This window comes from Mastigoproctus giganteus, chromosome 8 (assembly GCF_048544385.1).
Source record: "Mastigoproctus giganteus isolate SK-2022 chromosome 8, ASM4854438v1, whole genome shotgun sequence".
Classification (NCBI taxonomy): Eukaryota; Metazoa; Arthropoda; class Arachnida; order Uropygi; family Thelyphonidae; genus Mastigoproctus; species Mastigoproctus giganteus.
In genome coordinates, this window is record NC_143582.1 from 13,141,907 (window position 1) to 13,286,085 (window position 144,179).

The window sequence follows — 144,179 nt, forward strand, 5'->3', positions numbered from 1 at the left end:
CACTTTGTTACTAAAGACTGCCTTGAATGATGGGTAGAGAGAATATCAGTTGCCTGCTTCTGAAAATTGGTTGAAGGTATTTCAGATGGAACATAGGATGACTATGTTAAAAAAAAATAATAATAATAAAAAAACGCCCCTACCCTTCCAACTGAGTCAGCATGCTTTAAAAAACTTTACTGAGTCCTCCCTTCATCTGTAAACAGCTACATGAGACACACTTCAACTTTTTTTTTTTTTTTTTTTTCCCTCTCTAATTTCTCTAAAAATTCAAAAATCTCCATTGAGAAAATTTTGTGGTCAATCCAAGTTGAGTGGTTTGGAGGCTAGAAGAAATCTTTACTGGGGTGAGAATAAAATAACTATAACTTCCAGTAATGAATTTAAATTTTTTAAATTGATATCAGCCAATCAACATGCAAAAGTTTGAATGCTAATTTAGCTGTGATGTAACAGAGGTCAGCTTGGGTGGGTGGTAGCACATAGGTTTGAGTTGACTATGGTTCAATCTCCTATGATTGCTAAACATGGTAATGATTGAATTCTTGTTGAAAAAAATTTATTTTTAAATTTCTCTGCTGGAAATAGTAATGAATGGAAGTAGTCTTGCTGGAGTGTAATATATAATCTTTTCTTTTTTTCCCCCCTCAATGTATATATATATATATAATTTTTTTTTTGAGAAATGTCAAAGCATAACTTTTTGACATTCCTCAGAGCAGAGTGGAAAAGATAAAGAATTCTGGTCTGAAATACTTATTGTGCTTAAGAAAAAATTTCAAAGTGTGAGAAGTGTACCCTTAGAGGTGGTAGGCCAGCAACTCCTGATAAGACAGCTGAAGAAATATCTCAAACTGTTCAAAAAAATTTGTTTCGACATCAAGTTTAGGTATATGCAGTTCTGGGAATATTACCCAATGCTTGGATATTCAATAGAGAACAGTTTTAAAAGTCAAATGGCAAAATTTAAGACTATATCATATCTTTAATCAGTAACTCAAGATGAGCATATCAGTAGGATAGATTTTGCTAATATTTGTCTAGATTAGATGAGAACTCATGCTAACTGTTGTGAAGTGAGCATGGGTTCATTGCATGCCACAAAGGTAGAAATGCAAGTCTCATTTCTATCTTTGTGACATCTAATGACCACAGTTGTGCCTTTTGCTTACTTTGAAACTCCAATGGTGAAAATGTTACTGTTTACTTTGATTTTCATTTGGTCCATATTTCTTTGAGGATGAAGTGGATAGGAGTACTAAGAACCATTACAATAACTGGAGAAAGATACATCTGGATGTTGTCTGGTGTCGTTTTGAAACTTGTATTGTCTATACAGGCAAGTTTTAGTATTACACCATTTAATATTGTTTAATTCCTCCAACCCTTCCCTTTGCCAGTTTGTTATTATGCATTAGTAACTTTCATTGGATTTAAGCTTCTAATTCTGTTAGATAATAACAGTTATGACACATTGATCAAATAAGTATGCAGAAACTTGGCCATAATATAAGGCCTTCTCACTGTTACTTTGGATGCTAAAACAAAAAAAATCTTGTGTTTAGGTTGAAATTTTGGCAGCCATTATTATTTTTATGTAGAAACCTTGAGTGAATTTGCATCATATTTTTCATTATTTCAGCACCATCCATAAATGGTGCTGAAATAATGCTTGCTTAGGTAAACAGAACCCAACAAAATTGTTTCCATTTAGAATTTTCTTAGAGATTAACGTAGAGTATATATAGATACAGATGGGGGGAGTGGGCCCAGGCACAGGTGACTAGGCAGTGACCACTGCTGGAAGTCATTGACTAATAGCCTCACATAAGTGATTCAGATGGAGTTGCTGAAGCCAAAATCTGCTACTGTCTGTCATACCATGGTTTCAGTCAAAAAGTTTGTGTTATTTTTGAAATGCATAAAATAAAAAAAATAACATTAAAAATATGTTATTTTTTAAACTATGGACTTAACTGAATTTAACAATATGCACTTAAAAGTTAACGTTAGATAGCTCCGCTCAAATTTAGTCTAAGTATAGCAACCATGCATCTGTGTTTACAACATTAGATTTTTATTACATCATGACTTAAATATAGTATATGCTTTTTTGGGGAGGTTGTAATAAAGATTTAACCTAATTACTAAATATTTTTTTAATAAGTAGCATTAATGACAAGTGTAGTTTAGTGAACAGTTACAAGTTATCAGAAAGCAAGCTTATCCAGCATCAGCAAAAAAAAAAAAAAAAAAAACACCTTCCTATTTCACCCATCATTCACCCCAGAAGTTTGTCCACTTCTTCCTTGAATTTATTTAAACTCTCAGCTTCCACAATGACAGATGGAAGTTTGTTCCACCAATCAACTACCCGCTGACTAAAGGCAAATTTCCGCACATCTGTTTGACAACTGTCTTTCCTCAATTTTCGTTTATGCTCCCTCAGGTTTGTAATCTGAGCAAGAGGAAGAATCCCATCAGTATTGAGCGTGTTCAATCCATTCAAGGCCTTATATGCATTAATAATTAGTTATATTTGAATCCAAGTTTCATGTTCCTTTTGTCAGCTCCTACACTCAACTGAGAATAAGCAACAGTAGTCTTTTCTAGTTGGGAAACTTTCTTAATCAAATTGTAACAAGTAGGGCAGCTCTTGAAGAGATTCACAATATGAGATATTCAAATAATGATGCTATTTGAAGACTGTCCTTGCATTTTTATAGCTATGTAAATTGATGCTTGCTTTGTGCCATTTATAGTATAGTTAATTAGTCATCATTAATTTGGAAGGAAAGTCTGAAAACTTTGGATAGTGCCTGAACACAGTTCTAATGACCTAAATAAAGACAGATCTATGTTAAAAGTCTTTCCATGCTTTGATTTCTGGTATACCTATTGTATGTACAGTATACACATACCTATTGTATGTGCAGGTATACCTATTGTATTACAGTGGGTTGCAGTAGAAATTGAGCACAAACATTTCTTTTTTAACAAATTTAGTGATACAGGTAAAAATCCTCTGCCTTTTATACTAAAGATAAGCAAAAAAATCCATAAGAATTTGAGCACAAACATTTCTTTTTTTAACAAATTTAGTGATACAGATAGAAATCCTCTGCCTTTTATACTAAAGATAAGCAAAAAGATCCATAAGAATTTTTTCTTATCTTTAGAAAAAAATTTATGATTTTTTTTTTTTTTCAAAAACATTCATCAATAATTTATAAGATTTTAAAATAAATAATGCACAATTAGTTGAAAAGAATTACTATATTCAGGCAGTGAGGCCTGACATAGCTGAGCAGTCAAGTGAAAGGGTGTAGAAGTACATGTGTTTTGATTGGACTGTGCTTCAAGCCTGTCTCATTGCTAAATGCGGTTAATGATTGTATTCATTGTCAAAATAATTAATAAAAACTCATCTGATCCAGTCAGTGGTCATGCAAGAATTTAACCAAGAACATTTTTTATTATTTTTAATACCTTTATCCTGAGGTAATAACATATCTTTGTTATGATTTTTATTCATATGTTATAATTTATATAAATGAAAACTTATGTCTCTGACTATCCTTTATTTGCTTTGCTTTACAATGTGGATCACTACAGAGATTGGTTGTGGTAGAGTTTGCTACAACCAGTATATGGAAATATGTAATCATTAATTTGGAAGGAAAGTCTGAAAACTTTGGATAGTGCCTGAACACAGTTCTAATGACCTAAATAAAGCCAGATCCATGTTAAAAGTCTTCCCGTGCTTCGATTTCTAAAAATTAGCAGGTATAACTATTGTATTATTCATGCATTAAGAATTTACAGATAAAGGAACCACTAGGTGGCAGTGATCAGTGTACTGATGTGGGATTTACTTAAAGATGTAACTACCATCACTGGTAAAGGGAAGGATTTTTGCTTTCTTAAAGGCAACTACAGTGGTCTCAGAGATTTTTTAGGTTCTGTACAGTGGGACCAACTGATGATGTTACCAACAGCAAATTCTAAATGTGAAGAATTCAAGGAAGTAATTTTGGAAGCTACTAGGCTTTTTGTTCCAACTAAGAAATACTGCTCTAAGTTCAGGCCCAAATGGATGTCAGATGAACTAATGAGACGCATGGCAGAGAAGAAAAATGCTTGGGATGCATATAAATCATCAGGCGACATAGAAGCCTATGGTAGATACAAGCTAGTCATTAATCAAGTCACAAAGGAGGTTAGGCAAGCGAAGGCAGATTATGAAAAATCTTTGGCAAAGAATGCAAAGAAAAACAGCAAAGACTTCTTCACTTATATAAACTCTAAAAGGAAGGGATCACTTGATATCAGTGGTTTCACTGTAGATGATCATTCTCAGATAATATGGCCTTAGTTGCTAATGCTCCTAAAAACCAAATAACAAACAACAAACAAACATTCTCAGATAGCTGCCAAACTAAATGAGTATTTTGCATCTACATTCACACATGAGTTATTCAAGAAAAGGGCCAGATATTTATCAAAGATGATTATCCCTTTGTATGAGGCAGTCGTCAGGCCACACCTTGAGTACTGCATACAGGTCTGGAGGCCTCATTTTAGGAAGGATGTAGAGTTGATAGAATGAGTACAGTGAAGGGCAACAAGATTGGTGAGAGGAACAAAGGGGTGCCCTTACCAAGAAGGGCTTAAGTTCTGCAGGTTGCAGCATCTGGAGACTAGGCAACTGCGGGGTGATCTGATTGAAGTGTATAAGGCCTTGAATGGTTTGAGCATGCTCAGTGCTGACAGGATACCTCCGCTTGTTCAGACTAAGAACCTGAGGGGGCATAGATTTAAATTGGGGAAAGACATTTGTAGAATAAATGTGTGGAAGTTTGCTTTAGCCAGCAGGTAGTTGATTGCTGGAACAGACTTCCCTCTGTTGTGGAAGTTGATAGCTTAAATAAATTCAAGGCAGAACTAGACAAACATTTGGAATGAATGGATCAATGAAATGAGAATTTTTTTTTTTTTTTTTTTGGCTGATACTGTATAAGCTTGCTTTCTGGCATCATGTGCCTCTGCTAATATCAAGAAAAAGAATTGAATTATTTAAATATATTTGCTTTTCATGAGTTCTGCTTGCAGTTTCAACCTCTTGCTTTAAGTGGAGTAGAAAAAATAAAATAAAATTGGAGGATGGGTTTTATAGTATGAGGTGAGATGTACCAAAGGATAGGAACATGTAAAGCTGTGATTATTTTATCTTACAAAATAAAACAGTAATACTGTAGTATTCTTTCATATCACTTATGTTGTCATTTGATGAATGAACATATTTTGAAAAAATTTTTCTGCTGATTGCTTTTATCAATGTTGCAGGTTTTTTGAATTGACAGATATGCCAGTGAATGGTCAAAATTCTGTCCTGGACTGGTGCTGCTCTGTGTTTAATGATCTCTTTTCTCCAAACATACTCAGTTTACAGAATCATAGTTTATGTCACCTTGGAATGGAAATATTGTGGCAATGTATATACTAATATAAACATATAGCATCCTACCTTAGCTAGCTTAAATTTTAATTTAACTTGAATGATATAAAGATTCAGTTATTGATGTGCTGCTAGTCAAATGTTGGCAAGTGGATTTTATATCTGTATTAGTTTTTGAGAAAACTGCTTGTAGCATTATCCATCCATGATAGACAATTAAGCTAACTAAAATATAGCTAAACATTACCTACAATTATCTATCATAGATGGACAACAAGTATTTTGGAGTATCACAGGAATGTAATAAGGATATCTATATGGGTAGACCAAGTTTTTGGGCATTGCCCAAAGGATAAGTGCTTACTTGGATGGCAGTTACATTCATTTTAATGCTTATTTCAAAATATGCATATATTATGTTCAGAGGATTGGATCTAGATGGTTAGAAGTGCACAGTGCTTTGGGCTAGCCTCGTACTTGTATATCTACCCCCTTCCCACCTGTTGGATGCCTCTGCCCATTCATAGAATGAAGATATGGTAAAAATCTTTGGTTCTGAGATGATTTTTGCAGTTCTCTTTTGAATTTTTACACAGTGGTAAAACTACCCAGCAAAATCTGTCATTGTTTTCAAATAACAAATTTTTTTTTTTTTTTTAGTCCATGTAAATCATTGTTCAGTTTGACATTTTTCTCATATCTGCATTACTGATTTTTTTTTTTTTAATTGCTGTTAAAATTTAACTTCATAGTTGTAAAATCAATGTAGATTGTGTCATATTACTTGGAATTGTTTATCTCCAGTATCGTTTTATCACTTATGTTGCTAGACTTATAAAATTTATCCACAGAAGTAACCCTCTGTTGGTAATGTCTTCTGATAGCTGCCACTATTAAATTTTTGTTATTTTTTTTAAATTTGTAAATAAAATAAAATCCTCCTATGTACCTTTTCCCCACTACAATTCTCAAAATTATTACACAGTGTTTTCTGTTTTCATTTCATTTATTTATACTATGAATTACAAAACATTAGTTTTTTTTTTTTTTTTCCTTTTATTTGGCATTTATCAAAACCATGCAAATGACAGCATCTATTTTTCCCCTACTTGACTTCCACTCACGTCTGTGAGACCATAAAGAGCTGTCTAATCTTGTCATAAAGCTTTGGTTTCAATAGCTTAGCAGAAAAATGTTATTTTATAATTAAAACAAAAAAGGTTTATCACAGATGCCACCTGAGCATATCTGTTCCATTTAAGACAAGTGAAGAAGGGTTAAAAGTATCTCGTAAAGTATGTGTACTAGTAAGTTCTTTTGAGCACTTGTGCTCTCTCGTAGGTGGGATTAAATTTTTGAAGGCAGTTGTAAAACTTCTATACATAGACAGAATCTTTTGATCACATAGTTTGTAGATACTTATTGACCTGATTTGCCTTAGTATTAATGGAAGAAGTAGTGGGTTTTACAATGTGAAAATCCTCCATTTCAGTATTAGAAATTTCATTTGAAAAATTAGCTGAAAGAAGGCTGCATTCAATAGATTGACGAAATGGTAAGGACTAGAATTGTTCAAATATTTTTATTGGAATATTTGCACAAAATTCTTGGACATAATGAAAATTAAATTTCAAGTAGGCTGTTTAAAAATAAACAACATGATACCTAAGCCTCTGAGCTCTCAGTGTACTGTGTCCATAAGATGTGTCCATTCTACGAGCAGCTCTTATTTTTAGGACGAGAAATGTTTTCATGAGAAAAGGAACGAAACTTTGTACGACAGAGATTAACTCCATTATGTGGAAAATGCCATTGCAACTACCTCATGTCCAGACAAATTTGAACTCCATTCCTTTTCCCCACTGTGAGAATTGAATCATTAAGCTAACAACACTCTTCCTAATCACTGACAACCACCAATTAGTAAGTACTTAAATCTGTGTTAATGACAGCATTCTCTGCAAAACTGCTTATTTTTTGTCCTGACTACTTGTCGGCAACTCTTGATTCTCAATTGTAAAGAATACTGTGTTTCAAGTTTCTGATGATTGTTAGAGATCACAGGCCCCCACCCCCTCCAGAATCACTGAAAGTTTGCTATACAGTATTCCTTTGAGCATCAATTCATGCAGTGGTTATGGTCTGCATATATTTTTTTTAAATACAAATAGACTATCACATTAGAAATATGCAAATTCTTATGTCAGACTTTTAGCCCTCCATGGTAGCCTAGTCAGCCTAATACATTTCTGTCTGTCACTCGTTTGGCCAGGTCTGGGTTCAATAACCATTAATGACTAGGAACTTTTGAAGTTCTCATCATTCAAGGCAATTATCTGGTCTGAGACAGAGCAATTCGGGTTTCTTCTGTGGGTTCTAGGTTTTTCAGCAAAAGTAAGCATGCAAATCAGCCGATGGACACACTTTTCTACAAACATAAATGTATGGTTATGAGTGCATACTTGAGGGGGCGTTAATACCAGTATTTCTTAATTTTATTTTTCTGATCTTTAATTCGGTGTGTGTGTGTGTTCTTTCTTAAAAAGTAGAGAAGTTGATATCATTGTAGCTTTTTTTTGGCAGCCATTATACTAATTCAATAGTTAAAGGTGTTGAACATTTTTCTTGTTATAGTTTAAGTCAAAAGTTATTCCAGCCCAATTCCTTCCCTGTGCAGATGGACCAAAGCAGATGATTAGCATTAGCATTAGTAAAGGCATTTGATGCAAGAAAGCAAGCTTATGCAGAATCAGCCAAAGAAAAAAAAAAAAAAAAAAAAAAAAACCACTTCCACTTCACCCCTCTGTTCGTTCAAAATACCTGTCCAGCTGAGCCTTAAACTTATTTAGGCTATCAACTTCCACGACAACTGTTGGAAGTCTGTTCCACCAACCAACCACTTGCTGGCTAAAGGCAAATTTCCGCACGTCTATCCTACATCTGTCTTTCCTCAATTTGAATTTATGCCCTCTCAGGTGATTATTCTGAGCGAGAGGAAGAATCCCATCAGCATTGAGCATGCTCAAACCATTCAATGCTTTATACACCTCTATCAGATCACCTCGCTGGTGCCTATTCTCCAGACACTGTAATTTGCAAAACTTAAGCCTTTCTTCGTAAGAGCACCCCTTTGTTCCATTCACTAATCTTGTTGCCCTTCTCTGTACTTGTTCCAGCAGCTCTACATCCTTCTTGAAATGAGGCCTCCAGACCTGTATACAGTACTCTAGGTGTGGCCTGACCATTGCCTTATACAAGGGAATAATCACCTCCTTATCCCTGCTAGAAAAATTCCTATATATCATTAACAATACACCATGAGCTACTCTTGCAGCCCGCCTGCACTGCTCAGAGAACTTCATATCTGCCTGCACAACCACCCCCAGGTCCCTTTCATTCTCTACCACTCTCAGTGTAGTACCACAGAGTTGATACGTTGCTCTGGGGTTGCTGTTTCCCATGTCTAGTACTTTACATTTGTCAATGTTAAACTTCATTTGCCACCTCTCAGCCCATCTGCTCAACCTTTCCAGATCCTGTTGCAGCAGCACAGTGTCAGTAGTGTAGTTGACAACCCTGCCTACCTTTGTATCGTCTGCAAACTTCGACATTAAGCTTGATATAGCATCATCATCATTTATGAATACAGAAAACAATAATGGACCCAACACTGAGCCCTGAGGGACTCCACTAATAACAGTCCATGACGAGCAGTGTCCATTGATTACTACTCTCTGTCTTCTCCCCCTCAGCCACCCCTTTATCCACAGCAGCAATTAGGTTCCAATGTCAAACTGCTCCAATTTGTGCAGCAGTCTTCCATGTGCAACAGTATCAAAAGCCTTTCTAAGATCCAAGTATATAATATCAAAGTTATTCCTGCATCCAGTTCCTTTGTGACTGCATCATAGTATCCAATCAAATTGGTCAGGCAAGACTTCCCCTTAACTAAACCATGCTGTGTCCGATCTATAACTGAAGTCTTGTCTAAACGATCCTGCAGTGCTTCTTTAACTAGTGCCTTCATTAATTTTCCGGGAACAGAAGTTAAACTCGCAGGTCTATAATTGCTTGTGTCAGCCTTTGATCCTCCTTTGTGAATTGGGGTCACATTTGCACATCTCCAGTCTGTGGGTACCTCCCCTGAGTCCAAGGAAGCTCTCATAATTATGGCCAAGGGTTTGCTTACTTCCTCTGCTGCCGCCTTTAATATAACTAGATAGATCCCATCCACCCCGGGTGCCTTTCTTGTGTTTATCTTCAACAATTTCTCCTCCACTTTACTCTCAGTTATTACAAGATTCTCTAGCTTACTGAAATTGTTGAATACACCTCTGGCTTTCCCATCGCTAAATAACTCCTCATGTGTGAATGTCGATGCAAAATATTCATTTCGTTTGTTAGCTACCTGAGCAGGATCAACAGTTGACCCATCGATATCAAGTGGACCAATCTGATTCATCCCCTTCCTTCTAGAGTTTACATAAGTAAAGAACTCTTTGCTGTTTTTCTTTGCATCCCTTGCCAAAGATTTCTCGTAATCTGCCTTCGACTGCCTAACCTCCTTTGTAACTTGGTTACAGATCAACTTGTATCTATCATAGGCTTCTGTGTCATGTGTTAATTTGTATGTATCCCATGTATGTTTCTACTCTGCCATATGCCTCATCAGTTCATCTGACATCCATTTAGGCCTAAACCTTGAACAATATTTCTTAGTTGGTATGTAAAGCCTAGTAGCTTCCAAGATAAGTTCTTTGAATGCTTCCCATTTTGAATTTGCTGTTGGTAACATTATCAGTTGATCCCACTGTATAGAATTTAAATACTGTCTTAGTCCATCGTAGTCGCCTTTACGAAAGCAATACCCCTTCCCTTTACCCCTAATGGTAGTTACCTCTTTGAGTAAATCCCACTTCAGCACACTGTGATCACTGCCACCAGTGGTTCATTTATCTGCAGATTCTTAATGCATGAAGAATCACTGCTGATAATCAAATCAAGAGTATTCCTCCCTCTAGTTGCTTCCCGAACATGCTGATGTAGAAAACAATCATCCAATAAATCCACAAAAGCCTTGCTAGTGTGTGAGTGACCAGCCCCCAAATTCCAGTCAATATCTGGGAAATTAAAATCTCCCATTATAAGACTCTCTGATTTACTGGCCCACTCTATTTCCCTGTACAGTTTCTTATTATACTCATCAGAGTCATTAGGCCTATAGCACACTCCTACTCTCAATTTTGCTCTCCCAATGCTTATGTCACACCAAACTGACTCGACACCGCACTGTCCAGCAATGTCCACTGCCTTCACTTCCTTGGATTTTATGTATTTCTTAACTAATAGCATAACCCCTCCTCCCTTCCTATCCAGCCTATCCTTTCTGTAGACGTTGTACTCCCCAAATTCCAGTTCTGCAATCCTTATATCTGTGTGACACCAAGTCTCTGATATCCCAACAATATCTGCCTTTGATGTTTTGAGCAATACCTCAAATTCATCAAATTTATTTACTAAACTCCTAGCATTGTGGCGCCTCCGTAGCCAGGTGGGAAGGAGCAGCAGTGCGTAGCACACGCTTCTTGATTAGACCGGGGTTCGAGCCCGTCACCACCAAATACGGAGGATGCGGAAAGGTCAGGGAATGACCACCGCATATCCCGGAGCAATATGGCCTTAGTTGCTAATGCTCATAAAATACAAACAACAACATTTCCTAGCATTGGTGTACACGCAAGTATACATGCACCTATTTCCATTCTTAGCTACCCTAACACAACCCATGTGTTTACTTGTACCGCAATGACTCCCAGCAGTCTCTGAAATATCCCGAATCTTGTTTTTGTTTTTCAGGTTTCTGCTCATTCCAATAGAAGTAGTGCAAGAATCTCTTTCACCTCTGCCAGTGGCTACTGTTAATCTATTCGTCTTTGTCTCCCCCCAAGCTAGCAGTTTTCCGACCCACCTAACACTGCCTCGATAGCATCAGCAAATATTCTTGCACCCTTTCTATTTAAGTGTATCCCATCCCTGTAGAAGCAATCTCTCCTGTTAACAAGTACAGTCCAGGCTGAAAAAAATTCTACCCCTTGAGCCTTGCACAATCTTTCCAGGGCCGAATTGATCGACAAAGCTCTCATCATATACTCCCTCCTATCGTGTCTGGGCAGAATTGCAGACACTTTCAAATTCAACCCTATTTCACGGCTTTTTTTTGTTATGATTTGTCATAACATCCTCTTTATGTGGAACCATTTCTTTCACTTATTCAATTGAGATAGAAACTGTATACAGGATTTAAAAAACACATACTTATCCCATTTATTTTATACATTATACAATATCTTACTGAAGCCCGGGGGCTCACATCTGGTGAGTATGGCTTTGGCACACCTAGGGTCCTGAGCTAGATATCATTGTTCTTCCCTTTCTTGGTGATTCCTTTTTACTTTTGACTCTCTCTCTCTCTCTCTCAGGGTAATTCGGGAACTTTCCTGGTGCAGCATAAGCCTCAGGCTTCCTTGCACCATATGGCTATCAATAATAATAAGCCCTTTATTTACATATACAATATAAGGTGTTTCGGTCTTTTAATTGCTTTGTTGTCAGGAGGTGATGTAATTCATTGACTACTTAGCCAGTGATGCAATTGTATGTTCACCTGTTCTAGTAATTATTATTAGAAAATATCATTTCATAATATATGCATGAAGACCTATTATCTTCTCCATGTCGCTCTGCACATAATAACTGGACAATTAGTGGATGGATTTGCATGAAATTTTTATATATAGCACTTTTATATCTTAAAAATATTTTATATTTTTAACCTTTAGAAAGGTTTGTCAAGCTATCCCAAATTTGATTAAAATTGGAGAAATCTGTTTTTTTTTTTTTTTTGTTTTTTTTCATACATATCACATAGGGTATCCACACGCCACTGGGTATTGTAGCTTAAGCATTGTTTATGTTTTTTACCATGCATCAATTGGAAGAGTGAATGGGCAATATGGCAGATGTGCAGAAACAAAATGTTCTCTGTTTGCACATAAAAGTTGCTCTTTGAGAAACTATTATCAGTTTACTGAATACAAAATCACGAATTATTACCATTTTAGCCATTTTATATTAATTATAGCAGAAATGTGAAATATGTGTTTGATTTCAATTGCTATTAAAATCTGGGAAAAATATAAACCGCATTATGAAAGTGTTGACACCATATGCTGAGATTGGGGGTACTTGCTGCTGTTTGTTTAATTTTTTAAATCTCAGCACCTGAAATACATACTACATTTCATGCACTGTGATTACAAAGTATTACAAAATGTGGAATGAAAATTACATTGCGAGGTATGTGCAGTGAAGTAAGTGCAAATAATTACTTTTATACATTATTAAGTAATCGGTAGAAATAATTATTTACTTATCACTTCTGTTAGTCACAGAAAAGGAAAAAGTTAATTTAAGAAATAAAATATCGAACAAGACTGAATGCAACACACTACATACATAACTTGTTTTTTCATGATTTTATTTTAAGGTTGCCAGGAGAACTTAAAAAAAGAAAAAACACCATTGGCGGGGACAGATTATAGTATAGCAAGAAATACTTATCTGAAATATAATGGAAATAAATTGAACCAATTCAAAATAATAATCTACAACTCATAATTTAACTTTGTGTGAGAATAATAAAGATTACAGAATGCAGTTCTACCTGAACAGCAACAACAGTTGCAAAATTTACCCAAAGAAATTGAGCAAATACCAGATATTTACATGTCCGGTATTAGTTCAATTTCTTTACCAGACAGTAAGGTCAAGTACAGACTCTACGGGTCAAAACCAAAACACCCGACAACCCTATTAGATTTCAATTTGAATGTTGGATATTTTTCTGGTCAGGTAGCAAGTCTACACTTTGCCAAGTACACTAATTGAATTTATTAAGCCAAAAGCTTAAATTCCATTTTAGATTCAGCTTAATCCGATATGAAATGACGTTCCATTTTCCAGTTTATGCACTTAATAAATAGGTCTATTGCTATCTTAGTTGCAACTTTCACTGTGTTCCATGTGCTATGTATAGTCCTCTGTAAGTAGCTTTGTTATTTCCAGGATTTCAGATATGCAGAGATTATCTCCCTTGTATAAGGCAATGGTCAGGCCACACCTAGAGTACTGTATACAGGTCTGGAGGCCTCATTTCAAGAAGGATGTAGAGCTGCTGGAACGAGTACAGAGAATTGCAACAAGATTAGTGAATGGAACAAAGGGGTGCTCTTACGAAGAAAGGCTTAAGTTTTGCAAATTACAGTGTCTGGAGACTAGGCACCGGCGAGGTGATCTGATAGAGGTGTATAAAGCCTTGATTGGTTTGAGCATGCTCACTACTGATGGGATTCTTCCTCTTGCTCAGAATAATCACCTGAGAGGGCATAAATTCAAATTGAGGAAAGACAGATGTAGGATAGACGTGCGGAAATTTGCCTTTAGCCAGCAGGTGGTTGGTTGGTGGAACAGACTTTTCCATCCCTTGTCATGGAAGTTGATAGCCTAAATAAGTTTAAGGCTCAGCTGGACAGGTATTTCGAACAAACAGAGGGGTGAAGTGGAAATGTTTTTTTTTTTTTTTTTTTTTTTTTTTTTGGCTTATGCTGCATAAGCTTGCTTTCTTGCATCAGATGCCTCTGCTAATGCTAAAACATTCCCATTAAAATACAATCAATATATACTTGTATTTTAAGTACTGAAATTTCTCAAACTCTTCCAGATTAATTTTACAGGCCTTCAGTGCGATTTTATCAGGGCTGTGCAAAGGTACTTGGGAGCCCATGTGCAAAATGGGTTAAGGGGCCTCATTTATTTATGTTGAGACTGATGGCTGCCTCAATTGGGCTCCTCTAGATTGGGGCCCTGGTGTGGAGCACCCATTGCACCCCCATTTAAACAGCCCTGGATTTTATATTCACCAAAGTGATCTCTAAATGTAAAAGCAAGCTTTGAGAAAGTCACGTGCAGCCTAGCTAGCTTAGTATAAATTATTAGTGCATCATGGCATATAGGGGTTGTATTTTACTATTCTTGACTTATGTGATACTGTTTATATTGCAACAAAAGTTCGTTTGGTTTTCTATAATGCATTTCTTATAGTAAACTTAAAAACGTTGACTTCTTTCAAATATAAAATTTTGTAAATATTTCATATTTTTAAGTCTTTGAATAATGAAATTTTCGATTTTTTTTAATTGTTCTTTATGAAACAAATTAGGTAGCGTTATTTATTTTTTTTTAAATAAATGAATACACTAGTCTATCAAATAAAGAAGTATATACTACTCAAATATCACTGAATTTTAATCACAAGTATAAACATTCTGAGGTAAATAAATTTACTATTTTCATGTTAAATATCACGATTTTTGATTTATTATGTACATATTTATTTACCTATGCAAATGATCATGATATTTTGATTTATCGACACATCAGAATTCAGGGTAGTTTAATTTTAAAATATTACTAAGAGTGAATAATTATATCTTTAATCACCTTATCAAGCTGTAATAACATTCTGATCTTCAATTAAACGATTTATCTATATGTCTTAAGACATTTGTGATTACACCAAATAAAGTTATTCCAGATGTAGGCGGATATTAGTTAACACCAACGCCAGAAATGAAAGGAATTATATTCTAAACTGAATTAAATGTAATTCATTTCTGGAGGTACATATGAGTTTTTAACATTACTATTACCTTTATGGAGGAAACAATAGTTATTTCTGATTACTGTAAACTATACAAGCTGAGAAAACAAAATGCCTAAAGTTACCCATTGCCAACAAACTTTCAGTCCTTATTCTATTTCTTCACTGAATTGTCTTCTTCTAGCAAAATCTTCAAAGATAAGATCTGTGCTCATATCTCTGCTCAGTTGTTTCTTCAATTTCTGCTGTTGGACGATCTTTTCATCTGGAGCTCCTTTTTCTGGAGGTGGACTTACAAGTTTAAATGGAACGTCGGCTGTTAGTTCTCCACCTATTGCTCCCAAATATAGCCGAACACGCATCATATATGAGATGATTATACCAAGAGCATCAGTAACGCTGAGAGTAGATGATGCCAAGTTGGTATCGCCTTCCTTGAGCATGCCATCTAGAGCAATTCCACGTTTGTCCTTGTTGTTTGCTGCCAGTGGAAGTAGATAGAAAACTTTAGAAAGCGTTGCTCCTGGAATCACAGGGCATCCTTCTCGTGAGTCGATGCTAGCCACGGTTTTGCTGTAGTGGCCATTAACAATGGTCACTTCAGTGTTTTGTATCACTGACACACGAATGTTCTTTACTGTTTTCTTTGAAAAGTTGGAAACCATTGTATGAACTGCAATCTTTTCACCATGAAAATAGAATTCTTTGTCGAGAGTAACTTCAAGCTGGAGTTTGCCAGGACTAAGTACAAAACCTTTACTTACAATAGAACTTGGTTGTCTGATACTGGGGCTTGAATTCGCATACTGAAGTTTTCGGATTGCCATAGCTACTGAACTTCGTTTATGAGGTTTGTCTTCCTGATTATCTGCTACAAACAGTTTTAATTCATATTCTACACCAAGTGGCCTTCCCTGGTCATCAGAACTGGGTTGTAATGTTACTGAAGGTGGGGCATTGTCGGGAAGATCAAATGTAAAAGCAAACGCGTTATTTCCTAGTTTCCGAAGTAATCGACCTTGGAGATCAGATCTTTGTTCCGTTTGAGATGTAGGCGGATATACCCGTTCCAAGGCGAGATATAACTGGCGACTGAAGTGTAGTCCCATGACCTCATCTTCTTCTCTGCCATATCGGAAGGTTGTTACGATTTGACCAAACACGCTTCTTTCTTTCAAGTATTCAGAATCAACCAAAACTACTCCATGTACCGGTTCGCAAAAAGAGCCATAATCTCCAAAGTCTCTTTTACCTAAATACACAGTAAGCTTGCCATTAGGAGCTGTCTTTTTGTAGACTTTAACGGCTACAACAGAAACTAGCAGAAGCAAAGAAATCATACTGTTCCTTTGTCTTATGGACTGAAGGAATAAATCTACCTCTCTGCTTTCAATTCCTTTTAAGCAGAGTTTGTGACATTTAGTAGTTTTCGTTAATCCATTTACTTCATCACCTGACCTGTGTACCTTTTCCTTTAGAAAACATTGCTGAAAGTTCTTTGGCTTCATAAATGACACGCAATACTTGATCTCTTTAAATGTCACGCAGTCTAATCCATTTCCCTTTGCTTCTACAGCAAAACTTAATATGTTGTTCAGTAATGATCGAGATAAATATATAAACCACTTTTACACATACCCAATCGACAGGATTTGGAACAGGGGAATGCAAAAACCACGTGACTGTGTTATCGGAAGGTCAGCACTATTGTGTTAGTCATAAAGGAATTATTTTCTGCCAATTTTATATTTAAAAAAATATAAAATATATTAGTAGCATGCTAATAAACAGAGTCGGATCCAGATTGTTTTTCTCGGAGGATACATTTAATGTACAGTATTAGCATTAGCATTAGCATTAGCAAGGGCACATGATGCAAGAAAGCAAGCTTATACACTGTGCTGCCACTTTATTAGGTACACCTACCCAGTAGCGTGTTGAGCCTCCTTTAGCCTTCGAAATAGCCTGAATTCGTCTAGGCATGGATTGAACAAGATAAGATACTGAAAACGTTGTGCAGGAATGGAGTACCATGCAGACATCAGTTGTCACAGTTCCTTGAGATTCGATGAAGGTGCAAGCCTGCAGCGAACAGTCCTTTCCAATTCATCCCAAAGATGTTCAAATAGAACCCTAGGGGCTCACATCTGGTGAGTATGGGCTTGACATACCCAGGGTCCTGAGCGGGATATCATCACTCTTCTCTTTCTTGGTGATTCCCTTCTCTCTCTCTCTCTCTCTCTCTCTCTCTCTCTCTCTCTCTCTCTCTCTCTCTCTCTCTCTCTCTCTCTCTCTCTCTCAGGGTAACTCAGAAATTTTTTTTGGCTGGTGCACCATATGACTAATAATAATAATAATAATAATAATAATAGGATTGAGGTCCAGGGACCGAACGGGCCACTGCAGCAAAGAAAAGTCATTGTCATGTTCCTGGAACCATTCCATAGTGATTTGGGCTTTGTGCACCGGTGCATTATCCTGCTGGAAGTAACCATTTGACTGAGGATAAACTGTCAACATGAACGGATGCACTTGGTCAGCAACGATGTTTAGGTACGATGTGGCATTCAGATGTGAATCTATGGATATCAATGGACCCAACGTGTGTCAAAAAACATTCCCCACACCATAACGCTGCCCCCACCACTTTGCACAGTAGTCGTCAGACATGACGGGTCCATGGATGTATGTTGTTTTTGCCAAATTCTGAGCTTTCCATCAACATGATGCACCAGGAACGTCGACTCGTCAGACCAAGCAACTGTTTTTCAATCCTCGATAGTCCAGTGCTGGCGTTCCTGTGCCCACAGGAGGCGTGCTCTCTTGTTCTTCATTGATAACAAAGGTACCCGATGTGGCCGTCGGCTGATGTAGCCCATTCGCGATAAAATGAGATTAGTTGTCCGTTGCGATATTTTGTTCTGCGCACCAAGGTTGTATTCTGACGTGTTGTGCGACATTGTGGCCCGTCTGTTTGTTTGCACAATTCTAGCCATCCTCCTCTGACCTCTCTCATCAACAAGTGATTTTCTTCCACAGGAGTGCCGTTGAGAGGATGTTTTCTGTTCGTTGCACCATTCTCGAGAATGGTTCGTTGCACCATGCTCAATACACCCTTGAAACTGGTGCGTGAAAAGTTCAGGAGAACTGCCGTTTCAGAGATGCTTTGTCCAGCACGTCTTGCACCTACTACCATGCCACGTTCGAAGTCCGTTAGATCATTCCTTTTCCCCATTCTTGCTGCGGTTTGTACGCTTAACTGATACTGGAAAGATTGTTCTGCTGCATTTATATCCACAACTGTGGTCATGTGACTTGCAATGTTGTGGGAAAAACCATTTGTGTGCACAGCAGGGGCATGCCTAATAAAGTGGCAGCACAGTGTATAGCATCAGCCAAAAATTTTTTTTTTTTTGGCTGTTGCAGCATAAGTCTCAGTCTTCCTTGCACCATATGGCTAATAATAATAATTAATAAATTACTGCAATTAATAATACAATACAATTTTTATTTTATCAAGAGAATTTGTTTACAATAAAATAATAATAATAATAATACAATACAATTTATTTTCATTAAAAGAATTTGTTTATAATAATAATAATGACAATAATAATATCGGAAGGTTGTTATAATTTGGCCAAACACGCTTCTTTCTTTCAAGTATTCAGAATCAATTTTAAGCAACTTTAGAGAAGCATAATAATAATTATTATTGTGCTTCTCTTCTTTCTTTGTTTGACTGAAGCGAGGAACTTTAATGGGTTTTTTTTTTTTTTTCATTCCGTGGCTGAGTTAGTTGGTCTCCGGCGTAGATAGCAAGGTTTTTACCCAAGAAACTGGGGTTTTTTTCGTGCAGCAAAACAGGCAAATCGACCAGAGAACACACGCAATTTACAGACATAATATATATACAGGTATATGTAATAAATTACGGGTGGCTCTAATATAATAATTTGAATTATTATTATTTTTTATATATTTATTTTTAAATATTACATACGATTATGTTTACAAGATGATGTTCTTGGTGAAACCAATAATCACATTCGACTCCAATATCTAACTCTTTCATAAAATCATGAATTATTTTTATTGTTACACTTCAACCCTTTGCATCAATTGCATTCATATTTCATTTAAGTTGATTAGAGATGGGCAAGAAATAAATAAACGAATAATTCTTATTAATTAAACTTTAATCTATAATCGAATAAAACAACTATGGAGTCTTACAGCTTTATAAAATAAAATTGTTTCATTGGAAATAAAACAAAATCAAATTTAAAACCTGGGGCATTATTTAAAAAAAAAAATGTCCCGGTGTGCTTGTGGGGGCAAAAAAAAAATTTTTTTTTCATCAATAAATTGCTATATAATCGATTTGTTTTGGCTTGCTCAGAGGGATAGCCACATCTCCAGTATGCAGGATTGCAAGTCATTGTTGTTTAGATGATCCTTTGAAATGGGGGGGGGGGGGTATGACTTGAAGCTGGGCAGTTCCAGCAGAGGTGGCACGTTGGCTTAAAGTGTCACGCAGTATCGTCTCGGCACCATGGAAGCAGTTTACTGAGGGTTTTTCGTCCAGCAAAACAGGCAAATCGACCAGAGTACACACGCAATTTAAAAACATAATACATAAACCGGTATATGTAATCATTTACGGGTGACCCTAATATAATAATAATTTTTTTATGGAAGCAGTTTCAGGAGTCAGGAACCATTACCAGAAGAGCTGGCCAAGGTTGCCCGACGATAACGTCAATCAGGACAGACTGCTGTCTGGCTCTAACAGCAAGACTGAACCCTACGATGTCCTGTCATCAACTGTCTCTTGAGTTGCTGAGGCCAGAGATGAAAATATTTCCAACCGGACTGTTAAGAAGGCTCATTCAAGTTGACTGACTCTACGCAAGGAAGCCAGTAGTTTGTATTCCATTAAACCCAAATTACCGCACAGCTCGTCGAAACTGATGCCATTAGCATGTGACTTGGAGCCCTAACAAATTGGATAGAGTTCTGTTTTCTAATGAGTCCCGTTTTAGCCTACAGATTCTATACGTTATTTTATCTGGGGACAATGAGGAATGCGGTGCAATCCCTCCATCAGAGAAAGGGACACTTACAGTAAAGGCAAAAAAAAAAAAAAAAAAAAAATCAAATTACTGTATTAGGGTTACCCGTAAATGATTACATTAACCCGTATTCGTGTCTGTGAATTGCGTGTGTTCTCTGGTCGATTTGCCTGTTTTGCTGGACGAAAAAACCTCAGTTTCTGAGGGGGAAAAACCTTGCTATCTACGCCTGAGACCGACTAACTCAGCCACGGATTGAAAAAAGCCCACTAAAGTTCCTCGCGTCATCGACGGGATTCGAACCCGGGCCTTTGCCGTACCCCTCTTCATGTTTTTTTTTTTTTTTGATAGCGTAACTGCGCAGAGGTACCGCGAACAGATCCTCGACCCTCTGTGCGACTTTTTAGAGGTGCGATTGGCCCAGATTTTCTTTTCATGCACAACGCTTAGAGCACAATTGGTGGAGGAATGTCTTGAAACTGAAGATATCTAATGACTGCCGTGGCCAGCACGACTCATCGGTCACTTGGTAAGCTAAGGTCTGCGCTGGTGGAAGAATGGGATTTGTTGCCACAGAATCTTATAGACACCCCTATACTGAGAATGATTCATTGCCGTCAAGCCTATTTAGCCGTTGGACGTGATCATACCACGTACTAATGTCATGTGATCATATTTTTGAGCATTTTTTATCGATTTCTGTAATGTGACCTTTTTGGTAATTCTAATATAAAACTCCTATAAATGGCCCTTATACCTGTCCAAAGTTCTACGTGTTCTGTTAAGTTTGTCGAGGCAGTGTAATACACTGGTGTTCAAAATTTAAGGACCAGTCAGGTTTTCATCTGTAGCTTCTCATAGTAGTGACTTCGATATGGGAAAAGTACACCAAAGGAACCACGTGAGATTCAGAAATGATGAAGGAAACAACACCGACACAACAATGGAAACAAAACGGTACAGAGGGGCTTTATTCAAAAATAGCAATATGGCACTGGCTGCCATGATACAGATGCATCATTGCCAAAGATGGAACAAAGGGAAGAGGTGGTCCTCAGTAGGAGATATGGCCACCCCTAATGTGGATGCAGGCTTTGCACCGCCTGTCCATACTTAGAACAATGTTGTTGATAAATTCTTGCGGTAACATCGTCCATTCCTCTGTCAGCGCCATCTTCAGCTGATGAAGAATTTCTGGTGGGCGTGGACGTGCCGCTAAGTGTCTCCCCAGAGCGTCCCATATGTGTTCGATGGGATTTAGAACGATGGAACGGGCAGGCCAATCCATACGAACAATGTCTTCACTTTCCCAAAGCATGTCACAGCTTCAATGCGATGGGGTGTGGCGTTATCATCCATAAACACGGACTCGGGGCCAATGGCACATCGGAACAGACGCACATGGGGAACGATTACCTCAGTACAGTACAGTAGCGTGAACCGGTTACAGTACCGCCTTCCAGTATCTGGCGTTGTGTACATCATCCAAAATAACGCCTCCCCAGACGAGAACACCTCGACCGCCATATCGATCCCTTTCAGTAATGTTTGCGGGGTGATACTGTGTGCCGACCTCTCACCAGATTACCTGACGTCCAAAATCGCTGCTGAGAGTGAATCTACTCTCATCAGTAAAGAGTACCTTAAGTAAAGATTTTGTGGTTGTAACCTTTGAAATAGTGTTAACACCAGTGTAGCTCTTGAAGGTATTTTTATTTTTAAAGTTTCTCTCTAATTAGCACAGAATTTCAAAATACATGGTTTCATTGATCGATATTAAGAAATCAATCTCATAGACACCCCTATACTGAGCGTGGTTTGAATTTTTGGTGCATTTGTGACATTCATTTTTAAAATAAGGAACAGAAAGAAGCGACATATAACGTCAAATCAAAGAAGAGAAGAGAATATAATCAGCTTATATGAAATGCGCATGTCGAAAATGCAATCTGTCTTATTTTCGTCTGCTCGATTTGCTAAGGATTCTTTAATTGGATTTTTCTTGCTTGGCAGCTTCAGCTTCAGCTTGGCATGCATAAAACAGGTATGTTTGTCAGTATGTAATTTTAGTAGAATTTAACAGCAATGCAAAAAAAAAACTGTTAGAATTTCATTTATAAAAAAAAAAAAAGTCATTTTAATCAATATTGCACAAACTTGTGAAGTATGAATTAAAATTCATATACTTTAAGTAGTACTTAAACAGACGCTAAAATATCCAGTTATAAACAGGTTACCAATTAAATTCAGTTTATAAAATTTGTACATAAGAAAATATTACATTTTTAATTATTTATTTATTCATAACAATAAAATGTTACTAATTTTATGCTTTTGATAGACAAATCGGGCAAAATATACAGCGTCATTTGAATTTTTATTTTTTGATAATTGTAGCCTATCGTAATACTTAATTATGGTATTAAAATGTTTACTAAGAAAAAGAAATACTTAAGCGTATTGCAGAAGTGAATTTTAAAGGAATGAAAAACTGTTGACTGAATGCAACAAGTATCAGTATTATTATTAATTATTGTATTAATTATAATATTAATTACATAAATTTTGGTTTTAATAGTGAAAATGATCCTTGCATATAATCCTTATAACTGCTTATGGAGAAATTATACTAATCAGTTACCATATTCCGTTAAAAAAATAATAAAAAAAACTTGAAACTGATAATTTAATAGCTGGTTTTCAGAATTATACTAATCCTCCCTTATATCCAGCTGTTAAAAAATAAAAGCGGTTTTATGTAAAGGAAGTACAGGTTCCATAATGGAGATTTCTCCTGTCCAAATAAATGATTTTTATATGGAGAGATTTTTTTCATTATGAGTGTAATTCTTTCTTAAAATCTATTCTCTTTTTTTTTGTTTTGTTTTTTTATTAAAGCGATATTCCAGTGTGAAGAATTATTTTCTGATTATGTAAATAAGTTAGTACGCTTTTGTTGTCCTTCAATCAGATGTTATTTAAAATATTTATTCTAAATGATATCAGTACACATCAGTATTAGGTACATTCTTGGAGCTAAGTTGCCAGTTTCTGCAGCCACCAATTTTTATTTATTTATTTTTTTAATTTAAATGAAGTGTAGCGTATAATTAAAAAATATTATAATCGTTCAGTCGTCAACTATAGTAATCCTGTATCACTAGCGTAACTACCCTTTTTCGGGCCCGGAGGCAAAGCTATAGTTCCTCAACCGTTTAAAATTGAACATGTGTGTGTACTGACTTCCATTGATACTTGGTCTTGTTTTACCCAAGCACTACTTGTAAGACACAACTATAAATATTCTCGTAGGCCTTCGAGGGGAAGTACGATTGTGAATACACGTTGCCGCGATCGATTGGGTTAACAGGCTTCTAGCGCAGACTGATAATAATAATAGGATGATACATAAGCAATCCGTCTGTCGTTGGCATCTCAATAGAACTGAAGAACCCGAGGTCAACAATTGGTGTGGTGATGTGACTTGCAAATGGAAGCGGGCTGGTGCTAAACCAATCACAAAATTACCGGAGAAACCTCCAAAGCTGACAGAAGTCATGAAAAGAATCGTTTTCTCGGAACGTAGGTCGATATTGTCGCAGCACACACAGAGCCTCAGTGAGACGATTAGGACACATTAGCACCAATAAAGTGCGCAGGATGCTGCATGATATGGGTTTCCACGATCGTGCAGTCGTCCAGAAGCCACTAATCACAGAGCCTCAGTGAGACGATTAGGACACATTAGCACCAATAAAGTGCGCAGGATGCTGCATGATATGGGTTTCCACGATCGTGCAGTCGTCCAGAAGCCACTAATCACCCTGAATAATTCCAGGCGCGGTCTAACTGAGTGTAAAGCCATTCTTGGACCATAAGCCGATGGAAAGCTGTGCTTTGGAGTAACAGGTCATTGTTCATGGTCTACCAGTCTGTCTGGTGGGTGTGTCTTTGTATGGAGGATTTCCGGAGAAAACTATCTGTCGGACTGTATCGACAATCCCGACAGTAAAGTTTGGCGGAGGCAGCATGATGGTTGATGGGCTGGAGCTGTTTTTCGTGATTAAGGATGGGTCATGGTTTTCATGATCCATGAATTCTGAGGTCCATTCATGGACGAAACCATGTATGCTGAGGTCTATCTAAACGGCCTTGACAATAATGCGTTAACTGCATCGTGACAGCATGTCAGGGAAAGCCCTTAGTTGTATAAGTAGGAGAACGGTTCATGTTATAACGCTCGCATTGTGAGAGATTAGTTTGAGGATATGAGGGTCAAAATGTTGGACTGGCCAGCTGAGAGCCCTGACCTTAAATCTGTATAGAGAACCTTCTGGATGAATTGAATCGTTAGTTGTGTAAGATGAGACATTGCCCAAAAACCGGAGCTAAAATGGTCTCTGCTTTGAAAGTCGAATAGTGGAAAATATTGGTGACATTTACAAAAGCCTGGTGGAAAGTGTTCCATGGTGACTAGAAGCTATCATAAAGGCTGAAGCTTTCAGCACACATTATTAGTTTTCCTGTAAATAAGGGATATTTGTAGTATGCAGGTGTCCGGTTATTAATGGTAAGGCAGCGTATATGATATTGAGGCATAAACGATATTCAATTTCGCGACAACTGTTATCCAACAACTACCAGCCACGTTGTTGATACATGATTGAATTTCATCCACACTTTGGACATTAATGGTATACATTTATTCTCTAATGTAACTCTAGAATAAAAATCCAGAATGGTTATATCCGAGAAGCAAGGAAGGGAGGAGAGGAAAGAAATAGATCCTTCTTTTTCAATCCAACGGCCATAAAATATATTATACAGAAATTCCCTACCTCCTTTGGTTTAAAAATAGAGCCTTCGTGGAAGCCTATTAATATCTATGTCCAGTGTACTTTTCTTTTTGTCATCACTATCATCTGTCATCGTTCCGCTGTTCCACGAGTCGACGTATGAAGCCTCGCCACCATGCCCTGTCTGTGTACTTCTCTCCGTCGTTGATTTCACTCCAGTTTCCTCCACTCTTAATGACATCGGTCTTTATCATGTCCTGCCCCTCTCTTTCATCCTCGACAAACCATTTTCAATGTGGCCTTTCAATCCTATTTTGGAGTTTTTCAACCTGAATTCTCACCCTAATCACATCATTCCTGATTTTGTCGCGTCTTGTCTTTCCGGCTATGCTCCTCACAAATCTCATTTCTGCCCCCTACTTTCTGCTTTCATCCTTTTTCCTCATAGTCCAAGTTTCAGATGCATACGTCACAATTGGTACGTAATAGGTCTGATACATAGCGTTCTTACGCTTCAGTAGTATGTTCCTGTTCCAGATCAGATCTCGTTTGCCTATAGTTCTCGCCCGCTTGTATCCTTCTACGTATTGCTTCATTTTTTAACCCCGGGGGCTCACATCTGGTGAGTATGGGCTTGGCAAACCCAGGGTCCTGAGCTGGATATCATCATTCTTCTCTTTCTTGGTGGTTCCTTTCTACTTCTCTCTCTCTGTCTCTCTCTCAGGGTAACTCGGGAATTTTTTTTTTTTTTTTTTTGGCTGGTGCAGCATAAGCCTCTGGCTTCCTTGTACCATGTGGCTAATAATAATAATAATAATAATAATTATCACTCCAGTCTTTGTAATGGTGCTTCCTAGATACTTAAAGTTGGTTTTTTTTAGCGCTTTTTAGCTATATTTTAACCATTTTTAGCTCTTTCCCTACCATTGTAATGTATCCGTCAGACTCGCCACTCCTCCTCTTCAGAACCATTACTTCACTCTTCTCCTGACTAAAAACCAGCCCAAATTCATTAGCCATACTAGCATGCCCACATATCAACTTGCTGTTTCACTTGTTCCCTGCTCTCTCCACATATGCAGATGTCATCTGTGAAGAGTTCATCTGGTCTTGTCCAACTTGTTCCGCCACTCTACATTGCACATCATTCGTGACAGCTATGAACAGTAGCGACAGGGCGCCTCCTTGCCTCAAACCTGATATTATTGCGAAGCTCTCCGTATTGGTGTACATATTCTTAATTCTTTCCACAAGATGTTCCTCTATTCCCAAGTTTCTCGAAATCTCTTACACTTTTTCTTTCTCTCTTTACAGTATCAAACGCTTTCTTTACGTCCAAAAATCCCACTTATTGTGTTAATAACAATTTTCCATCAGTTTTCTGATGCAGAAAATTACATCCACCGTCGAACGATCGGCCATTCTATTTTCAATCGTTCCTCTTATCTTCCGCTCTAACGCTCTCTCGTATAGCTTACTCACATGTGATGTCAGTGTAATGCCTCTATAATTTGAACACTTCTTTCTGTTTCCCTTGAAAAACGGGATGATCAAACCTTTTCAGTCCTTCAGCACCTGTCTCTCATCACATATATTGTGGAACGGTCGGCACGTCCACGCTATTCCTGCCTCGCCTGTAGCCTTCATCATCTCTCCGTTTATCTCATCTATACCAGCAGACTTACCTGTCGATGTATTTCCGTGCTTGCACTTAACGTCATTCCACTCAAGTCTGTCTGGTCTCTCTCGATATCTTCTCTTTTATGAACAATCTACCTCTGTCCATTTTGCTGGCTCTCCTGCACGTTTAACAGATTTTTGAAATACTTCTTCCATATTTTTCTTATCTCTTCATCCTTGGTTATTAGGTTCTCATTCTCATCCATCAAGTATTTTCTCTACTTACCATCTCTTCTGCTGTTCCTCACCATACCATACCATACCATACCATACCATACCATCTTTTTATTACCGTCGATATCTTGTCGTAGTTTCACTCCATTTTTCCAACCACAGCCTTCTCACGTTAACTATCCGCTTGGCGTCTCTCTTCACGGTTTCGTATCTCTTCATTCTCATCATTTCTGTTCTGGAAGTAGGTCCTGAATGCATTATTCTTGTTTTTCACAGCCTCTCTCGTCCTCACATTCCACCATGGGATTGCTTGTCCTTCCACATACCTGCTCTGTCAGTGTTTGAATGCTTTCCATTCTGATTCTATGCTGTTCACCACCGTCTTAGGTACAACCTTTCTGAACATCCTTTTTTTCCCTCTTCTTTCAATTTCCACACCCGTAATTTTCTCTCTCTTGTTATTTTGATCCTCTTCAATTTAGGGAATCTTAAAACTCCAACTAACCTGTGATCACTACCCAGGGAGACACTCGGAATGACCTTGACGTCCACTAGTCTTCTTTGTCGCTCCTTATCCACGAGTATAAAATCGAGGCAATTCTGTTGACCGTACCAATCGTATCTTGTCACTTGGTGACTCTTTCTCTTATTGAATAAGGTTTTCTATGACCAAGCTGCTCCGTAAACAGAAATCCAACAGCTTATCGCCATCATCATTCCTAAGGTCCCCAACGATGCGGACCCATAACGTATTCTAGTCCTCGTCTCTCCACTCCTACTTTTGCGTTCAGGTCAACCATGATGACTATATCTCCACCTAAGTTCTCTTCGAACTTAGCATTAGCATTAGCATTAGTAGAGGCATTTTATGCAAGAAAGCAAGTTTATGCAGCATCAGCCAGAAAATAATAATAATAAAATAAAATAAAATAAAATAAAATAAATAAATAAATAAAAAATAACCACTTCCACTTCACCGCTCTGTTTGTTCGAAATACCTGTCCAGCTGAGCCTTAAACTTATTTAGGCTATCAACTTCCACGACAAGGGATGGACGTCTGTTCCACCAACCAACCACCCCCTGGCTAAAGGCAAATTTCCACACGTCTATCCTACATCTGTCTTTCCTCAATTTGAATTTATGCCCTCTCAGGTGATTATTCTGAGCAAGAGGGAGAATCCCATCAGCATTGAGCATGCTCAAACCATTCAAGGCTTTATACACCTATACCAGATCACCTCACTGCAGCCTAGTCTCCAGACACTGTAATTTGCAAAACTTAAGCCTTTCTTCGTAAGAGCACCCCTTTGTTCCATTCACTAATCTTGTTGCCCTTCCCTGCAGCTCTACATCCTTCTAGAAATGAGGCCTCCAGGCCTGTATACAGTACTCTAGGTGTGGCCTGACCATTGCCTTATACAATGGAATAATCACCTCCTTATCCATGCTAGAAAAATTCCTATATATCATTGACAATACACCATGAGCTACTCTTGCAGCCCGTCTACACTGCTCAGAGAACTTCATATCTGCCTACACAACCACCCCTCCCAGGTCCTTTTCATTCTCTACCACTGTCAATGTAGTACCACAGAGTTGATACGTTGCTCTGGGGTTGCTGTTTCCCATATGTAGCATTTTACATATGTCAATGATAAACTTCATTTGCTACTTCTCAGCCCATCTGCTCAACCTTTCCTTTCCAGATCCTGTTGCAGCAGCATAGAGTTAGTAGTGTCCTTGACAACCCTGCCAACCTTAGTATTGTCTGCAAACTTGGACATTAAGCTTGATATACCATCATCAATATCATTTATAAATACAGAAAACAATAATGGACCCAATACTGAACCCTGAGGGGCTCCACTAATAACATTAGTCCACGATGAGCAGTGTCCATTGGTTACCACTCTCTTGTCTTCTCCCCCTTAACCACCCCTTTATCCATAGCAGCAATTTGCCTCCAATGCCACACTGCTCCAATTTGTGCAGCAGTCTTCCATGTGCAACAGTATCAAAAGCCTTTCTAAGATCCAAATATATAATATCAAATTTATGTCCTGCATCCAATTCTTCTGTGACTGCATCATAGTATCCAATCAAATTGGTCAGGCAAGACTTTCCCTTAACAAAACCATGCTGTGTCCGAGCTAAAACTGAAGTCTTGTCTAGATGTTCCTGCAGTGCTTCTTTAACCAGTGCCTCCATTAATTTACCGGGAACAGAAGTTAAACTGACAGGTCTATAATTACTTGTGTCAGCCTTTGGTCCTCCTTTGTGAATTGGGGTCACATTCGCACATTCACATTCTCCAGTCCAAGGAAGCTCTCATAATTATGGCTAAGGGTTTGCTTACTTCCTTTGCTGCCTCCTTTAATATTATTGGATAGATCCCATCCACCCCAGGTGCCTTTCTTGTGTTTATCTTCAATTTTTCCTCCACTTTACTCTCAGAGATTACATTATTCTCTAGCTTACTGCCAGAGTCGAATACATCTCTGGCATTCCCCTTGCTGAATAACTCCTCATGTGTGAATGTCGATGCAAAATATTCATTCAGTTTGTTAGCTACCTGAGCAAGATCATGAACAGTTGACCCATTGATATCAAGTGGACCAATCTGATTCATCCCCTTCCTTCTAGAGTTTACATAAGTAAAGAACTGTTTGCTGTTTTTTTTTTTGCATCCCTTGCCAAAGATATCTCGTAATCTGCCTTCGCCTGCCTAACCTCCTTTGTAACTTGGTTACAGATCAACTTATATCTGTCATAGGCTTCTGTGTCACGTGTTAATTTGTATGTATGCCATGCATTTTTCTTCTCTACCATATGTCTCATTAGTTCATCTGAAATCCATTAAGCCTAAACCTTGAACAATATTTCTTAGTTGGTATGTAAAGCCTAGTAGCTTCCAAGATAAGTTCTTTGAATGCTTCTCATTTTGAATTTGCTGTTGGTAACATCATCAATTGGTCCCACTGTATAGAATTTAAATACTGTCTCAGTCCATCGTAGTCGCCTTTACCCCTAATGGTAGTTACCTCCTTGAGTAAATCCCACTTCAACACACTGTGATCACTGCCACCTAGTGGTTCATTTATCTGCAGATTCTTAATGCATGAAGAATCACTGCTGATAATCAAATCAAGAGTATTACTCCCTCTAGTTGCCTCCCGAACATGCTGATGTAGAAAACAATCATCCAATAAATCCACAAAAGCCTTGCTAGTGTGTGAGTAACCAGCCCCCAAATTCCAGTCAATATCTGGGAAATTAAAATCCCCCATTATAAGACTCTCTGATTTACTGACCCACTCTATTTCCCTGTACAATTTCTTATTATACTCATCAGAGTCATTAGGCCTATAGCACCCTCCTACTCTCAATTTCGATCTCCCAATGCTTATGTCAAACCAAACTGACTCGACACTGCACTGTCCAGCGATGTCGACTGGCTTCACTTCCTTGTATTTTATGTATTTCTTAACTAATAGCATAACCCCTCCTCCCTTCCTATCCTTTCTGTAGGCATTGTACTCCCCAAATTCCAGTTCTGAATTCCTTATATCTGTGTGACACCACGTCTCTGAAATCTCAACAATATCTGCCTTTGATGTTTTGAGCAATACCTGAAATTCATCAAATTTATTTACCAAACTTCTAGCACTGGTGTACACGCAAGTATACATGCACCTGTTCTTTTTCTTAGCCACCCTAACACAACCCATGTGTTTACTTGTACCCCAATGATTCCCAGCAGTGTCTGAAATATCCTGCAATTTATTTTCCAGGCTGCTGCTCATTCCAATAGAAGCAGTGCAAGAATCACTTTCACCTCTGCCAGTGACTACTGTTAATCTATTTGTCCTTGTATCCCTCCAATCTAGCAGTTTTCCGACCCACCTAACACTGCCTCGATAGCATCAACGAACATTCTTGCACCCTTTCTATTTAAGTGTATCCCATCCCTGTAGAAGCAGTCTCTCCTCTTAACAAGTACAGTCCAGGCTGAAAAAAAGTCTACCCCTTGAGCCTTGCGCAATCTTTCCAGGGCCGAATTGATCGACAGGGCTCTCATCATATACTCCCTCCTATCGTGTCTGGGCAGAATTGCAGACACTTTCAAATTCAACCCTAATTCTCGGCTTTTGTTCAACAGTGATCTGTACTTGTTAAGTAATTCTGCCGGTCTCGTACTGTTGATATCATTAGTGCCAACGTGTACAACAATATCACCTTTTGTGCCCTTAAAAGATGATATCCGCTCTACAACGTCATCAAACTTTGCCCCTGGCAGACATACCCTGGTCCTGTTCCACCTATCCTTTTTACAAAGCATGTTTCCCGTTTCCCTGACAATAGAGTCACCAACAACTACTAGTTCCTTTGGGACCAGCGCATTCTGCCTTGGGGGCTGCCGCTGTGTTGCGCGAAGACCAAGTGCAAGCTCTGGCATTGGTGTGGGCAGCTGAGATCTTGATGGGGGCCCTCACTTTTAATCCTTCGAGGGCATCCACCCTGTCCTTCAATCTGTAATATAGGCCCATAACAACGCTGAGGTGTCGCCTGATTTCCTTACACTCCTTGCATCGCGCACAAACAAAGACATCCCCCATGGCAGTATCATGTTCCGTCCCGACTGCTCCACAAACATCAAGCAAATAGTGCATTTTAAAAGGCTGTGATTCAGAGGGCAACTGCCCCCCCTCAGTTCTCCTCTGAGCCAAGGCACCATTAGCTTGAGCCTTTTGCTTTGCTGCTCTGGTTTGAGTCATAACTTGTCCCCAAACTTCAGCTTTTCCATTTCTTCGCAACCAGTTTGTAGCGCGTAACATTGTACTATCTTCAATGTTTCATTTTCGTTCATTTTCAATTTAATTAACTCTGATAATATCGCTATTATTCACGATCTGCCAAATCTGTTTTCTTTTTATGGTGGTTTGAAATATGGTGAGCAATATGCACATGCCCGCACTTGGACACCTGCATGTTTCAAAGAACCTTTATCGATACAATATTTAATAGAGTGTCGGTCCACTACTGGCTTCTTAATTACACATTGTATCCTCGTCAGCAGACTGAACCAATTTTTGACGACTCAATATGGTTTATTTTTGGTATATCCCAGGGGGCGTTCGGATACTTTTGGCAAATGCATGTACTGTATATTTGTCTCTAAGGTTTTTAACAAGAGATACTTAAAACAAAGAAAGTACAGTTTTTCATAAAACGGATTTATTACAACACATTATCTACAATAAAATTACTGGGAGATGATGCTTCAAATGTAGGGTCCACCTGTGCCATTCTGCTTTCACGCTCCATTTTCTGTTATTTTCTTCTGACATCTGAAAAGAGAGAATTAGAAAATTATTAGATTTTTTTTTTTTTTTCTGTAAATTGATATCGAGGCTATAAATTCATGTCATTGCGTAAACGCCAATTCAGATGATCATTGGCGTGATAGCTATTCGTATTAAAATTATATTAATAAAATTAATGCACGCTATCCAAGTTAATTATTATCAAGTTATAATTAACACATGCTATCAAGAAAAGTTTGCCGAAGCAAACATTTTTTTCCTCAAAATTCTTTTTTTTTTTTTTTTTTTTGTTTGATAATTTTGAAAATAGCAATTAGGATAAGAAGGGATGTCCCTCAGGTTTTTATGTACGACAGCGTACGTCAAACGGAGAGGCTCGCGTACAGAGTGAGAATAAATACCAGAAGAGACTTTTGGTAAACAAAAACTGCAGCAAATAAAGAAATTTGAATACTTATAAAATTGAAAGTTTAGACGAATAGGAGATGGCAGCCACTCAAAAGTAGCAGTTTTGATTGGACCATTTCTAATCGGTAAAAAATTATTTCATTCGAAAGAGAAATACAGATTGTTAAATTTTTTCGTGCAAAGCGTGTGGGTCGAACCCAGAATGTGTGTGTGTGGAACGGAATTGACACTTTGAAGAGAAGGTATAGTTTAAAGTGTGTGTAGGGTAGGCCCGTTCGGCCTTGCCTCAGTCAAGGAATATAAATGGAAAGTAGTGTTTAATACTGAACGCTTGTGTTAATAGTGAAATAAAGTTAATATAATAGTGAATTGAAAAATTATGTGATGTAATAGATTGAGTAAGATGGAGATAAAAATGAAGCCGAAGGAAATTGGGAAAAAAGGATAGTGAGAGGGAATCGACAGCCAGAATCGTGATGAATCAATCCATTGAGGGACTGCGACCTGCCGCATGTTAATTATTTTGAGAATATCGAATACCAATTAATTGAAGTTTATTTCTCAACCATTGTAGTGTGGTTGAGAGAATTTTAAAAAATGAATGACAGAAAGTGAATATTAGAGGTGGAAAATTAGAAGTAAAGTGATCATTTATCAGTTGTGGTTGCCCTTTGTATTATTTATGTATGCATATGTGAAAATAACCTTGTTGTAAAGTTAATGTTTTGTTATTCTAGTTTGCATGTCAGCCTCAACTGCTCATGAGAATGAGATATACACAGTTCTGCCCAATTACATCTAATTTATTTTAAAATTAACAAAGCGGTCAGGTTGCACCGTGGGGATTACTGCTTCGAGGAGGATGCTATTCTGTCACAACAGTTGTCAGAGAACAATATTAGGATAATGGGTGTATAAAGTGATACATCCTAAAGGAAAGGGGCAAAGGGACGACAGAATAAAAATAAAGAAAAATATAAGAAAATAATAAAGATATGATTACTCTCTACACCCCGGGTTCGAATTCCATCAATGATGCTAGGAATTTTTTGACTCTTTTTCACAACGTGGCTGAGTTAGCAGTCTCAGACGAGGGCGGCATGCTTTTGATTCCCGAAACTCGGGTTTTTCGTCCAGAAAACAGGAAAATCGACCACAGAATACACACAATTTACGAAAACGATATACTGACACAGCAGCGCCTAGCTGCTTAGTCGTTTAACACACACACACTAACAATCAATAAAGATGTAATAATAAGCTCCCTTCACATTATATCTCCCATAGTTCCAGTTCATCCCAAAGGTGTTCAGTGGGATTAAGATTTTAGCTCTGAGCAGACGAATAAAGCTTTTGCATGGCATTCATAGTTCGCAGACGAATAAAGCTTTTGCATGGCATTCATAGTTCGCAGACGAATAAAGCTTTTGCATGGCATTCATAGTTCGCAGACGACGACCAATGCACTAAACTCAAAATACAAGAAACGATCCCAGGCGGTGATAACAACTCCTGCCAAACTTCACAGTTGGGATGATACAGTCTGGTAAATAACGTCCTGCAGGGATAAGCCAGAACTAAACGTGGCCGTCATATTGGAAAACCGTGTAGTCACTTCATACACAACCTTCCAACTTCCAAAGAATGTTCTAGTCAAGTCGACGCTGTGCATCGTGCGCGTGTGGTTTTCGGCAGCTCTTCCGTAAAACGTGATGCTGTGCAGCTGCTTAAGTATCATACTTTCACTACTGTCAGTTTCTATGGTCTCCTTGAGTTCATGGTTAACTATTCGACGAGGAATGCAATCAATCCAAATGTTTTTCGAACTGTAGTTTCTCGAACTACAATATTTCCATTTGATGATTACGTCAACCATCGCTCAACTAGGATGTTGAAACTTTGCTGAAATGGCATCGACGGAATTCGAACTCGGGTCTTTTTCACCCAGAGGTCTGCTGGACGAAAAATCCAAGTTTCCAGGATGAAAAAAAAAAAAAAAAAAACTATAGCCTGAGACAAACGAACTCAACCACATTGTGAAAAAAAAAAAAAAAAAACACAAATTCCCCAGTACTTTTAAACGGACTACTACATCTTGTAGTAGTCTATTCAAAGGATTATGCAGTGGTGTCTGGAAGTCTCGATTAGGATCATGCAGTGGTATCTGTGAATCTTGGTGAATGGGACTCATTTCATTCTGTTATAACTAATCAGCATTAGCATTAGTAGAGGCATACGATGCAAGAAAGCAAGCTTATTCAGCATCAGCCAAAAAAAAAAACCACTACTCCCATTTCACCCCTCCGTTCGTTCGAAATACCTGTCCAGCTGAGCCTTAAATTTGTTTAGGCTATCAACTTCAACAACAAGCGATGGGAGTCTATTCCACAAACCAACTGCCCGCTGGCTAAAGGCAAATTTCCGCACATCTATCCGACATCCGTCCTTCCTCAATTTGAATTTATGCCCTCTCAGGTGATTATTCTGAGCAAGAGGAAGAATCCCATCGGCATTGAGCATGCTCAAGCCATTCAAAGCCTTATACACCTCTATCAGATCACCTCGCCGATGCCTAGTCTCCAGGCTCTGTAATTTGCAAAACTTAAGCCTTTCTTCGTAAGAGCAACCCTTTGTTCCATTCACTAATCTTGTTGCCCTTCTCTGTACTCGTTCGACCAGCTCTACATCCTTCTTGAAATGAGGCCTCCAGACCTTTATACAGTACTCAAGGTGTGGCCTGACCAATGCCTTATACAAGGGAATAATCACATCCTTATCCCTGCTAGAAAAATTCCTGTATATCATTGACAAGACACCATGAGCTACTCTTGCAGCTCGTCTGCACTGCTCAGAGAACTTCATATCTGCCTGCACAATTACCCCCAGGTCCTTTTCATTCTCTACCACTGTCAGCATAGTACCACAGAGTTGATACGTTGATCTGGGGTTGCTGTTTCCCATGTGTAGTACTTTACATTTGTCAATGTTAAACTTCATTTGCCACCTCTCAGCCCATCTGCTCAACCTTTCCAGATCCTGTTGCAGCAGCATAGTATCAGTAGTGTCCTTAACAACCCTGCCAACCTTGGTATCGTCTGCAAACGTGGACATTAAGCCTGATACACAATCATCAATATCATTTATAAATACAGAAAACAACAATGAACCCAACACTGAACCCTCAGGAACTCCACTAATAACATTAGTCCACGTTGAGCAGTGTCCATTGATTACCACTCTCTGTCTTCTGCCACTCCACTCAACCATCCCTTTTTTTCCATAGCAGCAATTTGCCTCCAATGCCACACTTCTCCAATTTGTGCAGCAGTCTTCCATGCGCAACAGTATCAAAAGCCTTTCTAAGATCCAAATATATAATATCAAAGTTATTCCCTGCATCCAGTTCTTTTGTGACTACATCATAGTATCCAATCAAATTGGTCAGACAAGACCTGCCCTTAACAAAACCATGCTGTGTCTGAGCTATAACTGAATTCTTGTCCAGATGATCCTGCAGTGCTTCTTTAACCAGTGCCTCCATTAATTTTCCTGGAACCGAAGTTAAACTAACAGGTCTATAATTACTTGTGTCAGCCTTTGATCCTCCTTTGTGAATTGGGGTTACATTTGCACATCTCCAGTCCATGGGTACCTCCCCTGAGTCCAAAGAAGCTCTCATAATTATGGCTAGGGGTTTGCTTACTTCCTTTGCTGCCTCCTTTAATATAACTGGATAGATCCCATCCACCCCTGGTGCCTTTTTTATGTTTATCCTCAGCAATTTCTCCTCCACTTTCCTCTCAGTTATTAGAAAATAATCTAGCTCACTGCCAATGTTTACTTCACCTACGACATTCCCCTTCCTGAATAACTCCTCATGTGTGAATGCAGATGCAAAATACTCGTTTAGATTGTTAGCCACCTGAGCAGGATCCTCAACTGTTGAACCATCAACATCCAATGGATCAATCTGACTCATCCCTTTCCTTCTTGAGTTTAAATAGGTAAAGAACTCTTTTCTGTTTTTCTTTGCGTCCTTTGCCAAGGATTTCTCATAATCTGCTTTTGCCTGACTAATCTCCTTTGTGACTTGGTTACAGACCAACTTATATCTATCATAGGCTTCCATGTCACCCATTAATTTGTATGTATCCCAAGCATTTTTCTTCTCTGCCATATGTCTCATTAGTTCATCTGACATCCATTTTGGCCTAAACCTTGAACAATATTTCTTGGTTGGTATGTAAAGCCTGGTAGCTTCCGAGATTAGTTCCTTGAATGCTTCCCATTTTGAATTTGCTGTTGGTAACATCATCAGTTGGTCCCACTGTATAGAATTTAAATACTGTCTCAGACCATCATAGTCGCCTTTACGAAAGCAAAAACCCTTCCCTTTGCCTCTGATGGCAGTTACCTCCTTTAGTAAATCCCTCTTCAGCACACTGTGATCACTGCCATCCAGTGGTTCCTTTATCTGCAGATTCTTAATGCATGAAGAATTACTACTGATAATCAGATCAAGAGTATTACTCCCTCTAGTTGCCTCCCGAACATGCTGGTGTAGAAATTATAGTTACAACAAACGTTTATGAGGGGGTTGCCTTTCGTTTCTAGACCTGAGCGATTCGCACCATAGCACCTGCCTTTTTCAGGTTATTTTAAATCATTTTAAAGTATACGTTTTATTACTATTATAATTTCATACAAAAATCATGCATTATGAATAGAGAGATTCGTTACTTACTTTGACTGCCGTTCAGCTTGCTCCAGCGTGTCTGGAAGAGTCTGATTTTTGGTTTCGGGCAGAAGTAACACCAGCAGGCTGGCTATTATGGATAAGCCTCCGTAAATTCCAAGAGGGACACTGCTATGGGTAGCTTGACCCTGCGTATTAAAAATAAAAGCACTGTATATTATTTTCTTTCAATCAGTTCTGACAAACTTTGGATTATATCGTAGCATGTGATCCAACATCTATGGAAGGCTGGCTATTTAATAATAAAAATAAAAATAAATAATAATAAAACTTAAAAAGTTATTTAATGAAAATCGAAATTGTGTTACAGCACTTCATGTAAATTAATGCTATATTTCAGACTCTAATTTTAAATTTATTGATTTTTTTTTTAGTTCTGGTGTTTTGTTTTGTTTTTTTTTACTTTATTCTTTTGAAACATCATATAGCCAAATTTCAGAATACTGTTATTTGTCAGTTGGTAAGGAAGTAAGCTTACTTTAAAATAGGTGCAATGTTTCTCGGGGAGGCTCTGAAACAAATGTGATACACGTCTCATCTCATTCCACATATCGCTTCTTTTTTCAATTTTTCTGTGAAGGCTTCCCAAGCCAAACTGTGGTAACCCCCACGTGTGTTTGTGAAGATACTGTACCCAGCAAAGCCAATTAGTGTAGGTTGTGAATATGTTTGCGCAGTGTGGTTTAGGCTTATGCTGTTGGCGGTGAGTGATCAACCTCTTAGCACATCGAGTGCAGGATGTGCACCTCGCTGATTACCATCCCTGCTCTGTGGAGGCGGGCCGTCTATCATCGTACTTATCGTACGGGACGGAGATAAATTAACGTTTAGGGGCCGCCTTGCGTAAGACACAACACATGTCCACATATCCATCATCATACTTAGTGCGTATTACAGGTAAAAAAAAAAAAAAAAAAAACAGCCATATTAGGGTAACATGGGAATACCTCATCTACCCATGTGTATTATGTCTATAAATTGCGTGTGTCCTCTGGTCCGTTTGTTTCCTTTTCTTGGAAAAAAACCCGAGTTTCTTAATCCGGGACTTTTTCCATGCGGTGTGGGGAGGCTGGTGATTATAAATACTGTGTTACCAGCACAGACTGCGCATTACTAATAAAAAAGCACTCAGCGCCTCTACCTGCAAAGATAGAGGAGCTGAGTGCTTTTCAAATGAATTCTTTTCTTCGTCAAATGAGAAAGCTAAGAAGTCGAGAGTAGTCCCTTTTTTGAGAACAAAATTGAAAATTATTGCTTGTTTTTAAGCTGTAAAATAGACAGTAGATATCGGATACGAACATGGAGAAATGTTGCCTACAATAGTAAGAACAACTATTGCTTAGGACACAAAAATATAAAGGTGTTGCAAAATTAGTGTCTGTACAAGGAAAGGCTACAAAAGATGTGGATTACAGAGTGGGAAACCAGATGTAATGTAGAAGGAGCAGATTAAGGCACTTGGGGGAGGGGGAAACAGAAAAATGACAATGTAGAATTCTCACACTGAAAAAAAAAAAAAGAAGAAAAATCGACCACGAAAATAAACTGTATCCCTGAGTTAAAAGTTGGCACTCAGCCTGACGAAATCTGGGGTTCCTTCGGAAGGTGAAAAATAGGATAAGGGTAGATACACAGTAGTTATAGGGCAAGTTTTTTTTTTTTTTTTTTTTGACTAATGCAGAAGAATCTTTGTATTTTTTTCTTTATTAATATAAATTCATTTGGTTGTGAGTCGCCGATAACACCGGTCCGGTTGATGTCTAACTGGAAGGGTATTACGTCATCCAGTTCGTACAAATTATTGAGGAACCGAAATACCGTCCCAAACAAACCTTCAACGACAATGAATCGGAGATCTCTGGAGGAAAATGCCCGAGAGAGACTTCATCACGAAGTTAGAGCAGTTCTCTAGGTTATGTCATCTAAGAATCACCTGACTTCTTCTAGGAGGCAATGCTTCTTGGGATTTAAGCTTGAAACCGACACTCCTTTACTACTACAAGGAAGAGCTTTGAAAGCCTTTAGCTTCCTGTTTGGAAATGAAATAAGAAAGCGTGGGTTACCAAGGTCTTGTTCTAGAAGTGGTTCTGCCCTGCAGTAAAGATTTACCTCACGGATCGTCGACAATGTTCTTGTACCTTGAACACTGATCCTGATCACTCAGATAAGACTGTTAAGGTGAATTAGTGAAGAGATAATGGAAATGGAACAGTGAAGTCCATCTTCTTTCCCCAATGTGATATCAATCCTACAGTCCATGGACCAGAATGAGATTGTCCATTTTAAGCAATACTACCATATGCTCACAGTTACTAAATGTTTGTAGGCCCGTGTAATAGAAAAGTCTACTTTAAAAGAATATTGAATATTGGAAACGTTTCAATGTCAAAAAGGCCGTAGGCACCATTGTAATCGCTTGTGATGAAGCCAGTTTCAAATGTGCGAACCCTACATGAAAATAGTTATGCTTGAATGTGTTGCCAAGTGTTCCTCTTGAATTTGGCGATCGAAGTCATTGATTTCGATCGCCAAATTCAGAACACTTGAAAAAGAGTAAAAAAAGTATCGTTGAGCTGGATAACCCGTTTAGTTTAGAATTAATTCCAGTAATGTTATATATATACTCACAGTTACTAAATGTTTGTAGGCCCGTGTAATAGAAAAGTCTACTTTAAAAGAATATATATATATATATATAGATGGCACAGGTTAAAAACTCAACACGAACACCTACTTCAATTTAGTAAATTCAAGGCCTCACAGGAGTTACCTGAAGAGATGAAGAAACTTAAGAACTTTGACACTGAAAGACTTTAGAGTATGTTTCACGTGCAGAAAAATCTTCCTTTAGCAACGAAGATTGATATTTCTGCTGATCCTTGTTTTTGTTACTACAACAAAGCCCTGAATGAGATGAGACACTAAAATACAGCCAACTTTAGATTCAATTTGCAAGAAAATGGATTATAAGTTCCTGCTGTGTAAATGAGGTTGATTCACCCTTCAAGGATTAAAACGATACATACATTGCATGTTTAAATCAATAAACTTACTGTTGAATTAATTTTATTGGTGTTTATTTATCCAAAATATGAATTTAATATCTAAGTGTAAGACTTCCCTAGAACCAATTATCATAACATGCGCGTCTATTGCGCCGTATCTTCCCTGGTAGGTAGAATAGTTGGTATAATCATCGTGCTATCCCCACCGAGTGGAAAAGACCTGGGTTCGAATCCCTTCAATGATGCGACAAATTTTTTTGGGTATTTTTCACAACATGGCTCAGTTAGTCAGTCTCCAGAAGTGCGTGACTAAAAGCTAATTATCTTCCTTTTTATTTACGAGGTAGGTAATTAATACATTAGCTTGAGGTTTTTCATCCCCCTCCAAGGTAGTACAGTAATTCTAATCACCAAGTAGAAAAGTCTGAGTTCGAATCCTGTGGATGACGCTAGAACTTTTTATGGGCTTTTTCACAATGTGGCTGAGTTAGACGGTCTCAGGAGAGGATTTTATGGTTTTTCTCCCATAAACTCCGATTTTTCATTCAGAAATCAACAAACCAACCAAAGACAGCAATTACACACACAATATACGGCGCCTCACAGCCTTAGTTTCTTTGGCTTTTAATACACACCTTAATCCCACACAACACACAGATCGACCTTTGAACTTCTGCAGCTGTAATATACCACAAAACTATGAGAACCAGTAGACTATGACCAAAATAGTCAATATACCAGGAATCTCCAAATCAAGAACAACCGTAATAAATTTAAAGATAACCTACATTACCATACGAAGTTTTAAATTTTTGCGATTATATCACAAAAAAATTAAGTAGATCCTGCTTGTGTCATGGTAATGTTTCCTCATTTGCGCCAGACAAGGAGACATCAAAAATTCTTGAAATCTGTGTCAATTGATCAAACCACGATGTCCTTGATACGATGAGGTTTGGCTAAAAGCGTGCAAAACATTGTTCAGAGAACATTAATTCATGATTTCTTGGAAGTGACTGCACTCCTTGCTGATGACACTTCCAATCGTCTTTGGCCGGCTTTCATTTTTCTAATTTAGAAAAGAAAACAGGTTCATCAAGATTTGAAGATATACCAAATATTCTTCACCTGATTTATTGTAAATTAATTGGAGCAGGTTCTGAAGAAGACTGTGGAGGAATAAGAAAATTGCGAACTTGTAATGTGTCCACCGAAACTTGGGAAACGTTCTTCAATGCTCAAGAAAGATTCTAATGCTAAAGTACATTTGTATTTTATTATAAGAAAAATGAGTTCGAGTGGGATAATTACGCCTAATTCAAAACGATCAATACTTACGATTTCTTTGGCAAAAGGAGATACAGCAGATCCAACGAGTCCAAACATGGCGCTCGAGCCAAGCCCAACACTTCTCACCACGGTTGGATAGATTTCGGCCGAATAGACGTGGATGATTGCAAGGGCACAACAGACACACAATTTTCCTAACATCGCTAAGGTGACTTTCAACCACGTGATATCTAAGACGAAGAAAAAGGAATGCAGTTACGTGCTGAAAACAGTTTCGACTAAATATTCAGTACAATTTTCATAAACGTTACAGATCTTGTTTAAAATGAATAATGGAGACATTATGACGAATCACGCATATAGTTTAGGTAACGTGATCAAAGGAATTTAGATAACCAAAGACTAACACAAAAATAATGTGGTCCACTGAGCGCTGTTATATCAGCTGCCATAAACATAATGAAGTAAAATGTAATAAATTTGCCATATAAAATAAATTAATTTGCTTTTCGCATATTTTCGGAAGACAAACATACTGAAGTGAAGATAAAAAAAAAGGAATAATTTTTTTATTTAAATATTTTAAGTAAATCAATTTTACAAAAATGGTCATTTGCATCGATTTTCAACTCACCCCTCTGTAAAAGCACAGTGAGGACACACACTGCACCCCCAGCTAGCATGGTCCCGGTTAAAGGCAATCTGCGGCCTGCATATTTCAGGATGATCATGGACAACAAGTACGAAGGAAATTCCACAGCTCCGGATACGAGGAAATTGATAAATGGGTCACCGCCGAGTTCACTGGTGTTTAATGACAAACCGTAATAGGTGAAAAAAATGACGAACCTACATTTTGCGAAAAAAAAAAAAAAAAAAAAAAAAAAATCAGTAAATATATCCCGAGTTAAGCAAGAAACGTAATAAAACTATTAAGATAAACAAGGGGTAATGAGAGTTTCTTGATTTGTACGATTTTTTTTATTTTTATATTTTTTTTATTAAAATTTAATATATTTTGCCGATAGGCAAAAAACCAACATCCTCTACCTCGACATATCAGTCGTTCTGAGGCTGGTTTGATTGTTTACATGTTGGTTACAAACATATATTCAAGAATAGTTTTAATAATGTTTACTAGATTTATCGATTTATTTTAACCAGTCTCAAAACTTTTAAGTACTCTTCGTGGGCCCCAGAAATTTTTGAGTCCTCCGTAGCCTTTATTATAGTTAACTGAAGGAATTCAAAGTTTTGAATTCCTTCCATTAATTAGCATTAATTTATTATTGTACACTAGTATTACAGGAATTAGCATAAGGACACTTGTATAGTATACTTACCAGATGAAATAAAGAGTTAAGGTTTTCCTTCTTAAACTTGGAGTCCGTATCAGGTCGATTATTGTTCCTTGTTTGCATTTTTCCTGTGTCTCTGCCTATAAAATTGAATAAATCACAAAAAAAATCTTGTTTTAACTGTAATAAATTTGCAAAACAAAAGTTATAATAAATAAAAGCCTTAGAACACTTTAAAAAAAGCATAAGTCAATTATATAATGCAAAACGTATACTTAATGATATTAAGTGCCTACCAGTGCCTAAAATATGCAGACCGAAAACTTCTAGTTTAGTTTACTTTCTTCAAAACGCTTATGTCAAAAAGTGCGCAATGTCTTTTGTAATAAGAATTATTTACAAAGAATTTAACTCGCTAAAAAATAATGGTGGAGTTCCTCCACTCCAGATGGAGTGGTTTTTTAACTTTGGCCAGCGATCTGCACTAAATCGATGCACTTTCAACATTAAGTAGGAGAACATCGGCGCTACCTATGAGAGCCCATTTTAAAATGGCCTGCTCGTGCCCTGATGTCAATGGCAGCGAAAAACATCGGCACGTGATGGCGAAAGCAGTTGCAAAGAAACATTAGGAAGTAAAAAGGAAACTTTTAAAAAATACGAGGCGTAGCAATAAAGTTCTCGAACTGATGCTGCTGCATCTATGAATTTAAATATAAACGGAAGTGTTGTGCTGTAGTTCAGCCTTCCTCCAACAGACGGTGGTACAGAAATTGTCCAGTAGGCTGACCTGTTGTAAGTAACAACCAGTTTCGTTACGATTTTGCAATGGAGAGCAACAAACAAATGTCAAATTTTAATTTAAACTGGGAAACTTGCAACAGAAATGTACGAGAAGTTAAAAACTGTTTATGGTGATGAAACATTAAGTCGTACCAGTTTGTTTGAATGGTACAAGCGGTTCAAATACGGACGTGACGATGTTCGCAGTGATCCAAGAAGTGGGCATTCGTCGACTACCTCTTGAAATGAGGACAGAGTTATAAAATTTGGGGAAATTGTGGCAAGAGATCGTCGTTTGACCATCACAGTGGTGGCTAGTGAGCTGGATATGAATATTGAGATGATTCATCAAATTTTTCATTAAAATTTAGGGGTGTCATCATGACTTCACCCAGAATTGTCAAGGCAATCCCAATTTTCTTGACTGTATTGTCATTGGAGATGAATGTTGGATGTTTCAGTAAGACCCAGAAACGAGGCGTCAGAGAATGAAGTGGACTTCAAAGTCATTACCAAGGCCCAAAACGTTTCGTTTACAAAAGTCCAGGTTCAAGAAGACGCTGATCATGTAATTTCTGACGAAACGTGACATTGCACGAAGCAACCATCCATCCTAGTCTCCCGATTTAGCACCGGCGGACCTCTTCCTCTCTCAAGGTGAAAATAGCCCTTAAAGGAAGGAGATTTCAGAATGGTGAGGACAAAAAGAAAAATGTAATCGCTGAACTGAATATCAACTCTTTGGACCCCTTCGCTGACTCCTTTTAGAAATTTTTAGAACGGTATAAATAAGTGTATTCAATCAACTGGTGATTACTTTGAATAAAAATTTAAAAAAGCATTTTTCAGCTCCTCCATTGAACTTTATTGCCACACTTAGAATCTGCACGTCGTGTTTGACACCACGAATCAGATCAAATCAAAGTTTTATTTTATTTAACTTTATTTAGGAATTTAAGCGAATGTTTTCCTTATTTTTATGAGTTATATGTAATTAAGCTTATATTTTGTTGCAATCCAACTATTCAAATTTAGTCAGTATCTGCTCCTAATTAATTTTTTAAGTTTGGCATTGAGGCGTTTCGTTCCCATTTGTAGCATTTCCATAATCAATTACTTAAAATGTACCACGTGATATATTAGTGTAGTCTCAATCAGTATATTTTCAAACGTCATTCTGAAATTTGAATCTTTCTTGTTTCCCGAGACGTTTTCAATAATATTTCTGAGACCAATCCGTTTACTCTTTCAAATTGATTTATTATTCCTTCAAACTGTTTATCCAATTTAAATTCCTTATTTGAAGGGCTGTGGAAACTTCCTTTTATCAAATAAGCTCCATTTTGAACATTCTGGTGAAATGCCTTTAGAAACTACTTCGTGAAGGCCGGTTTTTTTTAAATATTTTGCTGCATATGTTTATGCAAAAAGTAAAGAATTTTAGAAAATAATCATATAATCAAGAAAAAAAAGATCGATTTTTAATCCTTTTCTATTTATATTAGCATTTATACCTAAAAGGAGATAATTTCTTTCAGATTTTTGGTATTCATAAAAAAAAAGATAGGGTAGTAATCACTAGTTACAATAGATGGCGCCACACACGTACTTGAAAGGTGTCGTTAATTTTATGATATTTATTAAACTCTTTTGTTTTAAAACAAAAGATAAGTAAATTTCCTGTTTATACCAAAAATTTACCTGGTTTTTCCATTTGAATGTAAAACCAATTTCGTACATTTTCCAGGAAGCATGATGTAGGCTGCACTTGATCCAATAGTCTTATAATGATTTCAATTTCTCACATATTGACTGGAATTTGTGGGTTGGTCACTTACACACTAGCAAGGCTTTTGTGGATTTACTGGATGATTGTTTTCTACATCAGCATGTTCGGGAGGCAACTATAGGGAGTAATACTCTTGATTTGATTATCAGTAGTGATTCTTCATGCATTAAGAATCTGCAGGTAAATGAACCACTAGGTGGCAGTGATCACAGTGTGCTGAAGTGGGATTTACTCAAAGAGGTAACTACCATCAGGGGTAAAGGGAAGGGTTTTTGCTTTCGTAAAGGCGACTACGATGGACTGAGACAGTATTTAAACTGTATACAGTGGGACCAATTGATGTGTTACCAACAGCAAATTCAAAATGGGAAGCATTCAAACAATTTATCTTCGAAGCTACTAGGCTTTACATACCAACTAAGAAATACTGTTCAAGGTTTAGGCCTAAGTGGATGTCAGATGAACTAATGGGAAGAAAAATGCATGGGATACATACAAATTAATACGTGACACAGAAGCCTATGATAGATACAAGTTGATATGCAACCAAGTTACAAAGGAGGTTAGGCAGGCGAAGGCAGATTACGAGAAATCCTTGGCAAGGGATGCAAAGAAAAACAGCAAAGAGTTCTTTACTTATGTAAACTCTAGAAGGAAGGGGATGAATCAGATTGGTCCACTTGATATCGATGGGTCAACTGTTCATGATCCTGCTCAGGTAGCTAACAAACTAAATGAATATTTTGCATCAACATTCACATGAAGAATTATTCAGTGGGGGGAATGCCAGAGACATATTCAACTCTGGCAGTAAGCTAGAGAATCTTGTAATAACTGAGAGTAAAGTGGAGGAAAAATTGTTGAAGATGAACACAAGAAAGGCACCTGGGGTGGATGGGATCTATCCAGTTATATTAAAGAAGGCAGTAAAGGAAGTAAGCAAACCCTTAGCCATAATTATGAGAGTTTCCTTGGACTCAGGGGTAACCCCAATTCACAAAGGAGGATCAAAGGCTGACACAAGTAATTATAGACCTGTGAGTTTACCTTCTGTTCCAGGAAAATTAATGGAGGCACTGGTTAAAGAAGGACTGCAGAATCATCTAGCATTAGCATTAGCAGAAGCATATGATGCAAGAAAGCAAGCTTATTCAGCATCAGCAAAAAAAAAAAAAAACTCCCTCTCCTCTTACCAAGAGAGAGAGGCTTAAGTTCTGGAAATTGCAGTGGCTTGAGACTAGGCACCTGCGCAGTGATCTGATTGAGGTGTATAAGGCCTTGAATGGGTTGAGCACAATGAATTCTGATGGGATTCTTCTACTTGTTCAGACTACGAACCTAAGGGGGCATGAATTCAATTGAGGAAAGACAGATGTAGAATAGATGTGCGGAAATTTGCCTTTAGTCAGCGGGTGGTTAATTGCTGGAACAAACTTGCATCTGTCGTAGTGAAAGTTGATAGGTTAAATAAATTTAAGGAGGAACTGGACAAACATTTAGAGGGAATTATTTTGTAAATTTTTTTTTTTTTTTTTTTTTTTTTTGGCTGATGCTTCATAAGCTCATACACTTGCTTTCTGGCATCACATGCCACTACTACTACTCAAGTAGATTTGACAGTAATTCCAACCAGCATTGTTAAACCACTACCACCACTTCTTACAAATGTCTCTTTGTGCTATGTTAGCGTAATATAATCTGATTCGTTGTTTCTCCCACATGAAAGTGTGTCGCGAACTCGATTGAAGACTTGACTCATAAGTGAAGAGTGACATGGCACATTTACCACAGGTGCAATGGGCATGATGTAGGGAATCAATTCAACCAAACTTAGTAATGCATAGAAATTAAGATCGCCTTAGCTGAGCGAATCAGCTAAGGCGAACGTTCTTCGCAGTTATTCCAGCATATGAGGTGGCTGCTTTCTGCAACGAGAGAAATTCGTATTACACAATTAACACCTGCAGTTAATTATGTAATACGGTATGTTGTCCCTTCTAAACGTTAGTTTTAAAATTTCAAACCGACCGTGAAAGAATCGAAAGGCAATATTTTCCCCACCTTGCTCATTTCGGTGTACATTTTCCTAATAGTTTCTTCCAAGTTCTTCACTTTCCGACCGTTCTTTTTAGCGGCAGTTGCCAGTACAGTTTCAGCTTCTTTCAGCCTTTGCTGAGTAAGCAGCCATCGTGGAGATTCGGGCATAAACCTACAATAAACATAAATATTTATAAGATTAAAATGAACTAAAATTCCATTTATTTACATAAATTTACTTACTTTTAATCAAGTTAATGTAAATTTAATTTTGATATTAATTTTAAGATTGTTTGGCATTTTTACTTATATTCAGAGCTTATAGTTTTCAGACTGCTGCCTTGTATTGACAGCCAGGGCCAATCATTAGGGATGGGTGAAACAGCAGACCTCAGATTGAAAAGGGTTCCAAATTCCAACAAAAGGAAGCTTTTTTGGGGAAGTCTCATGGCAGGCAAGGAGAACTTCCCCTTACTGTCCTTTCCACCAACATTATTTCTCGTGCATGGGCTTCTTGAGATGTAAGATCGGCCCTGTTGACAGTATTTTTAGTGATGAGAATGCTATTGAGCATTTTTACCTGACAAGATGACTGGGTCGAATTTATGTAAAATACGAGTTTTACTAATTGCATGTATTTCAAATAGATCGATAACTCTTTGCCACCTACACAACTAAATCTTTTGTCAATTCCTGTGGTCAGCTAATTGTCACAAGGAAGCGAATTTACCCCACGGAAAAGACTGATTGTTGCCTTCAGAAATAAGAAACAGACACGGACTTCTTTGATATAGCGAACAAGAAACTATACTGCTAGACAAAATTAACAGAACAAAATATTTTTCATGAATATTTTATTCTAAAGTGTCTTTGGTTACACTGTTCACAATAAAATATAAGTCCCGTTTTAGTCTACAAATAGATTCTAGACGTTATTTCATCTGGAGAAAACTAAGAATGCGGCTCCATCCATCCAACATCAGAAAAAGGGACACTTGCGGTGGAAGCGGTGTTATCGTGTGGGCGGAATAATGATCAACGGCCCTCTTCCTGTTTTGATAGTGATACTGTAACTGTGCAGAGGTACTGAGAACAGATCCTCGAACCTATGGGCGACTTTTCAGGGGTGCAGATGCACGACAACGCCTCTGCACATTGAGCTCAAGTGGTGGAAAAATATCTTGAAACTGAAATTATGCAACGACTGCCGTGGCCAACACGATCAGCAGACTTAAATCCAGTCGAACATGTGTGGGACGCCCTTGGGCTGCGCACTGCATACCGTCAGCCAACTCCACAGAATCTTATAGACACCCTTATATTGAATATGATTCACCGCTGTCAGGTGAATCATATTCAGTATATGGTTAGAAGTTGGAGGGGATCATACGCCGTACTGGCATCAGGTGACCATATCTTCGAGCATCTTGTATCGACTTCTGTAATGTGACCTCTTCGGTAATTCTTATACAACCCCTATAAATGCCCCTACCTATCCGAATTTTCTCGCTTTCTTCTCATTTCATCGTCATTCTTTGGTACAACACATCAAATTTTGTCCCGCTTTAACGCAAGCTGCACGGGCTATTCCACTTTTTCTGCGTGTTCTGTTAATTTTGTCACGCAGTGTAGTTAAATAATGCTATGATCCCGACGATAGTGGTGAACGTTTTTTTTTTTTTTTTTGTTTTTTAGGAGCATTAGCAACTAAGGCCATATTGCTCCGTGATATACGGTGGTCATTCCCTGACCTTTCCGCATCCTCCGTATTTGGTGGTGACGGGCTCGAACCCCGGTCTAATCAAGAAGCGTGTGCTACGCACTGCTGCTCCTTCCCACCTGGCTACGGAGGCGCCTTAGTGGTGAACGAACCGTTCTATTGTAACAAAGGACGAACCGAGCAGCCTTCACAAGCTAAAGAGTGCAGACATGTGAATAGGTAATTGTACCAAAAAGGATGACCGAGATTTAAAAAAAAAAAAAAATGAAATGAAATGAAAAGTAGCCTCGGCTGTTGCCTATTAGGGAAAAACGATCATCAGTTAGAAAACATAAAGGGCCAATATGATCGCGAAGTTGTCATCGTACTCTTACTATGCATTGCAACGCGTCATGGAAGTAAGATATCCCAAGTTTATATAAAATTGAATGTTACAGCGTGTTTGCCTTTTCGCTCGCATTGAAAAAAAAAAAAAAAAAAGGCTTTGGTGTGCAGAATTGCAATGTACACCGATGAGCCGAAACATTATGACCACCTACCTAATATGATGTTGGTCCTCCACGCGCAGCCAAAGCAGCTCGTATCCGGCGAGGCATGGACGCTACATGATTTCTAAATGTCTTGTGGTATCTGGTACCAACACGTAACCAGCAAGGCCTTTAACTCCTGTAAGGTCCGTGGTTTTGAGACGCCGCAGATCGGAGTTGTTGTTCCAACACAAACCACAGATGTTCGATGGGATTGATGTCTGGGAAATTTGGAGGCCAGGGAGTCTTCCTCATGCTCTGCGAACCAGTCTCGAACAATCTGGGCGGTGTGTTATGGCGCATTATCCTGCTGAAAGATGGCACCGCCAGAGGAGAAGACCGTTGCCATGAAAGGGTGTACCTGGTCAGCAATGACGTTTAGGTGAAAGTGTATTGATATCTAGCGGCACCAGGGGTTCCCCCATCTCTGTGTTGCTTTCATTGTGGGTGTACCAATTTGCTGGGAATGACAGGGATTTAAAAGTGTGTGGGTTTTGTATTTGTGTGATGTCGTGTACCGTTGTTCATCTGGTCCTTTAGCCGCTGGACCCCCTGCTGAGGCTCAACGTTGCCCCACTTTTTCCTCTTGGAGGCAGACCAGGAACCCTAGTTACTTAGTTACTCTGGCAGGCCCTGCCGCATAATTTCCTGAGATTTCGGCGGCTAGGACCTTGGTGTTTAGGTATTCAAAGTGTTTTATTAAATTTTTGCTGGCTCCAGAGTTTCCCCATGTTTAGGTAAAGTGTATTTAGGGTCAAATGGCACCAGGGGTTCCCCCCCCCCAACTCCGCGTAGTTTACTTTGTGTGGTGATACAGTTCGCTGTAAAGGCAGGAGAATTAAAAGTGTATGGATCTTGAAATGTGTAGTGTCGTGTACCATTGTTCTTCTGGCCGTTTAGCCGCCAGGCCCCTGCTGAGGCCCGACGTTGCCCCACTTTCGCCCCCGTGGAGGCAGACCAGGTACCTATTAGTTTGCATTTACACTGGCAAGTCCTGCCACCTATTTTCCCGAGTTTCAGTAGCGAGGACCTAAAATTAAAAAATAATAATAATAAATAAAATAAAATAAAATAATTTTTGCGCGTTGTATATTGATCACATACATGTTTCCCGGTTTGAAGGGGTTGCATTTGAGAATTTAATGGCCGAGGAGCGGGCTAAATAATTTAGAGAAACTAGAATTTTTGTGTGGGTCTTGCGCTGGCGTACAGATAGAGAGGGGAGGAGACTGAAGGCTGGGGGGAATAGCTAGGAAGGACTGGGGTCAATTGAGTAGACGAGCCCAGCATGGACCCATGTTTAGGTACAAAGTACAAAGTACTTGTAGCATGGACCCATGTTTAGGTAGGTGGTAAACGTCAGAGTGCCCGACACATGGATGTTCTGCTGGGATACCAGGGTATCCCAGGCTGAAGGCTAGGGGGAATAGCTAGGAAGAACTGGGGTCAATTGAGTAGACGACCCCAGCATGGACCCATGTTCTGCTGGGATACCAGGGTATCCCAGCAGAACATCGCCCAAAGTATGACACTGCCGCCACCGGCTTGTGTTCGTCCCACAGTGTATCCAGGCGCCATCACTTCCCCAGGTAAACGACGCACACGTACAAGGCCGTCCATATGGTGCAACAGAAAACATGATTCATCGGATCAGACGACCTTCTTCCAATCACTCAAGGTCCAGTTTCGATGCTCGCGTGCCCATTGTAGGCGCTGTCGCCAGTGAACCTTGGTTAGCATGGGCACTGGGAGCGGCCCCACTTTCAGCAGGGTTCGATGTACTGTGTGTTGTGACACATTACTCCCGTCACCAGCATTCAATTACCGGCGAGTTGCGCCAAAAAAAAAAAAAAAAAAAAACTATTATATTTAGGCCACTCGAATAATTAAATTCATCTGCAATGCTGTGTCTTATGTCTGTTAATTGCGTGTTGTCAAGTATAGCGTAAGGGGGACAGGTATACTAATTTTAGTTGAGGGGGAGATCGTATAGAAATATAGTCAGTGAATAAGTGTTTTAGGCATTTTCTTCCTACCGACAAGTACAGTGTAAAGTCGGAGTATTAGAATTGAATTCGAACTAGCAGGAGAATTACAGGGATATTGTTTGATGATTTGGTTAATTTGCTATGGTGATTCTGGATAATGGAAGGTAAATCTTATAGTAGGAAGTCGCAACATTGAGGGGTGGAAGGGAGGAGGATTCCAGTTCTTTCCCCCAACTTCTTCTTCAAGGTTACCTAGATTACCTGCTGATTCAGCAGGTAATCTAAAAAGTGTTGGAGGCTAAGTATTTGAAGTAAAAAGTTGCAAAAGCTAGGCGAAGTGCGGTTTCACCCCCTCCCCCAAGTAAGTGAAGATAATGGTGTGATTATCTTCACTTACGTCAGAAAGTGTGGGAAATCTAGTGATTGGTGATACAGGGGAGAAAACTGTGTCAGTGAGTGTAGGTTTGTTTGTTTGTTTGTTATTTGGTTTTTAGGAGCATTAGCAACTAAGGCCATATTGCTCCGGGAATATGCGGTGGTCATTCCCTGACCTTTCCGCATCCTCCGTATTTGGTGTGACGGGCTCGAACCCCGGTCTAATCAAGAAGAGTGTGCTACGCACTGCTGCTCCTTCCCACCTGGCTACGGAGGCGCTCAGGAACCCCTGTGGTTAGTAAAAGCTCAGGGCCGAATATGGATCCTGGAGCCTTGATTGAGAATATCACTGAGGGGATTGAGGAATTACAAATGACTGACGATCCTAAAATGGGTGAACTGACAGAGTTTCCTTTGGGGAGTTTTGATAGCTTCTTTGGAAATTGTGGTCGGAAGAGTGTAGCTACAAATGTCAGGGAGCGCGAGATAATTATTTCAAATATCAGTGAGCAGCAAGCTGGATATGGTGACGTAACCACCATTCATGAACTGATGGTTAAATTAAAGAAATTCGTGGTAGATTATACTACCCACGATTCTAATAAAGTGACTAAGGCTACATCAACCTTCATATTAGACAAATGGTTGGATATGGAGGCTGTGACAACTGCATTGTTAATAAATAACGAGAAGCTGAAAGTAAATAATGAGGAGTTACAAACAAGAGTTGCCTTTCTTGATGACTTGTTGAGAGGATATTCAGGAATGGGTAAGTTAGTTGAGCAGAGTCCGCATCAGTCATATGCTGGTATAGTTGGCAACTATGCTAGTCAGAGAAAAAGTAGTGATGATGGTACAGCTAACTAAATAGTAGAAGGGGATGCTGGAGTTACAGGTAACAACATGAAATTTAAGGAGAAATTTGATACAACTATTATTTTGAGGGCTGATAAAAAGAGTCTAGATATGTTGCTAGTCATGAGGTTAAAGATGTAGTGGTTGTTGCATTGAATAAGGAATTTGCGTATGATTAGAAATAAGTGGTTTCGTGCTTTTGTCGTTGTGAGTAAGTGTTTTCGGTGCCTGGGATACGGCCATTCGGCTATTCATTGTACCCATAAAGCTGTAACGTGTGGGCATTGTGCCCAGGGTGACCACATCCTTGTTGATTGGCCTAGTAAAGATCAAGACCCAAAATGTGTGAATTGTAAGCAGAAAGGGAGACAATGTGACCACTCGGTTAGAGACAGCAACTGCCCGGAGTATGTCAGAACTTTGGATCTAGCTAGTAGTAGGACATATCACGAATAATATAGCTAATATAAATACGTCTGGTGGAAACAGTAGTACTGAAATACAGGATTGTAGTAGGGCACAAGACAGTTCTTTAGGTAGTAATGTTGAAAGCAGTATAAATCGTAAATATGTTAAGATTATGCGGATAAACTGCCAGAGAGCCAAAGCTGTAAATGAAGAGGTCACATTAGCTGAGGTACATGATAACTATGATATAGTGTGTATTCAACAACCTTATGTGGCTACCTTCAGTGAAAATTATAAAGTGACAGGGTTTCCGGTGTCAGCCCAGATTAAAACTAGTCTATGTAATCGGTGGGGTGTATGTATTTCTGTATCAACCCCGGAGATTTCTTTTTATGTAGTGTCATTATATTGTCCTCCTCCCTCTTTAGAGATGGAGATATCAATCCAATATATGGAAAATGTAATGAGCTTTGTACAAGATAAAAGTGTGGTTTTTACTACGGATGCAAATGCCAAATCAGATCTATGGTATAATGGTACTATTGATAGAAGGGGTTTGTTATTAGAAGAATTTGTGAACAGTTATGGTTTACAGGTGTTGAATGAGGGGGGGGGGGAAGTCAAGTACATTTGATAATGTACATGGTTCCTCTAATATAGATGTGACGATGACGTCAGTTAACTTAAGCAGGAAAATTGTTGACTGAGATAAAATAAAAATAAATTTTCTGTTTATACTCCGGGACGACCAAATGGTCAGAGGAGTTCACAAGATAGATAGAATACAAGAAACAGCACCGTATTCAGTAGTCACTCAAGGCACGTGTACTTATGCACCAGCGCGCCTGACCACTAGGCTACGGCGTTAAAATGTATCTGACAAACAGTGATCATAGAGTCATTGATTATAAGTTATTACACTTTTAAGTTATTGCACTTCGAGTCACTGATTTTAAGTCATTGCTTTTAAGTTATTATTACATGTACACCTGTGGTGGAAATGCTTTTAATGATTGTAAAAGGTATAATTATAAAAAGATAGATTGGGAGAAGTTTAGAGGGTCATTGTCTGTTAGCTTCGATTATACCATGGGGGAATTAAATAGTAGGCCAGCAAAAGAATTGGTATTTTATGTGCAGAGTTGCTTAGCTAATGCTCTTAATTTCTCTGCCAGGAAGAAAAGGGAGAGGGGTAAAACTGTTCCATGGTGGTCAGCTGAATTGACCTTGATCAGAAGGCAGGTTTTTAATCTACGGAAAGTATATCAAAGATCTAAAGCTAGGGGTGGGGGAGAAGAAGAGAGGAATAGGGATCTTTATAAGCTGAAAAGGAAGTATTACCATCAGCAGATTTTAAAATGTAAGGTTAAAGCGTGGCAAGATCTTGTGCATGATGTGGGGAATAGCGATCCTTGGGGCCTCATTTTCAAGCTTACTAGGAATAATTCACTATAAGTAACTTGATGTATACCGTGGTGGTGAATGAGCGGAATCCTCTGATTGGGTAACAGCAGTAAAGGCAATTGTACAGAAGCTTTTTAGGAGGGATTGGCCGCCTCCGTAGACACGCTTCTTGATTAGACCGGGGTTCAAGCCCGTGACTACCAAATACGGAGGATGCGGAAAGGTCAGGGAATGACCACCGCATATCCCCGGAGCAATATGGCCTTAGTTGCTAATGCTCCTAAACAACAAACAAACAGGAGGGATTGTCCAGAGGATGATAATGAATGGAAAAAAGAGGTTAGAAGGCTGAATGAAGAGTATGTTGGGGGGGGAGGGAAATTATGTTGTTTAATACTGATGAACTTGTGAAAGTCTGCTCAAAATTAGATTTTAATAAGAGTCCAGGAATGGACTTGATTGAAAACAATTGTATTGTGAAAGCTGTAAAGAATTTTCTTGCCATATTTTTAAACATGTTCAACAAATGTCTTTTGGAAGGTGTGTTTCTGGGTCCTTGGAAGATAGCTTTACTGAAATTGTTGCTTAAGCCTGGGAAAAATAAGAATGACCCAAAAGCCTTTCGCCCAATCTCGTTATTAGCGAATTTGGGCGCCTGTTACTAATTAGGCTACTATCTTTATTTGAAAACAACAATTTATTGTTTCCTCACCAATACGGTTTTAAGAAGAAGATTTCAACTGATGATGCAATACATTATCTGTTGGATTATAACAGACTGGCAGATAAAAAATATGTGTTAGCTGTGTTTATTGACTTTGAGGGCGCTTTCGATACGAGAGCGTCCTCGAGGCTTTAAGGAGACTGGCATGTCCTGATAGGTTATATAGGACAATTCAAAATTATCTAAGAAGAAGAAGGCAGGTAGTTGTCAGATCGCAACAGTTAAGATATGAAGACAGCTTGAGTAGGGGCTGTCCCCAGGGATCGGTATTAGGCCCAATATTTTGGAATTTGGTAATTAATTCTTGGTTGTCAATGAATCGCAAGGATTACCACAAAGTAGCTTTTGCGGAAGATGTGGTCTTGGCAGTGCAGAGAAATTCATTAAATGGGTTGGAACGAAAAATTAAAGATATAATTGATAGCCTGGTGTATTGGTTTACAAATAATAAATTGGTGGTTTCCTCGAGCAAGACTGTAATGATGTTGCTCAAAGACGACCCCCCAGGCTGCTTATTAATGGAAAGCAGGTACCAATGGTATTTCGAAATAGATATCTAGGAGTTCTGTTAGATGATAAATTATCTTTTTTCCCACACTTGGATTATTTAAGAAGTAAAGTTAGAATTATACTGCATCTATTGTAAGATTGACAAGAACTGAGTGGGGATTAAATAAGAGAGTTCTAGGGCTATATTATAAAGTTATGTTAATTCCAATTGTAACCTATGCAGCTTCGATATTGTATGGAAGAATATCCAATGTCAAATTTAGAAATAAGTTTGTCAATTCAAAGATCAATGTTGTTGTTAATGATAAGAGCTTGCAGGACAGTGTCAACAAATGCTCTGCAAGTTATTGCAGGAGTATTACCGTTAGATTGTCAGTTGTTACATACAGCCTTTGGTTACTATTTAAGGAAAAGAATACAGATATCATGTCTTGGAATAACTAATGATGTGACTGAGGGAGTTAAAGAGGGAAAAAAGGAGATTGTTGGTAAACTTCTGGAAATATGGCAGAACAGATGGGATGTAAGTGTAACTGGGGGGGAGGGGGGTTACCAGATTATTTATTCCAAGAGTTCATTTTACATACCAGAATAAGCAGTGGTTTTTTCCTAATATGTTGACGTCCTATATATTAAAGGGACATGGATCCTTAAGTAAGTTATATGATCTTGGTCTGGAAACCCAGCCAAATCGTAATTGTGGTCATAATAAGGAAAGTTGGGATCATGGATTATACGACTGTTTATTGTATGAGGAATATCGCCAATTGAATTATTATATTTTGGAAGAGGATTTCAGCCTCATTACATAGAGACTAAGTGTAATTTTAATAAGTTTAGTAATTTTTGTGAGTTAGTATTTCGGAAGAGAAGAAGGTTACAAGTGTTGGTGGATATTTTTTAGGCATTCTGTATACTGGTTGATGTTGTTGCCACTTCATGTGGTCTGACGCTTTTAAATTTTTGTTCTACTCTTAATAGTGTTCATATTGCTGTTGATATTATTATTGTTTTTTTTTTTTAGGACCTGCTGGGTTAGGCCCCTTGGAGGTGGGGAAGATGACGCCCATTGGAAGTGCACTACATCCAATGTGCGTGGAGATGGTACTTAATACCGACAGAGATGATCCAGGTCTGGCTACAGGTGCCAAGGGACGAGCACCAAGGGCAGTCACGCTTGAGTGTATGCCTCCTGAGGCTTTTTTCCCCCCCTATTAGTAGTAGTTCTTTTTTGGATATATGATATTGGGTGGAGATGGGCACTTGCCCGGGTGCCACAATATATACATTAACATATGATGATGATGATGATGATGTTAATTGCGTGTGTTCTATGGTCGATTTGTTTGTTTGCTGTACGAAAAACCACAGTTTCTGGGAAAAAACCTTGATATCTATGCCTGAGGGCGACTAACTCAGCCACGGAGTGAAAAAAGCCCACTAAAGTTGCTCGCCTCATCGAGGGATTCGAACCCGGGCCTTTTACACCCGGTGTGGGGAGGACGGTGACGATACCACTGTGCCACACGCGCAGCAGCGATTTGCGCCACAGTCGCCCTTCTGTTGCCACATACCATCCGCGAGAGCTTTCGCTCACGTTGAGCATCCATGAGCAGTGGTCGTCCAGCACCTCACCGGCGGTTCGTGGGTTCCCCTCCTTGGATCACTTTCAGTAGGTACTAACTACGGCTGACCGTGAGCATCCCACCAGCCATGCGGTTTCGGATATGCTCTGACCGTCTGGGCGGTAGCAAAGTGGTATTGTCACCGACCTTCCCACACAGGTTCTAAAAGGCTCGGGTTCGAATCCCGTCGATGATGCGAGAAACTGTAATGGGCTTTTTTCACTCCGTGGCTGAGTTAGTCAGTCTCAGGCGTAGACAGCAAGGTCTATGCTTTGTGGGCATAAAGAACAGTTTTTATATGCAATTTTGATTAATGTTAGAACGTTTATTAAATGTTAAAGTTATTCGATATTAATTTATTGAATATTAAAGGTTCCATGAGAATCCTCACGGATAACAGTGAAAAATGTGATTTGCTGGACGAAAAACCCCAGAAAATGGGATTTTTCGTCTAGAAAAACAGACAAATCGACCATAGAACACACGCAATTAACAGACATAAGACACACAGCACGGCAGATGAATTTAATTATTCGGGTGGCTTAAAAATAATAGTTTTGATATGCTCTGACCCAGTCGTCTGGCCATTACAATTTATCCTTTGTCAAACTCGCTAAGTCCGCTGCCTTTCCCATCTGAAGAACAAGAGTAACACTGATTAACGGAGTTCAGTATCAGATGTTTTTTATACCGTGTCCCGATCCGCGCATGCGCCGTAGTTCACCTGCAGTTGCTTCGATTTGCATAAAGACTCGCTGATCATAATGTTTTGACTCATCGGTGTACGTACCAGAAGCAGAAAAGAATTAAGCGTAGAAATCTTAATTTTGACAGGTGAGCTATATTTGTGTTTTTATTCTGAGAAACTGTCACGTTGTAAATGTTCTTTGAGTTATTCGAGGCCTTATCCATTCTAGTTACTTGCAAAACAAGTTCGTAAATATTACTGTTGGTACGCACCATCACCTACTCTTCGAATGGTGAAAGAACTAATGTTTAGATCGTTAGTGTCACTAAGCCCTCTCATAATACAGTGTTATAATTGCAGGACATTTGAATCCCTCCTCCCCTTCATTATACTGTTAAATGAGCACTTGTGAACTAGTTAAACTTTCTTAATCTGGAACCCGTTCTGTCATCTTACACATGCTTCACAGACTCTTGAAATCGTTTTCACCAGCACCAGCTGTCACTCCTTTGATTTTGTTCACAATTTGAATTCTTCGTTGACTATTTGCCTGTCAAAAGTAACGAGATATTTGTTTTGAATATGCGGCGGCTGAATTATCTCAACAAAGAACTTTCAGTCACAAAAAAAAGGAATCTATCTTCAAAATGAGAAATCATATGGGAATTTACGATAAAATTTTCCTTTCATTCTATCCCTGACGATTAAGCAGTTGATTTTATGCATTTCATCGGGAAATTCTGAAACTGTCGGGGAATTCTTGTGCTTGACACAAAATAAAAGATCCAGCGACTTTATCGGTCTTATTCACCACATTTGTGACTCCCCCCACCCAGGTTGAGCTTCGTGGGTAGCTCAGTGGTTACAATCACCGGTTGAAAAATTCGCTGAAAATAAAAAAATGCTTTTCCAGCATTCTGTCTTTTAGTAGATTCATTTAGTACATTCTGTCTGTAACTGTGTATCCTTCGGTCGGTTTGCCCGTTCTGGACTAAAAATCTGAATTTTCGGGAAATCAAATCATGCACCCCTCGCCAAAGACTAATTCTGCCAGGCCTAGGGCCTTTTCTTTTCTTTAATTTCACATTGTGGAAAAACCTTGCATCATTGGCCTGAAATTCAAGCTGGCTTGGATTCGAACCAGGCCTGAACTTCTGGTAAAAGGTTAAAGGTTTCATTTGGTTTTAATTGCTACTACAGTGAAGTATTGCAACCCGTCGTAGTAATAAATCATGGTCGTTTTACAGGAAGTGGAAAAGTTTTTATATTGTAGGCATAAAAAAGATTTTACTATGCAAGTTCGATTGATGTTAGATCATTTATTCAATATGAAAGTTATTCGATATTAATTTATTGAATATTAAAAGGTTCCATTGAGAATCCTCGGGATAACAGTTAAAAATGTGATTTTTAATTGATTCCGGGTAGGTGCCCAGATCAACGCAATTTCTAGAGGCCCTAAAAATAAGATTGCGGGTGCTCTAGATCTAGAGTAATTGCATCTTTCCGGAATCAGCCATAACCTGTTTTACTGGATGAAAAACCCAGTTTCCGAGGGGAAACTATCCGAAATACTTGTATTTATTATTATTATTATTATTATTATTAGCTACATGGTGCAAGGAAGCCTAAGGCTTATGCTACATCAGCCAAAAAAAAAAAAAAAAATTCCCGAGTTACCCTGAGAGAGAAAGAGAGAGTGTCAAAAGTAGAAGGGAATCACCAAGAAGAGAAGAATGATAATGTCCAGTTCAGGGCCCTGGGTGTGCCAAGCCCATACTCACCAGATGTGAGCCCCTGGGGTTAACTTTATTAGAGTCACCTTTATCCTGTACTATCATATTAGGGTTAGTTACTTGATAACAACCTCATCCAGCCATGTGTATTATGTCCATAAATCACGTTTATGTTCTGCTCGGTTTGCCTTTTTTGCTGGACGAAAAACCCGGGTTTAGGAGAGGAAAAAACCTTGCTGACCTCGCATTAGATGAACTAACTCCACCGCACAGTGAATATGCCCAAAAAGGCATCCGGCGTGGATGGGATCTATCCAGTTATATTAAAGGAGGCAGCAAAGGAAGTAAGCAAACCCTTAGCCATAATTATGAGAGCTTCTTTGGACTCAGGGGAGGTACCCATAGACTGGAGATATGCAAATGTGACCCCAATTCACAAAGGAGGATCAAAGGCTGCCACAAGTAATTATAGACCTGTGAGTTTAACTTCTATTCCAGGAATATTAATGGAGGCACTGGTTAAAGAAGCACTGCAGGATCATCTAGACAAGACTTCAGTTATAGCTCGGACACAGCATGGTTTTAAGGGAAAGTCTTGCCTGACCAATTTGATTGGATACTATGATGCAGTCACAAAAGAACTGGATGCAGGGAATAACTTTGATATTATATACTTGGATGTTAGCAAGGCTTTTGATACTGTTGCATATAGAAGACTGCTGCACAAATTGGAGCAGTGGGGCATTGGAGGCAAATTGCTGCTATGGATAAAGGGATGGTTGAGGAGGAGAAGACAGAGAGTGATAATCAATGGACAGTGCTCATCGTGGACTAATGTTATTAGTGGAGTCCCTCAGGGTTCAGTGTTGGGTCCTTTGTTGTTTTCTGTATTTATAAATGATATTGATGATGGTATATCAAGCTTAATGTCCAAGTTTGAAGACGATACAAAGGTTGGCAGGGTTCTTAAGGACACTACTGACGCTATGCTGCTGCAACAGGATCTGGAAAAGTTGAGCAGATGGGGTGAGAGGTGGCAAATGAAGTTTAACATTGACAAATGTAAAGTACTACATATGGGAAACAGCAACACCAGAGCAACGTATCAACTCTGTGGTACTACACTGACAGTAGTAGAGAACGAAAAGGACCTGGGGGTAATTGTGCAGGCAGATATGAAGTTCACTGAGCAGTGCAGACGGGCTGCAAGAGTAGCTCATAGTGTCTTGTCAATGATATACAGGAAATTTTGTAGCAGGGATAAGGAGGTGATTATTCCCTTGTATAAGGCAATGGTCAGACCGCACCTAGAGTACTGTATACAGGTCTGGAGGCCTCATTTCAAGAAGGATGTAGAGCTGCTGGAACGAGTACAGAGAAGGGCAACAAGATTAGTGAATGGAACAAAAGGTTGCTCTTACGAAGAAAGGCTTACGTTTTGCAAATTACAGTGTCTGGAGACTAGGCACTGGCGAGGTGATCTGATAGAGGTTTATAAAGCCTTGAATGCTTTGAGGATGCTGAATGCCGATGGGATTCTCCCTCTTGCTCAGAATAATCACCTGAGAGGGCATAAATTCAAATTGAGGAAAGACAGATGTAGGATGGATGTGCGGAAATTTGCCTTTAGCCAGCGGGTAGTTGGTTGGCTGAACAGACTTCCATCCCTCGTTTTTGAAGTTGATAGCCTAAATAAATTTATGGCTCTGCTGGACAGGTATTTCGAACGAACGGAGGGGTGAAATGGGAGTGGTTTTCCTTTTTTTTTTTTTTTTTTTTTGCTGATGCTGCATAAGCTTGCTTTCTTGCATCATATGCCTCTACTAATGCTAATGCTAATAAAAATTCCTCATATTTTTGACGGAATTCGAGCTGGGCCTTTTGCATCGGTGTGGGTAGGAGACTGCTACTGGAAAGAATATTTTGGTATCATTGCTTGCACTGCGTTGCCAAAAGAATTGGGACACGACAGAATAAGCAGAGTGCTGCACCACAGGGATATAACCGACAATTTCTATTCCTTCGTGTCCCAATTATTTTGGTTTTGTTTGTTTGTTTGTTTTGTTTTTTAGGAGCATTAGCAACTAAGGCCATATTGCTCCGGGATATGCGGTGGTCATTCCCTGACCTTTCCGCATCCTCCGTATTTGGTGGTGACGAGCTCGAACCCCGGTCTAATCAAGAAGCGTGTGCTACGCACTGCTGCGCCTTCCCACCTGGCTACTGAGGCAATTATTTTGGTAACGCAGTGCGAGTAATGATATCAAAATGTGATTTTTATTAACCAAATCATTGATTAAGACAAATAAGTCTTGAATTATTGGTGTATTGTGCTTCTTAAATGGAATCTAATACAGTATATGGTTAGTTTCCTGTTTTACTGGATGAAAAACCCAAGTTTTCGAGGGAAAACTATCGTTAACTCCCGAGACGCACTAACTCGGGTACAGTGTGAAAAAACCGATAAAAATTTCTTCCCGATTTCGACGGGATTCGCACCCACCCAGGCTTTTTACACACGTTAACAAGAGACAACCATCGTAATCAAGTTGTGCTGCTCATGAGGTTGTTCGCACAGCGTGCGTGTAATGGTGTTGAGTGCATTAGAAAGCGATCAGGTGAAATAGGTGAAACCTTGCGAGTAATCGAAACGTATTTTTAGATACATTTCTTCCAAGATACGGCCAATTAGAAGTAACTACTTGAATTGTGAACATTATTCATCGCTCGAAAGAGCAATTTTAAGGTCTATTTATGAATGTTACATTCATTCGTGGGAAACGTAACTCTGTTTACACCTGGTTACGTTTCTTAAAAAGGTTAGCCTCAAAAAAATCACAATACAATTTACTCATTTCACGAATTTTTTTTTTCCCTATAAATGAAAATTAAACCAGTAAAGGCAATTTGTTTAACATCTCCAGTTCACAAAATCATTTTAAAATTGATTAAAATCATCCCGTGGAGCGATCATTCCAATTATATAATGACAAAAAAAAAAAAAAAAATCGGCATACCAGTGCTGGTGAGTGAAGCGGTCACTCAAGGGTTCTTGCAGGTTGGCAGGGCTCCCAGAAACTTATAATCTGCTTTTATTTTCCATATACACGTATTTTTTATGAGGTTACTAATTGAACTGAAATTGTAAAAAAAAGACTGTAGCCGTGTAATAATTCTGTACTTACCACCACATGATTCCCAGCGATATTACTGCAGGGGCAGAAATAGCCAGTTGAATGTAAAACCAATTTCGTAAGAGCCAAGTGATTCCAGGAAGCATGATGTAGGCTGCACTTGATCCAATGTAAGGCGCCATGCCGAAAGCTGTTCGATAATCCGCGCTTACGATTTCGCTCACTACAAAATAAAATACAATTTTAATTACCTTATGATATGCACATAAACGAAATAATTACTTTGCAGTACTACAGAATCGGAATTTCTTAGCATCTTAATACACTGAGTGCCACATTATTATCCCACCTACCCTTTTCATGAAATAATTTGGTAAGATGGATCAATAATGCGGCAGTGTAACAATGTAAAGAGTATTTTTCTGTTGATTTAAGTTTTTTTTTTTCTGTTGATTTACATGTAAGTATTTACTTACATGTAACAAATCCAACTATGTAAATTCCACAGCCTCCAAAGGAAATGATAAATCTGGAAATGGCGAACATAATAAAGGAAGTGGAAAAGGCTCCGATAGTCCCTACTGTCATGAGAACTGCCACACACAAAATAATAATTGGACGTCTTCCAAACCTGGAAAAAAAAAAAAAAGTTCAATAATTGATAATATTCTTTGATAATTTATTTATCCCAATTTCGTCTTACACTTTTTGGGAGATAACAGCAAGAAGGGAGGGAGAACACATAAGCCAAAGGCTTTTTTAGGGGGTGTTCCCTTTGAAAAAGATATGAATAACAATACAAACAGACCTGAAATTGTGCAGGTGTTATTCAACAGATAAATCATCAACTCTAGCAGTAAGCTAGAGAATCTTGTAATAACTGAGAGTAAAGTGGAGGAGAAATTGTTGAAGATAAACACAAGAAAGGCACCCGGGGTGGATGGGATCTATCCAGTTATATTAAAGGAGGCAGCAAAGGAAGTAAGCAAACCCTTAGCCATAATTATGAGAGCTTCCTTGGACTCAGGGGAGGTACCCACAGACTGGAGATGTGCAAATGTCACCCCAATTCACAAAGGAGGATCAAAGGCTGACACAAGTAATTATAGACCTGTGAGTTTAACTTCTGTTCCACGAAAATTAATGGAGGCACTGGGTTAAAGAAGCACTGCAGGATCATTTAGACAACACTTCAGCTATAGCTCAGACACAGTATGGTTTTGTTAAGGGGAAGTCATGCCTGACCAATTTGATTGGATACTATGATGCAGTCACAAAGGAACTGGATGCAGGGAATAACTTTGATATTATATACTTGGATCTTAGAAAGGCTTTTGATACTGTTGCACATGGAAGACTGCTGCACAAATTGGAGTGTGGCATTGGAGGCAAATTGCTGCTATGGATAAAGGGGTGGTTGAGGGGGAGAAGACAGAGAGTGGTAATCAATGGACACTGCTCATCGTGGACTAATGTTATTAGTGGAGTCCCTCAGGGCTCAGTGTTGGGTCCATTATTGTTTTCTGTATTCATAAATGATATTGATGAGGATACATGTATATCAAGCTTAATGTCCAAGTTTGCAGACGATACAAAAGTTGGCAGGGTTGTCAAGGACACTACTGACACTATGCTGCTGCAACAGGATCTGGAAAGGTTGAGCAGATGGGCTGAGAGGTCGCAAATGAAGTTTAACATTGACAAATGTAAAGTACTACACATGGGAAACAGCAACCCCAGAGCAACGTATCAACTCTGTGGTACTACACTGACAGTGGTAGAGAATGAAAGGGACCTGGGGGTGGTTGTGCAGGCAGATATGAAGTTCTTTGAGCGGTGCAGACGGGCTGCAAGAGTAGCTCATGTTGTATTGTCAATGATATATAGGAATTTTTCTAGCAGGGATAAGGAGGTGATTATTCCCTTGTATAAGGCAATGGTCAGGCCACACCTAGAGTACTGTATACAGGTCTGGAGGCCTCATTTCAAGAAGGATGTAGAGCTGCTGGAACGAGTACAGAGAAGGGCAACAAGATTAGTGAATGGAACAAAGGGATGCTCTTACGAAGAAAGGCTTAAATTTTGCAAATTACAGTGTCTGGATTAGACCGGGGTTCGAGCCCGTCACCACCAAATACGGAGGATGCGGAAAGGTCAGGAAATGACCACTGCATCTCCCGGAGCAATATGGCCGTAGTTGCTAATGCTCCTAAAAAACAAATAAATAACAAATAAATAATAACAGTGTCTGGAGACTAGGCACCAGCGAGGTGATCTGATAGAGGTGTATAAGGCCTTGAATGGTTTGAGAGGGCATAAATTCCTGAGAGGGCATAAATTCAAATTGAGGAAAGACAGATGTAGGATAGACGTGCGGAAATTTGCCTTTAACCAGCGGGTGGTTGGGTGGTTGGTTGGTGGAACAGACTTCCATCCCTTGTCGTGGAAGTTGATAGCCTAAATAAGTTTAAGGCTCAGCTGGACAGGTATTTTGAACGAACAGAGGGGTGAAGTGGAAGTGGTTATTATTATTTTTTTTTTTTTTTGGCTGATGCTGCATAAGCTTGCTTTCTTGCATCAAATGCCTCTACTAATGCTAAAGTCGAACATATTTCTACATTTTATTACAGAAACCTTCGAAAACCAACCAACAACAGTATTTATGATTACATTGTGAACACTTCTACAATAAGAGGTATGAAAGAAAATATGATGAAATAATTGCTTAGAGTGTTACAAGCTTTTTTGACAACTATTCCTTCAACTTGTTTACATAATTTCTAAACTGGAATGCATTTCCTCTATGTTATTAAACGTAGAGGAAGTGCATTGAGCAACGCAAAGTTCAGGAGTTGAGCGGAAGGTGATTTAGATCAGACATCCCTGGTGATGTGTTCAGTTAGGAGTTTCTTGAACCGGTTTAGTGAAATGGCATTTTTGATATTTTCGGGAATCAAACAGGAAATTTGATATTTTCGGGAATCAAACAGGAAATCTAAACTTCAGAAGGAAAAACATGTATATACATACCTGATAACCTGTCAGGAAATTCTTATAATAATTCTAATTAAACCATCAGCTTTTTTTAGTCTGTGCAGGCTGGTTTGGTTTCCAAAGTAAATAATTATGATTTTATGGATTTCTTTTCTTTAATCAATTTCCTTGATTCAGTTTAATTTAAGCGAGATGTACACTATGTTGCCAAATGTATTGGAACACCAAGTAAAAACAACGGTTTACGGATCACATTAAGTACTCCAGAAAAGCCTTTAATTGGGTAAGCGATGTTGTCCCCACCGCCCACATGGAATAGCCCTCACAAGTCTTTTCAATTCTTTCCATAGTGGTTCTATTGGACTCACATCAGAGCTCAACCGGTTTCTAGAAAATTTACTAGCTTGATTGCAATAATAAGCAACTTTTAATAACTTTCAACTTTTTGCCATTCAACTTATCTCGTTAGCACTAGATTAATAAGATAAGTCGTGTCAATGACACAACTCTCACTAAATTATTGTCTGTTAACGTCAGCATGGCATCACGCTTTAAAATAAGAGCATTTCTCCACGTGGTGTTTGATTTTTACCTTGCAGAGCAGGGTTGGTTCAATGACAGATAACCCTACAGTTAATATCCACAGTTGGTATCAGGAAATGCAATCAATTGCGACATACAGTTTTTCCACACTCGGATACTGTGAAAAATGCAAGAGGAGTAACCATGAAACACCTACGTTGAAAGTGAACAGGAAAAGCTGTAAAACATTCAGGGTTATTGTCTGGAATATGAGGAAACCAACACATCCTGGAAAAGATTTATTACAGAGGCTAGACACAGATTGTAACAATAAAGCAAGATTAGAAGGTCAAAGTGTGATTGGAAAATGCCACGGAGAGGCATTTTCCGAAGTTGCTGTTATTTGAGAGACAAGGACCCAAGAAATAAATGGTATGACATTCGGATGGGTTTATTGCAAGACTGTTGGTGGAAGTAAATTTTTCCAGTTTAATAAGGGAAGCTGGAACTGTAATTGGTCTGCTGGCCCATTCATGTGTGCGTGGAACTTTACACCGGCTGGGAAGGTGGCGAATTGAATGGATTAATCTAAGATAGTCAGAGAGGTGATTGGCTGTAGTTGGTCCTATCTTTCTTTTTTCTTTGCCCTGAGGAGATCGCTACCAGCCCCCAAAGGTAGTATTGCTTAACCTTATATTTCTTATCACTCCTTTTTTGAGCCAAACCAAAATCAGTGACCTTTCCAAGATCTCCTTAGTGGTTACAAGCTTTTCTTTGCGTTTTTAGTCTGTGGTAAGTCGCGATTCTTACGAGATATGCTTCGAATAATGATAGCTTTACAACCACTTGTAACCACTTGATAGCTTTACAACCACTTGTAACCACTTGATAGCTTTACAACTGTATTACATTTTGGTAATACAGTTGTAATACATTTCAAGTGTTAAAGGCTAGAAACAAATATACAAAAAGAGTAAAGTTGTAAAGCTATAAAAGAAAGATCATCAATAATGTAGGCATTTGATATTAACCGCCTCAGAAGCGTAACTGTGGCCTGGAATGATATTCCTGTAGGATGAGCAGCTGCCGAGCCAACTACAGAGTGGAAATTGGATTCCACAGGTTAAGAACTTGTATATTTGGATAATCTGAGAAACTTCAAATGAAGAAGGAGTTATTCTTAGTCTCAACAGTAGAGGTCATTTTTGGAAAAGGGAGAGATATGTTAATATCGTTATGTATTTATGTATGCTATGTGCGGTGTACAATAGAAAGCGTCTTTTTCTCACATAGTAGGGGAGTAACATTATGTGCAGTGACAGCTCTTCGCAAGTGTCCGCGCGCATGAGACATCATTACAAATATTGCAGTGTAAACTGTGTACCCTACAGTTACCGGAGCTGACTAAGTTCCCCACGGTGAGTTAGTCCATCTCTGTTCACAGTTAATTCTTTGGGCCTCTGAAATGGGTGAAATTTGCAATTGATGAAGATGTGCAAGGGTGATGGCCTACCTGTAGTCGCTTAATGGTAACGAGTGTAAGAGTAGATCTTACAAATATAATAAAAATATCTATTTAGCTAAAATAAATCAGGAAAGGCAATGGAAAGTGAAAATTGGTATTAATGCCCGAGTATTAAGTTAAAGATAGTAAGTATTAAGATTGGATATTTAGTTTTAATGTAAATAAGGTTAAAGTTTGAAGAAACACTGGATTTGGGGATGGGAAAGTTATAGACGTATATGTTTATTTGAGTTTTTCTTCAACAATTTTTACATTGAAAAAATTCAGGTTAAGATTTGAATTGAAATATAACATTTTTAAGTGAAATTACATTTATCTTAAACAACATTTACATTACATATTAATACAAGATCAATGTAACCATATTTTGAAAATATATATATATGCCTCTGTTGGTACCCACTTTGACAGAAGTTATTTCTTCTCCAAATGCTTGAACCTATGTTAAATAGCGACTAAATGGAAACAAGTAATTTCAAGTAATATTAGAGAGCTAACAGGGACAGCAGGACTAGGTAGAAGGTGCCATCTGAGAACAGGCGAGAAAGGGTTGCTGAGGGCAAGAACAATAGGACCATCAAATGGGATTACGAAGCGTCTCTTTTGATCTAAGCCACCGTTAGGAAGTAAACATGATATGAGTGGACGTCCAGTGTTCGCATCAAAAGAAAACGGCGTCAGGGTGACTGAATTTTGGATAAGTTGGATATATTTAGCAGAGAAAGTGCGAACACGAAAATGAGTGTTTTGGAGGTGACCGGCAAACATGAAAAGATCATGCTGCCGTGTGAAAAAAATAAGAAATTTCTAGAGAAGGGTTGGTTTGTGCGCTAGGGAGACTGTTGTGGTGAAATGTTTTAGCAAATAGGAAGGAATTAAAAATTAAACATTATGGGGATTGGTTGGAGTCCTTTGAGGGAGGCGTTCCAAACTTGGAAAGAGAAAAGTTCAGGGGGGGGGAGTAATTGAGAAAGTGTCGACTCTGTATCTGACTTCTGTGCGGTCTAAAAAGGAGAAAGTCGCGAGTTCGCGGGTTGAAGTAGAAGTAGATTTTTTGGTGGTCAGAGTTCACATCTCGTGGTAGCAAGATGGAAAAAAAAAAAAAAAAAAACATGAGAGAAAGAAAGCCTGGTCCGGCATCGGAAGGCAGTGAAGGCGGTAGTTTAGTTTAAGGTCAATGTAAACATGCAAGAAGAGAAAGAAAGCCTGGTCCAGCATCGGAAGGCAGTGATCATGGCCAGTTGTGCAGATAAGTGTGAGAAATCACAGGTGGCGCCTGACCCTAACACTATGTGCAGATAAGTACCGGGTGGAAAAGGCCCGGGTTCGAATCCAGTCGATGACGTGAGGAACTTTAATGGGCTTTTTTCACTCCGTAGCTGAGTTAGTCGGTCTCAGGCGTAGATAGCAAGGTTTTTTCCCCAGAATCTGGGATTTTTCGTGCAGCAAAACAGACAAATCGACCATAGAACACAGCAATATGACATACAGCACGGCAAATGAATTTAATTATTCGGGTGGCCTAAAAATAAAATAATAGTTTGTGCAGATAAGTAAGCCAAGAAGAGAAAGAAAGCCTGGTCCAGCATCGGAAGGCAGTGATAATGGCCAGTTGTGCAGATAAGTGAGCCAAGAAGAGAAAGAAAGCCTGGTCCACCATCAGAAGGCAGCGTGTCCAAGAAATGGAAGAAAGCCTGAACGCAAGGAAATTGGAAGTAGCGGCCATTCCGGAACGTAAGTCTGTTCCTGTTTTTTTATTGAACCCCGAACTCAAGGATTCATAATCTAGCTCTGTAAGGAATTGAGTGATAATCATTTTAAAAAAGAACATTCATGTTATATTAGGCAAGTTAGTTACTAAGGTTGAGATAATTTGTTATGAATGTAAATGATTTTGAAATAATGTAAGGGTGGTAAAGGGGATGACTAAGATGAAAACTAGAGAGTAATTAAGGTAGAATGGGTGATCTATAGTGAATATTATTTAGGTAAGAGGTAATACATTTTGGTAATACAGTTGTAATGCATTTCAAGTGTTAAAGGCTAGAAACAAATATACAAAAAGAGTAATAAGAGTTGAAATGAGTTTTACTGATGTAAGTGATAAAAATTGGTAATGGAAGAGAATGATTGAGTAATCATCGATGATTCATATTAAGTGAGATACAACTTATACAAACTGATGTTAATAATTTGTAAATTGAGAATAGTTGATGAGAGAGAGAGATAGTGTAGTGTACTGTAGTATGGTTCAAATATATGGAAATTGGTATTCTTGTATGTAATTATTGGTTTTTATGTAAATGCTCATTAAAGGTTTGAAATTTTTATTGAAAAAATGTGTCTTTAATGTTCTGCTACCACCCGCTTTACACACCCTACAACCTAGAGTTTTCTGTGAATTGCAGTCAAATTTTCCTTTTGTGGGGTGGGCTTGAACCTCAGTAGGGTTCAAATTCAAATTAAATCAAACAAAAAATAACCCCCACACGAGCATCCATTATCTAGTTCTCCGCTGGTGCAAGTGTTGGCAATAATGTAAAATTAACGTTATGATGCTTCTACCTTATATCTCTGTCAATAAATAAACCGACTCATGAATTTTCACCATGCTTTCTAGACATTACATTTATATTAAGCTTATGCATATATATATCACCTTCTAAAAATCGGTCTATCTGTTTCGGTAGTTGAAAAACCGAAGTTTTACCTGGAAAAGTATTATGGTGATGAGCAAAGAAACCGGCCTGGGGATAAAATTAATTTCTCAAATTATTTTTAATATAAAATGGCCTCCATATTTCGCCTTCGTGGGCAGCATTATCGGCAGAACCGCCGTCCTCCTCACACCGGATAGAAAAGACCTGAATTCGATTCCCGTCGATGACGAGAGAAAATTTTATGGGCCTTTTTCTCAACGTGGCTGAGTTAAACGGTCTCATGCGAGAGTAGCATGGTCCCCCCCCCCGGAAACAAGGGATTTTCATCCTGCAAACATAAAATCGACCACAGAACACGCAATATATACGGGGCAATATGGCCTTAGTTGCTGATTCTCCTAAAACCCTACTAGAACAACCACAGCCTCCGTATTACGCCCTTAAATATGTATATTACGTCCATTTTTTGAAATGTTGTGATGTGCATGCGACATCCGATATACTTCTTTTAAAATAAACCAATAGAAATATCACGTGGCACTAGTGATGGGCATGATCGAATGATTAGTAACTAACTACTAATCGTTCGAATGATATAATGAAATGATAAGCTTCCGGAATGCAAGAAAAAATGACGAAGTTTTAAATTTAGTTTCCATATTCTCCAAGAGAGGGCGGTATCGTGATTTCGTGCCATTTGCAGTACAGCCACGTATCAATTTCTATTTATATTTTACTGTTGTTAACTTGGGGTGTAGCGATTATGGAAAGCGAGGAATGTAAGTAAACAGACTATATGATTTCCATATATGATACTTTCCACGCAAATGTTCATGCGTTTTCAGCGCACAACGCATAAATAATATCAAGCGATATAAAATACAAATTCAAACGACGTTTTATTTAAAGCATTTATTAATTCTATTTGAATTCATGTTTTGAACAAAAACACGAATGTCTTGTGTCCAGTCTGCCAGAAAATGCTTGATTACTGAAAGACAAACTGCTTCCCATCGGATTAAACGGCACGAGAGAGAGAATGCTAATTGATAACATTAGCGGAAAATATGACTAGTCTGACTGATTTACGGGCAATGCACGGACCCTGACCTATTAAACGGAGTTTGTTCCTACAGCAGAACGCGCGTAACAACAAGATGATTAACTGTTAGGAAACAACTTAATAGTCCTTAGTTCCTCACAGATCATATATATGAATGGGACGGCCTAAAGCATGTCAACATGGGGTTCACAGCCAGACACGTGTCGTTTTGCTTCTTTACAGAACAGTACGTTAAATGAAAATAACAAAACGATTTGTTGTTGTTATAGAGTTAAGGAGCATCGGCAACTAAAGCCATATTGCTCCGTATATATACCGTTTGTAAATTGGGTGTGTTCTGTATTCGATTTTTTGTTTGCTGAACGAAAAACCATGCTACCCTCGCCTGAGACCGACTAACTCAGCCACGTTTTGATAAAGACTCATAAAAATTCCTCACATCATCGACGGAACTCGAACTCATATCTTTTCCACCCGGTGTGGAAAGAACGGCGACTCTACAACAGCCCAAGAGGGCAACAAAACAAGTTTAACAAATATTTTGTGCGGAAACATTTCAAATTGTTCCAATTTAAGAAATCGAAATAACATTCATTTTCAGTCATTGATTGGCTTTATTATTAATTGAATCGTGACCTTTTTAGGTGACATATCTTAATTTCGAATAAAATTATTTATTATTACAAGTTAAATTCAGAAATTGGCGCACTGTCGGCAAGAATAAAATTTTGGTACGATTTCTCGAAGTTGCAACGTAAAGTTGACCATGAGCAAACACTGGATTTGGCAAGTATACTCCAATTATACTTTACTTATTAAAATAATACTCCAATTTTATCGAATGACTGATTCTATGATTTGCTAATTACCACCGCAGATGCTTAACCAGCTTAGCGTTCTTGTGGTCACCGCTAAATTTGCTTAACTAGCATGAAAATTTTAGTTCGTTTAATATCGGAGCTGCTCGTTCTTAGCAGAAATAGCCTTGAGCTCAATTCCCAGAATTAACAGAGTGAACAAGCCTCAACTTGTTGACTCTGTCAATCCCAGCCATAGGCGGCAATTCATCATAGGCTCCGAATTGAGTTAAAGACTTAACACAATTGAACTTATAATTGCAGTATTTTAAAAATATAACAATTATTATTATTTGTAAACACAAAAAAAATCAAATAAAATATGTACCATTATGTTTCGAAGCTTCAAAGTGAATAAATGACTTTTTTATTTATTTATTGTATCAGGCATTTCTTGCCAAATTCTGGCATCCCACCGTAAATCACAATACCGCACATACAATATTTATTACAATTTACACTATTATACAGAAAATCTGCTACAGCCATTCAAAAGTATGGAACAATGTCCATCCGGCTCACTCTCACAAAGAGAAGAACTGCAGTCCATTTTGGCAGTCCGGAACTGAACGCAAGGAGTTGCCCAGTACTGTATCCAGCACCGCAAAGAGATGCTGAGACGAACAGCACAAGGAGATCCCCAGTTCAGACAATAACAATCCAGCACCACAAGGAGATGCTTATAGAATAATAGCTTTCCTCTTTCTTTTAGATGTCAGGAATGACATTATTTAAGGATAAGCAACCCTTAAATTTGAATAAATGAATGTCTATTAACAGAGCGAATTCAGGTTGACAGCTTATCTGAAACATACTATACATGGCAAGGCTACTGCGACTCTGCTCCTTGCATCTCTTCCTGCTGCGATGTTCATAAAAAGTTTCATGCACTTCCCTTGGCCTAATGGTTAATCCTGCCCTGAACAGATATATAAATTTGATTTGTTGAGGATGAAACAATGCAGGTGGTGCGTATGAATAAATTTCCACGAAATAAGAATAAAAAATTTGCGCTTTGATAATTCTTAATTCGGTCCGGAATTAATGTCTACAGCAGCGGTTCTTAAATTTCAGTAGTCTCAGAACCCTTTTCATTTAATTTTTTTTTTTGCGGGCCCCTGCTGTGTAATATTTCTTATTTGGAAAAAAAAAAAAAAAAAAAAACAGAACTACTTTAATATTTACATAAAATCTTGCAGCACAGGGTACATAAATTTATATAATTCACATGAAATTAATTTTAAAAAGTATTCAATGAGTTTTTTTTTTTTAATTAAAGGACTTTGCTTGCGGGCTTCCGTCAACAGCTCAGCAGCCCCCTACAGATCCGAGGACCTCACTTCAAGAAACGCTGTTCTACTGGAAAAAAATAAAAACGTCCTCTCCCCAATTCCTGTTGTTTCCACTAAATGTCTGTTTTCGATCTATAGTTTCTGTTAGATTTGTGGCAGAGTAATATTTTTCTCACACATATATGGATTGAAGGATTTATTTGAATCAAAGGTTGGTTGGTTGTTGTTGGGTTTTAGAAGCATCGGCAAATAAGGCCACGTTGCTCCAGGCATATTGTCTGTGTTCTGAGGTCGATTTTCTGTTTTCCTGACGAAAAAACCGAGTTTCCGGAAGGAAAAACCATGCTACCCTCGCCTGAGACCGACTTATTCAACCACGTTGTGAAAAAGACCCATAAAAATTCCTCCCGGCAATGACGGGATTCGAACTCAGGTCTTTTCCTCCCGGTCTGGGGAGGACGTCGATCCAACCAACTGTGCAACCCACGAGGGCGTGAATCAAAGAAAAATCTGTGTAAATATAGACAAATTTATTTGGCAGAGATGTGCTAACCGAAATAAATATTTCTTTGAATTAAATATTTGTAGCTATTAGAACACCTTTTTCTTCCGTTAATATGTATTCGAAGGCCCATTGTAAGTGGAAACTCCCAGTAAGTGCAGGCCCCTAGCAATAGCCTCATGCGCCTAGTTGCAGTGGTGCTAAAAAAATTGCATTACTTGCAAAATTCACCGTATTTCTGAAATCTGGCAATATATCATTACCCTATTGCATCATCCATCTCTAGCAAGCTCTCTTAAATGATGTCACGTGCCATACATGATTGCATTACCCTAGCGGCAGTATGCATATGCCATAAGCTCAGTATTCTATGCTATTGCAATGGCAAAGTATTCGCAATTAACACTACGTAGGAAAAGTGTTGCTGCTGCGTTGAATGCAGAGGGACATTCCACGCATGAAATAGCTAAAACGATTTCATAATAAACGTATCACTGTTGACTGTTATTAGTCAACGGTGATACGTTTATTATGAAAATTATCAGAAACTGGGAGTCTAAACAGGAAGAAAGGAAGTGGATGTTCACGAATATCTTCTGCAGGACAGATTTCTCATCTATCTGTGTCCGAAACAGAAGATCCTCGTCGACAGAACTCAAATTAGCATGGGAGGAGGACACAGGAGTAAAGACAAATACTATTACAGTATGTAGACGCCTTTTCTCATCGGAATTAGTAGCACGTACGCCCAAAAAATGAAATACAAGCGTCTAAAGTGGTCAAAAGAGCATGCTAGTTGGTTTGAGAATCAGTAGAAATGTGTTATTTTTTTCTGATGAGTCAAAATTCGACTTGCATGGTTCGTACGGCCAGCAGACTGTTAGACGAATAGAAGAATTTCATCCTAACTGTTATACGCCTGCACACTCAAGCATTCTGCATCTCAAATGATATGGGGCTGTATTTCACATGGAGGGGTTGGCCCTCTTGAATTTGAAGGGTTCAGCGAATGCTGAGGTATACAAGGACATTCTTGAGACAAAATTACTTCCCACCATTAGCGATCACTATGGGGACGTTGCCAATTGCATATTTCAGGACGACTCTTTTTGCTCCATGTAATAGAGCCAAAACCGTAAGTACTACTTCATAAAATTAGCAAAATTTTAAATTTATGAAACGTCGCACTCTTACTTAAATAAATATGATTTATTTCGCTATCCAGGTGCAAAAATGATTGAATATTAAATCAATTCGCGCACAAGGCCTGGGAACAGTGTAGACCTCAATCTAATTGAAAATTATAGGAACAAAATGGGTGTTTCAGTAATGCAACAAAAAAAAAAAAAAAAAAAACAGAGCTGCAGGAGACATTAATCCGTATTTGGTACCATGAGATTTCCTAGGAATACATTCAGAACTTTAACCAATCGATACCATCACGATATGCAGCAGTCATCAAAGTAAGGGGTGGACCAACGAAATATTGGTGTGCATGTTTTTTTTTTTTTTTTTGGTTATATAGCTGCCTATCGTCCTAGTACACTGGTGTGCAAAATTTAAGGACCAGTCAGGTTTTCACCTGTAGCTTCTCATAGGAGTGGCCTCGATATGGAAAAAGCATACCAAAGGAACCTCGTGAGGTACAGGAATGATGAAGGACACAACAACAACGGAAACAAAACGGTACGGAGGGACTTTATTCAAAAAGGGCAATTGGCTACCATGATACAGATGCATCACTGCCAAAGATGGCACAAAGGGAAGAGGTCGTCCACAGTAGGAGATATGGCCACCCCTAATGTCGATGCAGGCTTTGCACTGCCTATCCATACTTAGAACAATGATGTTGATAAGTTCTTGCGATAACATCGTCCATTCCTCTGTCAGCGCCATCTTCAGCTGGTGAACATTTTTTGGTGGGTGTGGACGTGTCGCTAGGCGTCTCCCCAGAGCGTCCCATATGTGTTCGATGGGATTTTGATCGGTGGAACGGGCAGATCAATCCATACGAACAATAACCTCACTTTCCCAATGCATATCACAGCTGCATGCGATGGGGTGTGACGTTATTATCCATAAACACGAACTCGGGGCCAATGGCACCTCGGAACAGACGCACATGGGGAAGGATTACCTCAGTACAATAGCGTGTACCGGTTACAGTACCTCCTTTCAGTATCTGGAGTTGTGTACGTCCATCCAAGATAACGCCTCCCCCAGACGAGAACACCTCGACCGCCATATCGATCCCTTTCAGTGATGTTTGCGGGGTAATACCGTGTGCCAAAAGATTTTGTGGTTGTAACCTTTAGAATTAGTGTTGGTCCTTACGTTTTGCACATCAGTATATGAGCAAAATAATGAAAAAAAAAATCAATGCTTTCATAGAAATTTTGTTATTATATGAACCATAAGTAACATGTTGTTATTTTGGAGAAAAGTAGTTATTTCATTGTATATTTACCCATAAGGCATAAAAGTAAGTTTTTTCGCAATAATTGTTTCATATGTGTATTATTTGTTTATGATGTCTCAGCTATTTCTAAAAGATGAGCTGCTAGTGAAAGGCCAAACAATCTAAACAAGGACGTCACATAATTTTTTTTCTTTCTAACATAGCAAACTGGTATCTTAGTATTTTTGCATAAATTGTTTACATTATTTATAAACCGCTCTACCATTCGGTTTCTTTCTCCAGTAAGAAGCTTCCTTATTTATATCTATCATTTCCTTCAATTTTTTTTTTTTTTTTTTTTTTGTTAAAAGAATCAAATACGAGTTAAAAAATACAACGCTTAACGTAGCCAGGTGGATTTAAAATTTTAAACACAATACGATGCATTAATTTGTAGTAACCAAAAATGGCCACTAGAGGGCCACAAGAAGTGATTCGCTTTCCAATTTTCTTGGTTTGATTAAGGCATTTTCAGTTATTAAAACTATTAAAATCTGATAAATTCATTATTGTTATTGAATCTTCAGGACCTTTTCTACAATTGTACGAGAGAAAATGACTTTAATTTTAAAAAAATTGGACATGTATAGATTTTACGCAAATGTTATCGTGATTACAGAAATCAATCGCATGATGTTGCAAGATCGTCTAGATAGGCTCACTTTAACACATTATATTGTGTTCATATCTGTCTAGACATCGATTGAAAAAAATAAAAAATAAATTAAAAAATCACTTACCTGTCTGCTAGGTGGCCAAGAACTGCAGACGCAACGAGCGAACCAGCCATATAGACAGCGCTGGCAACAGATACAAGCCATTGCCTTTCGCAAACGAGATTCCACTGGAATTGGCACGCAAATCATAAAATAAAAATGGTGCTTAAATATTGCATAAAAGAACATTAAAAAAATATCTCTTCATAATTGAAGAAACAGAATAAGATTCTGAAGTTCACTCACGAAAAACTCTTTAGTTTTACTCTTTTTAATAATTTAAAAACGAATATTCTTATTATAAAAACACATTATGAATAAATTTACCTACTTACCTCCTCTACTATCGTCGATTTATAAAACGATTTGTCATACTGCCATTCTGTGCACAGAAACGTCTTTGTACTGTTGTCATAGCAACCGTTGTCCCAGTCCTCACACGTTCGATTACCAAAATCATATTTCACACACTGACTGAATTTTGTTTCGCCATCCCTAATTTCAAGTGGAATACTCAAATTTTTCCACCTTTCGCTATTATTTGCTAGTTCTGCAGGAGGAGCACACCAATGATCAATATTCGGAGCGTAAAATGTAATAACGAAAATATGCCAAGATGGAAAGAAACCGGTAAAGAAAAATATGATAAATACGGTAAGTTGCCACCTTCCATAACCACCTATGATATCGGAAATATCGGTCGCCGGGATGGGATTTTCTTCCTTCTTTTCTGCCTTCATCTATATAAATGAAATAAAATAAAGATTTAATACAGACTGGATATGCCTCAAATTTAATTTAAAAATTAATAAAATTTTAAAATAAATAGTTACCTTGTGGTGTGTGTGTGTGTGTGTGTGTGTATTTATATATATAGATCGGCTCACTTTTACACACACACACACACACACAAACACACACACACACACACACACACACACACACACATATATATATATATAAGTGTCACCGATGAAAGTAAAATAAAATAAAATAAAAATAAAAATAAATATAGATGGAGAAGTTATTAAACACAAAATGCCGAGCCTAGTTGAAGAAAAAAAGAAATAAAGAATGTTAAGAACCTATATAAAATTAAGTAGAATTAAATCTGAATTAATGCCGAATTAACAGGCCAATCATATGTACAAAAGCTGAAAGAAAAAGAGGGGAGGGTAATATAGATAAAAATTATAAAATAAAAATTAAAATTATAAAATAAAAATTAAAATTAAAGAATTAAAATTAAAGAATTAAAAATTAAAAATTGGTACATAGATTAGGTATTTCATCAGGGGGCTACACCTGATCATGTACCAACACTGTGTTTCTATGCAAACTCATGCTGATGGAGAAGCTATAGAAATGAAATGGATATAAAAAATGAAATAGATAAAAAAAATAAAAATAAAATAAAAATAAATAAAAATAAAAAAATAAATGCATATAAAAATAATTTTTTTAAATTTTTTTAAATTTTTAAATCTCCAGAAACATGAGTGAGGTAGCCCCAACGCAGTGTATTTAGATTAATAAATTATGTAACGTAGTGTATTTAGAAATAAATTGAGTCGATAGTATGTAAGAACGCAAACGCAGTGTGTTTAGTAAATTAAGTGTGTAAGAACGTAAGTTTAAATCAATATATAAGTTTAAATCCATCTATATTTATTTTTATTTTTATTTTATTTTATTTTACTTTCATCGGTGACACTTATTTATATACATGTATCCTGTTTTGCTGCTTTGCGCATTCAGGTACACGTACTGTTTTTCCTGTTTTTCCTTTTTTTCCACTTCTTCGTTTTCATATTTCATATATATATATATATATATACACACACACCGGTGTTCAAAGAAAGTGCATCACCTAGAAATTTCACATTTCTAACCCTTTTTCGCGATGGTATGTTACATTAATGACTAGCATCACAAATAGAAAAATAAACAAAAGATATTTATTAATAGTTAAGACAAAGCTAAGTAATATTTGACAGGTGCTCTCAAAATATTCCAATGTTGTATAGCCTCTATACAACAGTTTTGGTAAACACGACAATTCTGGCTGAAATGTTATCAGAAGCCCTCAATTCGTTTCAGTTTATCATTTTAAATGGAAAACAAAATGAAAAGTTCATCAAGTACAAACTAATATTTAGTTGAACCGCCTCTGGCCCTGATGACAGCAGCACACCGTCGAGACATTGACAAGATCAATTTCTGAAGATAATCAACTGATAGTGGTTCCAAACACCAATTATGGCTTCCACGAAGGGTCTTTAGTTTCTTTCTGGCAACTGCAGATTCCACACGATGCCAACAGTTCTCTATAGGATTCAGGTCCGGCCGGGCTGTTTCCTGGCCAGATAACAGTTGTAACAGACCGTTCTCCCAACCATTTTTTTAACCTGTAACAAATGTAAACACATTACTGTAAGAACCTCTAATGAAGAAATGAAGCTAAAGTAACTACAGAAGTGCCTACTTACACTTTTCGCCCGATGACAAGGAGCAGAGTCGTCCTAAAAGATGCAGTTACTTGGCAGTTTGAAATGGTCTCTAATGGTTGACACCAATTTGCCTTCCAATATAGCCACGTATCCATTAGCATTTACGGAACCTTTTATAAACTGCAGGTGACCTACTCGGCCATACGAAATGCACCCCCCCCTCACCATATTATTTGGCTGGTAGGGAATTTCACTGTAGACACCACACAGTGTATATGAATGGTATTCTTCACCACGTCTACGGCGAATCGTTTGTCTCCCATCACAGCCACGCAGGTTGAATTTCTTCTCATCCAAGAAAATAAGTGACTTCCACTGCTCGGGGGTCCATTTGACATGCTGTTTACACCAAATTAATCGCGCCTTTTTCATTTTTTCTGTGAGGGGTGGCTTCTTCTTAGGACGACCAGCTACAAGTCCATTTTTGAAGAGGCGTCTTCTGACTGTTACTGCACTTGTTACCACTCCTGTATGTTCTTCCCATTCTCTTTTCAGCTCAGACAGAGAAGCTTTACGGTTTTTAAGGCATCAGCGCTTTAAAACTCGGTCCTGTTTTGGCGTAGAGGCTCGTTTGCGTCCGGTTCCTTTTTTTTTTTCCTATCAGCAGGACCAGTATTCTTGAGTTTGGAAAAAAATCTACTCACTGTTGATTGATTACAATTCTATAAGCAATATAGAGGAAGAACATCCTTCCTCACGTAAAGCAACAATAGCACTCTTTCTTCGTGGCGTCAACTGCACGTAACTCGCCATCCTGACACAAGCAAGGAATGACTGCAACTCTTGCAGAGCGTGCTTATATAGCTGAAAGTAACAGCTGATGCAATATTACGTCATCAACTACGCTTGTCAATCTTATCTGATGCAATTTGTAAGAATTACTGCCACATACTTACAATATTCGGACGACAATCACAATTTTAAGGGTTATGCACTTTTCTTGAACACCAGTGTATATACACCGAGTTATTACTGAATTATGACTACCCCTATGAAAACTGAATGCGAGCCGTTGACCACGTGAGGTACGAGAGTGCGCAGTTAGTCGACCTACATAGCATAGATAAGGTGTCAGTGGTTCAGCAGGTAGTAAAATTCCGAGCGCGATTGGTAAAAGGAAGGATTTATCGGACTTTGATAAAGGACAGATTGTGGGAGCTCGACGAGCTGGTGCCTCGATTTCCAAAAAGGCTGAACTGGTGGGGTGTTCGAGAGCCGCCGTTGTACCAGGACTGGCGTCAAAATGGTCAAACAATGACCCGACGACAAAACTGCAAAGGTCAGCGAAAAGTTGATGTTAGAGATGAGCGCCAGGTCCTACGACTCGTACAGGTAAACAGGCGCAGCACTGTTGAAGAGTTGACTACCCAGTACAACATGGGCCAACCCGGAACAAATTCTGGCATGACCATGCGTCGCACGCTCCCACGTATGGGCTATACCAACAGACGACCCCTACGGCATCCTCTCCTAACCAAGGTTCATTGGCGTAAAATACTCGCCTGGTGCAAAGAGCATGCAAGTTGGGCATTAGAAGACTGGAAGAAGGTGTGTTGTTCGGACGAGTCACGTTATTTACTCCACACCGTGGATAGCCGTGTACAGATTTGGTGTCAACAACATGAGGCTCTTCATCCATCATGAATGGTATCAAAAGTGCAGGCCGGTGGAGACGGTTGTATGGTGTTGGATATGTTTTACTGAAAGGAACTTGGACCCCTGGTGCATGTGGAACAACGTATCAGTGTTCTCCGCTATCGGCAACTGCTTGCTGACTGTGTACACCCCGCTATGTTACACTTTTTCCCGAATGGCGATGGTGTCTTCCAAGATGACAATGCGCCGAGCCATCGGGCACTTATTGTGTAGGAATGGTTTGAGGAACACAGTTCTGACTTCCAGTATATCGATTGGCCTCCGAACTCCCCCGATATCAATCCCATAGAGCACTCGTGGGACACTATGGAAAGGCATAGCAGGCATCTGGATACGCCAGTCACCTCCTTACCTGCATTGCTGACCACATTACACACAACTTGGTTGGCCATACCTCCCGAACGCTTCCGACATCTTGTTGAATCAGTGCCACGTCGGATAGCTGCTGTACTGAGGGCAAAAGGAGGATCTACGAAGTATTAGGTAGGTGGTCAAACTCAGTGATCACTCAGTGTGTGTATATATACATATATTCACAAATATATATATATATATATATATATATATATATATATATATATATATATATATACACACACACACACACACACACAGAATGTATCAAAACATACGGAGCCAATTCAGCTATGGATTTAGGAACTAAAATAAGTAAAAAAAATTAATGTAAATATATGTCTGATTTCGCCTTGTTTCGGAGTTACAGCCATTTTTGTTCCATCAGTTCTTTCCATAAACTGAGTTAGTATAGCTGGCTCCATTGAACTCTTTACAAAAATGCTCAATATCTCACAGAGGGCCTTGCTGTAGTTAAGTAAACAAGATCCCGTAGTGTTCATATGTATTTTTTTTTTAACTTGACCTCTATCAGGAAGCTCAAGCGACCCTGGCAGAGACCAGCCAGAGAACTATGGACTGTCTGGCTTATCTCCTAGTGGTGGCGGCGGCAATGTAGTCCCATTAGTGCTCTGTGGCCAAAAGCCAGAACCCAACCTACTTTAGCACAAAATAACGCACTACATCCACTTCTGGCATTTGCCGAGTTCTGTTTACTTCACAAGAGAAATGGCGCAGTTGTGGGAAACCGCCGGTGGCGCTCGAACCCAAAGCTCTATACCACTATGGTCAGAAAAGTATGATCATCATACTCTTCTATCTTCATATATCTTCATCATACTCTTCTATCTTCATATATCTTCATAATACTCTTCTATCTTCATATATCTTCATCATACTCTTTGATCTTCATACATAACTACCAATCCTCATCAAGTACTCCATGTCTGCTTGTTTCCCGTAGCCTGATGATGGATAGAATCAATGTTATCGTGAGCCGGACCTTAGAGAGTTCTTTCATCATTTCTTGGAACTACTTCAGTATTGTTCTGGCCTTGTGACATGACGCATTATCTGTTGGAAGATCCCAATCGCAGATAGGTACACTGCAGTCATCAAGGGATGCACGTGATCAGAACCAATTTCCACGTAACCTTTGGCATTGGCGCTCTGGAAAACTGGAATGATATACTGTCTGCTCGTGTAGTACAGTGGTATCGTCACCGTCCTCCCCACACCGGGTGAAAAAGGCTCGGGTTCGAATCCCGTCGATGACGCGAGGAACTTTAATATTATGAGTTTTTTTCACTCCGTGCTGAGTTAGTCGGTCTCAGGCGTACGTAGCAAGGTTTCCTCCTCTCTAGAAAACTGAGGTTTTTCCCCCAGCAAAAACAGGCAAATCGACCAGAGAACACACACAGTTTACACACAAAATAAATATATGGGTAGATGTAATCGTTTATAGGTGACCCTAATGTCATAATTTGGTGGGTTTGTAATGATATACTGTATGACTGCCAAAATTATCAAGATATCAAGCAGAAGTTATCTAGCAAAATCCAAAACTTTCTCCCAGGAAATGAAAAATACCTCATTTCTAACCAAGACATATTTGCAGGGTTACAAGATTTTGCATGATAAGCCTTCTCCAGTAGTCATACTATATTAGCTTCAACTGCTGATAATCTCTTTGTACCACAGGTTTAATCCTCCTTGGACTATGCTGTTTTTCTCCTTTTTGTCTTCTCCACCCCCCCCCCTTTTTTTTTTTTTTTTTTTTGCTGGCTTTTAGCCTTTTATCAGAATGCTTCCAAATTCACTTTTAGCACTCAGAACAGATAGTCAAGGTCGACCACGGTTCATGCTTTGTTGTGGCCCAGCTTCTCGTAGTGCAGACGAACACTGGGCAGGCTTTCCAGGTGATTGCCTTCCTGGTGGCAAAGTAGCCAGAAACAACTAAACAACATAACACACAACATTTTTAGCTGTTTTAGAGCTGTGTAATCACAGTGTAACATAGCTGAGTCAAATTAAAGTTCCGAAGTTGCCTTAAATAATATAATATACATGTCTACATAACCTTTGGCATCCAAATGTTGCTCCATTGGTATGAAAGGGATCAATGCGCAACATAAAAAAAAAGAACAGTCCTCGCACTGTTCTTTTTTTATGTTTTTTATGTTTTTTTCCGAACAGTCCTCGAAAACTTTATCGTGCCTATCCCCTCACTGAATTGCGCACCGAAGAGCATACCTACGTATCTGTCCACCTGCTGTATATCAAATGGCAGAACAAGTAATACTATAACTAAAGCAGCACAGCATTTCATGAAAAGGATAGCTGTGTACTTAATAAAGTGGCCACTTAGTGTAAACTTTGTCTTTTTCAGCAAATAACTTTCTAATATATAATATTTTTAAGACTTTTTTTTAATGTGTATTCTATGCGTTGCCTCTCCTGTTACATTAAATTTAAGTTCACAATTTTAAACCTTTTCACTTCTGTGGCTCGGTATTTCAAAGACCAAAGGTATTTTTTATTAATGCATCCTACTTTAAAAAGTTGTTTTGGGGAAGGGATTGTTTTTTTTTTTTTTTTTAATATTCTTTTAGCGGTTTGCTGCGCAGGTATATCAAGAACTCGAAATGGTGAAATAATGAGCACTTAAACCAACGTGGAGTGTAATCTGCCTTTAATTTCTTAAAGAATTACACATTATTCTCAGACGTTTCGTGGTACTTCTACACTGAAGAAGTAGTACAGGAAGTATCACGAAACGTCTGAGAATAATCTGTAGTTCTTTAAAAAATTAAAGGTAGATTACACTCCACGCTGGTTTAAGTACTTATTATTTCACCAATTTCCAGGGATGGAGTTGCATTTCAGCATGATGGCAGGATACCCAAACATGTGTATACCTTAACTTATTTCTTTCTCATCTGAGAAATCTAGTAATTCCGCGAGAAAGTATTTACTGTAGGCGGTGGCATGGTTTATGTTGCTTACAACACCACTAGTCCATCTCATTAGACAAGGAAGGAGAACGGAACTAACAGCTCATAGCTGGAGCTTCGCGTGATATAAGATGCTATTGTTAACGTTCCATTATAAACATTTCGAGTACCTGATTCCAAGTATGCTTCACGCAATCAGGAACAAACGAAGTGTAACTACATTTGTTGTTCATTGTGACAAAATACTGTACTACAAATAAATGCATCTTAATTGCAACTTACACTGGATTGTTTTATAACTTGAGATTTCAATATTCTTTTCATAGCACAAAGGCTTAACAAAGATTTAAAGATGAAAAGAATAAAACTTTAGTTAGAAGAGAATCTAAAAATTAGAGTTACAGTTCAACAGCTTATTCCGGTTCAAGTTGAACAAGCAGTTTATGAACTAGATTTTCGTTCGTCGTTCATGGGTCAAGGTTAGGAAGATGATTCTGTATGCGTGCTTCAGTGATTTTTCAAATTTGTTGATATTCAGATTAGGTTATGTTAGGTGTGTGTGTGTATGTGTGTGTGTATGTGTGTGTGTGTGTGTGAAGCGTCAAAGCAACTAAGGTTATGAGGTGTCAGTATGTTGTGTCTGTAATTGCTTGTATTCTTCGATTGATTTGCGGCACAACAAAAAAAAAAAAAAAAAAATGGAGAAGAGACCGTGTAACCTTCGCCTGAGACCGACTAACTGCCCTCGTGACTACACAGTTGGTATATTCACCGTCTTTTCGCACACCGGATAGAAAAGACCTGAGTTCGAATCCCGTCAATGACGCGATGAATTTTTAGGGTTTTTTCACAACATGGCTGAGTTAGTCGGTTTCAGGAGAGGGTGCCATGGTTTTTTTCTCCCGGAAACTCGAGTAAATCCAGCAAACAGCATATTGACTACAAAATACATGCAATTTACATATATACGGTGCAATATTGCCTAAGTTGCTGATATGACTAAATTCTAGGCATATCCTTAGACCTAACTAAGGATATGCCTAGACCAAAGAGAGAGAGAGAGAGAGAGAGAGAGAGAGAGAGAGAGAGAGAGAGAGAGAGAAAGAGAACTGCCACAGAATTCCAACAAACCTAGCAAAAAAACTGGGACCAATCGACCAAGGGAAAGGTGACAAGGAGGTTTCTACCCAACGTGGGGGTTGGTCTCTCTCAAGCCATCTCCCTGGTCTGCCCCTGGCCTATAAAGGCCTGACGTAGCCCAATGGTCAGGAGCGAGAGTGCATAGCACGCGTTTCTTGAGTGGACCGGGGTTCAAGCCCGTGACTACTAAATACGATAAATATTTGTATTGACGATTTATTGTAAACTCTACTGACTTGGTTGTCGTGCCGGAGTATAAACAGAAAAAAAAAATTTATTTATTTATTACTTTCTTCCTCACAGGACATGGCCCATTTAGAGCCAAATTACACGAATTGGGGCCAGAACAAGATCCTAACTGCACCTGCGGTGTCTCAGAAAATTGGAGCTACTTGTTATAAGAGTGCCAATGTATGGCAACCAGAGAAGTCTGCTGATTTCTCGGATAGACCTATTTCCACGTAATCAGGAACACCTGCTCATCACAGAGGAAGATTATTATAAAGAATTTACAAAATACCCAAAAGTCTTATTTGAAACCAGAAGAAATAATCTTAGGAGCCGTTTCGAGGGCACCCCATTACTACCAAATCCACCTCCGGAGCAGCAAAACCAATAGTCACGTGACAAAACTAGGGTAATCCTAACAGTGACTCCTCATTCGCCGGATTTGACAAGCTGAGTGCCCCTGGTTATTCCTGGGGAAAGCTAATTTATTTTCTGGACTTGACTTACCGAACTTGACTTCTAGAGTCCTGTCTTATGTTTATGTGAGTGTGGGTGATGCTTGCGTTGCAGGTGCGAATGGAGTGTGTGTGTGTCAATGAGTGAAATGCGTGTGGGACGCCTGTGCTACTCAGGTGTACCTCGTGAAAGAATCTGGAGTGTTAACTTGGCCTGCACGTAAAAAAAAAAAAAAGCGTGTCGAAGAAGTGAGTGTCCCATAAGTGTAACCTTTGTACTCATAAATATACGCAAACAAAAAAAAGGGTACATTTGCAGGATGGGTTTGTCATGTCTGTTAGCTACGCAATGGCCAAATAAAAAAAAAAAGTGTGCGCGCTGTCCATATTCAGAGTGCTGTCTGTACGAAAGAAGGAGCGAATGGGAACGGAAGATGTGTAAATGCTAGGCAAAGTTAATATTCTGTATGTGCCCTGAATAAACGTAAAAAAAAAAAAATCTTAAAACGTTCTGTTTACTTGTTTTACTGGCAGGTGTGTAAATGTGTGCCGAATTGGAATGTATGTTGCGTACTCGTGTAAAAAGCCACCCCCCCCCCCCTCCTGACCATGACTGCAGGGGTCAATCACCTTTTAGTAGTTCCCTCTGCTGATGCAATGCTGATTCCTTTTCTTAGGCGGCTTGGCGTCAGATGCTAACGCTGGTTACAGCTGGTCTGGCCAGCGTGGGAATATCGCTCGCCATGACGAACACGTCAAATCCTTCCATATGGGGCACTCTAGCCCTATGACATTCACCCCTCCACCACCCACGGGCCCTCCCATTCCCTCCTCATCTCCCCTCCCATACTTTTCGCCTGGTGGGACCTACCACCCTAATTCTGTCTGACTCTTAACAGTACCCCCCAGAAGAAGGTGGGTTGCTTCTGCAAGGGTGTCCTTCTATCCCCTTGTTCTTCCTATTTCCAGGTGGAAGTCTTCCTATGCCTTCTCCTTTCGTTGCAAACTCAAACTGGCACCTCCATGCTCCCGTTCATATTTTTCCCCGCTTTTACCCCATCCTTTCTTCCATTTCCTCCCGTTTCTTTCTTTTTTTCCTTCTTCTATCGGGGGGCCCTCCCTGGCAAGCTCAGGCGACGTCCACGATTGGCCCCACCAGAATACTCATACGCCCACTTAACTACTGCCCTGGCCCACTCCCCGGGGTAGTGACGGGCATTTAAAATCCAGGTTAGCCCTGGATTCCAAATGATAACAGATGAAACGGGTTCCGGAATGAACACCGGATTTCAATGTTGAGCCATGTTGGAATTATTTTCAAGAAACGTTTGAATATAACAACAGGATCGTAATCTCTGAAAAGCCGCGTCTACTACAGCAACTACGCACACCATTCAGCAGTTGAGAATGGCCAATGAAGCTACTACCATTGAAGAAAATGTTGGTGATATGTGGTTAGCATCATTTTCTATGATAATGAAGCTTCCTTCAACGAAACTGATGGTGCGTTGCCGGCAACAAAACGGAAACAAATATACTTTTCATGTATAGATGTCGGAGAAATATTATTATGAAACGTGATTTTAATTTCTTGGCAGAAAGACACTCATAGTAAATAACTAATTCTAATAAGTTAATAACAGATTAAAACACTGTGCTTTGCTCCATATAAACTTTTACAGACAAAAATGATCGAGTTTATTGAAACTGGAAAGGAAGAAAACTACAAAAAAATCATTCCAATAATCCAACCATTTATAGATGAATTTTGAAAATGTTTCAAAATCATTGTGGATAATTGTCAAGTCTGCGTAATTTAGAATCGATAAAGATATCCGCAAGAATTTCGTAACGTCGTCAAAATTGATCTACACTGCTGGACAAAATTGAGAGAACATGTAGAAAACGTGTAACTCGTGCAGCTTGTGATGAAGTGGGACAAAATTTGGTATGGTGGTGTACCATAGAAAAACGATAAAATGGGGAGACAGCGAGAAACATTGGACAGGTATAATATAAGGGACATTTATAGAGGTTGTATAAAAATGACCAAAAAGACCACATTACAGAAGTCGATACAAAATGCTCACCACAGGTTCGATCGGATTTATGTCTTGTGATCGTGTTAGCAACGGCAATCGTTGGATATCTTCAGTTTCAAGATATTCCTCCACCATTTGAGCTCTAAGTGCAGTGGCGTTGCTGTGCATGAAAAGAAAATCTGGGCCAACTTCACCACTAAAAACTCGCACGTAGAGTTTGAGGATCTGTTCTTGGTATCTCTGCGCAGTTGCGGTACCCCTATCAAAAACATGGAGAGAAGGGGGTGCGGCCGCCCCACACGAGAACACGGCTTCCACTGTAAGTGTCCATATAGGCTAAAACGGGACTCCTATTTTATTTTGTGAACAGTGTCTTCGGCGACACTGTTCACAATAAAATATTCATGAAAAACATTTAATTCTGTTAATTTTGTCGAGCAGTGTATATATGGTCGGATTATTGGAATGCTTTTTTGTAAATTTTTTCTATCTAGTTACAATAAATTCGATCATTTGTTGCCTGTAAACATTTACATGGAGTGCAATGTTATTGCTTTTAACACTTATTTTGTTAAAAGAAAATAATAAGAAAACAATTTCCTCTTTTCAATTACTTAAGTTTATTAAGTTGTACAAACGGATCTCTAAAAACGAATTTCAACATCGCTTCCTATCGAGACATAAGAGACAGACTAAATTCTCAGAATACATTAGGACATCATCCTGGAATCAGACATTCTTATTTTTGTCCAGATTGTTGGCAGTAGCAGTGTAATATAATAAAAGATTTATTAAGTAATCTCTTATTGATTATGAAGTTTCAACCATAGCACCTCTACATCCGCAGCATTAGCAATAAGGCGCAATATTTTGTTTGCCAAGTTTGGATGTCGACATTAGCAGGAAAACCTTGGCCTTATTTTTGTTACGTTTTCATCCATAGTTATTTGTCATATAATTATCAACCAGAAAAAAAATATATCCTTTAACGATGGAGCCTGTAATTTAAGAAATAAATTTCTTCCGAAAAGTTTCTAGTCATTCTACTGCAGTGAAGTAGATGATGAAAGACATTTGCCTGTGTATCAATTGTGGTCTTTTTGGATAACGTTATACTGTATCATACAGTATAACGTTTGATACGAGTTAAATGGTCAAAATGAAGTATCTCATTGACATTTTTTGTCAACTACTGTATTTACTTTTTCTTTTTGCTGTTTGCTTTGGAATAAACAAAAATTTTTACTCTAATTGAAAAAAAAAATGCTTTAAAGAAACAATATATAGTGTTATGTAATTGGGTAAAATTAGTCTTGAAAAAACTAAATGTTAAGCATATGTCTCTGTTTATAAATTTTGCTCAGGGATAGGAGAATTGGAGGTTTCCTTTTATTCTGCTAAGGCTATATACTTAAAGTATAAAGAAAGTTTGATACTGTCTATGCCTAGATTCTCACATTCGCTCCGAATATCGCCCTTCACAGCATTATCAGAGTGTGTTAAGTGTCAAGGCAACTAGGCTGAGGCATGTTTGTAAATGTGTGTGTTCATCGGTCTGTTTGCAGTTTTCTGGATGAAAAACCCGAACGTCCAAGAGAAAAAAAATGCGACTCTCGCCTGAAACCAATTAACTTAGTCACGTTGCCCAAACAATTTCTCTCGTTATTGATAAGATTTGAACTCAGCCCTTTTCCACTCGATTTGACGGGGAACAATTATATCCACTGATTACCCGTGAGGGCCATTATCAGAGTGAGCTGAGAAAGGTGAATCCATTTGGCGTGACTTTCCTGTTATGACATTGTCACAACCATTCATGACAAATTTCTCAAATGCATATTTATTGTTAATTAGCATTCACATGAAAAATCGCACCTGGAACCAAACGGTATGGAAGTTTTGCCATTGCCATTGGTATTAGGTGCGATTGAAGTAATCTGCAGTAAATCGTCACATAGTCAACAGAAAAAACATCATAAAGTTAACAGCGCAAATTGGCTTTTGTTTTACTGTTTCTCATCGGCAGTTTTTCCAATATTTAGGGTCGGATACAAACTGCCTTTCTTGGATAGGGGAGGACATATAACTATGACAATATATGTGATGGGCAGTAATCGAATAAATATCGTATGACAGCATTCGTTTCAATTTACTCCGGTTCTACAATGGGATGGGGACGATTGTTTCTATTTACCTCAGAATGGATTCCACTTGGTATCCCGACGCCACCTGACAAAATTATTTTATTTTATTTATTTTTTTTTTTTGTTTACTTTTTGGCTGATGCAGCAAGAGTTTTTGTGACTAAGGCCATATTGCTCCGTTTATATTGTCTGTCAATTGCGTGTGTTCTGAGGTCGATTTTCTGTGTGCTGGATGAAAAATCCCGAGTTCCGTGAGAAAAAACCATGCTATCCTCGCCTGAGACCGACTAATCCAACCACGTTATGAAAAAGGCCCATAAAAATTTCTCACGTCATCGACGGGACTCAAACTCGGATATTTTCCACCCGGTTTGGGGAAGACGGCGATCCTACCAACTATGCTACCCACAAGGGCGGATCCTATAGCTACTCCAGTCTTGAAATTCAAATTCCTATTATTTATTAATATTTAATATTACACAACCAAACGGGGTAATATAAACCAATACAGATCTGTTTTAATTATGCCTCTAGAAACGTTTGTGCTTTTTAGGGATGAAAAAATTCTCTTAACACCAAATACCTACAGCACCCCGCTGAAAAGACCTTTAAGTAATTGCGACACCCTTCCGCTGGATTTCAACCCAGACCTTTCCAAACAAGCGGAGAAATCAGTATACTGTCGTGGAGCTGAATCTATTAACCAGTTGATTGGATTTCCCTTGTTGCACCAGACTTTTTTTTTTTTTTTTTGGAAACATATACTTTAGAGATAAAAATAAAATTTAGGGGTAGACGTTGCAAAGTCATTAGTAGTCGTCAAGAAACAATAGTGATGATTACTGGAAATTAAAGAAACACGCATCATCATCAAACCATGTATAATGATTCAGCGAGTAGGGGAAGGAGACGTGCGAAACTAAGTTTTATTTGCAATACTGTACACCTGGTGTGGATGTTAAATTCGTGATTACAGTTGAGCGTGCAATAGTATGAATTCAGGCTGCAAATAATGACAACTTCAAGTACGAAATAGTAGTGTTGCAATTATTAAAGCATTACTCGCTTCTTTGAGGTGTCATTAACTTTTTAATTAAACGCTTTATTTTTCTACTAGGTGATTGTAAGTTAGGTGAAGGGCTTTTCAAGCAATCCTAGCTTCGTACCCTGTGCCCTTTCACTTCATACGAAAGGGTGAAGTAATATTACAAATGACTGGTTGCAAGTCAATGTCACAACCCAATAAAATAAAATTGACCTTGGGAAAATAGGAAGGCTGCTTCCCAATTGACCTGCTAATCTCATACAGTATTTGCCTTTCCTTCAAAAACTGACATACAGAAAACAAAACAAGTAGTCCAAGGGGACAGAATTTTACTTTCACTTCTGATAGAACTGTAGCACATTTTCCTTCCATATGAAATTCCTTGAAAACTACAAAAAAAAATCGTTTGTTCAAATAACCGAGGGCTGAGCAATTTTGGAGAATCACATTCCAATGAATATTAAACACCCACAACTGAAGTTATTTAATCTGGAAACTTTTACGATGACTATCATGTTCTTTCATCGGTTTTTGCGAGAAGGATTTAAACTACATGGATAATGCAGTGGTCTTATTTCTCATAGCAGAACAAACTTGCCTTTACAATAAGTTGCTGTAGTACACTGCTCGACAAAATTAACAGAACAAAATGTTTTTTATGAATAATTTATTGTGAGCAGTGTTGCAGAAGGCGAATATTTGCTATAACAAGCATCCTGGCATGTTACAGCAAATCCGTCACGGATTCTACCACCTTACAGAGCCGCACATTATGCAAATTATAAATGCCTATAAAAACGCCCGTTGCGACCACATCGCTTCAGTCCCGTTTTTTTGACGTGCTTAGTGGGATAGCCACATCTCCAGTACTCAGGATGGCAAGTCATCGTCGTTCAGATCAGTGGTTCTCAACCTTTTTTTGCTCGTGGCCCACTTCTGAGTTTCATTCACCTCTGTGCCCCCCCGTATTGTTTAATTATAATAAATGTAATATTTATAATAAATATTATATTTATAACATGTATTATTTGTTTATAATATAAGGAATATTAATAATAAAAGGGGTTTATTAACTACAATCTTTATTTATAATAGAATTTTTACTCATACATGTATAATAGGCGCCTCCGTAGCCAGGAGCAGTAATCTCACTAAACTAAGGGCATAATATTATTCTAATATTTTAGAATAATATTATACATGTTATGTTGTTTGGTTTTTAGGAGCATTAGCAACTAAGGCCATATTGCTCCGGGGATATGCGGTGGTCATTCCCTGACCTTTCCGCATGATCCGTATTTGGTGGTCACGGGTTCGAACCCCGGTCTATTCAAGAAGCGTGTGCTACGCACTGCTGCTCCTGCGAACCTGGCTACGGAGGCGCCTTCCGAACAAAGACAAAGATCCGACTTGTGCTAACTGCAAGTGGCACAAACTTCCTCCCTCCCATTCACTCCGAGATAATAAGTGCCCCGTATATCTGAAGGCAAAGCGTGTCCAACAACAAAAATTGATTATGGGGACACTTCCTAAAAAACATAATACCACCTGTATCAAATTCCTGCAACTAAATGCTCAGCGAGCTAAAGTTGTTGCTGCCCAGACAAGGCAAAGGGTGGAGGAAGATAACTATGATATACTGCTCCTCCAGGAGCCATACGCTTTCGCCAATGCCGTACGTGGATACCCACTGAACTACAAGATCGTCCAAGTGGAAGGTGAATCGCTCTGGACGGCAATGGTGTGGTCATGCGCAATCCCAACCTGACCGTTACGAGGATATCTCACCTATGTTCTCATGGGCCACCTGTGCACATATTATCTCATCCCTGGGGGATTTTTACGTAATATCCATGTACTGTCGTCCAGGAGAAGACATTCTGCCAGCTATCCAATACCTGCAATATGTTCAAACAGAACTGCCAAGATCCAGAATCCTCATTTGCGCGGACCTAAATTGCCGCTCACCCATGTGGCACAGCGAAACCTTAGAACGCAGAGGTTCCAGAAATGGCCGGCGCATGGAGGAGTTTCTCACAAACAGCGGCATTGTGGTTTTAAACCGCTTTAAACCGTCTTAACAACATGCCTACATTTTCCTCAACTCTCTGAGAGTCCACCCTGGATGTCAATGAGATCTTTTGCCAACTACATAACTGACTGGACGGTCCAGGATGACTGCACCACCGAGCCATCATTTTCGAAATGAGGAGGTCCATCCACCGAATACCAACAAACAACCAAAAGTTGCACCGTTATGCAGTCCACAAGGCCAACTGGGACAGCTTCAAACAAGCCATTACTACAAATGCACAAAGTCTGCTCACCAATAACCTAGAAAGCCAGAACCCAGATCTGCACCAGCAAGTTGTTTCTGAAGCAATAATCAATGCAGCCTACCAAACAATCCCAAAAAATATTCTATGACCGGGTGCGGTCCCGTGATGGTCCCGAGAGCTGGAAGTACTCAGAAGACAGGCTAACCAGAAGAGGCGTGCTTTTCAAAGAGCCAGGCAGTCCTGGCCCATCCCAGGGGTGGAGTATCATCAGCAACAGTATCGGGAAGCCAGGAGTGCCTACTGTAATGATCAGACAGAGGAAAAAGCTGTCCTGGGAGCACGTGGTTTCCACAGTGGGAAACATTGACCCATGGGGTATCATATACAGGATTACAACCAACAAACTACCCAGAGGAGAGGTGACGACATCTACAAACCCCCCCCTCCCTGGGAAATATGACCAAAAACTGGCAGGAATCCATAAACAATATCTCAACGCCACCTTCCAAACCATAGATGGCCAAGACACCGTGGAACAACAGCTGCTTAGCAATGCCAACGATCTATCAATCTGACCAGACAGTGGAACCATTCACTCTCCTAGAACTCTAAACTGCAGTCAACAAATCAGAAACAGAAGAACACCGTGAATAGACATGATAGAGCCAGAAATTGTCAAGAAGAAGGCAGAGTACACCCCAAACCTGCTTCTGAATCTATATAACCACTGCCTCCGCTCTGGCTGCTTCCCAACGAACTGGAAGGTGACCAGCATTAAGCTCATATTAAAAAACACATCCAAGCCGCAACACCTACCGAACTCCTATCGTCCGATTGCACTTCTCTCTGTCCTGAGCAAGGTGATGGAACAGATGCTTAGAGAAAGAATTGAGGCACACTACACCTGGGCACAACTCCATGTACCAAACCAATTCGGTTTCAAGCCGGGGCGATCCACCGTCCATGCATTATAGAATATCCTGGGTCTGGCCGAAAACTGTGATCAGAAATAGAGGGTCATCTCGGTAGATTTCGCGGAGGCGTTCGACACCTTATGGTGGCAGAGCGTCCTCGCACGACTCAGAGAAGCGAACCTGCCGGGTAACCTCTTCGCCTGCCTCCAGAACTATCTGAATAACCGAAAAATTACAGTACATGCCCCCTGCTGCAGGGTGGAACGTCAAATTTATCGTGGATGTCCGCAGGGCTCTGTTCTCGGTCCACTTTTGTGGAATTACGTCCTCGACGAGTTTTTCTTCGCCTGGACCTTGGAAACGTCCATCCGCAGGCCTATGCGGATGATCTCACTTTGATCCTCGCTGCCAACTCCGGGGCTCAGATGGAGAACCTCGCTAACAGAGCTCTAGGAACCCTCCTGATGTGGGCTGAGAAGCACAAATTAACCATCTCTCCGACCAAAACTTAGTCCATATTATTAAAAGGCTATCTAACTCCAACAAGATCACCACAAATAAAAATTTATAACAGGACGATCAGGCTGAAAATTGAGTTAAAATACCTAGGCGTCATCCTGGATATAAATTTATCATTTTTCCCTCATCTCAACAACATCCATTCAAAAATAAAAAAGTACACAGCAATGGTCGTCGCTGGGGTCACTTGCCAGGACTGGGGACTGAGGAGGCACACCCTTGCACTCTTCTACAAGGCAGTCTTCATTCCGATCATCACATACGCCTCAGGTGCCTGGTACCGTAAATCCTCAACAGCAGTGAACCGGAGAAGACGGAGAAGACTGGACATAATCCAAAGACCGATCCTTTTGACTATAACACGTGCCTGTAACACGGTGTAAACTCATGCACTTCAAGTGATTGCTAGGGGTAGACCCCCTAGACTTGGTGGTTGCCCGTGTGGACATGCTCTACCATCTGAACCGTGGAACTAGCACTACTTTCATGAACTTTACCACAGATCCTGCCAATAACCGATCCATGGAGAAAAGGAGACTACAGACCCATCTGATGACCATCTGGCAACAGCGGACAGACTCCACAAAGGGAGAAATTACAACGTTCCTGCCAAGTGTAGAAACTACATATCCACAGTATCCGTTATATAAAACCAACCTCCTCACAGGACACGGAGCAATCAGCTGAAAACTAAATCTACTGGGAATTATTGGTGACCCAAGGTGTGCCTGCGGCTCCCTGGAATCCTGGCACCGTCTTATGTACGAGTGCGAGTTGTACGAAGATCTCCGTGGTTTACTTGTCACCCAACTTCATTTTATACCTACAAATCAGGCGCATTACCTACTGGAGGATGAAATCTCCTACAGAGCCTTTTCTGAATTTGCCCAAAAGATGTTTGCTAGACGCCGGATACTTCCGCCACCTGCTGATCCTAACCTACTGGATCCACCTTAGATATAACCTGAAGCACTGGTCAATCTGCCGCAAGGATATCACACACCCTGGAAGAACCAGGCTGTAACAACAAAAGTGCAAACCAACCAATCACTACGTCATAGTCACCACAAAGAACAGGACAGTCCCAAAAGTGACTCACTGAACGGACCCTCTACATTTTAAGTGACAATTGGACGGGACAAGCGTCCCAAGTGCTACCAGACTCAGACCATAACTAGGACAAACTGGAACTGGAAGATGGGTCACCGTTCCCATGAGTGACATTTCTTAGACCGGACTGGACTCACTGAACAGGAACTCCTAAGAAGACTTGCCACAGCTTTGATGTTCAAGGCCAACTTGGCTCTCAAAACCATGCTCCCTTGCATGGTCCTTTCTTCCCCTTTCCTCCCAGCAGGGGGAGCTGCCGGTCTCTTTGTCTCCTCCCCCCGCTGATCCCTTCTTCCCTCTGGTGGGGAATGGGCCTGCCCCATTCCCCACCAGAGGGAAGAAGGCAACCCACCTTGGGGTTGCCTTCTCTTTTGACCCCATATTTCTGTCTGTTTCTCCCCAGCCTTCAGTCTCACTCCCTGCTCTCTCTTAAAAATTTACATGACTAGTGTTCAAACCAACCCCTAGTAATCGTAGCCCACACTCAAAAACTTAATTAACACAATTTTTAATTACCTCGGCTAACCCCTATTTCTTCCCCCCCCCCTTTTATATAGGTTCTTACTACTGAAATCTCAGGAATTAGGTGGGAGGACCTGCCAGAGTAAATAACTATAATGCTGGTGTACCTGGTCTGCCTCCACGGGGCAGAATGTGGACAACGTTGGGTCCCATTAGTGGCCCAACAGCTAAATGACCAGAGGAACAATGGTACACGACACTACACATATACAAAATCCATACACTTTTAAACCTCTGGCATTGACAGTGTTCTGTTTCGCACCCACATGTATACTATGCGGAGATGGGGGAAACCCCTGGTGCCGTTTGACACTAAACACACTCTACACAAACACACTCTATGGAAGCAGAAGTGCTGTGGCATGCTATACCAATTATCAAAGGGGAAAAGCGTGACATGCATTGGCTTCACCACAGACCCGACCAATAACAGCAACGCGGAGAAAAAACGCCTAACCAGACACCTGGCAGTCCCGATGGGCCGACTCTTCTAAGGGAAATTTATAACCCGGAAATTTATCCCGGACATTAATCAAGTGTACCCCGAGCAGCTAATCTGGTTCTCACCAGGACTCTACACCACCTTTTTTTAAAGGGGCATGGTTCCTTTAATGCCAAGTTGTCAGCGTTTGGCATCATGGAATCTCCACTATGCCACTGCGCAGAAAACCAAACGTAGTCTCACCTAATGCACGAATGTCCCCTCTTTGATAACATAAGATGCTGATTCATCACCAAAATACATTTCAACCCGAAGGACAGGGAGAACCTCATATTACATGAGGAGGAGCACTACAAGGCTCTCTCGTGCTTTGCACGTGAGCTGTTCACCCGGCTGCGAGCAATGCTGCAACCTCCCCAGGCCTGATGCAGGACTTAACAGCCGGACAAGCAACCAGCAAGAAAATAAAACCACAACCACAACTCGCCGGACGAAACTCCGCTCCCATGAATGCCAAGACCAAACTTTGCACCTTGTCAACTAGTCCAGAAAGAACAGGAAGCCCGGACATCTCACTGGATAGGACTCCTCCCACGAATGCCACTATCAAATATTAACACCTTACCAAATGGACCAAGTAAAAAGGATTCACCACATGAACTAGGACTCGAATACTGGCTCTTGAGATGGCTGAACAGAATTTCAGCTAAGCCTTTTACCATCTCACGAGCTATACTATACTCCAATTTAGAGGTCACACCCTGGAGACAAATAATCAAGTCAAGAAACATAATGACCCTCGCTCAGCTTTTAACGGGACGACTGGATGCACCGAAAGCCCGAGAGTGGATAATAATACCCGGCGAAAAATCAAGACGAGTTGCAGATAAGGAACCACAACTGAAAGCGGCATTTACGCAGTTGGATAGCCTCGGAAGATTCTTTCCAGCAAACACCATCCAGCTATTCAACAACCTCAACATCAATCCTGAAAAGCTCTGCAATTGCAAATCCTACAGAAAGGAAGTTCTCAGAAACTCTTACTTGCAAATACAGATGTAAGGATACAGTTTCAGCACCTTGTTCGGCCAGGCACGAGCCACTGGGCTTTAGGAAACCCGACCTCATCAAGAAATAGGTGTCAGTATTGTCCCACCTACACAACTCTAATATCCACAGAAGAAGGCGACCGAACTTTCAAATTTTTATTTTGCTGTATCGCGGTCATTCCTGTTGTTTCATATTCTGTACGTTGTTTGGCTGTAAATATTTGTGTTTATGTAAATATGGTGAAACTCCCACTTGTGTTTAAGCAGAAGGTATATTTCAATTGCCACGGTATTATGTTCTTACCAGTTTACAGTAGTAAAAGCCTTTGCGAGTAATTAATAACTCAAATATTCTATATTCCAGATAAAGTGTACTTATAAATCAGATATTATGTATTTCATGTATTTTATAATTGTAACATAGATGTATATTTTGTAACATAGTTGTATATGTATGATCGCCTCCTAGCCAGTGGCTGTAACCGGGTGTTCTCCTAAGAGAAATAAACTAATAATAATAATAATAATAATAATAATAATAACTATCCTTCAACGTGACAATCAAAACGGAGACTCACGATGAAAACAACGGCACGGGCTTGGATCCCAGGAGCGACTCCACTTAACACCAGTTTCCAGACAACGGAACTAATCGTGAACGTGACCTCTCCCCATGAATGGCCCAACAATGGAAACGGACAAATCATGACTAGGACTCAACTGGACTGGAGAATATTAGTAGTGAACTGACCTCTGCAATGTTAGTAGAGAACTGACCTGTGCAATGTTAGTAGTGAACTGAACTGTAACAGCCAGTGTTCACCTTGTTACTTGACGGACCTCTTGGAGAAGGCCACTTGACACCAAATGCTGCCCTGATCAGCTTGCAGCCTTGTTGCACACACACACACACACGCCGTATTGGCAAAAAAACAAACAAACTATTATTTTAAGGCCACCCGAATAATGAAATTCATCTGCCGTGCTGTGTATCTATGTCTGTTAATTGCGTGTGTTCTGTGGTCGATTTGTCTGTTTTGCTGGAAGAAAAAAACCCCCAGTTTCTGGGGAAAAAATCTTGCTATCTACGCCGGAGACCGACTAACTCAGCCACAGAGTGAAAAAAGCCCATTACTCAGGATGGCAAGTCATCGTCGTTCGGGATGTTCCTCATCGACGGGATTCTAACCCAGGCCTTTTCCACCTGGTGTGGGAAGGATGGTGACGATACCACTGTGCTACCCACGCAGACCGCCATATTGGCACTCTGTGCCGGTTCCCCTGTCCGGCCCTTTCTACTCCCACCCTGGCGGGGGGAGGAGACTGCCCTGCCATCTCTCCTCTCCTCACCATCCCCTTTCCTTCCTTCTGGCAGGGCATGCCCATGCCCTGCCAGAAGGAAAGGCATGCTTCACTTGAATTTTCTTCCTTATTGACCACATTCTTCTGTCTTTCACCCCCCAGTCTCCTCTCTCCTTCAATCTTAAAGCAAGCGTATGCCCCACATACCTAAATTTAAATATGTCCAAATTACATTTCGCTCACAATCTTGGCCTTTCCTGTTTAAGCGACATCACCCTACGCAATCGATGTTAAAACATTTTTTTTTATTTGGTCCTAGACACTGAAATTTCAGGAAATTAGGTGGCAGGACCTGCCAGAGTAAACTTAAACTGCTAGGTACCTGGTCTGCCTCCACGGGGCGAAAGTGGGATAACGCTGGACCTCAGCAGGGGGTCCAGCGGCTAAATGGCCAGAAGAGCAACGGTATACGACACCACACATTTCAAGATACATACACTTTTAAATCTCTGGTCTTTCCAGTGAAGTGGCACACCCACAATGAAAGCAACGCGGAGATGGGGGAAACCATTGGTGCCGTTAGACACTGAAAACACTTTACAGTTTACTTATGAAAGCAGTTTCAGGAGACAGGAACCATTATTAGAAGAGCTGGTCGAGGTCTCCGAGGGCTACGTCAACCAAAACAGACCACTATATGGCTCCAACAGCAGAACAGAATCCTACAATGCTCTTTCAATCATCAACTCTCTTGATGTTCCTACGACCACAGGTAAGAACATTTCCAAAACAGACTGTGTTAAGAAAGCTCAATTCAAGTGGACACTAGCCAAAGAAGCCTGTGGTTTGTAACCCGTCTGCGCAGTAGCACAGTGGTATCGTCACCGTCCTCCCCATACCGGGTGGAAAAAGCCCAGGTTCGAATCCCGTCGATGACGCGAGGAACTTTAGTGGCTTTTTTCACTCTGTGGCTTAGTTAGTCGGTCTCAAGCGTAGATAACAAGGTTTATTCCCCAGCAAAACAGGCAAATCGACCAGAGAACACATGCAATTTACAGTCATAATACATATCTGGGTATATGTAAGAGATTACGGGTAGCTCTAATATAATAATTTGAATTTTGAATCCTATTAACCCGAAACCACCGCAAAGCTCGTCATGAAACTGGTGCCATGAACATGTGAAGTGGAGCCCTGGCAAATGGGGTAAAGTTGTCTCTGATGAGTCCCGTTTTAGCCTGATTGTTTGTTTGTTATTTGGTTTTTAGGAGCATTAGCAACTAAGGCCATATTGCTCCGGGGATATGCGGTGGTCATTCCCTGACCTTTCCGCATCCTCCGTATTTGGTGGTCACGGGCTCGAACCCCGGTCTAATCAAGAAGCGTGTGCTACGCACTGCTGCTCCTGCCCACCTGGCTACGGAGGCGCCTTTTAGCCTGAAAACAGACTCTAGACGTTATTTCATCTGTAGACAACGAGGAATGCGGTACCATCCCTCAACATCAGAGAAAGGGATACTTATGGTGGAGGCGGTGTTCTCATGTGGGCAGAATAATGACAAGGGCCACACCCCTCTTCATGTTTTTGATAGGGGTAGCGTAACAGACAGAGGTATCAAGAACAGATCTTCGAACCCTGTGTACCCCTTTTAAGAGTATAGCTGGCCCAGATTTTCTTTTCATGAACGACAACGCCATTGCACATATAGCTCACGCGATCTTGAAACTAAAGGTATCTAACGAATGCCGTGGCCAGCACGATTACCAGATAAATCCTACTGAACATGTGTGGGACGCCCTTGGGCGTCGCATTGCACGCAGAGAGTCAACTCCTCAGTCGCTTGGTGAGCTAAGGTCTGCGCTGGTCGAAGAATGGGATTTGTTGCCACAGAATCTTATAGGCATCCTTATATCGAGCATGATTTGCCGCTGTCAGGCCTGTTAGCCGTTGGAGGGATCGTACGTCCTAGTGACGTCATGTGACCATATTTTCGAACATTTTGTATCGACTTCTGTAATGTGACCTTTTTGCTAATTCTTATACAACCCCTATAAATGTCCCTTATACCTGTCCGCAGTTTCTCGTTGTCATCTCATTTCATCGTTATTCTATGGCCACCGTACCAAATTTTGTCACGCTTTATCGCAAGCTGCACAAGTTACAGCACGTTTTCTACGTGTTCTGTTAATTTTATCGAGCAGCGTATTAAGTTTACCTAATACTAGACTAACATGACATAACCTAAGCAAAAAAAAAAAAAAAAAAAAAACTACCCATGTATACACATGGATAGTTGAAAATTAATATCCAGGTGACCCTAATATAGTTTAGTTTTTTTGTGTCTGTAAATTGCGTGGGTTCTGTGGTGGATTTTTGTTTGCTTAATGACAAACTCAAGGTTTAATGTCAAAAAACCATGGAACCCTCGCCTGAGATCGAATAACTCAGCCACGTTATGAAAAAAAGCCCATAAAAATTTCTCTCGTGACTGACGGGAGTCGAACCTGGGCCATTTCCACCTAGTGCGGGGAGGACGGCGATTCTACCAATCGTACCACTCGCGAGGGCTAGCCGTCAACAAAAAAGTATGATTACAGTGTGTACACCAAGAGGGAAACAGTGGAGGATTGGAAAATGTTTCCTGGTCTGAGAAGTCCCAGGATCTACTCTTTCATACTGGTGGGAGGACCAGTTTGTCAAAAACAGCACGAGTCCATGGATCCTTCATGCTCCATGCTATAAAAGTTATGGCATGGAGCATGAAGTGGTGGCGGTGTAATAGCGTGGTGAGTGTTTTAGCGGTGGATTAGGTCTCTTGATATCACTGGAGCAACATTTGGATGCCATAAGCTATCTGGAAAGTGTACATCTCATCATGGCTGCAATGGCGACAGGATCATGCTCCAAGACCAGAAGTGCACAGAACTGGTGCCAGCAACCAGTTCTGTGCAGTTGAAAGCATGGTTCAAGAGGGCATCCGGTGAAATGGAGGCGATTACTTCGATTATTTGGGCCATCGGTGTTGAAAAATGAATCAGAGATGTGCTCTCTACACAGTATTCTGAATATAACCAGAATATAATCATGCAAAAATAAATTAGTGGGGCAAGCATGGTGGAAAAGCATTCGATACTGTACTATTAATCGAACGATGTGGAAAGCAGCATCAAGTTTATGCAGGATAAATATTGCTATTAACTTGATCTTTCGCATAATGTTTTGCATATGGGATAAATAAAGTTGTTTCTAACGTTGTTCCCATCAGAGAAGTACACCTTCACCAGTTAGCTGTGATTATCTTCAAAATGTCGAAGCACCATGGTAGCAAATAATTTACATACACTGGCCAAATAATTAGCGGATCACTTCACAATCTATTGGGAAATCTACCATATCGATATCCATTGTGGTCCCAATAGTAGCACACTCACATGCCGTACAGGTGTAAATTACTAAGGTCTCCAATAAATACAGACCAAAAACTTGCAAATTTAGGCGTGCGACCGTTGCGTTAAATGCTCTATCAGGTCGCAGGCGCATCTGATTCCTGAACTACAGCTGTTGAGTATCATAGTGGAGCATCTGAAAAATATCCATCCTGGATAGATTTTTCTCGAGTTTACCGCTTGGAGAATCATGAAGAGACTGGAGATGAAGCAGAAGTGATGCCAAGTTTTATGACACGGCTTAGTGTATCACAAAGTATCATCAGTAGGTTATGGAATCCTTTCCAAGTAATAACCTAGCCCTTTTGTAGACATCAGGTCAGGGTTACAAACCATCAAGAACGCAGAGGTAAGATCGATATCTTCCTCTCCTTGGTCATCGCAGTGGATACTTGAATGCTTCCCAGCTACACGGACGTTTTGCAGAAGTTACCGAGATATTGGCGTCAGCCTAAACAATCCGAAATTGTCTGCACTTCAATGGTCTTTACGAGAGAAGACAAAGACATAAGGTGTGTGTTCCATTGAGTATCCAATATCGTAGGGCCAAAAGAATGCGAGCACTTGTAAGTGTCTGGAAAGACGAACCCGAAACAACCTTATGTACATACAAAAACACGATTCGGTGGAGGCGGATTTCTGGTATGGGGTGGCATTAATCTCGGTGGTCATAGAGACCTCCATGTGATCATATAGACCTCATTAGTTTCGATGGTATTACAGACCACATCATAGCGAATGGGACTCTAACTGCAAACAGGTATAGAAATGAGAAATTGCAACCAGCTCTAACTTGCGTAATACTTCCTTTTACTTTCTTCAAACACTGTGCAAACCAAAATGGCTGTTTTGGTTTGCAACCGAATTGGCACCGTCTGTCAATTCTGTATGCAATTCGATACGATGGATGTTAAAAATCGCCGGTATTTACCTTTATAAGTTCAACAATTATAAATTATTGAAAGAAGTGGAAGATCTCAATGTTTTATAACTATATAACATTGAGGTATATATAACGATACAGGGTGTGTCCTTTTGAAAGTCCCTGATTTTAAATGTCTCTCAAAAGAAACCCAGTGCACTAAGAAATGTTAATTTTTATTGGAGTTTTCTTTCCCAATAAACTTCTATATCAGCTCCTCTGGTGCAACGAAAATGTCCAAACTCGATTTCCGACCAGGTTCGCTCGAATATGTCGCACTGATGGTGGCAACTGTTAGCACGATGCGGGCACATAAGATGGCGATGTTACATTGGTGGAATAAAACATATCTTTCACATACCCCAAGAAGAAGAAATCTAAGGGAGTTATGTCAAGTGAACGAGGGGAGACATGGTATCGGTCCACCACGTCCAATTCAACGGTCCAGAACGTGTCGTCCAGAGCAGTGCGCACCTGCAAGCTCCAATGAGGCGGTGTTCCATCTTGATGAAAGATTATGTTGGGCTATAGGTAGGCAATCTGAGGAAATGCGTATTGTTCCAGCATGTCTAAAAATGTGATTCCTACAATCTTCCAAGAAGAAGAAGAACGGTCCGTTGATCATGTTCACTACACGTTCACTTTTGGACAGTCTCGAATGTACTATTGGATACTGTGCGGGTTTTCAGAATCCCTTATTCGAACATTGTGCCGGTTAACTTTTCCCGAAAGGTGAAATGTTGCCTCTTCGGATAACATAACGTGACTCAACGAATCGTGGTTTTGGTCGATGCGATCAAGGATATAAATAACGAAGCTTTATCGTTGTGGTTTGTTACGAGGCTTGATTTCTTGAACCATTTGCAATTTACAGGCGTACAAACGCAGCAGCTTGTGTACGATCCTGAGTAGAGTTGCATGAAGCATGTTCAATTCCCTTGATGCATGCCTGGTTGATTTCCGCAGCTACGAACAAAGGCAGCACGGACATCTTCAGCTGGCTCTTCTGAGTCTCTTTGAAGACCCGAATGTTGCTTCTGTACGCTCTCGGTGTTCAAAAACTTTCTGTACCTTCTCCGTACAGACTTTGGGTCAGGTGCATCTTTGTTGAATACACGTCTAAATTGCCTTTGAACCGTGACAACAGATTTGCTCTCTAAAAACCACACCACTGCCTGCACTTTCTTTTCTACGTTGCCATATGTACAACACGAATTTTAACTAACTATTAAAATCAGGGACATTGAAAAGGGACAGCGTATAACAATAAATAACGGAACATAATTTAAATTATTTTAATTATTGTATATTCTGATGACAGAATCCTATGGAGTCAGCAGTTACTTATTTCTTTTAACAGAGCAGTTTTACTTTATCTGATCACTGTTTTTTTTTTTTTTTTTTTCCCCAATTCTCTGGTAGTTTTATGGCATTGAATAACTAGGAAATTTGAGATGACGCCAATTTTTGTTCTTTTTCAAGCATTTAAATGTTTGTATTTCATAAACTGTGTCCATTGGCTAAGGTGATAACTGTGTACCAAATATAAGTCCAAATATAAGTACTACCTGGGCATCTCTTCTTTCTTCACAGGAAAATGAACCGTATCCTCGGATGGTGCCAAAAGCCATGATCAGTTGAAAGCTTGTTTATCTTACAGAGACACTGGTTGAATTTTCGAACAGCAAGATGACGACATCGTAAAGTATTTTCAAATCATCATTGCCAACAGTTAAGAAAGAAAATCTTTAGCTATTGACAGGTGTTGATATTTTCTGCTTATTTTCTTTCCACAGATATTCGTTTCACAGGTCCTTGAAACCGACAGACCTTGGTAAACCACTGAAAAAAAAGAAAAACAGTGCTAACCTCGTTCGATGAACGTGAGAATTAAATTAATAGCACCATGAACGTCAATGTTCCCATTTCATGAGACATTCTTGGAAAAATAATAATAACTTCATGCACAGTTTGAAAGCCTACACTTTTTCTACCATTAACTCATTAATAAGAGTATAAATAAAAATAGACTGCCAATAATGAAACGTTTTATAACTGCTTTGAAATCCAACACTAAAGGTGTCACTGCTAGCGATGGAGCATAATTACCCAAGATGATAGCGGCATCATAACAAGTCCATAAATTAAATATGATCAGAGTGTCAGATATGAAGAATATTCAAAATATAGTACTAATGATTAGAAACAGGAAATAAATTTTTGTACAAATTAAGTTTCAAACTGAAAGAGCTGAAAATGAAATGGCTTGAAATGTATATAATCATCAAATTAATCCGTCCGCTAGATGGCAGAAGAATCAAACAAATTGGCTAAGTTGCCAACTCGAAAACTTTCTCTTATTAGAGGGGGAAATAATTGTAATTTTGAGGTTCCAGTAAAATATTAATTTTGTAAAGACAAGTGTATAACGTTTAAATAAACAGTGCATAAATTGTTCATTTCCCAAAATTTTAAAAACTTCAGTCTTATACAGACTATTAATTTCTTTAAAGCAAAAGGAAAAATAAGTAGGTAAAATGAAATATCGTTTTGATCCTACGTTCAAGTGCAAACAAACCGAAAATTACTTCATCTACCCGTTTGTATAATATCTATCAATTGTGTGTGTCCTCTGGTCGGTTTGCTTGTTTTGCAAGACGAAAAATCCGAGCTTCCGGACACAAAAAACTGATATCCTCACCTAAGACTAACAGCCACAGAGTGAAAGAGGCCCGTAAAAGATCCCCGCGTCACTTTACAGGTTCGAACGTGGAGGCAAATTGCTGCTATGGATAAGGGGATGGTTGAGTGGCAGAAGACAGAGAGTGGTAATCAATGGACACTGCTCAACGTGGACTAATGTTATTAGTGGAGTTCCTCAAGGTTCAGTGTTGGGTCCATTGTTGTTTTCGGTGTTTATGAATGATATTGATGATGGGATATCAAGTTTAATGTCTAAGTTTGCAGATGATACAAAGGTTGGCAGGGTCGTTAAGGACACTACTGACGCTATGCTGCTGCAACAGGATCTGGAAAGGTTGAACAGATGGGCTGAGAGGTGGCAAATGAAGTTTAACATTGACAAATGTAAAGTACTACATATGGGTAACAGTAACCCCAGAGCAATGTATCAACTCTGCGGTACTACACTGACAGTGGTGGAGAATGAAAAGGACCTGGGGGTAATTGTGCAGGCAGATATGAAGTTCTCTGAGCAGTGCAGACGAGCTGCAAGAGTAGCTCATGGTGTCTTGTCAATGATATACAGGAATTTTTCTAGCAGGGATAAGGAGGTGATTATTCCCTTGTATAAGGCAATGGTTAGGCCACATCTTGAGTACTGTATACAGGTCTGGAGGCCTCATTTCAAGAAGGATGTAGAGCTGCTGGAACGGGTACAGAGAAGGGCAACAAGATTAGTAAATGGAACAAAGGGTTGCTCTTACGAAGAAAGGCTTAAGTTTTGCAAATTACAGAGTCTGGAGACTAGGCACCGGCGAGGTGATCTGATAGAGGCGTATAAGGCTTTGAATGGTTTGAGCATGCTCAATGCCAATGGGATTCTTCATCTTTCTCAGAATAATCACCTCAGAGGGCATAAATTCAAATTGAGGAAGGACGGATGTCGGATAGATGTGCGGAAATTTGCCTTTGGCCAGCGGGTGGTTGGTTGGTGGAACCGACTTCCATCACTTGTTGTTGAAGTTGATAGCCTAAACAAATTTAAAGCTCAACTGGACAGGTATTTCGAACGAACGGAGGGGTGAAATGGGAGAGGGTTTTTTTTTTTTTTTTTTGGCTGATGCTGAATAAGCTTGCTTTCTTGCATCATATGCCTCTACTAATGCTAATGCTAATGCTAATGCTAATGCTATTGCCACGAGGAGAATGAGAGTGATTATAACCACTGTGCTGCCCGCAAAGACAGACGCCAAGGCCTGTAATTCGAGAGTTCTAATTTGTTCTTGAATTATAAAATTATAAAATGATGAAATCATATTCGACACTAAATGGTGTACGTTCTCTTACGTTTCCAGAGTTTTGGAACAACGTCAAACTCATTTGCACGAGTTTTTATTACTGTCAACTCGTGCAGAAAGAAAGATCCTTTTGCTGTTGGAATAATTAATATTGGATTGAGTAACGTTCATTAAAGAATAAGGGCTTCATGAAGCGTACGCTTTACCCTTGTGTTGTTGTTTTTTTAATTGCAAGGTCAATTAGCGCAGTTACAAAATCAGATGATTACATCTACATCTTTGTCATTCTAAGAAGGTATGGAAAACTAAAAGGTTAATACATGGTAAACATCTCGGCTGTCTGACCATAATAAATAATTAAAATTTTTTATATTTGTTGTTTCTGATGCTGACAAATAGTTGCTGATTGGTAGCTGCTGATGAAAAATTCAGCAAAATGTAATGATTACTGTAACTTTTAAAATCATCGAAAACAATTAATGGCGAAAAATTTTAAAATGATGCGATGATCGTAAATTACATATTTAATACAACGTAGCTCAACCTGCACGGGGTGGAATAAATTAAACAAAAAAAAAAAAAAAAAAGAGTTGAACTAACGTTTAGGTGCCGCCGTACATAAGACACAACACAAAACAAGAGAAATGAACTTCATAAGTTTACAACCGTAAATAAGTAAAGGAACTGTCGAAAAATTAAACTGGCTATGTTGTTAATCTCCATCCTAGACTTATAAAAGTAGCTTTATCTGCTCGTGTATTATATCCATACGTTGCATGTGTTTTCTGGTCGAGTTGTCTGTTTTGCTGACGAAAAACCGGAGTTTCCAAAAGAAAAGACTTGCTACCCTCGCCTGAAACCGACTAAGTTAGCCACGGTGTGAAAAAAAAAACCCATAAAATTTCCTGGCGTCATTTACGGGATTCAGACCAGGGCCTTTTTCACGCTGTGTGGGGAGGATGGTGATTTTAACCACTGTGCTTCCGCGCAGACTAGACTAGTCTAGCCTTATAGAAAAAGTTTTTAGGTATTGAGATTTTTTTAATCCACTGCAGTACATGCGAACGTACTACTCCTACAGAAAGCAAAATTAATGAATGAGCAGTTAAAGGAAAACTTTGCAAAATGTTATCTTTGGGTTGATTATGATCTATTAAGTTATTGTTCTCTGGATAATTGCGGCTCAAAAAAAAAAAGAAAAAAGAAAAAAGAAAAAGCAAATCCAGTTCACTTCTTTACCAATCCTTATTCGGACGTTGCTAAAAATGACTAACTTGGAATTATCCGCTTTCTTTGAACCGCACTTTGTGGCTGAATTAATTGGTCTTAGGCGTGGACAGCAAGGTTCCCACCCTCTTGGAAATTTGGGTTTTCGTCCAGCAAAACATCCAAATCAATTAGAGAACAGACGCAATTCATGGACTTATTGCAAATGGGCAGACGGATTCGCAGGTTACTCTAATATAAACTTTTTTTTTTTAATCCACCTTCTCTTGGCTCGAGCCCTCGTGGGTAGCACAGTTGGTAGGATCGCCGTTCTCCCCACACCGGGTGGAAAAGACCTGAATTCGAATCCCGTCGATGACGGGAGGAATTTTTATGGGTATTTTTCACAACGTGGCTAAGTTAGTCGGTCTCAAGCGAGGGTAGGGTGGCTTTTTTTCCTGGAAACTAGGGGGTTTTTCGTCCAGCAAACAGAAAATCGACCACAGAATACACGCAATTTATAGACAGTATACACGGAACAATATGGCTTTAGTTGCCGATGCCACAGAATCGGCAACAAAGCCTTAAATATATCTCCGTAATGCAAGGGTTGAACTTTTAGTGTAATCTCCTAAGGAATAAGAAAACCACGAATTACACTGTGTTCCCACTTTTTTCCCTCTCATCCTCAGAACAGTTAGATTTGTCGTGGCATGGACTCAACAATGAATCGAAAGCATGTGCAGGAATGGTGGTCTACGTTGACTCAAATAATTTCGACAGTTGTTGCAAATTCGATGGTTTGCGAATTTCTGTTTTTTTTTTTTACGTTTTTCTGTTAAACGCCAAGTAATTAAGGCTATGAGGCGTATAATATTGTTTCCTTAAAAATTGTGTGTATTCTGTGGTGACATGCCTGTTTTTTTGGAAGAAAAACAGTTTCCGAGAGAAAAAAAAATGTACAATCACCCCAGAGATTGATTAACTCAGCCACGTTGTGAAATAAAGACCATAAAAATTCTCGTCACTGACGAGATTCCAAGTCGTTTTTTCACCCAGAGCGGTGAAGAAGGTGATTATATCTAACGTACTGCCTGCGAGGCTATCCTGATCTCTACTACGAATAGCTCGTTCCACTTCATCCCACAGATGCTCAATTGGATTGATATTTGGCGACTAGAGAGACCATCGCAGTAGGTTGAATTCACAATAGGCTGTAATGGTGCATAATCCTGTCGGAAGAACCCATTTAAGGTGGGATACAGTCATGAAGGGATGTACCTAGTCGGAAACAACTTCCAGATAACCTGTGGAATCCCTCCAATCATGTACCACAGTGGCTATAATAAGTCCTCCACACCAAGGATATAAAATGTCGGGGTTCGAGTCCCGTCAATGAGCAAGGGATTTTTATGAGCTTTTTTTTACAATGTGGCTGAGTTGGTCGGTCTCAGGCGAGGATTGTATGTTTTACTTTCCAAAAAACTCGTTTATCGTCCAGCAAACAGGTAGATCGACCGCAGAATACACGAAATTTACGGACACAACATATTGGCGCCTGTACACAAAAACGAAAGAAAACCATATGCGTCAAAATGTTTTCTGGTGAGCGAGATGGTGTCTGCTGTGATTAGGTTGTGGGAGCAAATGAAAGTTCTTTGCCTCATAACACGCTCACACCTAATCTGTGTAGGTTTGAGCACTGGTTTAATGTTACAGGCTGAACCTGCCCCACCCCCAACACCTTCACCTGAAATCGACTAACTGAGGTCTCGAAAATAAAAATTTACCATTCTAGCAGTCGGCGCAGGGAATCGAACTCAGACTTTTGTGGTTGTGAAAAGTGACAAAACCACTGTCCAATGGCATTCTTTCCTTTGGGTTTCGAATGCACAATTAAATTTCAAAAATTTCTTTTATTGTCCATTCAACGAAAAAAAAAAAAAACTTTTTTAATGACATGATTTTCGGAGTATAAAATGACCTTTTTCCTCCAGAAGTGGAGAGATGGCCTTGATTTATCTATGGATTAGTCATTTAAATTTGTCAACTAAGAATTTGTCTGGTTGCTTTTTTTTTTTTTTTAAGGCGCATCAGCAACTTAAGTCAATATTACACAGTATATAATATGTCTGTAAATTGCGTGTGTTGCTGGACGTAAAACCCGAGTTTCCAGGAGAAAAAACCATGCCAGCCTCGCCTGAGACCGACTAACTTAGCCATGTTGTGAAAAAGACCCATAAAAATTTCTGGCGTCACTGATGGGATTCGAACTGTCTTTTCCACCAAGTGGGGACTACGGTGATTATACAAAATTTGCTACCCACGAGGGTTGCACTTACAAGTAAACTGTAACGTCCACTATATGAAAGTGCTAATCTTAATGACTTCATCAGAGTTTTGACTTAAAAGAGCGCTAAACAGAGATCCTGATGAAAGTGAATGCATATTAAGAGTATCAAACATTCAAACAATAATTTCAAAACTATATCCGTATTCCTGAAGTAAATAGGCCTTCATACCTTCACTCTAAACACATTAAAAGGCAGTGAGGCTGAGCACGCATATTGATTCTTTTGTACGTGCGCGTCTGTCTGGTTTTTTTCGACAGGAATCCCAAACATTGCTCAAACAGAACGAACCAATTTATTGACATTGGTGAGCTGTTCAAATAATTAGATATAGAGTACATTCACAAAGCCTGTAGCCACGCACACACACACAACGCTAACCGCATGAAGCAACCTATAATGCGTGCGTTCTCAAATGCACAAAAAGAAATTATATTTCAGTGACGGAATCTGAGAGGGCAAGAAAGAGAGAGGAGTTTTAAGTTTTTATAATTTGCGCCGTGGTAACTAAGGCCATGAGGTAGCACTATATCCTGTGTGTAAATTGCTTCTATTCCATGGGTATGAAACTGAAGGCTCTCTCTACCCACACCCACAGCTGCAGCCATTCGTGTAGCTCGCAAATACTCTGAGTTTGGCATCCTGGACTGTGCTGTGATCGGCTTGCATATTTTGCAGGATGAAAAACCAATTTTCCAGGAAAAAAAAGAAACACATGTGATCGCCCCCCGAACGAACTCAGCCACGGTGTAAAATAAGCCTCTGATACTTTGTTCCCCATAAAATATCGAATCGTATAAGGTCTCCTACGATTCGAATCCAAACTTCACGGTAGGGAAGAATAGCAATAGGCCTATTTTATTTCGTCCCCACCATACAATCGGTGTGGCTTGCGAGCCCTTTTGAGTTTTGTATCCCCTAGCCTGTTCTACTATTGGCTTGCACATTTTGTAGAATGAAAAAACCAAAAAAGAAAAACATGCAGCCCTTGCCCGAGACTAATCAACTCAGCTCAGCCACAGTGTGAAAAAAACCCTCATAAAACTTTCTCCAGACAATATGGGATTCGAATCCAGGCCTTACGGTACGGAAGAACAGCAACAGGCCTCCAGCAGAGCACGTTGAAGGATTCAAGGTACGTGTAAATTTTCTTATATTTATTTATGGGGTGGAGCACATATGGTCATCGAAAATAAACAACTAAAAAAAATTATTATATTAGAGTCACCTTGAAAGTCACTTCACCTACCAATGTGTATTGTATCTGTAAATTGCATGTGTTCACTGGTCGATTTTCTGAAGTGAGGAATTTATGGTTTTGGTTTTTTTTCGCAACGTGGCTGAGTTAGTCGGTCTCAGGCGAGGAAATCATGGTTTTTCTCCCGAAAACTCGGGTTTTTCGTTCATCAACCAGAAGATCGTCCACAGCAATTTACAGACAGTATACACAGAGCAATATGACCTTAGTCGCTGAAGTCACTAAAAACGCTACAACAACAACAACAACTGCTTGCTGGACGAAATCCTCCAGTTTTTCCGGGGGTAGAACCTTGCTATCTATGCCTGAGGCCGACTAACTCAGCCACGGAATGAAAAAAGTCCCATAAAAGTTCCTCGCGTTGTCGACGACATTCGACACCGGCCTTTTTCCACATGGTGTGGGGAGGGCGGTGACGATAGCGCTGTGCTACCCACGCAGACGGGTCACACGAATAAGTCTCGTGGGCGTATTTATAAATTTGCAGGCTTGTATAAGCATATAAATTGTCCTCGTGGGGTAGCACAGTTGGTAGAATCGCCGTATTCCCCACACCGGATGAAAAATCCCCGAGTTCGAGTTCCGTCGATAACGTGAGGAATATTTAATGGCCTTTTTCACAACGTAGATGAGTTAGTCAGGCGAAAGTAGCATGGTTTTTTTACTCCCAGAAACTCGGGTTTTTCGTCCAGCAAACAGAAAATCGACCACAGAACACGTGATTTACAGACAGTATAGAGTATATGGAACAATATGGCTTAGTCGCTGATGCTCCTAAAAACCCTACAAGGATAAAGCTAGGCATAAATTCGGCCCTGTTAAGTCTAGTTGCCATTGTTGCGCTGCATCCGTTGTGGTCCGTGACCACTGGAGGCTCGCACATCACACTTTGGGAACCATGGGAATAAAGTATCCCTGTAATGAAAAAATTGATTACACTAAAAAGAACCGGCCAAAAATAAAAAAGAATAAAACTAGCAAAAAAAAAAAAAAAAAACAGGGATTACGGATTACCTGGACTCACTTGCAACCTGTGATCTCTTCAGGGTACTTGACAACGACAAAGTAACTGCATCGTTCCAGGACTACATATTTCACAAGCCGTGGATTTATGAATGTTACAGCATTTGTCGCCAGCCTCATCTTCTGTATAAATATCTCTTTACAAAAAGGAAAGTCACGTGATCATTGTTCGACTCTTTCGACATCTACATTTTATAACAGAGCTATACCAACTATTCCAGGAATCCGCCACTCTACCCATATTTGTTTGTGGCAGACCGTGAATATGCTGAGTAACGTCAAGACACTTCTCCCATTGTGATTCGTGTACACCATGACCTTGAGGAAAGGCGAACGTATTGCCAGTATCCGTATCATCAACGTATGTTCACAGTTGCTATCTTCTGTTAAAACAAGAAGGAAATTCTCCATTGTGATATTTAGATGAAGATCGCGGATATAGCACAATAAGGGATTTAATAAGCTCAGGGTGGTCGGGTAGGTTTTTCTAAGGTACAATTATTGTGACAAATTACTCTCCCTCACCCACCCCACAAGACTCATTAATTTTGATTTTTCTTTCTGCCAAACAATCCCTTCCGCATATCACTAAGTAAGGTCCTAGCTGCCAATTATCTCTCTTTGTTGTTAAACTTCTTTTTAATATAAACTTTTTTTCATATACAGTACTGTACTTACTTCCGTCGGGATAAAACTATCGATAGGTGGCGCTAGGTAATCGTTAATTTAAAGTAGTTTTCACAAATTATTTTGTTCACCATGTATTTGGCCTCGCTATTCATACTCCTCTTCCCTATATGACATTTTCTTAAACAAAATTTTAAAATCTGTTGCTATCATAAAAAATAAGGCTATTAACTTATCATCAGTGAAAGTAAACTGCATTATCTGTACCCTTTTATACTTGCATTGTGAGTTACTTAGCTTCCCTGAAAGAGAAGTTTTATCCAGAGTATACAGTAATGAGGTCGCCTGACAAGCATGCATGCACCTACTTGCCTACTCAAAAAGATTTAAGTGTCCTAAATACAGGATGAGTGTTTCACATTTCGGATAGGCAGTCTACCGATTTGTTAAAAAAAATTAAATAATATTTTACAAATGCTATACACAAGTACTATCGCCTCTGGGCTTTTTTCATGCACTCCGCTTCTGTGGTTAAAGCTACAGAATTCAGGGCTCAAATGATCAAAAGAGAAAACACGCATTTGCAAAATAAAGCAAAATATTTATATATATTAAAATCTGAAAATTTTCTTTAAAATCTGCTTTCAAAATCCGAAACTTACCGTTATTAACTTCAATGGACACAGAATTGTATTTGCACATGATGAAAAATGCTTAACACCGCGTTTGAATTGGAATTATAATTCACCCTATTTAAAAATTTGTATTATAATTCACCTATTTATATAATATAAACATAATTTACCATTAACAACGAAAACTATATTATTTTTATTCTAACACTTACACCGAATTTTTGATTTCGTTCACAACTATATTCTCTACATGTTAAAGCTGTTATTCGTCTGCTCGCAAATATATTTAGCAGAATTCAGTGTCCGTTATCTGATCCGTGGCGCTGTATGCAATCGACGCTTCTCAATACAACAAAAGCAGCCCAAAATTAAATCTAAAATAAAATTAAAACTGAATATTTCACTTTAAGAAAAATAACTAATGGATTATAAACACTGGTATTTTATCTAAATTTTTTTTTCTCTCGCTTTGATAAATTTTAATAAAATTAAGAATAAATACACAGAAGTAACATATAAAGATGAAATGCGACTTACTTTTATTCAAATAAATAAATGTTACTCCGTTATAAATGACTTTCAGTCGACAAAACTGGGTATTTGAACAGCAGAATTTCTCGATTATAAATAGCACTCGATTATAAATAAATAATAAAGAGAAGGAAAAAAATCACGCAATTTCACCCACGCCCGAAAGAAAAACGTTCCGTCTAAGAAGCTTAATGAATGCAGCCAAGTGTTCATTTATTATTTCGTAATTTTCTTCACACGGAAGCTTCCATCGAGGATATCGAAAATTGAGCGTGAAGTGAGGAAAGATATTAGTATCTGGTGAAATACAATGTAAGTTAATAACAAAACAGGCTCAGTAATTCCAGTAACTATTTTTCTGATGTCTAAAGGCGTATTTCAGTTTTAGAATACGTGTGATCCATAGACGTCACTATAGAAATTTAGTCATTAATTTCTGTGGTTTTCAGTTCATGGTGGATGGAAATTATCCTGGACATTTTCATCGGTATTTTAATCATACAAATAGTAATTATGTTATAAGCGAAATTCAAGCAAATTCCAAATAGTATATCAAATAGATACATCACTAATTTGTATGCTTGCATTGCAAGCATGCAAATTAGTGACGTTGATCTATTTGATATACTATTTGGTGTCATAATTAGTGACGCCTATCGAAAGTGAAAGGTGACAGCCACCAACAGACGCCATTCTGAGTTTATGGCTTTATTTGTTAAGGAACAATCCTAATAATTCACCTGCAAATAGCGAAGGATCATTGTTAAGAATCACTGGAGAGCTGGAGGTAATCTTCAAACAGCAATTGCAGGTCGAAATTATTTCCTGTCGTTTAGAATTTTTACCAAGGGAACAAGAGCCATGATTCAAGGTGAATCGTGTCAATAAATTGCGTTATTCTAATTGCTCAGTTTGAAGGACAAAAAGCCTAATAGGAAAATTAACGGGAAAGCCCGTTTCTGATGAAATTATGCAACCTTGCTCAAGACTGACTAACGTGATGTGAAATGAAAAAATTCATAAAAATTCCTCCATGAAGAAAGAATTCGAATACGGGCATTTGCACCAGGTGTGGAAGGACAGAGACTGCAGCTACTGTGCTATCTGTAAGAGCGCTGAAATGGCAAAATGGTTGAATGCATCGATAAAAATAATGTCGCCACTTTGTAAACGATTGCAAGAAATCAAAATCATTTCCAAGCGATTACAACTAGATGATCCAAGTTCTTCAACCAAAGACGACGATCATTATCTTGCTCTAAAATATGGAATATTCAGATGACGTCGCATTAACTGTATCTGGAAATGAACGATTTTAAAAAAAACAGCGGGCGCAAATATTTATTGCGAGCGGACTCCATATATGACCTTCGTGAGTAGCACAGTTGGTATAATCAATGTCCTTCCCACACCAGGTAGAAAAGACTTGAGTTCGAAATCCGTCACTGACGCGAGGAACTTTTATGGGTATTTAACGTAGTTGAGTTAGTCGGTCTCAGGCGAGGGTAGCATGATTGTGTCTTCAGGAAACTCGGGTTTTCCGTCCAGCAAATAGCAATTCGACCACACCACAGAACACACGCAATTTGCAGACATATTATGTATGGCGCAATATGGCCTAAGCTGCTGCTGTCCCTAAAACCCTACAACAAGATACAATTACACACATATGTTAGGAGTTCAGTGGTCATTTTCCAACCTATTTCAACCTGTGAAGAACCGCCTCAGTTGGTGCCGCCAGTATTTCATATGAAGCCCAAAGCAGCAGATCCGTCTTCATAACATCACCAGATTTCAGACGTCATTTAATCTAGGTAAAAGGAGAAACCAATACTTTCTCTTCAGTATTGGGGAAAGTGACAGCTATCTATGACGGTAATAATCAGTCTGTGAACATCATCGCCAACTAGGGTTGTTGTACTCTTTATACATTCGATGAAGGATGCCAGGTTGCCTACGGATAGACAGAGAAAATAAAAAGATACAGTATATGAGCCTTGTGCGACTTTATTGATATCGTTAACCCTAATATTCTGTTTATATACGACAACACCTTTCTTCAAAGAACTCACGTTGTACAGAAACTTCTGGAAACCAAAGTTTCTATACAATGTGAGTACAGAACTTCTGGAAATCGAATAAATGCAGTGAAGGTAGTGCCAGTGTTGTGCAGGACTTAATCCTATTTAACACGTTTGGGATTAGAGAAAAAGATGAATTATACTTCATCGACCATTTCTAAAAACTCTCCATTAGTTAATGTTTCTTCCTTTTTAAGACCTTTATGAATAATAAACTGGATCTATATGATCGTAAATTACATTGATCCTAATAATTTCCTGTCGTAATTTAATGCTACAAAATTTTCATTCATAGGAGAATTTTACATCTGACAAAGCATGAACAGAGAGATATAACGATAAGGTGCTCCAGGATATATGAAAAAGCGATTGAATAGGAAATGGCTATGAATTCGTGACAAGGTGCAAATAAGGAATTCAATACTTTAAGAATTCAAGCCTTCACAACACTAGGAATGGGAAACTATTAGTGCTATTAGTTGGTGAGATTGTAAAAGTAGCCTGCAGTTTCGCTATTTGGTGCACGTACTTACATAATCTTACCATGAATGATAAGTGAAATTCATTACCTGTTATCACGACAACGGATAAGCATAGCATTTATCCATGTAGAATTTTAAAGAGGAACTCTAGATTTTGCATTTACACAATATAGGGGAACCGACTTTTCTGGAAATCTTTCTATTACTTTATTGTAATGATAACCTAATTGACTAGGCTGTCATTACAATAAAGGTCGTCTGCGAATATGTCATGGATCACTAATATCGCACACGTGCTTTTTTGAAGTTCAAGGTAACCTCCTGCAACCTAAACACAAGTAGTCAGTGGACCTTGAGCGTAGATACACATCTCATACAAGGACAAGTCATGAGAGATCCGCAACGGCAAGTGTAAGGACTACGACTTTTCCTGTTCAGGAAAAATACTATCATATATTTTTCACGAACAGGGAAAGTCATTCTCTGGCCTATTTGCCTGTTTTGCTGGACAAAAACCCGAGTTTTTTGTTGGGGGAAGGGAGAGGAAGAACCTTGCTGTCCCTGCCGGAGACCGGCTAACTCAGCCAAGGAGTGAAAGAAAAAAAAAATCCATAAAAGTTCCTTGCGTCATTGACGGGAATTAGAACCCAGACCTTTTCCACCCGGTATGGGGAGGACGGTGATTATAACCACTATGCTACCCGCAAATACTGAATAGTGGGACAAGCGTATTCCAACTACAGAGGTCTCCGACCATTTCTTTTAACGCGAAACCTCAAAAACAACCTTATAGGAATAGGCTAACACGCTAAGGATACCTATGTACACCTTGCAGAACCAATGCCAAGGAGCTCCTAGTATTATTGCTGCTAAAGGAGTATAATTCGCTGTTAACTGCATTCCAACTATTTTGGTAAGACAGTGTAGTTCTGTTACTTTATCGCTTTATTGTTTTCCCCTTCCGCATGACTTATTCTTGCTGACATCACAATTTCAATGCAATAATCGCCAGACAATAAAGCAGTAGTTTCACTGTCTGTCTAGATTATATCATTTAAAATGTGCTGATCAAGAACAGCGGACTCATCGAAATATATATCACAGAAAAACCTAAGTAAGGTAAATAAGGAGCTAGTGCACTCCTCAAAAAATTCTTTTAAATCACTGTAGCTGTAAACAATTCTGACCTATATGGCTGTCCAGAACTATAAACAGAAAATTTATTACAAGGCAAACAAATGATAATATGGTTCTAATTTAAAGCACAACTATTATAAAAAGTGTTGTGACATCATGATTTATTATTATGATTATTACTAGGTTACCTCACAAAAAAACAACCTGCTTTTCACTACAGTTATTTTACCTGTTTGTGACCATATTCAAAGAATGAAAGTTTTAAGACTGTACACTGAGAGTCGAGTTATTACATGTGGACGGAGGGACGGACGGACAAATATATAAGAGCCCAATTTCTATTGGTCCGCTTTTAATGGAATTTGGAATTTCTCGACAAATCTTTATAATACAGCAAAATATAAAATTCAGTGAAAATCCATGTACTGGAAGTCGAGTTATCACATGAGGAAGGAAAAAAAGAAATAATAATTGTCGGATTTCTATTAGCTTGATTTTACTGAAATTGGAATGGCTCGATATATTTTTTAAAAGCCTAATTATAAAATTTCATGAAAATCCGCCCACTGCGAGTCGAGTCGAGTCGTCACATGCGGACGGACGGACTTGGTGAAGAAAAAAAGGCGTATTTTGCGTATGTGCTAACGCGCTATATCTATAAAAATATATATTTGATACCTCTTATTACCTTTATATATATATATATAAGAGCCCGTTCTCTTCAATTAGAAGTTTAATTTTTAACAAATAATTTTAATATAAGATATTTGGATGTTGAAACATAATCGGTTGCAGAAACGTATAGTTTAATACCGCGGGTGGATGGAGGATTGAAAAGCGAAAAGAAAACTTGTTGACATTGGACTTGAATTTCTTTAAGTTGTACTTTTAAGGAAATACATAATGAGGAAGGTTGTTCTACGGAACAGCCGCAGAAGGAATAAATGATGAAATGTTAGGTCGGTGACTTTGAGTTGAACTGTGAATAGATACAAACTCGTTGATGCACGTGTTAGGACTGGTTAAGAATAAAGAATGATATGCGTATGTCAAGAAAGGCTGGAAGTTGTTCCAAGTAAAGAAATGTATTCTTATATAGAAATCTGGTTGATCTTGACACCTAAACATTCCTTACACCAAAAATTGACAACTACGTTCAACAACCAAACATTATTTAAAAAAGTAATGATAATATACCGAATTCGTCACAAAGAAATACGAAATTACGTCATCAGGTGACGCGATGCACGTCATTTACACAACTTATACTGTCGTTTTGAAAGTACTCGAATATCCTCTTCGAAAGTAGTGGACAAGCAAATTTTCACGTTAGTGTTACCAGAGAACGAACTCATCCACCCATGCAGATTATGTTCGTAAAATGCATGTGTTCTTGGTCGGTTTGTCTGTTTTGCTGGATGAAAAACTCGATTTTCAGGGAGCAAACCCATTCTATTCTCTCCACGGAGTGAAAAAAAAAAAAAAAAAAAAAAAAAAACATATGTTCCTCGCGTCATTGATGAATTCGAACTCGGGTTTTTTCCACGCGGTGTGAGGAATACTGCGATTCTATCAGCTGTGCTACCGCGAGGGCAAAATCTGTTGCTGCAAATATAACATCAGGGGTGATGGCGATCGTTGGCTTGAATGCCAACATTGACCCTTCATGGAAGGTTTTGGTCAGTTCACGATAACAGCCAACTGAAATAAGAACTATTCTTCTAATGCAAGATATGCCTCGTCACCGTCCTCCCCATACCGGGTGGAAAAGACCCGGGTTCGAATCCCGTCGATGACGCGACGAACTTTAATGGGCTTTTTTCACTCCGTGGCTGAATTAGTCGGTCTCAGGCCTAGATAGCAAGATTTCCCCCCCAAAAACTGGGGTTTTTCGTTCAGCAAAACAGACAAATCGACCACAGAACACACGCAATTAACACACATAAGACACGCAGCACGGCATATGAATTTAAATATTCGGGTGGCCTAATATACTAGTTTGGTATTTTCTTCTAATGCAACCACCAATATAAACATCGAAATGGATCGTAGAATGGGCCATACAAACTGCCCACAGAATACATGCAATGCATAGACACAATACAGGTTGTCCCATTTGAACGTCACTAAGGACATTCTTCGTTCCACCCAAGGAGCTCACCTAGAAGTCGTCTGACTTTTTTTATTATAAAATTTGAGTTTTCTTTCCCAATAACATTTCCTAGTACACTACGTTTTGTTTTGCGAGACATTTCAAATCAGGGACGTTCAAAAGGAACACCCTAGTACCTATGTAGGCCTCAGTTGCTTCGGCAATTAACGCACATTGCATTACTGGCAGATTTTATTGCGCGCACACATACACAATGTGAAAAAGGTCTGGGTTCAGTCTTTATTACTTTTTTCTCACAAAAGTCCAATTTGTTGAACGTGGGTTGCAGAGTTTTTACTCCCGGAAACCCGGCATTTCATCCCGCGAAAGAAGCAAACCTGATCATAGAACACCCGAAATTTACGAGCATAATATACTGACACCTCTTGGACTTATTTAACTCGGCAGCGGTTGTAAACAACTGCATCTCGCAATCCTATTGCCATATAAAGATTGTCTACAGCCTTTTTTTTTAATTATTTCATTGCAATTATATTGAAAACAATCTTCCAACTGAAACTGAACTGCATTTTTCATGATGACACTCGCACATGGGAGAGTCAGACTAAAACAGTTTTTCTATCTTCTACATAATTGTCTATGAACGATTCTCTCACAGGTGAACTCAGTTTCCTCACGATTTTTAAAAGAATGTCTATAAAAACAATGATTCTGATTGGGAAGGGGCACTTCTTTTTTTCCACTGTCGACTTTCCTTGACACATTTCTTGAAACTCGGTGGAGATGATGGTATCATAATAATTTAGCACTATAATAATAACAATTTAAGACGTTCAAGGCCCTAAGCGGGAATAACATCTGGGGCCCATTTAGAATAAAAAAAAACACGATTATATCCATCATCTTTTAGATAAATAACTTTAAATAATACATTGTATAAAACTGAGACATCATTCTTGAGCATTTAGACAGTTTCAATGTTTTCTTCGATTTTTTTTTAAGGTACGTTAGCATATATTCATAATGCTCCTATTGTTTTGACCATGTCCGTCCGCATGTAATAATTCGATTCCCAGTAGACAGATTTTCATTAAATTTTATATTTGGGCCTTGTAAAATTATTTGTCGAGCCATTCCAAAATTCATTAAAATCGGACCAACAGAAAATTCCGCAATCATCATTTCTTTTTCCCTCGTCCTCACTTAATAACTCGACTGCCACTGAATGGATTTTCATGAAATTTTATTTCGGGACCATTTAGAAAGATCTGTGGAGTTATCTCATTTATTCAAATCAGACCAATAGAAATCAGACTATTGTTTCTTTATCCGTCCGCATGCAATAACTCGACTCACAGCGAATGGATTTTCATGAAATTTTGTATTTCGTTCTTTGGAACGATTTGTCAAACCATCCCAATTTTCATTAAAATCGAAACAATAGAAATCCGACAATTCTTATTCACTTTATTCATGAATATCACATAGGCTATCCATAAACCGTATATTGTAACTGAAGCACTGGACATTATACTCACTGTTCACTGAATTGGGACCATCCCATCTAATGATAATGCCGCATAGCTCACACTGTAAAAAGCCGTTTCGGACGCTAAAGCAGTGGTAATTTGCATCTGGTCGTGTAAGTCAAAGAGATAACGTAGCAGTTATGAGGCGTAGTAAAGATATCACACAGTTTCAAATGTGCGGGGGCTCGTAAATAACGATGCACAGAACACTGACGAATGGGTTCCAAAGCAGACGACTCAAGAGACACCCTCTCCTCACCGCTGATCATTGTCGACGGCAAATACTGTGGTATCAACAACACGCTGTTCGACACTGGACGACTGAAAACAGTGTTCTGGTCAGATGAGTCCAAATACCTGGTGCAACACGCCGACGGACGCCTTGGTGTATTACGGAAGCAACAGCATTCCATGGACCCATCGTGCATAGTGCTCACAATCCAGGCAGGTGCCTGGTTTCTTAATATGGGGCATATTTTGCTGGCAAGATCTAGGCGCCCTGGTGCCTAGATCTTGCGAGCAAAGCTGTTGGCAGACTTCACCAGTGGACTAAAGTTTCACTGATGAAGTCTGCCAACAGCTCTGCTCTTAGAGATCATGTGCACCCTGCCATGTTGCATTTTTTTCCCAGACATTAACGCAATGTTCCAAGACGATAATAAGCCGTGTCATCGAACCCACGCTGTGCACGAGTTGTTAGAGAAAGAGAGTGAACATATCACCCATATAAATTGGCCTCCAAATTCGCCTGACCTCAATCCAATTTAACAACTATGGGGTGTTTTGGAACGGGGCGTATGGACACGCAACCGCCATCTATTTGTGACACTATGAAAAGCCTAGCAGGCGGTATGGCTACAGATCCCTACGCACGTCTCCAGACATCCAGTGTAGTCAATGGCTAAGCGAATAGCGTCTGTTATCCGTGCGAACGGTAGCCCAACATGGTATTAGGTAGGTGGTAAAAATTCAGTGATTACTGAGTATATGTTTGTCATGGTGGGGCAATGTAGCGGATGCGCATATATTGTGCTAATACTTTTTTTTCTATAGTATAACTGAACTTGGAAAGGTAGATAAGCTGCTTGAGGAAGCATTGCAACTTCATAGTAAAGTAAATATTAATTAACTCAATCTACCAGTTTCAGAAATAATTTATTCGAAATTTGAAACACACAATTATAATTCAAGGTCATCTTCAATCCCAGGCGGTTAAATGTCTTCTCTGTCATGTCATTTTTTTTTTTTTTTTTTTTGTCAGCTGATCTTCGACAGGATACGTGTTAGCGATAAGAGCATTCCAATGACAAAAAAAAAAAAAAAAAAATAAATAAATAAATAAAATAAAAATAAATAAAAATAGAAAAAGGCGAATGCGAATGAAGGAAAATATCAAAATGTTACTTACAATTACTTTTATTTCTTATTTCAAATATTAAATAACACAGAAGTAAATAATAAAAGTTAAACCCTACCAATGCGTCATCTATGCCTGATGTTAACTAAAAATAATTATAAAACATTATATACGTAATGCAGTATTTCTGATTAATATCAACAGCACTTGCAATACGAGTGTGATGTTCGAAAAACATTTAAAAACACTCAGAAGCATTTTTTTAAATCTAACGTCTGGTCAAAGGGGTTATGTCCCCAAGAGACATTTAAGGTCGCATAAGAAAAATTCTGATGGAGAAAACCGGTCATGAGAGTCGCCAACATATAATTTCTGGCGCCTGGATGCGTCTGCTGCTTTCTTAAACATGGGAAGATTTCTTCTTTTTTTCTTAAATAACACGAACCGTTCAGATATAGTAGGGAAATTAGCTTAAATAACTTCAAGGGATGTGTCAGAGTAGTAAACTATACAAGAGCACGTAATATTAACTGATATACAGCAATGTCAGAGTGTTGTCAATATAATATGTGTGAATTTGAACTCCTGGTTAAACTAATACTGATATAATAGGGCCAATACAAACATGGTGTCGTCCAGAAACAGGGACTGGTGACGTTCACTATGATATGTACAATGTATTTAGGAAGAATAGGAAAGAGAGAAGGGGAAAGGTAAAGCTTCTTGTGAAAAGGAACCAGATCGAGAAAAGAGCTTTCGTAGATTCAAAAGTTGGGGATGACAATCTATTGGCTACTCTCTAGGAGACTTCCGGATCAACTAGTGTATAATCTCTCTGCCGCTAATCTGCCAGATAGTGACTGGAGGGAGTCGGAGTAGTGTGTATGCGGGATCATTGTCGAGATCACGTTATATCAGGGAGCTGGATACATTTTTGCCATGTGTACGCTGTATCCAAGGATTTCATTACTTCATACAGCATATCCATCAGCCTTTTCTTACTACCGAATACGCCATGAATTGTCAAACAAACTAATAGAACAAACTTATCTGCGAAAAGATCTAAACCTCCCAAACACCTCGGTCATTTTACAAATATACGTGGTCTCAGTTCTAATCTTAATGATGTCCATTTTCACTTACAGTCTGCCAAACCCTGTGTATTTTTCTGACAGAATTCCAGTTATCGGTTGATTCAACCATGCTCATCTCAGTTGTCCGAATTATTCGCTGAAATTACTCGAAATTGAAATTATTCACTGTGTTTCCTTTCGCTTCAAATGTGGTACTTCTAAATATGTCAGCTGTAATATTCCCTGTCAGAGACTTAGTAATTTAGAAACTCCTCTTTTTGGTTTTCTTTGGCTTAAAATCTCTCTGCCGCACCCTGGTACATTCCTCTGTTGCCTGTATCGTCTTAATCACTTGGAACTCCTTGACTTTCTCCAGTCCAACTTTCCTAACAGTGACGTAATTTTCATTGGTGATTTTAATGTTCGCAACTCCAGCTAGCTTCCGTTTTCTAGTCACACTGAACCAGGTGGTCGAAATGCTGAAACTTTTGCAATTACTAATGACTTTGCACAGATTGTTTATTTACTTACCAGAATACCAGACAATCCTAACCACACAGTCAACACACTTGATCTTTTTCTCATAAACATCCCTTCTAAGTACACAGTTGAAGTGAGTGGTCCTTTATGTATCTCAGATCACAACTTGGTGATGGTCTCTTCTCCAGTGGAGCCTTTCTCTCGTGGCCATTCTCAATCTCGTGTTGTTTGGCGTTATAGGAATGCAAAATGGGATGATCTGCGAGGTTTCTTCTCTTCTTTTCCTGGTTGGATTACTGTTTTATATCTTCTGATATCAATGACTGCTCAGATCGTGTTGGTGAAATTATTCTTGTAGCGACAGAATCCTTTATTCCACACTCCACCTTAAAATCTCATCCTTTATCTAAACCTTGGTTTTCCAATAAATGTGCTAAGGCTGTTGAAGATAAGAATGTTGTATATCGCAATTGGTTTGTATCGAAATCTCCAGCTTCATTTTCTGCCTACACCAAAGCTCGCAACAATTGTACAGCAGTTGTTAATCAGTAATCTGGCCTCCGCAGCCGAGTGGTCAGTAGCGGGTGTGCACTAGCACTCGCTCTTTGAGTATACCGGGGTTCAAGCCCCTGACTGCTAAATATGGTCGATCTACCAACTCGCACTGGACCAGAGAGGCAGATTATGGTCCATTTCACTCAACATGAATTGATGAGGCTTCCATCCAGCAGTGGATTGATAATGGCTGCTGCTCACCTTATTAATCAGTCCAAATAGAGTTCTTACAGGCTAAAGGTAGAAAACATGCTTCTTGTCCAAAGTCGAGCATTCTGGTTTCTTGCCAAAGCTATTTGCCGCAACTTTTGCCCATCTCTATTCCCACCTCTGTCAAAACCAGATGATTCAATTGCCACTTCCGCAAAGATAAAGCTGGCCTGCTAGCATCTTACTTTTCTTCTAACTCGTGTATTGATGATCTTTGTAAACCACCTCCCACCATTCCCAGTATACTCCATTCAATGCCTCCTGTGGTCTTCCGTCAAAAGGATGTCAGAAGGATTTTCAACAAACTAAATGCTAAGAAAGCTCCAGGGCCTGATGGTATTTCTACACTCGTTCTGAAAATCTGTGCTCCTGAGCTTACTCCTGCTCTGTGTCGCCTTTTTTCACTTTCTTATTCCAAAGGTGTTTTCCCTTCCGCTTGGAAATTTGCTCATATCCAGCCAGTTCCTAAAAAGGATGACAAATCCTTCACATCCAATTACCATCCCATTACACAATACGAAATTTTTAGAAATCTTCAAGTACCGTGTTAATAGACTAGAAAAGAATAGCGAAAGCTTAAAAAGCGGTACTCACCTTGAAATTAATCTGCGATGGTTTACTTAGGTAGCATGGTTAATGTTTAAGTTGAATTGTTAAATTGAAAAATTAAAAGGGAGGGAAGTAGGTAAAAGTTGACTGAGTTAAATAGGCGCAAGGAAATAGAAGTGTACACATCCAATCCTTGGTTGTCATCGAAATAAAAGAAAAGAAAAGAATAGTTAAAAACTGTAAGTGAATCCGGTGAAGCCAATAGACTATTGGCTCGATGACAACCAAGGATTGGATGTGTACACTTCAATTTCCTTGCGCCTATTTAACTCAGTCAACTTTTACCTACTTCCCTCCCTTTTAATTTTTCAATTTAACAATTCAACTTAAACATTAACCACGCTACATAAGTAAACCATCGCAGATTAATTTCAAGGTGAGTACCGCTTTTTAAGCTTTCGCTATTCTTTTCCATCCCATTACACTTACTTCTACTTTTTATAAAGTAATGGAGAAATCAATTAACCGCCAACTCTTAAACTATCTAGAAACCATCCATCTCATCAATGATTGCTAGTATGGATTCCGTCAGTATCGATCCACTGGGTGATATTCTGGCTTATGGTATCCTTCTATGGACAAATTCAAGGGAAAAGTTCGGTGAAACTCAAGCAGTTGCTCTTCACATTTCAAAGGCTTTTGTTCGTATTTGGCACAAAGATCTTCCAAATAAGCTTCCATCTCATGATTTGCCTACTGTTTTTTGTAATTGGGTATCCAGTTTTTTCGCTGACCCCTCACTGCGGGTGATGGTAGATGGCTGTCTTTTTACTCCTCCACTAATGCTGGTGTACCCCAAGGCTCTGTTCTTTCTCTCACTCTTTTTTCTCTTATATATTAATGACTTTCTTCCACTGACCAGAAATCCTATCCAGAGTTTGTTTTGCTGCAACAGGATCTGGAAAGGTTGAGCAGATGGGCTGAGAGGTGGCAAATGAAGTTTAACATTGACAAATGTAAAGTACTACATATGGGAAACAGCAACCCCAGAGCAACGTATCAACTCTGTGGTACTACACTGACAGTGGTAGAGAATGAAAGGGACCTGGGGGGTGGTAGTGCAGGCAGATATGAAGTTCTCTGAGCAGTGCAGACAGACGGGCTGCAAGAGTAGCTCATGGTGTATTGTCAATGATATATAGGAATTTTTCTAGCAGGGATAAGGAGGTGATTATTCCCTTGTATAAGGCAAAGGTCAGGCCACACCTAGAGTACTGTATACAGGACTGGAGGCCTCATTTCAAGAAGGATGTAGAGCTGCTGGAACGAGTACAAAGAAGGCCAACAAGATTAGTGAATGGAACAAAGGGGTGCTCTTACGAATAAAGGCTTAAGTTTTGCGAATTACAGTGTCTGGAGACTAGGCACCAGCGAGGTGATCTGATAGAGGTGTACAAAGCCTTGAATGGTTTGAGCATGCTCAATGCTGATGGGATTCTTCCTCTTGCTCAGAATAATCACCTGAGAGGGCATAAATTCAAATTGAGGAAAGACAGATGTAGGATAGATGTGCGGAAATTTGCCTTTAGCCAGCGGGTGGTTGGTAGGTGGAACAGACTTCCATCCCTTGTCGTGGAAGTTGATAGCCTAAATAAGTTTAAGGCTCAGCTGGACAGGAATTTCGAACGAACAGAGGGGTGAAGTGGAAGTGGTTATTTATTTATTTTACTTTATTTTTTTTATTTTTTTTTTTTTGGCTGATGCTGCATAAGCTTGCTTTCTTGCATCAAATGCCTCTACTAATGCTAATGCTGATGTTAGGACATTGCATTAGATCTTCCAGTTTGAGAAACCATACCCTGCCAAACAATGAGCTTCAGCTTCTTGAAGTCCTCGTGGGTAACACAGTTGGTAGAATCGCCGTCCTTCCCACACCGTGTGAAAAAGATTTGAGTTCAAGTCCCGTCCATGATGGGTGGAATTTTTATGGGTTTTTTTTACAACGTGGCTGAGTTAGACAGTCTCAGACGAGGGTAGCATGGTGTGTTTTCACCCAGAAACTCTAGTTTTTCGTCCAACAAACAGAAAATCGACCACAGAACAGATGCAATTTACAGACAGTATATACGGAGCAATATGGCCTTTGTTGCTGATGCCTCTAAAATCTTACAACAGCACACTATCAACTTTTCGAATATGCCCTACCAATTCCTTAAATGCTGATCTCTAGTTAATTCGCTAGCGGGGCAAAGATAACTTAGTTGATATCAATTCTTCTAAAATTCTGTTCTGTCTTATATTTCGCAAAAAGGATTCTTCTGCTCCTATGCTTATCTTCGATGAGACTTCGATATCTAGGCAAGATCATTTATCTCTGTTGGGGATTACCCTGACTTCTAATCTCTCTTGGCATAAGCACGTTATAAATACTGCTTCCTCTGCATCTAATAAACTAGGTTTTCTCTTTCGCTCTCGGCGTTACTTTTCTTCCAAACAGCTGTTCACTCTGTACAAATCGCAAATCCGCCCTACCATGGTACGTTGTGCGCACATCTGGTGCGAGTTCCCAAAATCTCTCTCTCTCTCTCTCTCAGGCTTCTAGATTCCATTCAAAAGAGGGCAGTTAGGTTAATAACGACTCTTCTCTAACAAAGTCTCTCCACTCTCTAGGTCTGCACGAGTAACACAGTGGTATTTTCACCGTCCTCCCCACACCGGGTGGAAAAGGCCCGGGTTCGAATCCCGTCGATGACGAGAGGAACTTTAGTGGGCTTTTTTCACTCCGTGGTTGAGTTAGTCGGTCTCAAGCGTAGATAGCAAGGCTTCCCCCCCCCCTCCAGAAACTGGGGTTTTTTCGTCCAGCAAAACAGGCAAATCGACCAGAGAACAACACGCAATTTACAGACATAAATACGAGTTTATGTAATCAATTACGGTTAACTCTAATATAATATTTTTTTTCCTCCACTCTCTATATCATAGACGTTCTGTTTTTAGACAGGAACGTCTATCTCATAGACGTTCTTTTCTATAGATACTTCCATGGGCACTTTTCTTCTGAATTGACTTCTATAATTCCCGCTCTCCTTTCCAAACCAGTCCTAACACGTGTCAGAACCAGTCAACATCCTTTTAATGTCCAACTTCAAACTAACAGAACCCACTTTTCTTCTTCCTCATTTATTCCAACTTCGTTTTCTGGAACAACCTCGCTTCATACGCATTTCCAGAAAATTACAATCTACAGAAATTCAAGTCTAATGCCAACAAATATCTTCTTTCATCTTTTCAATCTCCAACCCGTGAGCGGTACTAAGTACTATAAGTTATAATATATCTTGTGCTTGAGATCTCATAAAAAATGACATAATCTATGTGAATTGAGTTGGTTAGAGACAAAGGTATAATGAGAGCCAGAGTAATCTACAGACCACAAAATTGTGAAGAGTATTACGAGAGCCTTTACATTCAGATGGAATGGGGGAGAAAGGGTGGATGTCTTATTATTGGTGATCCATAACCCTTACTGATTTAAGCAAATAGTGGGGAAACTCAACAAGTGGAACAAAATGAAAAACAGAAAATGAAAGCATGAAATCAGGAAAACTTTCGGGTCTAAAGGCGAGTAAGGTTCCTGGAGTTGATGGCATATAGCCAAGTGGTCAGTAAAGTGTGTAAAGTAAAGTGTATTTAGGGTCATACGGCACCAGGGGTTTCCCCCATCTCCGCGTTGTTTACATTGTGATGGGTGTGCCAGTTTGCTGGAAATGCCAGAGATTTAAAAGTGTATGGATATTGTTCATATGTAGTGTCGTGTACCGTTGTTCATCTGGTCATTTAGCCGCTGGACCCCTACTGAGGCCCAACGTTGCCCCACTTTCGCCCCGTGGAGGCAGACCAAGTACACCAGTATTATAATTAATTTACTCTGGCAGGTCCTGCCACCTAATTTCCTGAGATTTCAGTGGCTAGGACCTTTAAAAAAAAAAAAAAAAAAAAAAATTCGCACGTTGTATGTTGATCACATACATGTTTCCCGATTTGAAGGGGTTGCATTTGAAAATTTAATGGCCGGGGAGAGGGCGAAATAATTTAGAGAAGCTAGAATTTTGGTGTGGGTCTTGCGCTGGCATAGAGATAGAGAGGGGAGGAGACTGAAGGCTAGGGGGGGGATAGCTAGGAAAGACTGGGGTCAATAGAGTAGACGACCCCAGCATGTGCCGGTGGGGCATGCCCATGCCCCACCAGAGAGAAGCACACGCTCTTTGAGTAGACCGGGGTTCAAGCCCCTGACTGCTAAATAAGGTCGATCTGCCAACCCGCACTGGACCAGCGTGGCAGATTATGGTCCATTTCCCTCAGCATGAATTGTTGAGGAGGCTTCCATCCTGCAGTGGGTTGATAATGGCTGCAGTTTACTTTTACTTTTTTTTTTTACCCAGTAATTTTAAGGGAAGCAACTAGAAGGTGCATCGAACCATTAAGATTAATTATGAGGGTATCATAATAAGTACTAGAGGCAAGAACGGACTCGGGAGGGATTTCTTTGACCTGGAGAAGTGCCATATATTCCCATAATAAAGGCAATTGAAAAAGCGAAACTGGATAACTATTGACCGATCAGGCTGACTTCAGCAGTAGGGAAAATAATGGAGGCAATGATCAATAGTCCAATACAGACTCATTGAGACAAAAATGAAATTTTGACGGAAACACAACACAGTTTTGTAAAGGGAAAATCATATTTAACCAAACTGGTTAGCTATTTTGACAGAGCTACAGATGAGCTATCGGATTTGGGAAAAGCATCTGGCTCGGCTTCGCGCGAGAAGTTACTGGAATATGTTGGGGTCACCGGGAAGATCCGTATATTGCAAGATCGCTGCAGGGCAGGAGGCAGAGGGTTGTGATTAGTGACTACTCTTCAGATTGGGCTAACCTAAGAAGTAGGTCCCCCAAGGACCGCTACTAGGACCACTGTTCTTTATGATTTTCTTAAATGACATAGACGAAGGGATACAAGACGCAATGTAAAATTTGCAGATGATATCAATATCGGGACAGTAGTTAATGATTAGGACCAAGCAGTGCTTCTTCAGAACGACTTAGCTAGGCTTCAGGAGCATTCAGGTAAAATGGAAGATCTTATACTTGGAGAATGGCAACCCAAAATAACTTATACACTTTGCGGGGTTGAATTAACAAAAGTAGATGAAGAAAGGATCTGGGCAGTTAAAATAAGGGCGTACATGAAGGTCTCCGAGAAGTGTAGGTGGCAAGGAGAGCCCATGGTGTCCTATCGATGGTTTATCGAATATTTGCTTGTAGTGACAGGAAGGTCTAACACAACTTGAGGAATATAAAGAGCAAGGATGGGATATTGTATAATCGCTGATAGGATTATTTATTAGAGTAGTAAACCATAATTGCAATTATAATAAAATTCTTTATCCATAGAAATGTGCAGGAATACAATTCCTACAGGTAACCAGAGGGAAATACCAGAGAAATTCGTTTGATCATACTTGCAACAAACCCAAGTCACGTTAAAGCAACATAGCCTGGTTCTGGTCATTAACATTCGGCCCTTCCACAACCTTCGACTCATCATTAGACTTTCACAACTTCGCTGTACTCGCTCGTAAATGTCGGTATGAAAGATTACAAACAAGAGGGCGATGAGTGACATCAGAGCTTTCAGAGAGTCACCACCAGCTAGGTAGTCAACTCTGAACTAAGCATGTTTTGATTCTGGTTTTATCTATGAAATGATCATCTTATTAACATATTCTTCCTGGAATGAAAAAGTAAAAAGTACTACTACCATTAAGTTTCTATCGGAAAAATTCAAGTAGATTTGCATGCCGTTGGAGGGTACAAACACTTAGTAAAAAAATAAAACTCTTTTAAATGGCTTCCTAGACATGCACGTGTATCAATAATATCCACGTCTGACAAAGCTAAGGAACCCTTAGGTATTAATCACGCCTGGAATAAAACTAGTAACGAGTCTGCGTTATATGGAGCGACTCGACGATCACATTGTGGTAACTGGGCTATCAGGAGTTATCTGAATCCACGGCATACGAGAGTGTATACACGATAAAGCATAAAAACTGGACAGTGATCTGGTAGCTCAATGTTAAAATAGGTTATGGGACACGTGTTCATACCGGTTGTACTACCCATTGAACGATGTCGACAAAATATTAGATTAATGAACACGTGGGAAAAGCGTCAAACAGCAAACGATGGAAGCAACATGTTCCAAACGATTTAATTCGTTTGGAAATAACGATAGAAATATACAATAATGATAATTCAAAACAGTCTTTTTAAAAAGCACTGTTAATATATTTACAACTGCACGTTTTAGGTCTACTTCTTAGAAATGTGTTTCTAATGTGCGCTGTTATATTTTTAAGTGCAAACAATTTGGAACTGATATATCTAGTTATATAGGCTGTGGAATCTATTAATCAAATCTCTTCCTTGATTCTATCAGTTTTTTTTCTGTATCGAAGGTTAACCAGCCTACATATCCCCCATTCTTTCGTTTTTGTACCCGAGTGCGTTCTAATAACTACTTTCGCCAAGTAGCCGAAAAAAAAAAAAAAGTGGCACACTAAATCCCACCTGTTTCTAAGCTGTAGCAAACGAACTGTTTTAAGTTGTAGCAATCGAACATAGCATTACTTCTGCTAAAGACACAGACGAAAACAGCCTGAAGATATTTTCTTAGATTTCAACTTAAGATTATAAATATTAGCTGTAAGTAACTTTTGAGTATGAAAACTCTGAATGGCCTTCTACATAACGCTGACAACAGGAAGGAAGTTGTGTCTGAAGTTATTAAAGGCCATCTACTTCTGTCTGTTCAACAGGTTTATTCCAATCTCATCAGTACAGCGAACTGCTGAGAATAAAGTGTGTGAACTGCTGAGACTAAAGTGTGTGAACTGCTACTGCTGTTAGCAGTAGCACCTGTGAACTCCTTCCCCTTAATTTTAATGTTATAATTGCACGTTGCTCATTTAGCGAAGCATTAAGTTGGTACAACTAACAGTTCAACTTTTTTTCAGGTGGTACTGGAAAGCACGGCTTTTTGATAACGGGTCAACTTCTTGCTTTATTCACTTATACACTGCTCGACAAAATTAACAGAACTCGTACAGTATACAAAGGAGCGAGACAAAATTTGGTATGGTGGTGTACAATAAAATAACGATGAAATGAGGAGACACCTAGAAACTTTGGACAGGTATAAGGGACATTTGCAGGGGGTGTATAAGAATTATCACAAGGTCACATAACAGAAGTCGATACAAGATGCTCTAAAATATGCTTACATGATATCAGTGCAGCGTATGATCCCCCTCCAACGGCTAAACAGGCCTGACAGCGGTAAACCATGCTAGATATAAGGGTGTCTATAATATTCTGTGGCAATAAATGCCATTCTTCCACCAGCACAGACCTCAGCTCACCAAGTGACCGAGGAGTTGATTGTCTGCGTGGAATGTGACGCCCAAGGGCATCCCATAAATGTTCGATTGGATTTACGTCTGTGATAATGCTGGCCACGGCAGTCGTTGGATATCTTCAGTTTCAAGATTTTCCTCCACCACTTGAGCTCTTGTTCAGCGGCGTTGTCGTACATGAAAAGAAAAATGGGCCAACGACCCACTAAAAAGTTGCATTATGGTTCGAGGATCTGTTCTCGGTACCTGTGCACAGTTACGGTACCCCTATCAAAAACATGAAAAGGGGTTCGGCCTTTGATCATTATTTCACCCCACACAAGAACATCGCCTCCACTGTAAGTGCCCCTTTTATGTTGGAGGGATGGTATCATATTCCTCGTTGTCTCCAGATGAAATAAATTTAGAATCTGTTTGTAGGCTAAAACCGAACTCATTAGAGAACAGAACTGTACCCCATTTGTCAGGGCTCCAAGTCACATCCGTAGCCAAGTGATCAGGCGCGCGGGTACATAAATATACGTGCTTTGAGTGACCAGGGTTCAAGCACATGAGTGCTAAATACGGTGCTGGTTCTTGTATTTTTTCGATCTTGCGAACTCCTCTGACCGTGTGGTCGTCCCGGAGTATACACAGAAAATTTATTTTTAAGGCCGTCGTAGCCGAGTTGTCAGGCGCCAAGGTGCATAGGTACACGTGCCTAGAGTGAATTGGGTTGAAGTCCGTAACTGCTAAATACAGTACTGTTTCATGTATTCTCCCTATCTTGTGAACATCTCTGACCGTCTGGTCGTTCCGGAGTACAACCAGAAAATGTATTCATTTTTTACATGTTCATGGCATCAGTTTGGACTAACTCTGCGATAATTTCGGGTTAACAGGGTACAAACCACTGGCTTCCTTGAGTAAAGTCCACTTGAAATAAACCTTCTTAATACAGTGCGGCTGGAAATGTTTTCTCCTGTGGCCACAGCGCCATCAAGAGATAGTTGATAATAGGACATCGTATCTGTTCTGGTTGAAGTAGCCCTCGGGCCACCAGGCCAACCCTTCTTGTAATGGTTCCTGTCTCCTAAAACTGCTTCCATGGTTCCGAGAAGACACTGCGACGCATTAAGCCAACATGCCACCTCAGCGGTCGACTTTCCAGCTTCAAGTCGTCCAACGGCCCGCCATCTCAAAGAATCATCCAAACAACAATGACTTGCCATCCTGAGTACCGGAGATGTAGCTATCGCACTGAGCAAGTAAAAAAAAACGGGAATGAAATGATCTGGTCCCACCCCGTGTTTTTATATGCATGAATAATTTGCATAATGTGCAGCCCTGTAAGGCGGTAGATCGATTTCTATTGGATTCTCGAATTTGCAAGCCAGGATGCTTATTATATCGAACATTCGCCTTCGCCGACACTGTTCACAAAAAATTTTTCACGAAAATGATTTTATTCTGTTAATTTTATGGAGCAGTGTAATTCTAATAAAATAAACGCCGGGAAATAGTGGAACTACTTTACGCACAACACAATCAACAGGATGTAAACTTTTGCGAGACCTAAATCAAATTCGATCAGATCTGCCTAACATAGGTCCACTATCGTAATATAACTTTGTAAAACACCCAAGTATTTGCAGTTTTGTTCCCCAAAATGGAAAAAAACGATTTTTTTTGTATATATGAAGACATGAAGACGAGTATCTTCTCGAAAATCATTCTACATCAAAATAAATAATCTTTGTTTGAACCTCGTTGAAGTGTAAATTTACTTGATACAAAAAATTTACGGATGTTGTTCAAGTATAGCGTTGTCCATAATTTAAGTTACTCTAATCAGAGATCTCTGAAAAACTGAAGTAAGAATCGGAATGCATTCAAATAACGCGTTTATAGATTTGAATCTTAATTTGAGAGAAAACTTCGGAGGTTTATAAACATGTTCAACCACACCGGGAGAGAATCCAGACAGGATTTTAAATTTTAATTTAAATTTCACTATAATTTCGTTATAAATTGCTTGATTACTATAGTAAATGCAACAAGAAAGGTTACATTTGATCGCAGTCTTGCCTACTCAAAGAACTGTGCTAATTCTGCTTTGAAAAATGCAGTGAGGAAAATTCTTTATTATTATCTGTACATAATTCACTAGGCATAACGACTCCTTTGCTAGTAACCTCGACTGTCCTTGCACACACACACACAACTTTCTTACTCGAAATGGCCATGGACATGTTAAGGTGTGGTGAAGCCCAAAATGGACTTCATCATACCATAACATGTTCCAAGGACAGCTGAATGAAGCGAACAGCAACAACCACAGAATTTGAGCGAAAACCAGTCCGCATTAGGTACAATAACGCCCCCCGTATGTATGGTCAGCTACCGTACTCTACTCGATATGATTATTCCGTCCTTCTAATAGGGTAGTTGATTTTAGACATTTGTGTACGAAGGGATTCCTCCACCGGTAATGACTACAGTTTAATATATGCTGCGATGGAGCCTTTCCAGTGAGTCCTCGTGGGTAACACAGTTGGCATAATTATCGTCCATCCCACACCGAGTATATTACAGAAGTGCATAAAATCTGAGTTAAAATCCTGTTGAAAACTGAAGGAATTCTCAAGGAGGTTGTAAACATGAAGAAACACTCTAAGTGGCCACTTCATTTAATATAATACCCTTTACATGAAATAGAGGTCTCCTTCAGTAACAGCACCACGTGTTCTTACCATGCGATATAAAGCAGATAGTCAAATACATAGGAACGCTGGATGTGTGCGGTTTAGTGCGAAAATACTCAACACGAAAAATTTAAGTGACTTTGTACGTGGAATGGTAGTTGGCGCAAGACGCGTCGGTATGGCTATCTCTGAAAACCACCCTGAAACTAGAAATTGTATCCGACCTCGATCAGCTGTATCCTTTCATGTCTCCAGTGTATCCATCTGAATTAGAAGAATCCACTCGTAGATGGATACACTGTAATTCAAATAAAATTTAAAAAATCTGTCATATTAGAACCAACTCATTTGCCCATGTGAAATATGTACTCATTTACTCATGTATAATGTGTATAATATGTCCATAAACTGCATGGTTCTCTGGAGGATTTGCCTGTTTCGCTTGAAGAAAAACTCGAGTTTCTATGAGATCGTGGAATCCTTTCTATTCAACCCTGAGACCGATTATTGAAAACTCATCCATAGAGTGAAAATGTCCATAAAAGTTCCTCGCGTCACTGACAGGATTCGAACCTGGGCCATTTCCACTTAGTGTGGGGAGGAAGGTGATTATGACCACTGTGCAACCCGCGCGGACTACTGTGATTGGAAGAACCCAATCGCATTATCCAAAGGAACAAGATAATGCACCATGTCACAATGCCAAAATTGTACCAGGAACTTGAGAATTAACTCAACTTGTACAGTCTCTCCAGTCACCAGATCTCAATCCAAGTGAATACCGTTGGAATGAGGTGGAACACAGGAACTCTTCGGGACAGAGATCTTCAACCGTTCAATTTGCAACAACTTTGGGGATCAATTGAGTCAACATGAACATTGAGTCCATGCCACGACGAATCCAAAGTATTTTGTGGGCTAAAGGGAGACATACTCGTTATTGGGGGCTAATTCTAATAAACTGGCCACTTCTGTATATCTAATTCCATATATGGGTAGGATTAAGCAGCTGACATTACCTACCACCACCACTATCTCCATGACACGCCCACCTAGATTTCGTCGGGGCACGATCTGGGAGAAAAGTTAACACTTGAGGCTACTAGTTAAAAGCCTCCTGAAGTGTAAGTATTGCTATTGGATTGTTTCCAATCTGCTTACTTGCGTTCGGTATGAAGATCCTGAAAACTTCAAACAAAATAAGCATCAAAACAATTCAGACCACGTCTCGGTTTCTTATGTCTGTAAATTGAGTGAGTTCTAAAGTTAATGTTTGTCTCTTGTATGAGGGGGATTGGAAAACCTAGTAATAATCCAAAAAGAAATCTATATTCCATCATCTGTAACCAGCTGCCAAATCTTGCTTGAAAAAAAAAAAAAAAAAACTCCAAAAATTCCTGGCATCATCAACAGATTCGAACCCGAACCTTTCCACTTCGGTAATGATTATAAAGCATTACTTGTTCGATTCCGGCACTGCTGACTTTTACAGTAGGATAATTACGATTGCTAAAAACCTATCAACATGAAGACGTAAGCAGATTAGATCGCATTTTTCCATAGTTCCACAAACACACACAGCACAATTAGTTTGATATGACCTCCTTAGCCATCTCTAAAAGCATACCCATGACCCTGTACTTAAGAACGTAATATAATAAAATAATTTTGAAAATTGTATATTAATACGAATATAATTCCACAGTGGACATAGTGCTTGTCGGGCGGTGCCAGTGGGTTCCCACAAAACTTGCCGACGCTGTGAAAATGCAAGACTCTGCAAAGCCAGATGAGTGTGAGTTGTGTTGGATACTGTCAGCGCGGTAGCACAGTGGTATCGTCACCCCAGGTGGAAAAGGCCCGGGTTCGAATCCCGTCGATGACACGAGGAACTTTAGTGGGCTTTTTTCACTCTGTGGCTGAGTTAGTCGGTCTCAGGCGTAGATAGCAAAGTTTTTTCCCCCAGAAACTGGGGGATTTTCGTCCAACAAAACAGGCAAATCGACCAGAGAACACACGCAATTTACAATTATATGGGTATATGTAAGAGATTACGGGTGGTTCTAATATAATAATTTGAATTTTTTGTGTTAGGTACTGTAAGTTATGTGTTGGCCCGTTGTTTGTGTTGTTCATCTGGCTACTTAGTTACTGGGAGGCGCAATCACCAAGGAAGGCACTTTCCAGCATCCGTCCACGGCACGGTGAGCCAGGCTAGGACCGGAGGAGGGACATCTGACGGAGTCTCCCCTTCAGCAAAGCAAGGAATATGCAATCTGTTACTGCTATTTTACAATTTACCTTGACTTTATTTATCACACTGATATATGTTATAAAGCACCTTTTTATAGGACGCCAAACTTAAAAAAAATTAAAACATGAACTTATAAGAGCTGCCATTGCATATATATTTGTTAGCGTCTCATTAAATCAACAAATATCAAACGATTCGAAAACAATTTCGTTATAGAAAAATTATTCATTTAAAAAACGTCTTTTCACTACAGTCGTGAGTTGCATCTCACTACAGTCGTGAGATGCAACTACGAAAAACGTATTTCATTGTACAACATAAAAGCTACTTACAATTCTTTCTGTTGTGACAATTATCCATTAATGGCATATTTTCTACTATATTAATTTTCAAAATAACAAAAAAATAACATCAGACACTCCAAAAAAAAAAAAAAAAGCAAGCAATAATTATTTCAGCTGTCCAGCATTTATACAGGTATAATTATTAAATTATTCAATAGGATACGCACAAGTATCATCAGACGATAAAGAAAACATTTTTCTCGCAACAACTGCTGTCAGTTGACATATCTGCTTTAAAAAAAAAAAACTTATCTTTTCCATTAGTTTCGTATTTAACATTTATTTTCGTTTGATATGATTTAATAACATTCATTCATCGTTTGATATCATTTATTAACATTTATTCATCGTTTGGTATCACTTATTAACATTTATTCATCGTTTGGTATCACTTATTAACATTTATTCATCGTTTGGTATCATTTCTAATTGGTTTAATTTTAATGAAAAATATTCAGAGCTACCTGACTATAATAAATAAATAGTTTGAGTAAAACCTACCTCGAGGAGACCATACTAAGTACTTTGGTACTTAGCTGTCGCGTATAAAAGTACCTGATAGTACTGTTGTTAAGGAAACAAGAAGACAGTTATCAATCTATATCAGGTATCTATTTGGGTCATAACACAATCAGTCACACGTGGAACTAGTGTACTTACTGCTGTCGTTCCTCGCTTGTTATAAGAAATCTGGCATCTCACACGTGTTCCGGTAAAAAGCGGGTGCTGTGTGAGGCTCCTAGAGACGCTTATGCATACTGACAGCTACTTTGCGTCGCCCTTCTTGTAAGTCACGGTACCTTTGACAGGCCGTACACACATGCACACAGAGACACAGACTCATAAGTAGGTAAGTCAGAAATTAAGAGAGTATTGGAGTTGATTGGTGCGAACTCAAAAGTGATGGAGGACTAAAACGCGGTGGATGACTTCCTGGTCACGTGACAGTTGACTTCCAGCGCAGCCGCTAACTGGTTCACTAATTTTGACAAAGCGGGTAATATTAATATTATTTGCTTTGTCAAAATTCTGTTGAAAGCACAAAGATTTCAGAAGGCGTGGTTAAACGTTGTGACCTCCAACTTCTAAATAGATTATGTCATTTTATCTTAAGCTCCGATAGTTTATGACTGTAGGATTAATAAATATGTGCAGAGAATGTTGTTTGTCTTTTGCAAAGATCACCTTGACAGTTCAATCACAATCAATCAGATATGAACGGCCGAAGGAGAAAACATAAAAAAAAAAAAAAAAAAAAGGTCAAGTGAATTACATATTACATCATCACGGGAGTGGTACGCTGCATTTTTAGGGTCTCTTTATAGATGACCGTCAATTGAAAGTGAACTTGCAGAAACGCCCGTGCCCCATAAAAGCGTATTTTTAACATATTTATTGACAGTGACATATTGTATAAACTTTCAGTACTTTTAATTTCTTTTATATTTCGATTAATATTGTTAAACATCTACACTGCCCTTCCAAAATAAAACAAGCATTAGAAAGCGTTTGGCATATTTTAACAGTTGATGGGAATGAAAAGGGACGGTTTGCATTATTATTTTTAGGCCACCCGAATAATTAAATTCATCTGCCGTACATTGTGTCTGTAAATTGCGTGTGTTCTCTGGTCGACTTGCCTATTTTGCTGGACGAAAAACCCAAGTTGCGGGGGGGGGGGGACCTTGTTATCTGAGACCGACTAACTCAGCCACGGAGTGAAAAAAAAAAAAAAAAAAAGAAAGAAACCATTAAAGTTCCACACGTCATTGACGGGATTCGAAATCGGGCCTTTTCCACCGGGTGTAAAATGTAGTGTTAATTTAATTTAGTGATTTGGTTTGGAGATCTGAATAGGTCTCGAAACCGCTGATCTGTTTGGCGTGGGCAGCACAGTTGGTAGGATTGCCGTGCTCCCAACACCGGGTGGAAAAGACCTGAGTTCGAGTTCCGTCCATGATGGGGGGGATTTTTATGGGCCCTTTTTCGCAACGTTGGTGTCAGGCGAGGGTAACATGGTTTTTTTCTCTCGGAAACTAGGGTTTTTCGTCCAGCAAACAGAAAATCGACCTCAAAACACACGCAATTTACAGACAATATACATGGAGCAATATGACCTTAGTCGCTGATACTCCAAAAAAATCCTACTTCAACTACAGCTGCTTGGCATGTCCACTTCTTCTTAAGATCCAAGAAATCAGAAAATAAGGATCAAAAGTAGGTTGATCATTTCTATTACACCGAAGAAAATACGCTTAGCATTCACTGACCCAATTATTATCCAGAAAACTTGGAATGATTTTTATATTATTATATCCTATAAAGAATTCATGGTCATGAAGTAATTAATTCTGTTGAATGGTTGTTAATGTGATCTGTTTTGTTTTTTTTTTAATCGAGTCAAAGATACGAGGAAGAGAGCCTCAATTTTATTTTAAAACACTTTCAAAATAAAAATAAGATGTTTGGCAAAAATTAGAGATAAACTCAGGATATGTTTTGAATAGAAAGGTAAATGCAGACTGGTGGGACAGTCATTTACACTGGTCAAAACAATTAGACGACCACAGCACGTAAACGATATTATGATGATACTTACGCCATGATGTAGTTGATGTTAGTGTTTTTATTTGGTTTTTAGGAGCATTAGCAACTAAGGCCATATTGCTCCGGGGATATGCAGTGGTCATTCCCTGACCTTTCTGCATCCTCCGTATTTGGTGGTCATGGGCTTGAACCCCGGTCTAATCAAGAAGCGTGTGCTACGCACTGCTGCTCCTGCCCACCTGGCTACGGAGGCGCCTGATGTAGTTGAAGCTGAGTTCCAATCAGTGCATGCTGAAATCGTTCAAATCAATTCCAGAGTGATTGAAACTTCATTGGAACATAACTCATAAGAAACAAAGTAGTGCAAGCTTGTAGGAACATTTTTTGTCACCGTTGTTGATGTAATATGCAGGGATAACGCCTTTTAGTATGGTGGTAGGAGGCGCCAGGTGAGAAGGAGCAATCACCTGTAGAGCATTAGTCGAAACGGTCTTACAAAACGTAAAATAATTAACAACATTATTCTTTGGATTGATAATAGCTTTTGTTTAAATTTTACATTGACAGTACGAACGTACCAGATTGATGCAGCATGTGGTAGATGACTTTCATCAACCGGTGAAATACCACCACTTTGCTTATTGGAGTCTTGAAGTGGTGAAACCCATGTTTAGTCTCTAGAGCAAAGTTTCCGGCATCCCCCTCCCCCCATACTTTTCCTTCAACCCATGCATGGTACTAAGTACTAAAGGTTTTGATACCTTTCGTGTTTGGGGTTTTCAT

At 39.2% G+C, this 144,179-nt stretch overlaps 2 protein-coding genes across 2 annotated transcripts; both read right to left on the reverse strand.

The window, feature by feature from the left end:
• Nucleotides 1-14,800: 14,800 nt before the first annotated feature.
• On the reverse strand, nucleotides 14,801-16,557 carry Arr2 (arrestin 2). The gene has a single exon (XM_090379004.1). It carries the CDS (start codon nucleotides 16,514-16,516, stop codon nucleotides 15,326-15,328), a length of 1,191 nt encoding a protein of 396 aa, XP_090235130.1. The 5' UTR covers nucleotides 16,517-16,557; the 3' UTR covers nucleotides 14,801-15,325.
• Nucleotides 16,558-32,132: 15,575 nt separating this feature from the next.
• LOC150081266 (organic cation transporter protein-like) lies at nucleotides 32,133-106,540 on the reverse strand. The gene is made up of 11 exons (XM_090379477.1): nucleotides 106,478-106,540; nucleotides 78,211-78,615; nucleotides 77,900-78,003; nucleotides 63,763-63,917; nucleotides 63,338-63,509; nucleotides 47,617-47,764; nucleotides 43,029-43,123; nucleotides 42,320-42,534; nucleotides 41,734-41,915; nucleotides 37,379-37,518; nucleotides 32,133-32,250 (listed from the first exon to the last, which is right to left on the reverse strand). The coding sequence occupies exons 1-11, from the start codon at nucleotides 106,538-106,540 to the stop codon at nucleotides 32,217-32,219; spliced, it is 1,713 nt and encodes a 570-aa protein (XP_090235603.1). The 3' UTR covers nucleotides 32,133-32,216.
• Nucleotides 106,541-144,179: the final 37,639 nt, after the last annotated feature.

What these genes read in the sequence shown, in the direction of transcription:
- LOC150081266 (XM_090379477.1), bottom strand. Translation starts at nt 106,540, where the DNA reads ATGGCTTTTGGCACCATCCGAGGATACGGTTCATTTTCCTGTGAAGAA. An exon ending in TTAACTCTTTATTTCATCTG is followed by an intron (nt 42,535 to 43,028) that starts GTAAGTATACTA and finishes CGCAAAATGTAG; the next exon opens with GTTCGTCATTTTTTTCACCT. An exon ending in CTCCTTTTGCCAAAGAAATC is followed by an intron (nt 37,519 to 41,733) that starts GTAAGTATTGAT and finishes TTTAATACGCAG; the next exon opens with GGTCAAGCTACCCATAGCAG.
- Arr2 (XM_090379004.1), bottom strand. Translation starts at nt 16,516, where the DNA reads ATGATTTCTTTGCTTCTGCTAGTTTCTGTTGTAGCCGTTAAAGTCTAC.